General features: G+C 36.3%; 1 protein-coding gene across 5 annotated transcripts; it reads left to right on the top strand.

Annotated features, from left to right (window-relative positions):
* The first annotated feature begins 1,325 nt into the window (after positions 1 to 1,325).
* On the top strand, positions 1,326 to 82,888 carry CEP152 (centrosomal protein 152). 5 transcript variants are annotated; one of them, XM_019730686.3, is made up of 27 exons: positions 1,326 to 1,457; positions 6,599 to 6,692; positions 19,311 to 19,414; positions 19,646 to 19,718; positions 19,800 to 20,078; positions 21,168 to 21,333; positions 24,596 to 24,736; positions 25,791 to 25,930; positions 29,878 to 30,078; positions 35,597 to 35,744; positions 37,615 to 37,706; positions 38,493 to 38,656; positions 48,099 to 48,291; positions 51,125 to 51,253; positions 51,851 to 51,960; positions 52,719 to 52,847; positions 52,982 to 53,114; positions 57,251 to 57,532; positions 59,690 to 59,821; positions 63,962 to 64,612; positions 67,626 to 67,755; positions 71,593 to 71,760; positions 74,978 to 75,074; positions 76,379 to 76,482; positions 78,324 to 78,480; positions 78,729 to 78,832; positions 81,269 to 82,882. In XM_019730686.3, exons 2-27 carry the CDS (start codon positions 6,606 to 6,608, stop codon positions 82,303 to 82,305), a joined length of 5,151 nt encoding a protein of 1,716 aa, XP_019586245.3. In that variant the 5' UTR covers positions 1,326 to 1,457; positions 6,599 to 6,605; the 3' UTR covers positions 82,306 to 82,882. The 5 variants fall into 5 exon arrangements, with proteins under 5 accessions (XP_019586245.3, XP_074183871.2, XP_088653321.1 ...); XM_074327770.2 differs by lacking the exon at positions 71,593 to 71,760 and having other exon boundaries at positions 81,269 to 82,885; XM_088797194.1 differs by lacking the exons at positions 1,326 to 1,457; positions 6,599 to 6,692 and adding an exon at positions 17,262 to 17,499 and having other exon boundaries at positions 81,269 to 82,883.
* The last annotated feature ends 24,072 nt before the right edge of the window (positions 82,889 to 106,960 follow it).

Here is a 106,960-nt window from a genome sequence, read left to right as displayed (position 1 = left end):
ATTCATTTACTCATTTAACAAATTTGTTTTGAGTGCCTACCAGGGGCCAGGAAACAAAGAAGCAAAATAAGAACCTTAAGATTTTAACATTGGCTTGAGTGAAACTAACACACAACTAATTATAGTAGATAGTAAGAACTATAATAGGATATGTGCACTGTGTACAAAGGTGGGAAAGATTATTTCTGCCAAAGGAGGGATATGTGTGTCATGAAAGGCTTCAAGGAGGTGCTCACTTATCTTGAAGACTGAGTAGGTGGGGAAGTAAGGTAGGGCAATACAGGTGAAAGAAATACCTCCCGCAAAACGAAAGCACTGTGGGAACCATACGCGGCTCAGCCAGTGATTTTACTCACTTTGCTGCTATGGATTGAGTACCTATTATGCGCCAGAGACTTATGCTAATTTATGGAGTTATAGGGGTCATTGTAGGTATCACAGGTGCGGGATGGTGAGGTAGCAGAGGAAAAGTAGCCAGGTTATGAAGAGCCTTGAACAATTATTTGGCTCCATATTAGTATATATGGAAAAAGGTTAAAAGGATATGTGAATCTGCTGCTACCAATTCCTTGATATTCACTGGAACCCTTTTTAACCATGGAAGGTATATACCGTAACGGGCTTTGCTGCAGACTGGGCAGTGCTGTCTTAAGGGACAGGCTGACATATACCTAAATGACAAGAACAGTCACACTCGAAATTCAAGTCGTGAATAAACATGTGCGAAAATGTGCCATCTAATCAGTAATTAAAGAAACAAATTCAAACAAGGCGGGATCAAGTAATTAAGAGAACAAAGTAAAACAACACCTAAGTCGTTTAGGTGATGGAGAGGCAGGCACCTTAGAGAATCAGAAGGGCAAATGCAAAAATTTCCAACGTAAGAGTTCGATGGGGAAGTGAAGGATTCTCTGTGCTGGGGTTTAGAAGTTGCCAGCACAGGTGGCACGAGTCACTGCCCCAGTCTCCAGCACCAGGTGGTGAGGGAAGGGGCAAGAGGCTCGGGCAAGGCCGGTTCATCTTCGCCAAAGGCCGTAGGCAAAGCGCTTGGGCTTCTCTAGGCAACTGATAAACCCGCCCTCTCTAGAGTCAACTCTCTTGTAATTGGCTTACGAATCCACCAATGGGCGCACAGGAGGAGCTTCCCGCCGCCTCTGGCGCCCGCTTTCAAACAGCCGTACATTTGTAAGTGCAAGAGGACTTCTCAACCAAGCTCGGGCAAGGCGGAGACTTTGGCCTCCACACCCTCCCCCCGCCCCTGCATGGCCCCGCCCACTAGAGGGGCCTCTGGCCGGCGATTGCAGGAGGCAGCTGCTCCTCAATGACTTCAGGGCTCCGAAGTTCGGTTGTGACTAGGAAGGCGCTAGCAGATTAGAGCTAGGGTGAGGGGGTTTGCTAGAAGTTGGTCTTCGATCGGGGCTAGGGTTTCCCTACGGTGACAGCATCCGCAGCGTCTGGTGAGTTTCGCTCTGCGGCTGGGCTTGGGCGTGGAGTTACGGGGGATGCGGGGTCCTCGGGATTCTGGCTGAGGCTTCCGGGAGGGCTGATCACCCCCTCCCCAAATCCCGCTGGTAGACGGCTCGAGGGTTGCAGGACTCAGTCTTTGACTTTGAAGTGTCATCGAGACCCCAAGATCCTACTTAGCAGTGACCTCTGAGAGGCCGTTTTCGCCTCTTCATGGCTTCTGGGGTAGCCCGGAGACCCTCCCCTTGTGAAACCCCTGTGGTCACCCTTGCGCTTCGCCTGGCTCACAGTGGGTTCTCTGTACACGTGTGTTGAACGAGTGCCTGTGACGCCGGCAGTCAAAGCCAGCAGCCCCGGGCATCCTGGGCTCTGTGCAGCTTTGGCTTCCCGGTACCTATTTGTTGTGCAGTAGTTGACGCCAAATGGAGTTGCTTGGTAAGGCCCTTGATTTATTCATTCGTTCAGCCTGTGGGTGCCCACTCGCGGCATCCTCTGGGCATCCTGAATCGATGTGTCCAAGCTGCTGTCGTTAGCATTTACCACAGATTATTGTCATCATTTGTTTATGTTTATTTTCTTTCCCGCCACCAAGCCCTGTGAATCTTTGTAATCTTGAACAGTGCTTGGTAAATAATTGTTGAGTGAATGAATAGGCTTCCTAGGCTTGGTATTGCAAGTCTAAAACACGCTGGTGTGCTGCTCAGACTATTTCCATTCTAGACAAGAAGCTAGCATGTAGGCAAGTAAGTAGAATTTACTAACTCTCAGGGCACTTAAAAACCTCTTTTGTGGCATTTAACCTTTTCAATCGTAGTCATAGATTTGAGTGTGATTTAAGCTGAATTTCGCCATATCCTTCACAATGCATGACAATTTATATGCCCTCCCTAGATATGTGAATGCGTTCGGCTAAATGAGAGGCTGAAATTGAAATCATAAGAAAAGTGTACGATATATAGACCGAAAGTGCAAAAGAGTTATTAATTCCATGGGGGAACCAGATTCGGAGGTCACCTTCAAGGGGGTGGTATTACTTGAAATAAGGTTTCCCACAGGCTGCACATTTACCTTTTCTCAGATATACTGAATGCTCTTTGTTCTTTTAACCTGTTTTGTAGCTGGCAGATTCCCATTCATCAGTAATAATGTCATAATAATAACTAAACTAAAAAATATTGGTTGGTGTACAGTGCTAAGCACTTTATATGCTTTATCTTATGAATCCTCATAGCCAGTCTTTGAGGTAGTTATTGTTTTTACCCTCATTTTATTAATGAAGAAATGGAAACAATTTGCTCAAAGTTGCACAGCTGATAAATGGAAGAGCCAGAATTGCACCCAGGTTGTCCAAATGAGTGCCCTCATTCTTAGCTACTTACAGGCTGTATTGTATCCTTTAGTATCTATTTCTAATTAAGTCTTTCTGTGAAACTTCTCTCAACCTTCCTTTCTTTTTAGGCAAAGTTAATATTTGCTATGGGCCTTTTCTCTATCACAGAATTTATTACAATGTATTATTATTACAATGTATTATTTATTACAATGTATTATTACAATGTAACTATTAATTTATATCATTGTTTCCCTAAGGGACTGTTAGCTCCCCAGGGCTGGTACCAAGTCTTAGATACATCTACGGTATAACCTGGCATACAGTAGGTGCCCAGTAAAATTTTATTGAAATAATGAATCCAAACAGGACTTCACAAATGTATTATATTCATTCACCAAATTGTTGGGTGCCTACCATGTGCAAAGGGTATGGGAGACATTTCTACCTTCAAAGTGCCTATAGGCTATTAGAGGAAACAAAAACAATGCTGCTTTTGATTTTGAATGTTTTGTCAAACTAAACACCCACTGGTCTTCCTTCTTATTGCAAGGAGGGCAAAGACAGCATAACCAGGAACATGATTGCTGAGGCTGAGCCGTTTCGATCTGAGTGTAAAGGACAGAACATAGTCTTGTTAATAGGTTCAGAAAAAGGTATCTGTCAAGAAAGTATTAACTAGCTTGCTATTAAAATAAGCCTATTGTATGCTTATTCTGTGTCTTGATTTTTTTAATGGCCAGTCAATAAATATACAAATATTTAATTATTTGTATTAGTGGCATCATATTGTTAAATGTATTCAAAAGTACTTTAAATAGGACAAATGTTTTTTCAGCATATTAATATTGATAGTTCATGCTTTCACCAGCAACTCATGAGGATGCCTGGTTCCTATAAAAGGGGCACCACTAGGTGTTACTAAGTTTTTTTTTGTTTTTGTTTTTAATTTACTGGTTCAAAATCATATTTCATTGTTTAAATGACACTTTGAATTCTGGATGAGCATAAGCATATTTTCAAGTTAATTTGGGCATTTACATATCTTTCTTTTAATGAATTGTCATGTCAGTTGCCCATTTTTAAATTGGGTTTTTTTTCTTATTATTTTTTTGTGAGAATTGTATACTGTATTAATACTTTGTCACATGTTTTGCAAATATTTTTCTCATTATTTATTATTATTTTATCTTTTGACTTTGTTAGTGATGTATTTTTCCATACATAACATTTAACTTATTAATGTTGTCTTTTGCCGTATACAAACTTTATTTTATCATGGTTAAGTTTCTGTCGAGGTTTTCCTTTATGGCTTCTGAGTTCACTGTGTTGCTATTTTTTTTTTTTTTGAAATCTCTTATTGTTCTGAATAGTATAGTAAAGTCTCTGACAGCAGTGTAATTAGTAGTGATTAATAGGTTGGAGAAAAGCATTAGCTTTTATTTTAAATTATAGTTAAAATATTAATTACCTTTTTAGTCCTTTTTTTAAAAAAACCACAGTAAGTTTATCAAATTTCCCGCTATGCCTAAAATAGTTTCTTAAGGTCTCTGGTAGTTTGTACTTTTCAGAAGGAAAACCTGTTTGTATCTTTTCTTCCCCAGTGGAGAGAAATTTTGGCCTGCAGATATTTTCAGATTTCTTCTTTAATGACATCGTTTGAAGTTAAAATGCCATTCAAGGAAAGATATACTTTGGTCTTTTACATTCTCTTCGCTTAAAAATGAAAATATCTTGTAGAATTCATTATTCTCTATCTTAGTGTTCTTTTTCACTATTCAACAGAAATTGGTGGCAGGTTAGTGAAAGACTGAAATAAACCCCCTCCCTTCCTTTACCTCATAAAGGAGAAATTAACCCAAATTCCATCTTCTGGCTTTAACTGTAAAATGCAAGAAGAGGTGGAGAATACTATAAGACTCAGAGGCAGGAGAGACTATTCATGCCTAGAGAATCCAGGAATATTTTTAAGGTCCAGCTTAATCTCTTTTTTTTTAGGGAGCCAGGATTTAAATGGACTAGTGTTTTCATTATCTGTAGGTTCCATAGACTTGATGTTTACTTCCATTAGTGAAAAAACCCCAGGGACATGAACTTGTGTATTTTTCCCTCATCATTTCAGCTATATTATAGGTTCTTTATCATATTCAGATCTCCGTCTTATGCTGGTATACAGGAGGGTTCTTGTAGCTGCTGGATGGAGAAAAGGTTCAGATTTCCCCAAGCTTATATGTTTTCCCTTTCAGTGAAAAAGTGCACATGTCCCTTCCTCTTTTTAGCCCTGGCACAGAAACAGCAAGGAGCAGTTCTGGTTCAAGAAGCAGAGGCCAGAAGGGTTTACTGTTGATGCAAGGAGTCTGAGTTGATAGAGTTGAAAGGGCTGAGTTAAGTGTAGGTACCAGAGAGCAAGGGATAAAAAAAGGTGGGCTGCAAATTAGAGTTTGGCCAAGAAATGTACTTCAGACCTTGAAAGACAAAAACTGGACATACGGGGATTTCATCATTCCAAGTCACATTTGTGTTCATCTGTAATACCGTGTTTCACCTATTCTAACGTGCACATTTTCTTTTCACATTTTAACATCCACCAAGGCAGGCTGCATTTTAACATTAATGCTGTGTCATATTTAACTGGCCACATCTTTTCTTAGTGGTACGAATGGAACTGTGGCATATAATCAAGGGTGCCTTAGATCTGACCAAGTGGAGCTATAGAGCTATTGGCTTGCATCAACGTGTATGATCACAGTTCTCAAACGTTAACATGAGGGCGTTGAGTCCTTGATGGTAAAATGCTTTTGGATGGCTGGGTCTTTGCTTCTTATTTTACGTCCAATTTAATGACATTTTAGAGCCTGAAAAGTGTAGTGAATGAGCTGTGGCTCAGGCTCACATCAAAGTGCATGTCACTGCCTTGCAGACTAGGGGACTGGACGGAGGGCGGTATCAGGCTGGGTAATTGATGACGCCTGCCTACTTTTTTTTTGTCAGAGCTTTGAAATTCTGAGTAGTGTCTGTGTAGTGTCATGATCCCTAAGTATAATTCAAATCATCAGCAGCCTTTTGACTGTACGCACTTGAAAACCCATTTCCTGCTGTTGCTTCTGCCACAGCAGTTACCATTCTCCAGGGAACTCTTGCTGTTGCTTTTGGAACTCCACAGTGGTACAGCTTCACAGCCTTCGCTTCTGTTTTTCCTGAGGGTTTTTTTTTTTTTTTTTTTTTTTTTTTTTTTGCGCTAGAACCTGATTTTATCAAGCTGTATGGAGTTTACCAGATTCTAAATGGTTTTTGGGTGGCAATCATTAACTCAGGATTTAGTAGCTCTCTTTTTGTAAAACATGAAATTTGGATTTGTGACAGTCAATGGATAAAGCAAATTGTGGCGGATAATAGCTGTGCCATATTGAATACGTCAAGTTAGAAACTTTGAGCATAATCTTAAAATTTTCATGTTTTGGCACATTTCTAGTTGATTATTATCTTATTTTTTTTGTGTGGACAAAAATCTGATTGTTTTAAGTTATGTTTTCCAGACCACTAGAAAGGTCTCGTTGTAAGTCGATTAGCTTTTTGCATCCCCCCCCACCATGAATTGCTGTCATATGGCTGTTTTCTGTGAATCACAGTTAGTTTGACAGAACTCTCTTTATATGTGGAGTCCTAACTATTTGTCATACATAAGTTGTGTGTGTCTTCTTCCTGGCTGCTGTTGTCTTTTTTGTGTACGACATCTATTGTATAGTTTGGTCTTGCGAGATTTGGGGGCTATTTCGAAAACCAAACATCTTTCTCTTCCTGCAGGAAGACCATGTCATTAGACTTCGGCAGTGTGGCCCTTCAGACACAAAACGAAGATGAAGAATATGACAAAGAAGACTATGAAAGGGAAATAGAGGTAAGTTGCTGAGGAAAAAACAAACAACTCTAAACCCAATCTTAAAACAATTTTCTCTCCTGATCAAAATTATGTCTTGTGTCATTTTGAAGGAATGTGCATTTTTTTTTTAACCCCTAAAACCTGATCAGCATTTGGACCTTTAAAAGGTGGATGAGTGGAATGCTTCCTTTTTTGAGACAAGAATAAAACACAACTGTGAATGATGCCATCAGATAAATGGTTAGATTCTTTTCATTGAGGAGGTAGTAACTGGCTTTGGAGGCAGAGGGTTCTAGTTGCTTGACACATGGCCTTGACCAAGTGTGGCAAGGTTCTTGGCTTTGGGTAGCTTATATCCTAGTGGATGCAGATCATAAACAAGTAAACATGTGAATAAAGTAATTTAAATGAGTGATAATTTACTGATCAGTGATAAGGAGACAAATTGGGTGATGTTAAAGCAACTGGTAGGGAACTGGTGACGGAAGTTCTCTTGAAGGAGGAAACGTTTACGTTAAGACTTATGAGAAGGAAAAGGCATGCAGATGCTGGAGGAAGAATATTTAGACCAAGACACCAATGAGTGTAAAACCCAGAAGTTGGGAAGAGACTCTGTGTATCTGCAGAATAGCCGGGAGGCGGTGTTGTTGGGATTGTGTGAGAAAGTGGTAAGTGGTAAAGATGGGGCAAAGAGGTGGGCTGGGGCCAGATTGTAGTATGTCATGGTAAGACGTTTGTAGTTTATTCTAAGAGCAATGGGAAGCCAGTGGAGAATTTTAAGCAAGGAAGTGATATCTGATCATGTTTTTGAAAGATCTTTCTGAATGCTGTGTGGTGAGTAGACTAATGGAAAAAAGGAGTAAGAGGAGATTATATTTATATATAGTGTTTAACAGAATTCTTGACACATAGTAACTATTCAGTATGCGGTGGCAACAGGAATAGTAGCCATTAGTGGAAGTGAATTTACTTGTTAGGATTGTTTTTACCTTGAGTCAAATTTCTTGATTATAACAGGCTTCTTTTGGACTGAGACTATGCTTGATATGACCCATTTTCTAATATGTAAAAAATCCTTTTTAATAGTTACTGTGTACCATTAGTATCAATAGGAAGCAAGGGATAGGGTCCATTTCCTATGTCACTGGCAGGAGAGCCAAGGTAGGTAGGCTCAGTGGGTTTTGTCCATAGATGTGTATTGTTTGATTGCGCATTGTTTTTAAAAAGTCGAATCTATATTTAAAGACTGAAAAATTTCATGTAATAGTCCAGAGCTTCCATCTTCTCTTGAGACATCCTAAGCCCTGGCCACACGTGGCCTGTGTCTGCACATGGCAGCAGGCAGGCTGGAGCTGAGCAGTGGCTCTCCCTTCCCAGCTGGCCACTGTCCCATCTCTCACACAGACACGGGCTTATGCATTCGGACGTGCAAGCTTCACTCTTGTAAATTCTCTGCCAGGTCTCTGAGGACCTTGGATTTTGTGACCCTGGCCAGGGTTTCCAGATTTTGACAGGGTCCTTCACAACAATTATAGCAAAGATGGGGATGAGGATTTTCTGTTACTCTGTGAACTCACAGCATGAGGTGTTCATGACCCCATTGGCTTTGGATGGTTTGCTGGAATTTAGCTACTGGGATTTTTGAGAGGATAAATTTCAGTTAATTACTATAGTCGGCTTTAAAGAGAAAGAAAAAATAATCTGATAGGTGATTTTTTCATTGGAAAAGGCATTAGAGTGACGGGTGGGGTATTAGAGAGAATTTACTGCTAAGTGTGTGGTGTGTTGAAAGTTATAAAGGGGGCATTAGTGAAGGAGCAGTTAATTCTAGATAATATAGAAAAGAGCCATTGGAATCATGTTTTGATAGATTGTGTGCTGAGTAGGGAATTTCCAGAGGCAAAGGAGCTTTTAAGAGGTGAAGTGTCTAAGAATGAGTGTTTCAAGCAGAGTGGAAGAAAAGGACACATAGCTAACTTGACTCCAGCATGGTGATTATGGTTTCTGTTAATAAGTAGTGTTTTTACATTGTTTTAAAAAATTGCTTCCAGGGAAGAAGTGAAGTCAGAGGCTGGAGAGTTTCAGATTTTCAGCAACAAAATTCAGAATTCATAAAAATCCAGCTATCTATCTATCTATCTATCTATCTATCTATCTATCTATCTATCTATCTATCTATCTATCTATCTATCTATCTATGGTCATTGCAAGTTAAAATAACAAATTGGCTGATCAAACCAAAGTTTGTTTGCATATCCACAAGCTTTTTCAAACCTCCTTAGTCTCCCTGACCCTATGATAGCAGAACGGTTCATAGCCATGAGAGGTCTTTTCTTGCCTTTCTAGTTGTTATCTTTGGGATTGTCAGCTGGGTTATAAGTGTTAGCAGTAAGGGAATGCATATGGCATTCTCTCGTTAGTGAATCACTTCGTATTCAGGTCACTTATGAGGTCAGACAATTAAGTTCGCGAACTCGCCCTAGAAAAACTGCTACATACCTCATTGCCAAATATCACCACGGTCACCTTTGAAGTACTCCCCTTGGAAAGCTATGCATCGACGCCAGCGCCTAGTCCACCCTTCAAAGCAATTTTGGAACTCTTTTTCTGAAATGGCCATCAGAGCTGTGGTAGTATTACCCTTGATGTCCTGAATGTCATCAAAATGTCTTCCTTTCAATATTTCCTTTATCTTTGGGTAAAGAAAGAAATCATTGGGGGGCCCGATCAGGTGAGTAGGAAGGGTGTTCCAATATAGTTATTTGTTTACTGGCTAAAAACCCCTCACAGACAGTGCTGTGTGAGCTGGTGCATTGTCGTGAGGCAAGAGCCATGAATTGTTGGCGAAAAGTTCAAGTCATTTTCATCTAACTTTTTCACGCAGCCTTTTCAGCACTTCCAAATAGTAAACTTGGTTAACTGTTTGTCCAGTTGGTACAAATTCATAATGAATAATGCCTCTGATATAAAAAATGTTTAGCAACATTAGACTCTCTATTTGGACTGACGGAACTTTTTTGGTCGTGGAGAATTAGCTGACTTCCATTGTGCACTTTGACTCTTTGTTTCAATTCCTCTTCTGGGTCGTATTAGTACACCCATGTTTCATCACCAGTGATAACACGGCTCAAAACATCGTCTTGCCTCTCCAGTAGGTCTTGGCAAACTTTGACTCTCCTTTTCTTTTGTTCATCGGTGAGCTCCTTTGGGACCATTTTTGCACACACCTTTCTCATGCCAAGATTTTCAGTTAAGATTTTCCTAACTATTTCTCTGTCGAAGTTTACTTGGTCTGCTGTGCTTCTCACAGTTAGCCGACGATTTTAATGCATCATTTGACGAATTTTTGCAATGTTTTCGTCAGTTCAGCTTGTTACCAGCCTCCCTGACCTCTCTTCATCAGTGATGCATTCTTTCCCCTCAGAAAAGTGTTTACTCCATTTGCACACTGCAGTTTTCTTCGTGGCATTCTCCCCATAAAATTGGACTAACACGTCCCTGATCTCACCTCCATTCTTGCCAAGTTTAACAAGAAATTTAATGTTCATTGCTCAAATTCAAGCTCAGACATTCTCGTGGCGGCACACAAAAACACGCAACAACAATAATGAACGCCACTCAGCAAGACACCACCACACGTCCACACGAACACAGCTGTGAGGTTATGAAACCTTACCGAGCTGTTTGTACAGTGCTGCCAATGTAAGCGCACGGTGTGGCAAGTTCGCAAACTTAAATGTCAGACCGCGTATTGGGAGGAATACCCGTACCCCCGAGGATGTGCTGTAGGGCTTGTCAGCCGTGCCATATCTGACGTACAGTCTTTGCTACTAAGGATTTTGAGATCCTCTCTCTGTAAATGGCAGAATAATCCTGATTTTGACCTTTGGTGTGAATGGCCAGTTGCTAATATGAACACACTTTACCAAGCTGAATTTTAATCTTGTTGCTTTGGAGTCAGTTGGGATTTTGTCCACACTTTCCCATATGTCAGTGACTAAGCCACAGACAAATTCCAACCTCCATGCCATCCTATCTATCAGCTCTACGGATACGATCTTGTCTTTTCCATTCCTATTCACTCCATTGTTTGCACTTCAGAGCAAATGGATAAAATATATTTAATCTTCAGAAAAAGAAAGGGTTTAGTAAAGTGGTTCAATATTCAGAGGACATTTGGATCAGTGGAATCTCAAGCCACAGCCCACCATGAATAGACCCATATTTTGAAAAAAACTCCAAGGCATGTGAATCGTTTCTAATTGTTACAATTCTAAATGGTCTGTTGGTAAAAGTCTGGCCACTGTGGGTCAAGGCATGGCGGGGAAGTGCCTAACCCAGTGTTTCCCCTGCAACTCCATCTCCCATCCAGTAAACAGATGAGATCAGGGTGCAGGTAAACGAGGGTGATGATCGTGGGGAGATGGTATCATGCCAGTTAATATTCATATCACATCTTATTGGAGCACGTTACTTTCTTGCTGTGTCATTTGAGAACTAGTGATGTAGTTGTCCTCATTGCTACTTAGTAGATGTCCTCCACAGTATTTTAGGCAAAATTTTACTTGTACAGCTGGCCCAGAGAAGAGGAATTCAAGCATCCTTTTTCAGATATTATAGAAATATCGTGTTACTGTGACAGGAATGGTTGTTGTAAGCTTCAAAGTTATTGGTAAAGCCAAAGCTTAAGGTAGATTGTCATTTGGGACTTCCAGTTTGCGGAAGTACACGTGCGCTCTGCTGTCACCAGAAGGAGCTCTGTGATCATTGCTTGGTTCTTGATAATAAAATTATGTATGTAAGTATTTGGGAGCTGGTGGTTTGGGGCAGAAGTACTTAGTAATACAGGCTATCAAGACAATACTTGCTGATGATGGTTCATTTAGTGATGATATATTTGAAACCTGGAAAATGATCTTGAGTAGAAAGGTAGGTGATTTAAGTAGCAGATGATGGGCAGACACTTGTACCTGGTAGGACTGATTTGAGTCCCTCTTAGTTTTTATATTAGTACTACTCTAATACAATAATAAAGCTAAGTTGAGTTTGGAATTGTGTATTTTAGAAGTAAAGATTCCATTGCTTAGCCTTCCACTTTTAAAAAAATCTTTATTCAATTATTGAGGTGACGATGGTTAGTAAAATTATATAGTTTTCAAGTGTGAATTTCTATAATACGACATCTGTGTATCACACTGTATGCTCACCACCCAGAGTCAGTTCTCCTTCTATCACCATGTATTTGATCCCCTTTACTCTTTTCTGCCACTCCCTACCCCCTTACCCTCTGGTAACCACTAACTTGTCTGTGTCTATGGGTTTTTGTTTGTTTGTTCATTTGTTGCTTTCAGTTTTATATCTATCCCACATGAGTGAAGTCATATGATTCTCGACTTTTTCTATCTGACTTATTTCACTTAGCATGATAATCTCAGGATCCATCCATGTTGTTGCAAATGACAGTATTTCATCTTTTCTTACGCCAAATAATATTCCATTGTATATATGTACCACATCTTCTTTATCCAATCATCTATCAAAGGATGCTTTGGTTGTTTCCATGTCTTGGCCACCGTGAAGAATGCTGCAATGAATATAGGGGTACATATATATTTTACGGTTAAATGTTTTCAGATATTTTGGGTAGATATCCAGAAGAGGAATTGCTGGGTTGTATGGTAATTCTATTCTTAATTTTTTGAGGAACCTCCATACTGTTTTCCAGCCTTCCACTTTTTTTAACTGCCTTGCTTGATGTAATTATGGAAACATTTTGGTATTTTTGTCCCCACTAGAGGGAGTTGTAAAGCTACTACTTGTTTACATTTTATATTATTTGACTTATTTTGTGGAATTTTCTTGTCATCACCTAAGAAAAATCAAAGAAACAAATGGTTGAATATTCATATTATATTTTTTTATGATGTTTTTCTTTAGCAATTTCTTTTACTTTATCTAGATTGTACCTTTTAATCTTTCCCATAATGTACAGATATTTTTCAGGGCCTGTGACAATGGGAACAAAAACCGAACTCTGGCAGACAGAAGTGTGATTATATACAAACAGGTGGAAATTAAGTGTATTCCAGTGACTGACTAAATGTCATGTTGGAGAAAATAGGAGTGGGAATGGAGAGATTCAGGTCGTGGGACTGTAACTGTCACTTTTCATGGGCCCCTTACAGGTACCTTTTTTGGACCTTGTTGCTGACCTTGAGAAGGAGTGGTTTGGCTGGGAGGAGCACCAGTGTTCTTTCAGGCCTAAAGTTCTATTTATGTGTCATCTGTAGTGCTGCGGATATTTGTCTAATGCTGCTGTATTTCTTTTTCAGGTATATGGCAACCTAGTCAAAGTCTTCCCCGCTAACATTATAAAATTTAGTTTAACTAATGGAATGGATTTTTTTTTTTTAAATTCTGCACAGGGTATAATTCAGCAACTAAAGCTCTAGCTGCCAAGTTATTTGGCCCTTTATCAATCCCATGTTGGGTCTTTTCAAGGATGTTTTTAACTTTGCTCTTTGGTTAAATAGAAGATTCTGCGTAATTCGTATCCATGAAAGCATTATTTAACAATTTATATTTTAAAATATCAGAATCTTTTCAGCATACTTACAAGGCAACCTGTTCAAAGGCACGTGAATGTTGGCTAGTCTACTTGCTGCTTTTCTCCTGGGAGAAGATGTACAGTTTGTAATCGGAGAAGTATTGCTTTCATGAATGTCGAGGATTACAGTCTCTGACGACAGTCTGCTTAGTTAATTTAGATTGAAAATCTTAACAAAAGGTTTATGTGTTCTCTGTTTTACATTCCCCCTACACATAGGCTTTCTGGATGTTCCACATGGGCTATTGTAAAGTGTTTTGTTCCTGAAGTAAAATGCTCTCATTTTTTCCTTTCTTTTTAGGGAAGAGCCATGTGAAGTGGTGAAGGGAGAGGGGTTTATAGAATAGTTTAGAATGCATTTCAATAGAGGCCTTAGCAATGACAAATTATCTTTTTTCTAGGGAAGGTGTCTCTTAAATTATTAGTCTCAGTCGATACACAGTCGTATCCCAATGAGAAGATTGCATTTGCAACCAGAAAGCAGTCTGATGAATTTGAATGTGATGAGTGGACTTAAATCTTGTCATTTATAAGGATTGTTATCTTTACCCTTGAATCTATTTGGTAGTTGAGTGGATGTTTAATGAGGAAAATTTATAGTTTTTAAAATTTTCTATTTGGTAACATGCATAAGTTGATTTGGTAATTCTGTATTTTCTGGCACAAGTTTCCATGACCAAAAGCAATATCCATTTGACAGTGACTGTGAGGACAGTACTATAAAAAGTTAAAAATTTATTTTCAATTACAGTTGGAATTCAGTATTTATTAGTTTCAGGTGTACAACATAGTGGTTAGACATTTATATGACTTACAAAGTGATCCCACTGATAAGTCTTACACCTACCTGACACCATATATAGTTGTTACAGTATTATTGACTATATTCTCTAAGATGTACTTTACATCCCTTATCTATTTTGTAACTGCCAATTTGTACTTCTTAATCCCTTCATCTTTTTCACCCAGCCCCCTGCCCTCGTCCAGTTTGTCAGCCATCAGTTTGTTCTCTGTATCTCTGAGTTTGTTTCTATTTTGTTTGTTTATTTTGTTATTTAGATTCCACATGTAAGTGAAATCACGTGGTATTTGTCTTTATCTGACTTATTTAATTTAGTATAATATCCTCTAGATCCATCCATGTTGTCACATATGGTAAGATTTCATTCTTTTTTATGGCCGAATAATATTCCATTGTATATATATGTACCACATCTTTATCCATTGTCTTTTGATTGGAGTACTTAATCCATTTACATTTAAAGCAATTATTGATAGGTATGTAGTTATTGCCATTTTATTGTTTTTGTAGTTCTCTGTTTTTTTATTCTCTTGCTCTCTTCTGTTGTATATTGATGGCATTTTGTAGTATTGTGTTTGGATTTCTTTTCCTTTATTTCTTGTATATCTCTTGTAGATTTTTGGTTTGTGGTTACCATGTGCTTCATATATACCAAGCTATGTTTACAGCAGTTTATTTCAAGTTGATTGTTGCTTAACTTAGAACACATTCTAAAATCACTACCATTTTTACTCACCACATTTATGTTTTTGTTATTATTTTTTATTTCTTGTGTGTGTGTGTGTGTGTGTGTACATCCCTTAATTTACTGTTGTAATTACACATAATCTTTCTATTTTTGCCTGTTAACACCTTTCTAGTAGCTTTAATGTTGGTTGATCCACTGCTTTTATTATGTGTTTGCCTTTGTCAGTGAGAACTTTTTTCTTTGCAGTATTTTCTTATTCATGTTTACTTTTTTTTTTTTTTCCCCTCTTCTTAAAGAATTCCCTTTAACATTTCTTGTAATACTGGTTTGGTGGTGATGAACTCCTTTAGGTTTTTCTTGTCTGGGAAGCTCTTTATCTCTCCATCGATTCTAAATGATAGGTATGCTAGGTCATCTTGGTTGTAGGTCCTTGCTTTTTATCACTTTGAATATTTTGTGCCAGTCTTTTCTGGTCTGCAAAGTTTCTGTTGGGAAATCAGCTGGTAGTCTTTGGGAGCTCCCTTGTAGGTAACTAACTGCTTTTCTCTTGCTGCTTTTAAGATTCTCTCTTTGTCTTTAACCTTTGTCTTTAACCTGGCATTTTACTTGTGATGTGTCTTGGCGTGGGCCTCTCGGTTCGTCTTGTTTGGAACTGGCTTGTATGTCTGTTTCCTTCACCAGGTTAGGGAAGGTTTTAAATCATTTCTTCAAACAGGTTTTCAGCTCTCTCTCTTCTCCCTCTGGTACCCCTATGATGCGAATGCTTGATGTTGACCTAGAGGTCCCTTAAACTCTTTTCATTTTTTGAAATTCTTTTTTCTTTTTGCTCTTCTGATGGGGTGTTTTCTGCTACCTTGTCTTCCAAATTGCTGATTTGATCCTCTGCTTCATCTAATCTACTGTTGATTCCCTCTAATGTATTCTTCAGTTCAGTTATTGTATTCTTCATTTCTGACTGGTTCTTTTTTGTGTTTTATATCCTTTTTTATGTTTCCTATCTTTTTGTTGAAGTTTTCACTGAGATTATCTATTCTTCCTTTAAATTCATTGAGCACCCTTATAACCAGTGTTTTGAACTCTGCATCTGGTAGATTATTTGCCTCCATTTTGTTTAGTTCTTTTTTCTGGAGTTTTGTCCTGTTCGGGATGTTTCTTTGTTTCTTCATTTTGGCTGCCTCTCTGTGTTTGTTTCTATATATTAGGTAGATCTGCTACATCTCCTGGTCTTGGGATAGTGTCCTTATGTAGTCAGTGTGTTGTGGGGCCCAGTGGTGCAGTCTCTCTGTTCACCTGAACCGGGTGGTCCAGGGGTGTCCCTTGTGTGGGCTGTGTGGGCCCTCCTATTATAGTTGAGTTTTGTTTGCTGTTTGCATGTCAGTAGGTGAGATTGACCCTCAGGCTGATTGACTCTGATGGACCTGTGGGTGACTACAGTGAACAAGCTGTTATGTGGGGGCTTATCCCATAGAGCAAGAATTGCTTCAGTGGGGCTCTGGTGCCTGCCAGGTTTACCCTTTGGGTATGTCATTTGTGGTGCTAAATGGGTGGTACTCTGGTGTGGTCTAGACCCATCCACCAGGTGTATTGGTTTGGGACCTCTAAGGAGGGGTTCTGGTGCAGGCCAAGGTCAGGCACTGCCTGTGACCAGTGGGACCACCTGGTAAGGAGGAGGGCACACTTTGATCCTGGAAGACTTGGGGGTGGGATTTTGTTCCTGAATGCCTTATTAGGAGGACTCACTGATTTAGTTTCTTTCTTCCCTGAAAGTTATGGAAGCCAAGTAATATGGCTCAGCTATACCAAAGAACTTGATGGAAAATTTGATGGAGTTTTTGAAGGTGTATGCAACTATTTAAAAATGTTTGTGTGTGTGTGTGTGTGTGTGTGTGTGTGTGTGTGTGTGAGTGAGAGAGAGAGAGAGTGTGTGTGTGTGTACAGAGGGTGCCAAAAAATATATACACATTTTGTATAAGGAAAAAACTGTATTAAAATATGCTGATGATAACCACTTTGAGCACCTCTTGTAATTGCAGAAGTTAAACATGACTTGTATTTATGTTTTGTTATTAGTATATATTGAATATTACAATTTTAATGTATTTTTTTCCTTATAATGTGCATACATTTTTCTGGCGCTGTGTGTGTGTGTGTGTGTGTGTGTGTGTGTGTGTGTATAGTATTTTATAAGGCACTAAATACTATAGGGATGATATTGCTGCTTGATAAGTTTACTTATGGATCCAGAAACATTCAGAAGGGCTTACCGGGTTTCCCCGAAAATAAGACCTAGCCGGACAATCAGCTTTAATGCATCTTTTGGAGCAAAAATAAATTGAATAGCCGATCTTATATTAGGTTATATAAGACCGGGTCTTATAGTAAAATATGATTGGGTCTTCTATTAATTTTTTCTCCAAATAACGCATTAGAGCTGATTGTCTAGCTAGGTCTTATTTTTGGAGAAACACAGTATTGTTTATGCACAAATTAATTTTCTTCCATAGATGTCAATTTTTCAAATGATTTTTCAATTACACCTTAGTGGTGTCACAGAGAAATCTACAAAAACTACTTAATTAGTGTGTAGCTGTTTCTATCTTTGTTAGGGGGAAAAATGTACTGTTCAGATGTCCCTGTCATGGTTCCCCTGAATTTTAAGGCTATGTACTTGAACCTCACAGAAAATTTAGAAGAAAATATTCTTTCCATACAGGAGTCCTTACTTGATGTAAGTATAACAGATTTATTTTGTTATATTTTTTCCTGTGTAATGTGTGGGAGTAGTCTTTTTCCTTAAAGCAGTGATGCATAATCTAAGACAAAATAGGTTGGACTATTTTAAAAGACCTTATATGTGTTTTTTCCTTGGTGACTTTTGTCTTTGTAAAGTCACTTTGTTGTCTTTTACTTGAGACACACAAGTAACATACTAATATGTTGATATGCTCTGTTTTGTTTTTAGTGTTTCTTTTATATTTCTTATTCTTTATATCTTTGGGTCAGCTCTGATGTGGCTAACTCTCAAAATGATTTTTCAATTTATTGGCATGAGCAGGTCGCCAATAAATCAAGATGTGAATTATCACTATTAGTATCACATAAATTTGGAGATGAAGGTAACTTTTCATTGGAATAGAATATTTTTCTCTTGTTTCATTTGTAAAGAACAAAATGGATTGAGAAAAACCTTTTTTTTAAAAAAAAATGATCCGGTGAATATTAGAAATATATATGGGAGTGAGGAAGTATCCCCCCTCCCCACCTCACATACCCCATTTCCACTCCCAAATTTGACTTCACCAAAAAACTAAGTTAACAATTGGAACACACCTTTCAGACCTTTCTTTGACTATTTATTTTATTTAACTTTTACCATATGAATTTTGTTTATGAAAGTTTTTTGATTATAAATGTAATACTCAGAGCTACATTTCATTTTTTTTATTACAATGACAAAGGGGGAAAAATCTGTCATAGACTAAGGAGTATCTAATTTTTTTCCTCCATGGTTTTTACACAGTATTTAATATCTTTAAAATTCATACATTGCATAATTTTATGGGATTGACTTTTGTACTGTGGAGGGACTCAGCTTGTTAATTTAACTGATGCTTAATTTGAAAGAGAAGTCATTATAAACAGTCTTCCGACTATTTAATAACATAATATTTGAATTTTCTAATTGTTATATTGGGATTTGATATTATATTGGGATTTGAAGAAAGACATTTGCAGATAGATATTGAAATACAACAAATTAGGCCATTCATTCATCTCTTTATCAGTTTGTCTTGAATCTTGACTGAATTTATTATCCCTAGTTTTTATAGGCAGAATGCTAAAGATGTGAGTCTTCTAGAAAAACATTGGAGTGAAGTCAAATGCTTTTATGTCAGTTTTAGAGTTTTGCTTTTGAGAATGTTCTCTGTAGAAAACTGAAGCTTATTGCTCTCAACAGCTTGTACTCAACTGTTTTATAAGAGCCGAGTATTGTATATCTTTTCATTATTGGAATGAGAAGGCTATACTAATGAGTCACTCCCCAAGAGCTTTCTGTCACCTTATTAGAGCTTTCAAGGGCTTCTAGGCCACCTGCTGCTGCGTCTGCTGTTCTCACCACCTGGGCAAAGTGCATCTGGCTATTCAGATTCCCTGAGGGGGAGTCTGATTGTCACGTCCCCAAGGTCTGGTTACTGGTAGAACAGGATTCTGGGACTTGGGTCCGCCCTGTGAGAACATACTACAGTGATTGTACCATTATTATGACTTTCTGTGTTTCTGTACAGACATTTTCAAATTCTGTTGTAATGTGTATATATTTAAATCCAAGACCTCTGTAGAAAAAAGATACAAATCATGAAATTATCTATTCAACTGAAATGATGAACATAATTTGTGTGGAATTTAAGACATTTAATAAATGTGGAAATTAGGAACTTCTTCGACTTCTACAGTCAAAATCACTTGTTCTAAGGCAGCTTTGTTTTTGCATCTTGTGTTTAAGTCAATGTGATATTGATGCTGATTTTCCTGTCTCAGTTGCAGCAATTACTCACAGACCTTCCTCATGATATGCTGGATGACGATCTGTCCTCCCCCGAGCTCCACTATTCGGACTGCAGTGAGGATGGCACAGAGGGAGAGTAAGGACTTGAAATCATTTTCACTTGTGTTATTACAATTCTGTAAGCCTCTTTATTTTGATTCTCTGCAGGTAAAAATAATGTATATAATTGTATAATTGTGGACTAATTCTTAAACTTGAAGGTGAAGGTTGGAGGGAAAATGTGTTAAAATCTTGGGGTACCTTGTGATATTTAAGTCCAAATAAATGATAGGCTCTAAATCTAAACAAAGTATTGATTTTTCTTAAGACCTCATCGTTCTGAGAAATCAGAGATGAACTGGAAAGAGCATCAAGTGCTGCCTAAATCTAAAAGTGTAAATGTAAGTATCTGGTGCGAAAATGACTTTGATGAGGGTGGGTCTAGTTCTTAGTGTTTTTGTCTTACCCTTGTTATCTAATAGGACTATAATGAGATTCAGGATGTATATATTGGAGAGAAAATTGGCAATGGTTGGGAAGAGAATCAAAGTAAGACTGAACACCAACATCCTGGGTACCATCCCGAAGAAGGTGGAGATGAAGGCGGAAGTGGTTATAGTCCTCCGAGTAAATATGAGCAGACGGATTTATATCACCTTCCTGAAAACTTCAGGCCATATACCAATGGTCAGAAGCAGGAATTTAATAGCCAACCAACCAATGTAATTAAATTTTCAGATCCTCAAAGGAATCATTTTCAGGTATTGTAAGAATTTGACTTTCTAAGACTTTGTGTATATGTGCTTACGCATTTACTTATATGTGTGTATTTAAGAAATGTATGTAAGTGCAATGATAAGATTTATTTTAATTACAGAAACTTCTGAGAGTGTGTTTATTCAGGCTCATGCTGAATTAGTCATGTTGTTTTCTGTTTTCAATTTAATTAAGTCAGGATTTTAAAATAGAAGGTTTATGGAGACAGTTAATTAAACATTAAAAGATAAGTCTATGGAAGAATAGCCCTCCTGATTTACTGCTGCTTCTGGCTTCTACCACTTCACTATGCTTCAGTGAAAAGCTACATTCAGGTATCTTGATACAGTTTTAAAGCGGTAAATCTATGTAGATGATGCCATGCAATTACTTTGATTTTCTAGCTCACTACCCTTATAACAAATTTTAGGTCAAACACTGCAAAGCTGCTGTCTGTTTTGTGATGATTTAGCAGTAGACAGGATGCATGTTAAGGAAAGAAACAATTTTTTTTTTTTAAATTTTACCCTGGCAGAGTTTAATGAAGAAAGACCTTAGGATACAATTAGCTATTTTTCAGACGTTCTCAATGACAATGAATGCCTCATTTTGCCAATAGCTCTTTTGTGTCACCCAAAGAAAGGATGATTTTTTTTTTTTTCCTTTTTAGATGGTCTTTTCTACCTCTATAGAATGTTATTCATTGCGCAAAAGTTATTGACTATTTGTTACATATGAAGCATTGTATCACATGTTCTTGTTATTGAATATGTGTATTTTGTGTTCCCAAGTTGTTGACATCATCTAAATCATTCTTACATATTTACATACAGTCCTTTTTGAATTCTTGAGTGTTATTTATGGAATTGGCTCATTACATGTTCAAAGTACAGTTAAGATGTGTGAAATTATATATTACACTTTCAATTAGCAGTGTTAAATAACAATAACTTATTTTTAAGCAAAACTTATATATAAAATGTGTAATTGTACCACAGTTAAGTTCTGTAACAAAATTAAGGTATCTAATTCAGATAATTTTTGAAGAGAAGGTCAAATCCTAATTGCCAATTTCATTTGTCATCTTATAATAGCAATTTGGTACACCACAAGGTCCCAGTTGTGAAGTGTTGGAACCATATACAGTGACATATAGACCTTATCAGTCTTCTGCTCAGGATAACAGCTCACCAACCCAAGAGATAGCAGGAAGTGACACATTTGAAGGCCTACAACAGCAATTTTTAGGAGCTAATGAAAGTACGTATTGAGTTTATATTTATTTCTTAATAATATAATTGAGAATTTTAAACACTGTAAGAATGTTCAAGAATTATTATTTTTTAAAGAATGATAATGGAATTGTGGTTGGTTTTTTAAAAGAATCCTTATTGTTGGAGATATATCTGAAGTGTTTATGAATACACTGATCTGAAGCCTACGATTTACTTAATAAGCTGTTAGGGGTAATGTTAAAATGCAAGACTGGTTGTGAGTTCATAATTGTTGAATCTGAGTGATGGGTTCATGGGATTCGTTGTGTTCTTTTCTCTACCTTCATATGTATTTGAAATTTTCCATAATAAAAACTAAAATAAGTTTTTCTCAACTGTAGATTTCAGTCATTGTAATTGGTTAAGACTTTTCATTAATTTCATATTTTTCTTAACGAAGTCTAATTTGGAAAATGGAATACAGTTTTCCCTTCATTCTTAGATTTTTCATTATGTAGAAATATAATTTAGTAAATCAGCTGTTATCATCTTCATTTTTTTGTTTTGCTTTTTAGAGTTTTAGTGTACTAGGCAACTCTGATATAAATTACTTTATATTCAGAATTTAAAGTAGAGTTACATGTCAGGTTTAGTCAAAAGAGATTTTTGGATTGTATGTGTATAAATATGAGCATGAGAAAAGTGCTACTAGAGAATTTTGAGGAGCTGAAACATCCCAAACCAAAAATCAAAACTTGTACTGTGACTAACCTGTATTAGTGTTTTCATACATCCGACTTTTATTGTCATCCCCTCTGGCATGTGAAATAACTTCTAATTGTGCATGTTGAAGGACCGGTATGATTCTAGCTTGTGACAGCAAGTGTTTTGTTTGTTTTACGTTTAAGAAGCTGGAGGGAAAGTCATATTGGATGTTCTGAGTTTTCCTGGGCTACACCAAAGAGAAAACTCGACTTCGTGCTCTTAACTTCATAGCACTGCCTTTATCCTACACTCTGGCTGTACAACAGCTATGGGGGAGACCAGAACTCGCTTGCTCTCAAAGGAGTCAGAGCAAATGTGGGGGTGGCCTTTCTTTGTTTCTAAGTTTTTGTGGAATGAAGAGATGAGGAAGAGTTCAGGGTGTGTGGCAGAACTGGTTTTAGGCTGCTTAAATAAGCATCCCAACAGGGGCCTGCAGTCTTGTGTTTACTCTTCATTTCCCCTGTTCAGTGGCATTTGTATCTCCTGGTCTTTCTGCATATGGTATATAACCTCTTAATCACTTTCTTAACAATCTGCATTTGATCAAGTGGATTTATTTTTGTTGGACAGTTACACACTGGCCTGAATTTGACATTTGGAAGTTAATTAAAATAACAATAGTGCTAAATTTAGTGATTATAATTTCTTAGCAATAGTAGTTTAAAAATATGACGTTGAGGGGAGGGGTGCCTTGTTCACTGTGTTTATTCCTGGGCTAGCCCTGTTCTAAGGCGGGAGAGGAGTTTGACTTCTAACAAAGTTTTCAGTCTTCAGTTTGTGTGTGTGTGTGTTTTAACTATGTCTCTATTTGAAAAACAGGACTGCTTTGTTTGCTAGCAAGTAGGAACATTCTAGTAGAAAATGAAGAACATTTGTGATTGTGTAATTGAAGCATTATCCTTCTCCTACGAATCGTTTTTTTCCCCAATCATTTTTAAATGGTCCCTAAAATGACTTTAGTTTTTTCTGAAAGAAGACTTCAAAATTCTGTATTAATCTATTCCGTTATGTGCCAGCATAAATATGAATACAATATAATTCCCACTCCTACTTAAAATAAAATATTTTGAGAAGGATAGCTAGAAATTTTCTTTAAAAATGGTTTTATAGAAATTGATATACTTATTTTTCAATTTTATGAGAGCATAAAATTTTATTCCATTGTAATTGGTGTTGATGTAAACAACATCCAAACCTGCAGAGAATTTTTATGAGTTTGTTTGAGCCAAACTGACAACATATTCTGGGGAGCAAGATTTCAAATACTCTGGAAAATGGCAGTTTTGTAACTTATTTTATACATTAGAATCAAAGAAGATGTAAGGAAGGTGCACGTAATCCATTGGTGGTAGATTAAAGCGGGGGAGAAGCAAAATGGAGGGAATCTCTGTGATTGGATGAAAGGTGAAATGGAGAAACATACTTCTCTTACATTAGTGGGTACAGGGTAATTACTAATTAACATTAACAGCACATAGAGATGGTTTGTGGGGAATAAGATAATAATGAGGAGTTCCGTGGTCTTGTGCTCTGGGGCCTGCTGTTGTGCCTTCCGGGGGTTGGATAAGAAAATTACTCGGACATTTCAAAGGTATATTGTCCTAGATGCATATGAACAATAGACAGAGCTCACTTAAGGTAAAGATAGACCTTTGCTAAAGAAGCTATAGGTTTGGGATGTGACTACCTGCTATGACCTGCCCAGTTAGGAATCTGATCAGACCATCCTGTATGGTTACTTTTCGTCACTGAGCTTATTAGGTCTGCCATGTGCCCCCTCCCCCCAAGCTTATCAGGTTTATTACAAAGTCCTGTTTTGTTCACATTGCTACATATTTATTTTTAATTAGCCAAAATGATAGTTATTTAGTGTTATACACTAAATCGATGGCTTTTCCAACTTTTCTGGCAGTGACCACAGTAAGAAGTACATATTTTACATTTTGATGTGGTCTACAATATTTATCTATATAAATAAGTATGTATAACTGAAACAGAAGTTTCAAAATAATGCTTATTTGCACTGCATGATGCACTCTGATATATTCTGTTATATTCTATCTTTTTTAAAAAGAAATGCTAGTCATAATCCACTGAATTGTTTTTTTTATAATACCCTAATGAATTATATCCACAGTTTAAAAAATACTGCCCTAGGGGTGGCCCAGTGGCTCAGGTGGTTGGAACGTTGTGCCCCTAACGCTGAAGTCGTGGTTGGATTCCCACATGGCCCAGTGATGCTGTGCCCTCTGCACCTAAGACTGTGAACAACGCTGGACCGCCAGGGGCCATCGAGAGCAGCCGAGAGCTGCTGTGAGCCTCCGACTGAAGGCTGGCTACTGAGTACCTCAGCCGCGGGGAGCTCAAGGCTTTTAATACCAGCAGGGCCAGGGAGCTGTGTCCTAGCAGCTAGACTGAGAAAGAACAGCTTGAACCGGAGTGAGGGGGGATGGAAGGGGGAAAAGAAAATACGGCCCTAAAAGAACCCAAATTTATATTTTGGTGTGCCTTTACCTAATCAAATGTTTTTAATTCCAAATCAGATTCCGCAGAAAATATGCAGGTTATTCAACTTCAGATTCTTAACAAAGCAAAAGAAAGACAACTAGAAACTTTAGTTGAAAAGTTAAATGAAAGTGAGCGTCAAATCAGATATCTGAATCACCAGCTTCTGATAATCAAAGGTAAGGTAACTGCTGTATTTATGAGGTACGCTAGATCTAAAATCTTGTTTCCATTTTAAATATGAAGCTTAGAGAGTTGATGCACTTCGTCAGAGGGCTTGTAGTGACTCTGGCAGAAGGAAACAAAACCCAGGACTTTTTGACAGTTTTCCTTGGATTACTTCTCCCCAGAACATACTATTTTGAGGTCTTCCTTTGCTCCCTCCTTTTCTATTAGGCTGTTAGAATCAGTGAACATTATTTAACTATGCTGATCGCATTCTGTCCTAAAAAGTTGTTGATTCCTTATATAGTTTACTTTGGATGAAGTATTAAAATTCCCAGAGAGACTTGTATTTACAATACATTTTCTGAGCCTACAAATTAGCATAATGTTTTAATCCAAGTGAGAATGAATGATCCTGAACTCCTTTAGATGTGCCAAGAGAAAATGGAGCCATATCTGGGAGAAGCACAGAGAGCAAATACAAATTCAAATCATAATTGCTTACTCTTCGTGCTTTCTGTAGTTTTGGTCAATGTTGAACTTTCATTTATAGAGTAATGTGATTGAACTCCAGCTCATTTCAAACTTAATTGATAGTGAAAAAAGGTCTCTTTCTGTAATGCTCATAAAATTTATTTTGAGGGAAGAACTTGTGAGTGATTATAGTAAAGTACGTGGGATAAATTTAAGATTAGGTGAATTTGAGAGTTCATTTCAGCTATGTATAAAAAATAATTAGTCCTCAGATTCCTTTTTTGATTAGCAGGAGTTTGTCAAGTAAACAGATGCTGAAATAATTGTTAGGAAATCTTTTGGTCCCCAAATGGATACAATAAGATTTTTGAAGGAAGTGTGGTTCTGGTTCTCTAAAGTTTTTTTGGTGTTAACGCAGGCTTTCTTTTTTGGAACTTTTCTAGTCTTCTCTAAATCAACTGAAGTTCAATATCTGAATTGAATTGATTGTAACAACATTTATATGTGGTATAGATCTGATATTTGATAGACATTGTGGCAATTGGGGCCCCTCTACAGTACATATCATTTACATAAACATTTTTAATGTTCTAGATGAAAAGGATGGTTTGACCCTCAGCCTTCGAGAATCACAGAAACTCTTTCAGAATGGAAAAGAAAGAGAGATAGAGCTTGAAGCACAAATAAAAGCACTAGAGACTCAAATACAAGCATTAAAAGTCAATGAAGAACAGGTAAATATTTTCTCTTGGTTATTTATGATAAAAAGTTATTTATTACAGTGAAAAGTTTAGTTACTTCACTTTTGGTCTGGTAAGACTAAATTCAGAAGACCTTTGAAGTTTATACCTTCTTCTACCCTAAACCTGCTATTCTTTTCCTCACCTTGGAGGAATGGTGCTTCCATCCCTCTAGTCATTGATACACAGAAATCTGGAGAAGACCTCAGCTCCTCAGTTCCCCTTCATCTTGTCAGTTAACGTTCTGTTGAGTCTCCTTGTTTCTATCCACGTGTTCCTAATTTTACCATATATTCTACCATCTATTTCTAAAGTCTCTTAACTAGTCTCTAGTCTTTTGTTCCTTCTTCAAATTCTCTCTTATGGCCATCTGCGTAATCTTTGTAAAATACAGTTCTGATTGTATCTTTCCCTTATGTAAAGCCTTTCAATGATCCCACTTGACCTGTGGGACGAAGTATGGCATCAAGATAACCATCTGATCCTTGCTTGTCTTTTCTCTCACTCTCCTCAAACTCAACAGTCTGTTTATTGTTTCTGTGTACTTGTATGTGCCGTCTCTTCTCTCTGGAATGCCCTTTCCACGGCACCCTGTTATTTGATTAAGTGGCCCCTGTTCACGGGTTTTCTTTGCCCAAGTCTCCCCTGCTTTCTTCCCCAAGCAAAATGATCACATCTATTATAATAGACCTAGAATATTTTGACGGCAGGAATGAGCTGCCCTCATCTTTGTTGCCCCACCACTTAATTAAGCCCAGTGACTGGCACATAATAGGCAGTCAGTATATGTTGAGTGAAAATTAGTGTTTAAAATGACCTAACCTGTATATATTTTTTTCTCATATATATTTCCCCGCACCTGTTCTGACACTATCATGACTATAGCTTTATGGTGTATTCTGAAATTTGGTAAACAAGGGCTACCCTTAATATTAAAATTTTTTTTGCTCTTTTTTACATTTTCTCTTCTAAATCTTATAAATCAACTTCTCATGTTTTGTAAAAAAAATCTTGTTGGGATTTTGATTAGTGAGGCATTGTGTTTACCATTTTATAGATGAATTAACTAGGTCTTGGAAAGGTTAAATTACCGGCCCAATGTTACAAAGCCAGTTATTGACAAAGCACCAGAACCTAAATTTTCTGACCCCAATAGACTTGCCTTTAAAGCGGGGGTGTCCAAATTGCGGCCCACAATCCATTTTTAATTGGCCCACAGCAAATTCCAAAAATATATTTAGTTTACTTAAATAAACCAAGTGAGGCAATACGTATTTCACCTCGAGTGAGTGGCCCGGCTGTTTGTGTATTTTACCACATATGGCCCTTGGTAAAAAGTTGAAAAACGTTTGGACACCCCTGCTTTAAAGCAAGTCTATTCTTTAATTAGCTACCTCACATTCTTTGATTAATGAGGTAGCCATTTGACTATTGGAAATTGTTGCCAGTCATTGGTAGCCAAGCCTGTTGGTAGGTGATTTATGAAAGTAATACCATTTTGGAGGGGGGAAGGAGGGTAGTTAAAAACGAAAGTGACTGTAAAATAGGGACCTTGGTTTTGGGTGAGATTTGGGGCTGGTTCTGAATATGTTTTAATGGAAAAGTTTAAACAGTGTTGTCTCATGTCTGGCTCTTCTCATTCTTCAGGTCTTAACTAAAAAAGGCCCCTTTTCAGAGAGGATTTCCCATTCACCTTTGTCTAAAGTAGCCCGTAACGCCATATCCCCACTCCTCTTCATTACACCATATTCTGTTACTCTATTTTAAACTATCTGGAATTATGTCATTTTATTACTTGTTATTGTCTGTCTCTTCCCACCAGAAAGTAGTAAGAGTTTTGACCTTGCCTGTCTTGCCATCATGTCCTTAAGTGCTTAGAACCCTGCCTGGCACAAAGGATCCACATTATTTGTTGAGCAAATGAATAAATGTCTTAAGCAACTAAAGCAACTAAAGTAGTATTAGAATAAAGTGGCAATCTCTGGATTAGAATGAAGAATAAGCCTCATTAGAAGTTTTGATTTTTGTGTGTAATCTAGATCTTTTAGTAATATGAGACTCAAATTCCAGTCAGCGGAGTGCTGGGCTGGGGGTCGGGGCTTCCCACACAACACCAAGCAATTCTCAGACACCACAGGGTGTCTAGGGATCACCCATCCTGACACTATACCAAATTCAGATACCAGTTGCAATCCTAGGTTGTTACCCATACTTCTGACCGACTGGCTGTAAATCAGAGGTTCCCATAACTCCTTTGCGTACCATTAATTTGTTAGAGCTACTCACAGAAGTCGGAGAAACATTTTACTTACTAGATCACCAGTTATAAAAGGATATAACCCAGGAACAGGCAGATGGAAGAGATGCATAGGACAGAGTATGGGGAAAGGGTGCGGAGCTCCCATGCCCTCTCCAGGCATGCCACTCTTCCTAAATCTCCACGTGTTCACCAGCCAGGATGCTCTCTGAAAGCTGTCCTTTTGGGTTTTGATGGAGGCATCATTGTATAGTCATGGTTGATTAAATCATTGGCCATTGGCAATTAATTGAACCTCCAGCTCCCCTCCCCTCCTTTGAGGGAGGTCGGGGGTGGGCTGAAAAATTCCAACCCTCTAATCACCTGGCTGGCTCTATTTGTAACCAGCCCCATCCTTAGGTGAAAAGTCACCTCATTAACATATCATATTTTATTACTCTTAACACTTTCAAACTTCACGAGTTTTGGAAACTGAGCAAGGAACTGGATGAAGACCAAATATATATGAGACATATATATTTGGTCATCTGAATGACCAAATATGTATTTATTATAAATCACAATATCACTGTAGATTATTAGTATTTAAAAATTTTTGAAAACTGATGGTTATTAAACAGTTCAATTACTTTTATGTAGTAAAAGGTTATAACTCCGTAATCTTATTTTAAGTTAGAAATTGAATTTGTCAAAACTAGAGTAGTATAAATAAAAAAAAAATAAAAGCAACAGAATCAGCAAGTATATTGGTTCTTATTGCTGCTATAACAGATTGCCACAACTTTAGTGGCTTAGAACAACACAAATTTTATTATCTTTCTGGAGGTCAGAATTCTGATATGAATCTCACTTGGATAAAATCAGGGTGTTAGCAGGGTGGTGTTGCTTTTTGAAGGCTCTATGAGAGAATCCATTTTCTTGCCTTTTCCAGCTTCAAGAGACTGGCTACCTGCGTTCCTTGGTTTATGTCCCACTTCCATCTTCAGAGCCAGAAGACACTGGTTCTGACTTTTCTGCCTCAGTGTTCCTCATTTAAGGACCCTTGTGGATACATTGAGCCCATCTGGATAATCCAGGACAATCTCCTTATTTTAAGGCCATCTAATTACCAACTTGAGTTCGGTCTGCAACTGTAGTTTTCTCTTGCCATGAAACATAACACAGTCACAAGTTTCAGGGAGTAGGACATAGACAACTTTGGGAATCATTATTTAGCTTCCTACACCACTATTTTGCAACTTTCAAAACTGTGTAATAAATGACCAGTGATAGTTTTTATCAGTCTTTCCAGAAACAGTTGTCATTTTTCTATGACCTAACAATTGGATTGCCCCCCACCCCCACCCCCTGCCACTTGGCTTACAGAGCAAAGTGAACAGGTTGGGACTAGTGTAGTAGCAGCAGGTTCCTCACCGTGTACCCACATTGCCATCATGCGTCACAACATCATCTTTCACTCTTCTCCGGTAACTACAGATTTCTTTTCTCTCAGTGAATAATGTTTGCAGCAACCACGGGCCTGGAGGACCCCAGGTAAGGGAAGTCTTAAGGAACTAGAGCCATCCTGGGGAGACCTTTTCTTCTCTACTGTCATTGAAGCATGGTTGAGTTTTAGAGTTAAAGTTCCTAAAAAAAGAACACAGTCAAAATCCTATAAACATGGGTATCTGTGTCTATTTACTAGATGGTGAAGAAGTCCAGAACCACTGAAATGGCTCTGGAGAGCCTGAAGCAGCAGCTGCTGGACCTTCATCACTCAGAATCCCTTCAGCGCACCCGAGAGCAGCATGAAAGCATTGTGATGGGCCTCACCAAGAAGTATGAAGAGCAAGTGTTGTCCTTACAAAAGAAACTGGATGCTACACTCACTGCATTTAACGAACAGGTTGGGATGATTTCAAATGAGCACCTATTATCAATAAGTAAAGCTGGTTTTTTTTTGTAAGTGACACTTTGTTGTTCTTCATACAGAAATTTTGGACATTTGCAGTATATTTTTGATTGTTAGTAAAACTTTAAAGGCAAAGTGTTTGATCTATGAATGTGCCCTGAAGGCATGATTTTGGAAATCCTTCCTCTTGTAGGATGTGTTTAGCTTTTTCTCGTTTCTCGCATCACTAGTCCTTTATTTGTAGAGTATTTATGCATATTGTTCACATTGTCCTAGAATGAATCCAGACTGAAAGGAAAGAGTGTTCTTGGAGCTGGACTGAATTTGAGAGGTTGTCCTAGAAGCTTAACCACTAGAAAACCTTTCTTGGGTCTCCCAGCATTTGGTAACAAATCCATCATTAAGATTGTCTAGAAATGGTTCTTGGTAAAAGAGTTAATTTTGGTAATAATAAAATAAATAAAATAGGGAATATTTGATCTAAAATCATTGAGATTTGAAAGTTGAACATATGTCACAATTTTTATTATTTTTGCCCCAAAGGGAATAAAATGTTGTAAGCTGATGGTGAGTCAGGCGGTGGGTCTGCTTACGCTCCAAAACCCCAGATAATCATTTGAATGAGTAAAATGTCAGAGTACATTTTTCTTAATGTAATTTCAGAATTAATTTAACCCAAAGGAAGAGAAGAAGAAAAATAAGATGTGAGGGTATGGAAAATTTCACTACATGTAAAATTCATCCTGATTTGGGTTGTTATTTCTTATTTATATAGCTGACTCTAAATTTTTCCATGATTTAGGTAGAGCTATATAAGATTGCATTATTGGCAATAATAACTGGCAATAATAATTGCTTATATATCATTTTATTTTTCTGTGTTTATATGAGTTTTTATTAGATTTATTTTCCTAAATGTGTATTTTTTAATATATAAAAATATTGTTAATTTAATCAGTGTGGAGGATATATAGGGGTGGAGAAAGACAAAACCTATCCCAAATTATTGAAAATTTACTTTATACAATATTTAAATAAATGGAATTTGAGATATAGTTTTATTATCTTTGGCTGTGTTTGGGTAGCAGCATTAAAGTTAGTTGGACTCGGAGAGTTGTCCTCCTTGGATCATGAGAGGAAGGGAGTCTGGTGGCTTTTCCATCCTGGATGATTTGAGGATCTCTCCATTCTCTGCTGACTTAGACACAATTGCATAGGGGAGGGCTGGAAGGAATAACTAGTGTGTTTAACCCCTGTGCTCACTCTGTTCTCACCACCCCCACATTACCCCCTTTAACAGAAGAACACTAGATGGGAACACAGACCAAAGTTTTGATTTTGTGCTGACTGGGCTTCAGACTCCTGAACTATAAATTGAGGGTGTTGATTAAAGCCTTTTCCACTGTTACATTCTGTGACTTTTTTTTTTTTTTTTGAACAGAGCATAGCACTGATGTTAGCCTTTGCATATAATTGCACAACTGCTTTGCAAAGTGCTGATTCCAAAGTGCTTACAGTTTTTTCTTTCTGGGGACATTTCTTACAGTATCCCTCTTGTGTTGTCAGTTTGTTGTCAGTTGTATTTTTAATGAAAGGTCAATCCATATTATTTCGGAATCCAAATTGAAGTTCTTGATTCGAGAGGTGCTGTGAAAATCAACCAGGAGCTAGGGAGATGCCTGCCTATAATCAGAAAAATGCATGAGTATGTTCTACACAGAGAAGGTTTTCTTATATAACTGGTAACCATACATAACATACATACTACACTCTGCCTCCTGCCCCCCTTTTTCTTTATAAAAGTTTTTGAAGAGGAAATATAAAATATTTCCCTTTCAGTTAAACCTTTCCCCACTACACTCCATTCAGCAGGTTACAAAGAAGAGTAAAACAGTTTTTGAAAAATAGTAGCAAAGTACAGATAACTGGATCATTTAGCTGTTTGCCAGTGTCTTGATTCTGAGTGGCTCTCGTGTAGTCACACACAACTGTGTATCTATGTACTATGTATTGTATGTACACAATGATAATGGAGTAGGTGTTCATACATAGTGAGTTTGGCTAATTACAGAGGTTCCAACCTGGCATCTCCTTAGGCATCTGGTGACTAGGCTCCAGCAAGGTGATGAATCCTCTGAAATTGTGGGTATGATTTCCTGTTGGGTCTCCTTTTGAGAAGACCCATGAGCTTATTCAGGTTTTCCAAGAGGTTCAGATTTTCCCTTGCATAAGGTTGAAAATCACTGCTTTATGAAAAATACATCCTTAATGGAAAAGAACTAAACTTGTAGACTAATTATATTATTTCATCTGTTTAGCAAACTTTTATTGAACAATAGCTAATAAACAGCAGGATGTAAACAGGCTTTATGTATGTTTAACTATATTTCAAAGGACAAAATTCAACATGGGGATTGTCTGATTCAGTAGTCCATGATATAGTTGTTTTATTTTTTTTAATGTCTGTGTAATTAGTATATTTTGAGAAATATATGGCTTATTAAATTATATTATTAATTTAGTGTTTTCCTTAAGCCAATAGCTTTTCTGTGTGGAAAGGGTTGTATACATTCACAACATATTATAACAGTTCTTTTTACTTTGGCTGCGTTCCTCTTGGGTTTTTTAGTGTGTCAGAGAAGATGAGATGGAATGAGCTTCTTGGAGCTCATTGTGTTCCTAGAGTGACAGAACTCTCTAATTGCAAAGTATCTCCTAGACTCTTTCCTCTAAACTGCCTTCTCTCTCTCCCATTCATAGAAGTAGCATGTGAAGATCTCTGATTATCTCCTTGATGGTGTAAACCTTTCTTCATTCTAGTCTTCATTCTTGAAATCTTCCTTTTTTTTTTCTTTTTTTTTTAAAGATTTTATTGGGGAAGGAGAACAGGACTTTATTGAGGAACAGTGTGTCCTTCCAGGACTTTTTTTTTTCCAAGTCAAGTTGTTGTCCTTTCAATCTTAGTTCAGTTTCAAGTTGTTGTCTTTTCAGTCTTAGTTGTGGAGGGCCCAGCTCAGCTCCAGGTCCAGTTGCAGTTGCTAGTTGCAGGGGGTGAACCAGCAACCTTGTGGTTGAGAGGACGCACTCCAACCAACTGAGCCATCTGGGAGCTCAGTGGCAGCTCAGCTCAAGGTGCTGTGTTCAATCTTTAGTTGCAGGGGGCACTGCCCACCATCCCTTGTGGGATTCAAGGAACTGAACTGGCAACCTTGTGGTTGAGAGCCCACTGGCCCATGTGGGAATCGAACCGGCAGCCTTCGGAGTTAGGAGCACGGAGCTCTAACCGCCTGAGCCACCGGGCCGGCCCAAAATCTTCCACTTTTGATGAAGTCATGGACTTTGGTTTCTATGTCATGACCTTCACCTGATCTATTTCCTATCTTTTCTTTAATTTGGTATTTAAGGGCTCAGCTTTAAACACTTTCTGTGGCTAAGGGACTTTCACAAACCTCTGTGTGTGTGTGGCCTAATCCTCATTTTTCTCTGCACTAGAAATCACTTCTACTTGCTCCCGTGGATTCAGCTGTTCTCTCTTTATCACCACAGTTGTTCTCACTCCATCGTAAAAGATGTCTGCCTTTGTCAGTCTTGAACTGAGTGTTCTCACTCAAGCGAATCATAGAAAAGACGGAACCATTCTTTCGGTTTTGTTTTTTGGTGTTTAAACCGCACAGTTTTATGAGTATATCCTGAACTTGTCAACAGGAAACAACATGGTTTAATTGATTGTTTGCATATAGTAAAATTATTGCCAGTCTGCCTTGTGTTTGTGATGTTTTTCATATCTACCTTTTCTTGAACTTTTACGAGTTCTCGGTCTCTTGTAAGATCTGTTTAGATCTCCCCAGCACACAGCTGTTAGTTGTCCCCTGCCCCTTCTTGCGTATATCTCCACACTGTTACTAATAGTAGCTTGTTCATTGTGTTTGCCATGTTACTTGGGGCTTGAGCACCACGCTTTTCAAGCTGGCCTGGGAATCAGCAGCGGTGTGCCAAGAGGTTTGCAATGCTGGATAAACATGGACCAGTTTCCAAGAGCTTCATTTTGCTCAAAAATTTGGTAGAAAAAATTTGAAGCAAACATGGCTACAATATGAAATAGAATACAAAATTCACATGAATTTTTAAGTAAAAATGGGAGACTTCAGAATCCCTTTCCTCAGTTTAAGGATATTGTCCGTATCCTTCTGAGGTGTCCGTGAGGCATTATTGGACTTTAGGTTGTACTCTGGCTCAGGCCCTAAATCCCTTCTCTCTGCTTCAAAGCCTTTTCTTGATATTCCTCTTATTTATTTATTTATTCATTTATTCATTTATTCCTCTTACCTATTTCTTTAGGCATTTTTAGGTAACTTGAACTAATTACCTTAATTTACTTCTCGGCCTCTTCCATGCTCTATGTTTACCTGGAATTTAGCCTGAGCAGCCTTTTTTGAATGAGAGGGAGTGATTTCTTCTATCCGGGCTCAGGATTCCATTGCTCATTACTCCCAAACACCTTTTGAACAAACGTGAATACATGATACACATGCTCCATGTTTTAATATATATCCCCATACAATTACACACACACACACACACACACACACACACACACACACATTTATCCTGTTTTTTTTCTTTGCCATTTATTTTTATTCATTTATTTTTAAATTTTACCTTATCTCACTTTTTTTTAAAATTTTTATTTATTTAAGTGTGGTTTGCAGGACTCATCAGCTCCAAGTCAAGTAGTTGTTTCAGTCTAGTTGTGGAGGGCGCGGCTCACAGTGGCCCATGCGGGGATCGAACTGACGACCTCGTTGTTAAGAGCACCACGCTCTAACCAACTGAGCTAACCGGCCGCGCCTTTATCATTTGTTTTTAAGTTTTGTTTTGTAGCACATACTATGTGTAAGGCACTGCATAGGCACCTGCAAGGAGACTATTAAGAGAAATAAGACATGGAAAAGGTAGAAAGAAAAACATGAGAGAACAGATCAGGCTTAAAATAAATTCAGAAGAGGGAGAGATTATTTTGGGCTGCTCAGAATAGCATCAGCTTTTGGCCGTTTAGAGTGAGTTTCCATGTATTTATCTGTATCTTTACTGTCCTGGGATACAAACTCCGTGGTTCAGAGTGGTCTGCCTAAGTATGTATATGTACACTTACATTAACAGTGTAAAATGCAAATAAGAATGTAGCACATCTCTTTTGGCTTGAATAAAATCTAATTTTAGAATAAGTGTCTTGTGAATGTAGAAAGAACAGAAAGGGACTTCAGAAATCATCAAATTCAACCTTTATCAGCATAATTACAAAAGAAAAAAATGGATTGAGAAGTTGACTCGTCCAATATCATGTGACTTTGTTCTCCTGACTCTGAGTCCATTGCGCTTAACCTTGTAAAAGAAGTGATGGTGCCATGTGATGATTTTATATTTGACTTACAATCCAATTATGTATTGTAATTGTTGATTTAATATTTAATAACTGATCATAAAAATGACTTGAACACTTTTTTCTGTTTAGGAAGACATTTGCTGTCATTTGAAAGATCAGGTGAAACAACTGGAAAGAAATCAAGAAGCAAGCAAATTAGAAAAAACTGAGATCATTAACAGATTGACAAGAAGTCTAGAGGACAGTCAAAAGCAGTGCGCGAACTTGTTGCACTCAGGTGGGTGTCTGTTTGGGCTATTGTGTCCCCCAGAAGTCTAGTCTAATATGCAGAGAGAACATAGTAGGATCCGTGAATTACAAAAATCCAGAAAAGATAGAAAAGATCATTGGTGACAACTTTTTTAACATTATTATATGCAGAAGGTGCAAAAAAAAGTACACATTTTAAGAAAGGAAAAGACTATTAAAATTGTAATACTCAATATAGTTCGATAACAAAAGATGAATACAAGTCACGTTTGACTTCTGCAATTACAAGAGGTGCTCAAAGTGGTTACCATCAGTGTCCAGACACTTCTGATTATGGTGAATAACTGCTTGAGTAATGACCAAAGTGTCCACTTGTATACATTTTTTTGGCACCCCCAGTATGTATAAATGTGTAGTGCATTTTCATTAGATAATTTGGAAAACACAGACAACTACAGAGTAGAAAATAAAAATAACCAATAATGCTACTACACAGGGATAACCCTTGTTAACATTTGAATGTGTTTCCTTCAAGTGAAGTGAATACACACATGCATAGACAATCCCTTGTTTCTGGACATAGGACATTTTAAAAACTATACCAAAGCTGAATGTTTAAAAATTGAACAATAAAATACATGTTATATGGTAGGTTCTAGCTCCTGAAACTCAAAATGATTATGAAATCCTATTATATTTTGCTTTTTAGACTTGATCTTTGATCATGTAGTTCTGACATTTTGTGTAATTTATTTAAATTTTTTTTTTCCTTTCACAAAGAATAGCCCTTTACCTGGTCAGTTGAAGCCAGTGAGTGACATTTTTGTCATGCTTAAGATTTCTCGTATGGTCTCCATGGTATTAAGGTTGAGGACATGCTTCCTATCATTAGTTTCAGCAGTACTTTTATTTCCTATTAATTTTTATAAAATAGCAATAGAGTAAAAGGCAATAAAATGATCAAATGTTTATACAAACACTACCGTACAGACAAAATTGCCTTGTTTGTGAGTGAGTAGCTCACACTGTGAAAATAGCTGAATGGTTTTTTTTATTAACTGATATATGAAAATCACATTTTGGTATATAAAGTCAATTCTGCCTGTTGGTACATACAATGTGTGTAAGAGTGGGTTATTCAAAAGTGGAAAGTTCTAGTCAAAGACTGTCTAACTATATGTGTGTATATGTTTTGGTGGGGGCAAAATTTTGATCATGCTCTGTTTGGGTCCCTCCTCCCTGTTTAATTTTGTGTCCTTTTGTTTCACATGGCATTACTTAGTGAGCCTTTCTCCTCACCATTAAAGGCTTTAAAAATATGATTTTCTTTAGTTGCATAATATGCCATCGTTACTTTGCTTAACCATTTCCCAGATGCTCATTTTCTTTTGAGAAAACCCAATAAAGTCCCTTTTAAATGGGAACCTCTCCTAGTGCATTTAAAATATTAAGATACTAAAGTTTCAGAAGCAGAATCCTAATAGGCTTCTTTCACATCGTGGTGGTGGAATAAAAACATTTAGGAAAAAGCTAAAGGCAGCAAGATGTAGCTTTATTATTAGAGGGCAGAAGTGGGTTCCAAAGAATTTATTCTTTGGATTTCCGTGAGTTAGAATATTGTGCTCCTACTAAAGGACTTCTGGAGTGTTAAGGTCTGTAGACGTGGCTGAGTTGATTAATAGCAAGGTCACAGCCATTACTAAATCTTGGAAAAGTCTGGACCAAGCCTATGCCTTTTGGGTTCCACTGGCTATACCTTTGGGTTCCTGAAAAGATAATGAAAAGGTAATAAAGCAGAACTCCCCCTTCGCTAGCCTCAGTGAATTCACGTTCTTCTATCCATCATAGGTGCTTTGGCCCTTGACGTTTGGTGTGTTCTGTGATTCTTTCCCCCATAGGCTCAGTACAGGAGGTGGCTCAGCTACGGCTCCAGCTGCAGCAAGCACAAAAGGCACATGCTATGAGTGAAAACATGAACAAGGCTTTGCAAGTGAGTGTTGCCCCTTGGAGGAGACTCTGGGTAACGGAATCATGTTACTTTTCTGAACCTTGGATTTCTTTATGTAAGAGGTGGCTGGACCATCTCCACACCAGACATGAGAGTGGCTCACAAGTTCACCCTCACAGTTGGGTAGTCAAGCCCAGGTCTGACTAACTGCAGAGCCAGGGCTCTGCCCCCTCCTGCCAGTCTGCCTGCCACCTCCTCCACATGGCATGTCCTTTCATCTATGTGTGTGTCCCAAAGATAAGGTTATCTACAAGTTTCAAAACCTACAGTTTAGCTGCAATTCTCTCGCATCCTTCTCCAGCGCCTCTCACGTTTTCCGCTGGAGGGAGAGGAACATGCCAGAGGAAGAGGTCCAGTGCTACCTCCACTGGAAAGAGGTATTTTGCCTTTTCACCACTGGCAGACTAAAACACGTTCTTGGCAAGGCAGACTACTCTGTCCTCTACTCTAGTAGGTCAAAAAGTGCTGCCACCGGCTTCTCAGCTCAAGGACACTTTTCATGAAGGATAAAATGTAAGCGAGGGAGGTGTGAGAGAAACTACCTACAGTTGCCTTTTCATTCGTTTCTTCATTTCTTCATTCAGTTTTCTGGGAAACCTGATATGTGCTGACCTTTATAAAGTTATTTTAAATGTGTGCGAAAATGTATTTGAAGAAGCGTTTCTGCCTTCTGTCGGTTAAAATGAATTTTGAGCCATAGATAGAATGACTGATTCCTTCTCATAGGAAAAATAATGAAAATGACTTTTCAATAATTTTGTGTTTTAGGAAGAATTAGCAGAATTAAAAGATGAAATTTCTCTCTATGAATCTGCGGCAAAACTCGGAATCCTTCCAAGTGACTCAGCAGGAGAATTAAATACAGAGCTCACTGAATCATATGTGGATTTGGGTATTAAAAAAGTCAACTGGAAAAAATCCAAAGTTAAGAGGTATTGAAGAACTAGTTTACTGTAGAAGAACTGACATTAATATTACAGATGATGAATGGTAAACAAGTAGCACCAGGCATGAAATGATGAGCTGACAAGGGGTTCTCGAATGTGGGACAGTGTGTTCTAGTAATACCTGATGAAGCGTAAATGTCTGAAATCAAAATGAACAGAAACCTCAGGAGTTGGTACTGTGCTGTCTTCAGCTCCAATAGGCACATCAGTTTCAGTAAGGTAAAAAATGATTAATGTAGTTAAAATATACAAAGTTCTGCAACTGAGATTATGTATCTGTTTTACTATTAAGGCAAAGCATATTTTTATTATGCTAGCACTCTGTGTTGAAAGCAAATGCCTGGCATTTATCAATGGTGTATGAGAAAATGTGCATTAATTTTCCCTAGGAACCTTACTGTGACCTTACTTTTAAAACAGGGATTTTGTCTTTTATATCACTGCTTAACAGATATTTTAGCAATCTCATGGAAGGGATTACTTTATTGTCCCTCCCAGGGAGTGATGGGGAGGGAAGTGGTGGTGGTAGAGGAGGGAGCAGTTAGATATCATTAAACACTTAAAAGATGAATGGAGGAGAGGATGTACGTTTTTGAAGCACATGCTGTTTGGAAGGTGTGATGCAAGGCTCTGGGAGTAGAGTGCAAAAGATGAGATAAAAACGCTCTCTTCCCTCAGGGAGCTTACATTTTGTTGTAAGCTCCGGGAGAGGGAGACATACTACTTGTAAGCAACTAATTGCTATGTGCTAAATGTTATGCTTGATGTGCAAAGGGGTATTGATCCTTTTCTCTACTGGTGTGGGATGAGATGCGAGAGATGGCTTTTTGGAAGCGATTGCATTCAGGCTAAGGAAAACCTTTCTCAAATGCGTTGGCCCATGCTACCACCATCCTGTGCATAGCTGAAGACTCACTTTACCATCATTATTGTTTAGTGAGAGTGTTTACTACCTGTTGTGTTTCAGGTGTCATGCAACTAAACCCAAGTATGTAAGTAAATCTCCTGAAGGGTTTGCTCTACAATAGGTTTTAGAATTTAGGTGTCTTCGTATTGTAATTCCATGTTCAGAACTGTAAGATGAGATTCAGTCAATTAAAAACTCCAGTGACGGGGCGGTATTATGAAACAAGATGGTACTGTAGAGTAGTAAGGCTCCATTGATGTGGAGGTCAGTCTTTAGGGACTGTCATCTCCAAAGATCACAGCTACTATCCGGAAGGAAGCAAAGGAGCAAATAGCAGAATCCAGGTTACGTGATGTATTTAGTAGGAGCCACCATCAGGCTCTTATCCCAGTGTCACGTTGACCTAGATTTATTTGTACCCCACGAGTTATCTGATTTCCTAACTGATGGAAGAGTAGCTGGGGCAGGGGGTTGGGAGAGGTATTGCTGGGCTTTAAGCCAGAGAGCTCAGCCTTAGCCCAGAGAGAACTACGGGAACACAGAGGACTGGGGCTGCTGATCCACATTAGAACCCCAATCCTGACCCCAAGTTGTCCAAAGAAGGCTTCAGCTTGGTTAGTTAATTAAAGTGAAAGAGGATGTAAGCATTATATTTTTCCAGACAGATTTATATAAAATTTTTTAAAGTTAAAATGTAGTCACCGGGAAAATTTACTCTTGTGAATGCCTCATTTCCTGTTAATGCCAAATTAATTCTAAGGGGCTAGTGGAAAGAACATGGTCTTTAGATCCAGATTTTGTTTTGAATCATAGTTTTGCCATTTATTACTACCAGCTTTATGATGTTGGGCAAGTTTCTTGACTTTTCTGAGTCTGTCTTCTTATCAGGCTTTTTCTATTAAGTGGATTAGAGCATATCCCTTGGGAGTTAAAGTGAGCCCTAAAATAGATAATGTAAGGGGCCTCCTGTAATATGTTCTGGCACATACTGGGCACTTAACCAATCATAGCTAGTACTAATATTAATATTTAATAGATGATTGTTTAAAATATACCATTGATCAGATTTTACATTAATCCATTTTCACTTCAACACATACTTTATAAAAATTCTTGATCCTTATCTCAACCTTGGAAAAACAATGGATCCATTCTTATCATTTTAAAGTTGGGAAAACTGGAGCTCAAAGAGCTTCACTCTTCTGCCCAAGAAGACAGACCATTGGCAGCAGAATCAGTACTTGAACCCAAAACTTTACTGTCATGCAAATCTGTTGGTTCATGTCTACATGACAGTCAAAGCTTTTGGCCTTAAACTTCATTCTTCTTTATGTTTTGTATTTTAGAAGACTGAAGATTTAGTTTATGCCAAAAAAAATTTCTTTCCAATAACGCTGTGACTTTAATTTGTGCCATAATTAGCCTGGGAATTGGCTCAATAATCATATATATGTACTTTTTAAGTCGACTGACTTCATCATGATGTCTACTAAAATGTATTCTATTTTTGCCCTTCCTATTTAATTAGTACTCATAGCCAAAATCCTACAGTAATTTAAAGCACATTCCCATAATAAACCTGAGACATCACATCATTATTCTAATAAAAGGAATGCCTGCCACATTCAACTGGGAAAGTGGAGAATAACTGAAATACAGAATGGGTAGTCATTGAGGCTCAGTGAGAACAATTCCCATAAAACTCAAGATACGGGAAGAAAGGTTTAGCTTATAGCCATCCCACCCACCAGCAGTGTAATAGAGAAGAATTCCATCTTGAAGAAAAAGTAAAAATATTTATTCTTAGATCAAAGTGAGAGGAGATATAAGAGAGAAGAGATTTGTACCTTTCTTCTGCGGGACTGTGATTCTTAGAACAAGAGGAAGCAGCAGTTTTCCCAGTGTCAAAAATTTTATTTCTTTCTTCACTTGAGCTGCTTTCAAATCACTGACGCAATTAGTGGCTCCAAGCTTTGATTCCCAACTAGTACCTCCCTCAAGCTACCGCCTAGTAAATTTGAAGGCTTTTAGCCTCAGTGTTCTATTTCACATTCATGGAATTTGAGTAGCTCAATCTGCATGTAGCTTGCAGACAGTTTCCCCTCTCTCTTATTATAGTTGGCTGCGAAGCTCAAATAATAAACATTTAACAAGTGGAATGCCGTTTCCCTTTGGTCTTCTCAGCAGGCTTCATGAGATTGTACAGTTTATTTGGATTCAGGGGAAGCAGCTTCCACAGGGCTCAGTAGTGAGCCTTATGAGGACTGATCGCCACCGCTGACTTTTTCCCTTTTGGGAAAGAAGACAATTATTTTATTAAGCACTTTCTTTGCTCTCTGTCTTGGCTCTCTCTAGGAGTACATGATGTGCTATTTCAGTGGTCAGCATTGAGTAAAGAAAGAAATCAGGGAGGCATAATTTGTTAACTGAGCAAAATAAGTATTCTGCTTACAGTTAGTTCATCATGTCTTACAGCACAGAAAGATGCATTGTAATGTATTTTACATTTCTTACATAATTATGTCTCTATTTCTTATATGTATGTATTCAATTTCTATTTCTACATAAATAGAAGTGGTTTAAATAGGTGAGATTTATATATATAGACATATTGATACTATATATAGAACACAAAAGTGTATATTGATAAATATGTAGCATATTACAAGTTTTTTTAGAATGTTAAAAAAACTAATATTTTCTTCATTCTCTCTGTACATGAGTGTATACATACATACACATATTCTATATATGTATTCTAATATTTCATTTGGAATCATCTGAAACTGAAAAACATTAAAAATTTTAACTCAGATACTATTATTTACTTCCTTTTTTGCGAAATAGACGTTCATTTTTTAGAACAGTTTTGGATTTACAGAAAAATTAATATAGCACAGAGAGTTTCCATATATTCTGTACCCATTTTCCCCTATTGACATCCCACATCAGCATGGTACATTTCTTACAGTTAATGAACTAATATTGATACATTATCATTAACTAATATCCGTAGTTTATTTAGATGTCTTTAGTTTTTTCTTGATGTCCTTTTTCTGTTCCAGGATCACGTCCAGGATACCACATTCCATTTAGGAGAGTCATATTTCCTTAGAGTTCCTCTTGAATTTCCTTGTTTTTGATGACCAGGGCAGTTTTAAGAAATACTGTAGTGGTCAATTATTGTGTAGGAAGCCCCTCTATTGGAATTTGATGTTTTTCTCATGATTACGTTTTCTCATGTTTACATTTTTCTCATGATTATGTTTTTTTCATGGGTTTTGTGGAGGAAGACCATAGACAGGAGGTTCCATTTTCATCACATCATATTAAGGGTACATATAATACCATCGATATTTATTCTTTTCAAAAGTCACTTTCTCCTTTATTATGGAAAAGAGAAAATGCAGATTAAGAAAAACAGAAGACAATCAAAAGCACCCAAAATCTAACTTCACCTCCCATGAAGAAAACCACTATTAACATTTTGGTATATAACTTCCACATTATCCGTTTCGATGTTTCTAAATGAAAAAATAATATAGAATATGCTGTTTTATAATGTGTCTTTTAACTTAATACATTCTGGAAACTTTAGATGTCAAGTAAATATATATTTACTCATGGGTATGTGGATGAATATATTATATTTTAGTTAGTAATACACTGTTTAAATACTTTAAATTATAAATATTGCAATATTGTTATTACATGTAGCCAGGTCGTTATTCATGTCTTTGATTATTTCCTTAAGATGTGGATGAATATTCTTGCTAAAACTTACACACATATGTGAGGCTTTTGATACATGTTGCCAAGCAGCCTTTAGTTTATGTTATTACCCACATCGTGACAGCATCTATTTCTCTGTACCTAGCCAGTGCTGAGAGTTAGTACTTTTTCTATTTAAAAGTTTTATGTAGTTAGATCCATCATTCTTTCCCTTTATTTCTTGATGGTATTTTTCTAGTACTTTTTATCGTTTTATTTTACTTTTTTAAACCTTTTAAAATTGTTAAATATAAACATAAAGTGCATGAAACATAAGCTTAATGAATGATTTTAAAGTGAGTAGCCGTGGAACCACCACCCAGGTCATGAAATAAACATTTCCAGCAATTGCCTATATTCCTCTTTCCAGTCATAACCTTGAGGTTAACTGCTGTATTAACTGTTATGGCAGCCATTTTGGTTTTGTTGTTGTTGTCCTTCTAAGACCCAAGTATTCATACCTAAATGCTATAGGTTAGGTTTACATTCATATAAAGGGAACTCACACATTAGGTGTTTGTGCTTGTTTTTCTTATTTTCTTTTAGTATATGTGCTGCCGAAGCGAGCACATTTTTCTTATTTTCTTCTGCAACTTGATTGAGATATATTTTATGAACCATAAAATTCACCCATTGAAGTATACAGGTCATTGTTTTTTAGTATAGTCTCAGATTTGTGCAATCATCACCACAACCAAATTTTAGAACATTTCAGTATCCCACAAAAGAAACCCCATACCAATTACCAGTCATTTCCCATGACCCCTTCCTGCCCTCACAGCTCCAGGCAACCACTAATCTACTTTCTGTCTCTATCGCTTTGCCTATTCTGTACATTTCACATAAATGGAATGATACAATATGTGGTCTTTTGTGATTGGCTTACTTCCCTTAGTGTCTTATATCAGCACTTAGTATCAGTACATTTCATTTTATAGCCAAATAACATTTCACTGTATAAATATACCACATTTTGTCTATTCATCAGCTGATGGACATTTATTTGGATTATTTTTCCCTTTTTGGCTGTTATGAATAATGCTCCCATGAACATTTGTGTACAAATTTTTGTGTGGACATATGTTTTCATTTCTCTTAGAGATGTACCTAAGAATGGAATTGCATTTTGAGGAACAGTCCAACTCTTTTCCAAAGTGATTGAACCATTTTACATTCTCACCAGCAATGTATGAGGGTTCCCATTTCCCCTACTTTTGTAATTTTCTAATTTGTTTATTATAGTCCTCCTAGTGGATGTGGAATGGTTTCTCATTGTGGTTTTGATTTGAATGATATGGTTTTGATTTCATGGTTAATTTTATGGTTGAACATCTTTTCATGTGTTTATTGACCATTTGTATATCTTCTTTGGAGAAATGTCTATTCAAATCTTTGTCTCATTTTAAAATTGAATTTTCTTTTCATTGTTTAGTTTGAAGAGTTTTTTTACATATTCTGAATACAAGTCCCTTGTCAAATAAATTATTTGTAAATATTGTGTTTTATTCTGTGGGTTGCCTTTTTACTTTCTTGACAGTATCCTTTGAAGCACAAAGGTCTTTAATTTTAGAAAGTCCAACTTATCTTTTTCTTTGGTTGCTTATGCTTTGGGTATCTAAGAAACCATTCTGTACTTCATGGTCCTGAAAATTTATACCTATGGTTTCTTCTAAGAGTTTTATCTCATATATTAGGTCTTGGATCCATTTTGTGTTATTTTTTGCATATGATGTGCAGTAGGAAGTCTAATGTCATTCTTTGGCAGGTGGATATCCAATTGTCCCAGTACCATTTGTGGAAAAGACTACTCCCACTAAATTGTCTTGGCACTCTTGTTTATTTCTGGGCTCTCACTGAGATCAATATTCCAATTGATCTATATGTCTGTCCTTACACCAATACTGCTGCCTTGATTGCTGTAGCATTGTAGTAAGCTTTGAAATTGGGGAATCTGAGTTCTCCAACTTTGTTCTTTTTCAAGATTATTGTGGCTATTCTGAGTCTCATGTATTTCTTATGAATTTTAGGACCAGTTCGTCAATTTCTACAAAGAAACGGGCTGGATTTTGATGTGGGTTGCATTGAAGCTGTACATCAAAATTTGGGAATGTTGCCATCGTAACAATATTGTCTTTTGATCCCTGAATATGGGATGTCTTTCTGTTTATTTAGATCTTCTTCAATTTCTGTACCAGTCATCTACTTTTGTAATTTTATGGTTTTTAGTATCTTAGTCATATAAATCTTTTGTTAAATTTATTCCTACGTATTTTATTATCTTTACTGGGTTGTTTTCTTAATTTTCTTTTCAGGTGGTTCATTATTAATACATAAAAAATACAATTGATATTGTATATTGATCTTGAATCCTGCCACATTGCTGAGCTGAACTTATTTATTGGCTCAAAAAGTTTTTAGTGGACTCCTTAGGATTTTTCATATTCAAGATCATGTCATCTGAAAACAGAGATAGTTTCTTTCTTTCCAATCTGGATGCCTTTTATTTCTTTTTCTTGACTAATTGCTCCAGCTAGAATCTCTAGGACGTGGTTGAATGTAAGTGGCAAGAGCAGATATCTTTGTCTTGCTCCTGATCTTAGGAAGAAGTATTCAGTCATTCTCCATTAAGTATGACTGTTAGTGGTGGAGTTTTCATAGATATGGGTGTTCTTTAGATTGTCTTCACCCAACATTTTGTTTGTGAAATTCATGTTGTAGCATGTACCTATGTGTGTGTGTGTGAGAGAAAGATCTTCATATGAATATTTTACAATTTATTGTCCTTTATACTGTCCATAGATTCTTAAAGTTATTTCCTGGTACAACATGCATACATTTCTGTTGGGTGTATTCTCTTCTGTGCATACGTAGTTCAGAATTTAGACTGAAGTTTGTGCAAGTTTAAACACAGAATTCAGGATTTCTTTCTCTGGTTCTTTTCTCTCCAGGAGCCTTCCTACACTCTCTTTATTGCTGGTTTTCAGCAATTTGATGTTGTTGTGATTATGCTGGTTTTCTTCATTTTTTTTTTCTGCTTAGATTCATTGAATTTTTAGGTTTTATGGCGTTTTAGTTTTCATCAAATAGGAAAATTTTTGTCATTATTTTTCAAATATTTTTTCTGTTCCTCTCACCTCTCCTCTTCTGGGACTTCAGTTATAGTTAGGTTAGAAAACTTAACATACTTTGTATATTTATGTTTTAGTCTTCTTTATGTCTGTTTAATTTCGTAGTTTTATTGCCATGTCTTTGTGTCTACTGATCTTATGTAGTGTTAAATATGCTGTTAATCTCATCCAGTATATTTTTCATTTCTGATTTTGGAATTTTTTTGTTTCTGCAAGTCCAATTTGGGTGTTTGTTTATGTCTTCCATTTCTCTGCTCATTGTGTATATGCTTTTCCCCCCCATATCTTCTTGAACATATGGAATACATTTAATTCTGTTGTCTGTGTCATTGCTGGGTCATTTGCTATTGATTGATTTTTCTCCTTATTACAGTTTATATTTTCTTTCCTGTTTATTTGCGTACCTGGTAAATTTTGATTGGATGCTGGACATTTTAAGTTTTATGTTTTAGATGTTGGATTTTACTGTATTTTAAAAAGAACAGTTATTCTTTTTCTGTAACACACTTTAGTTACCTAGAATCCATTTTATCCTTTGAAGCCTTTATTATAGGCTTTGTTAGATTAGGTTTAGAGCAAACTTTAATGTGGGGCTAATTTGGCCCCATTCCTAAGGCAGTATTAGATGCTCTGTGAATTAGGCTGTCTTTCCACTATGGCTCATGGAACACAAAACATTCCCATCCCTATTCTTTTCCTGTGGTTCTTTCCTTGGCCTTGAGGTAATTTCCTCTCGTTCATACACTGATCTCTAGAGCTCTCTTCCTGTTTAGCATCCTTTTCCACAGTATTTCCCTCCTCAAATTCTAGCCATTTTGTCCTCCCTAAACTGAACTCTTTGCAATTCAGTGAGATTGCTGGGCTCTGTTTGGGTTTCCTCTCCCTGTGCCACGGCATGGCAACTCTGAAGGTGGGAAGCTGTAGCATCGTAGGGCTCACCTTGTTTATTTTTCCTTTCTCAGGGATCACTATGCTTTGCTGCCTGTTATCTGATGATTGAAAATCATCCTTTCATATATTTTGTTTGGTTTTCTCATTGTTTAAGGCAGGAAGATAAATCTGGGTGTTTTAATTCATTATGGGAAGGAGCAGAAATTCTCAATCCAATTTTGAAATTTCTTGAAACTAAATTTATTTGAAACTAAAGTGGGGATTAAATTGCTTTTATTTAACTTTTTTTCCCGTTGCTCAGATATCCACTCAAACTTATATTTTAGTACAAGAGATACAGACATTGTTGGTTAGGATGGCTAGTAGTTACTATTTTTTCCCTCCTTTCCTTTTGTGTTGTTTCTCTTAGAGTCATAAAGGACAAGCATCTACATCATGTAGTTTACCAAAAGCAAAAGTGTATGCCATATTGAAGTTCACATGGCTAAACTTGCAATGAGGTAGCAGAACTAAGCTTAACAGTGGTCTTCCTATGAATAAATGTATTTCTGTATATGGGAACATAGCCAAAGTGATATCCTTGTATATGACGAAGCTTAAAATTGTTTTTGAAATACTAATATCGAGTTGTCACAAAACATGATCACCATTGTAGTTAGTAGCTTTTAAGGAGTAACCATGCTTGATTTGTTACTTGATTTAATTTTAATTATGATAATTTCTCCATTAGCATTGTGCAGCAAGAAGACCCAAATGAAGAACTTTCCAAAGATGAGGTCATTCTGAATTTGAAAGCAGAAGTGCAGCGTTTGCTGGGTAGCAACTCAGTGAAGCGTCGTCTGGTGTCTCAGTTACAAAATGATCTCAAAGGCTGTCATAGGAAAATTGAAAATCTCCAACAAGTGGGGAAGGATGAGGTTGAGGTTCGTAGAGTTCGTAGAGTTAAAATGCTATTTTTAAAAAGCTTAATAAAGGAAATGCTTACAGTTTTACATTTAAATGAAACCTTTATCTTTCAGGGGTTCATTTGACTTTTTTAGAAGTAAAATTTAAAGAAGGAAATGCCATTTAGAGGAATATATTTTCTGGTTGCTCTTGGCACTTAGTAAATGAGATACCAATTAGATAAAATTCCTTTACCACAAATCCAAGGAATCATTCTACATAATAAGGTATCTGCATTTCCTCAAGATTGGCTTTTACCAACAGTACTCTAACATCTAGTTAAATTCTCCACTATGAAACCCTTTAGCATGTTATCCATGAGGTTTCTCTGGTCCATATTCATATAATGAGAGTCATTCTATGTAAGGAAATTCATTGTATAGTGTTGGTGTTACAGGTGGGAGAGGCACAGAATCAGGTTATGTCAGAGTCATTGAAATCCACCTTTGTATCCTTTAGTCAGTCTCCTTTATAGCTGAGGAAAATGATGCTGGAGGACTTTGTGACCCTTCAGAGGTTACAGAGTCAATTTTTCGGCAAATTGAAACCAAAACACTTGACTAATAAGTAAATCAAGGTTGTACTATCACAGAGATCTTTAGGGTTGCTCTCCTTTAAACAGTTGTCTTTTTGACCCTTCCATATTTCACAAATTTCAACCCATCTGTATTGCCAATGAAAAATGCGTAGAAGACCTAATAACTAAAAGGAGAAGGAAGGGGGGAAATTCATGTAGATATTGTATTCTTTTTCCTCCTGGATGGAAATAATTTTTTACTTCCTGTTTTAGTACTGATCCTTTTCTCCTGATCCTTTAAACTATGAGTTGTGTTCGTTAAAACAGTCCTATTAAAGCAAAGGATGCAAGATGTTCTATAATGCTTATTATAGAATTTTAATTGTGTCTAATTCATTTTCCAGAAATAATAGTGTGTTTTTACTGTTAAAGGCCTGCCCAGTCTGGTTCCCACTTCTGAGTAACTATATTTGATGAGTTCAATATTGATTTCAATATTAACAATCAAATGAGAAGCATCCCCCATCCCCCCAAGCACATCTGACGTCTTTAAATCAAGCTCTTTTAACTGTTCCCATATGTTTCTTGAAAAGGATGAGAATGAAAGCTTGTGTCTCAATTTGTGTTAGAGCAGAGTTGATTTGTTTATGTATTTTGATGAGTAGGCTAAGATTTAGGAGAGTAGGAACCTGATTTTGAGTTTGAACCTGAGTTCCGGTATATTGGTACTTGTTTTACAAGGTCTGACAATTAAGTTCACAAACTTGCCACCGTGCGCTTACATTGGCAGTACTATACAAACAGCTAAGTAAGGTTTCATAACCTTGGCATATCAGTGTCTCACAGCTGTGTTCATGTCGACGTGTGGTGGTGTCTTGCTGAGTGGCGTTCATTATTGTTGCATGTTTTTTGTGTGCCATTGCAAGAATGTCTGAGCTTGAATTAGAGCTCAAACAAACAAACGTTAAGTTTCTTGCTAAACTTGGTAAGAGTGGAAGTGAAATCAAGGACATGTTAGTACAACTTCATGGGGATAATGCCATGAAGAAAACAACAGTGTACAAATGGATTAAATGTTTTTCTGAGGGGTGAGAATGTGTCACTGATGAAGAGAGGTCAGGGCAGCCAGTAACAAGCAGAACTGACAAAAACATTGCAAAAATTCATCAATTTGTGCATCACAATCATCAGCTAACTGTGAGAAGCATAATAGACCAAGCAAACATTGTTAGAGAAACAGTTAGGGAAATCTTAACTTAAAATCTTGGCATGAGAAAGGTGTGTGCAAAAATGGTCCCAAAGAAGCTCACCGATGAACAAAAGCAAAGGAGAGTCGAAGTTTGCCAAGACCTTTTGGAGAGGCAAGATGATGTTTTGGGCCGTTATCACTGGGGATGAAACATAGGTGTACCAATATGACCCTGAAACAAAGAGTCGAAGTGCACAATGGAAGTCAGCCAATTCTCCACAACCGAAAAAGTTCAAACCAAGAGTCCAAATGATGTTGCTAACCATTTTTGATACCAGAAGGATTATTCATTATGAACTTGTACCAACTGGACAAATAGTTAACTGAATTTACTATTTGGAAATGCTGAAAAGGCTGCGTGAAAAAGTTAGATGAAAATTACCTGAACTTTTTGCCAACAGTTCATGGCTCTTGCATTATGACAACGAACCAGCTCACACGGCACTGTCTGTGAGGGAGTTTTTAGCCAGTAAACAAATAACTATTGGCACACCCTCCCTACTCACCTGATGTGTCTCCCAATGACTTCTTTCTTTACCCAAAGATAAAGGAAATATTGAAAGGAAGACATTTTGATGACAGTCAGGACATCAAGGGTAATATGATGACAGCTCTGATGGCCATTCCAGAAAAAGAGTTCCAAAATTGCTTTGGAATTTTGGAAAGGGGTGGACTAGGCGCTAGCATTGATGTGTAGCTTCCCCAGGGGAATACTTTGTGACCATAGTGATATTCAGCAATGATGTATGTAGCACTTTTTCTAGGATGAGTGCGAACTTAATTGTCAGACCTTTATATATTGAAATCACTAATGGCATTTGTCATACCGATACACTTTCACATGTGTGGCAACAATGGTGGCTGTGCCGTATGTTGTTTGTTTTTAAACTTTTCCCTTTGCTTCTATAGAGGACGATGGCAAAGGATATATGGAAATTATTTTATACTGTTTTTGCAATTTCTTTATAAGTATGAAATTACTTCAAAGTGAGTACTTAGACTTTGTTAAAAACTTGAAAACTTTTGACTTTTTAAAAACATTTAGACTAGAACAGATACCACAGAAAAACCAACAAATCAATTATGGCCTGACTCTTCTACTTCTGATGTGACTGTCAAAGATGATATTCTGCAACTTAAAAATGAAATTCAAGTTTTACAACAACAAAATCAGGTAATTAAAAATTTTTCTGTATTTTATGAAACTTTTCATCGCCTCATTAAATTCAAAAGCTATAATAGAATTAAAAAAAAATACAGTCTGTATGATTTAGCAGACTTATGTTAGTAGGCGATTAAGAATTCCAGGTATTTACCTGTAGTATTGGTCATGGGTAGTAGTTTCATTAGAAGTAAGTTAGTGTAAATCCAGTTGCCAGTCTATACAGTAGCATGGCTAACAGGTATTTTTTTCCTCCTGAGCCAGCCCTTGACCAAAAGTAAAACTTTGCTTATTTAGATGGTTACTGAAGATTATTGAATTCTAATATTTATTTTAAGGCACCAGTTAGCCAATACTTCTCTGGTTAAATGTTTTCATTTCATATATTTCCAATGAAATACAAAAATTTAATTTTTACACTTAACAGAAAGCTACTTATTAAGTAAATGATCTGTCTTCTTATCAAGGCGGTAGAATTATGAAAATGATATTATGTCAGATAATGTTATAGGGTAGAGATAAAGGACAGAGGATGTTAAAAAAACAAGATTAGACTAATCAATGAAAATGATGTTATTTCCTCTAAGTACTTTATTCTTTTGTATCTAGGAACTTAAAGAAACTGAAGAAAAACTGAGAAATACAAATCAGGAATTATGTAATCAAATGAGACAAATGGTACAAGATTTTGACCGTGATAAACAAGAAGCTGTGGTTAGGTAAGGTCTACATAGAGGCCTAATGCCTGCCCCTTGGGCTCCCTCCCTCCTTCTCCCCCTCCCCCCCAAAAGAAAAGATTCAAGAGAAATGATGGAGTGAACCCTCCCTATTGAGATCTTGGATTGGAGAAGATGAGCCTTCAGCTTCTCAAATTAGAATTTGGAACCCATTTGCCATAGAAATGATGTTATGTAGGGGGTTGGGTTCTATAACACCATCAAAATGAGACTTCTTTGAAATGATGATATAGCTTAATGGTGTTTTAAAGGATAGTCTGGGAAACTATTCTTTGTAAGGAAGAAATCTGTGGGAGGGAATATGTCTTCCAAATACCAAATTGTAAACTTGGAAACAGACTTTTGGAACATAACTTACGTGTGAGTTGGGTATTGCTAGTATTTCTGTTTAATATACATGACTTGGAATTTTGGACCCACACCCTCGATTATTTCAATTCATTGTTTTATAAACAAGTCCTCAACATAGACTATTATCTCTGGAAGACTGGCACATCCTCACATCCAAGTTTCTCATTTTTTTCTAGAAACGTTTGAAGAAAGAAAAATGGGAAGAGTCTCATAATAAGATCATCTATTGAACATTAATTATTACCGTTTTTGGTTAGGGAAAACCAATCTGACCTTAATTATAATTTGCATTAGAGGGGAGGGGGGAAGGAAGGAAGGGAAACCAATTCATTTTGGCGTTTCTAGTCACGTTGGGCACTGCCTCAGATTTCGCTGTCCACTGTTTCTAGGTGTGAGAGGACTTACCAGCAGCACCATGAAGCCATGAAAGCCCAAATACGTGAAAGCCTGTTAGCAAAGCACGCTTTGGAGAAGCAGCAGCTCTTTGAGATTTATGAGGGGACTCGCTTGCAACTTAGGTGAGAGTAAAAGAGTTAAGCTGCCCTGGAAGCTGTAGAGACAATATTCCCCTATTCCATAGTTTAGAGGAAAATTGTGGTGCAGCCTTTGTATTTTTTTGTTCTCATTTAGTTGCTGGTTTTGTGTATCCAAGGTCTGAATTAGATAAGATGAATAAGGAGATGGCTACTGTGCAGGAATGTTACCTGGAAGTGTGCAGAGAGAAAGATAATCTAGAATCGACTCTCAGGAAGACCATTGAAAAGGAGCAACACGCTCAGGAGAAGGTACTGTACAAATTCAAGTTCATGTTGCGTTTACTTCATTTCTCTGACCTCACCATTGTCATAGAAACCAATACTCTTGTTCTCTTGTGCAATGGGGAAGGCATACGTAGCAGTCTCTCCTTTTGGCTGTATCACGTTAATATAGCTCACAAAATACAGTTAAGTGTTGAGACGATTATTAAAACCTAAGTAGAAAGTGGCCTACATATAGGAGAAAATCATTCTTTCTCATAGCTTTATTTTAAGAGGCAAAAAAGAGTGGACCCGAGTCACTTTGAATCTGAAACCCAGGGATCCTCCTTTTGCATTTGCTAGTTGGCTGCTCGGGCGACCCTCCATAGTCCTGTGAGCACTGCACAGAGTCTTCCTTCACAGACGTTTTCCTCTGACAGTACCTAAGCATCATTGAATTCTTCTGGGGAGAGGGACAGGCATTTGAACTTGGGTTTCATGACAGGGAAGGTGGTGATTTGGAGGCTGTGGAGAGGGAAGGTCACAGTGGTAGCGTGACCTCTTTCGGAGAAGCTGGAGGGGCTGCAGTACACGCTCTCCTCCTGCCTGAACCTTCCAAGTTGCCATTGGTGAGTGTCCAGGAGTACAATCAGATGTAAACAGTCGCCCCTCCTCTTTTCTTCCCTGTTCTGGCTGGAGCTTCCTCCAGACACACATCTGACTCTCCCCCGTCTACTTTGGACCAGCCTGCAGACCACAATTGGAAAGCCACCTGCGTCAAGATTAGAAAATATTTTTAAAGGCTTGAGTAAATGTTCTATACAGAGGTTTCTGAATAAGTTGCATTAAAGCAAGCTACTACTACCACAGACATAAAAAGAATAGTAAAGAGCAGGTGAGGAATTGGTTCATTTAATATTTTGATTGATTATTTCTGAATAGATAAATATTGTAAAAAAACACACATGCCATGTATACATATCATGCAGTGAGAAAAGAACTTCTAAAGGGAGCTGTTTTAATTAGTGTTGGCACTAATAAAAGTTAGGAGGGATCTTAAATTACCTAGAAATTAAGGACTTAGCTTTCAGTAATGTTTGAAAAATTAAAATAGGGAGAAGATCTCTAGTGTGAGTCTTTCTTTTTTTAAAAAAATTATATAAATTGGCAAGAACAGAATAGCAGTTCTCTCAAAGAGGTCATTCTTTTCAGGAATGTATTTTCTGGTACTTGTAAAAGAATCAATGTGGCTGTAAAATTGGATCTCATTTAATGAGTCAGTTGTCATTAATAGCTGCTACTGACTGATATTTTGGTTCATAAGTGCTTGTGCACTGGGGCAAGAAGGAAAGTTGAAACTGCTATTTGGCTTCCAAAAACACTTACAGGTTAAATTTTTTTCTTTCAAATTAAAAAAATTGTCATACAGTAAAATTAACTCTTTTTTCATTTGGTGTACAATTCTATACATTTTTAACACATGCATAGATTGATCAGAATACAGAACAGTTTCTTCACCTTAAAAACTCCCTTGTGCTATCCCTTGGTAGTTACAGCCCCCCTGACTTAAAGGGCCAGAGTACTTAAAATAAAGCATGAGAAGTTTACTTCCTTCCTTCTCTGGGAATTCTTTAGTTTTTTTATTTAGATTTATATATGCCCTTTGTAAGGCTTAGTTGTCTTTATAAGCCATTCAGAACAGAACTTTAAATTTAAGAGACTTTAATCTTTTCATATCCTCCAGAGGTAGGTAAAAAATACACCAATCTATTCTCCTACAATATACTCGTATTTAACACCTACACAATGGAAAAATCTTATTAAACTCTGGAGCAAACTAGGGAATTTTGGGGGTAGCCCTTCTCTGCAGGACATAAGCCATTTTCCTTATGCAGACCTTCCGGTCAGGAACGTAGTCTGGATACAGAATTTATAAGACAGGCAGTAGCAGGAGTCGAAGGTTTCCTTTTCTGGTTTCACATGTGCTCTTTCTGGGCTGTGATACCTAATGTGTCCCCTGATGGGTGGGGTGTAAACATAAATGTCAGTTTCACTTTTTAAAAAGAGTATTTGGTCTTATGGGAATGTGTTTATTGCATTAGATGACTTTTAATATAGCCATCTATAAATTGTTTATCCACATATTTGAGATGTAAGCAGGTCTTTACAAGAAACTTATTCAATGGATTGGGTTAGCTTTTAGGAAGATCATTTGTCTCTGTTGCTGCTCTCTATTACATGCATATAACCATTATTTTATAAATTGGACTTGGAGAATATTAATGTTGAGATACTCACTTGGATTTTATTTAAAGAGACAGCTATTGAACGAAAGAGAAGAATATGTAAGCAAACTTCAGGTGGGGCTTGAAGAAAAGGACCAAGAAGCCCTTATGATGGATAACAAGGGGCTGAAAGAACAAGAAACTGATATTAAACAGCAGGGTGAAAGTGAAGTGATGTTAGCCAAAGCACACCGGGATAAGGAGAAGAAAGAGGTGTGGGTTAATATTTCTTTCTAGTCGCCATGTTTAAAAGATGTAGTATTAACTGTTAAGAGACAGTTCTTCCTAAGTAGACATATAATGTTTGATTGCCAAGTACATACTCACTCATTATACGTCTCAGAATTGGGCTCTTTAGCAGCTTACACTAATATTATTTTTAAAAATGTCTGCCCTCTTTCAACCCAATTCAGGATGTAATGGGTTTTTAGGGCACATTTTTGATTCTTTAAAATAAAACCATGACCTAATTTCATATTGTGAAACGATTCTGATAATTCTAGACAAATCTATAACTAAGAAATAAATAACCTGTATTATGGATTAGAAAAAAGAAGTAATGATTAGGTAGGCTCAGAAGTATAAAACATTACTTCTATTACCTAAGTAGCAAAAGAGATTAGGAAATGTTAATAGTTTCCTAGATCATTAAGAACCAAACTTTGATCTTAAAAAGTGAGTTGGACACGAAATACATTCTCAAGCTTATTTAAAGTAGTTTCTCCAATCCACAAGATTGCTATGAATTGGTGTTGGGGATACCTCACGATGGAAGAATAAACCACTGTCCTATCTTTTTGTCTCCCTATTCCTCATTGCCATCCCTTCCCCCAAATAGCATTTCGTTAATCTAGTTCTGGCACCTGAAATTCTCTCTACTAGTCATTTTTTTAAATATAAAAATATATGTTCTGGAATATATCTCCTGACCTTCCACAACATATTTAAAATCTCGATGGCACAAAATAAATCCTCTATTTTTGCGTTGCAAATTGTCTTTAGTTGGATTTACTAACCAGTTATTTACCAGGGGGATGAGATAGACAGCTAATGTTTTTTTGAGTACGTCAGGAAAGCATGAACTGCTATACAAGATGGCCGCTTCAAGTGAAGCAATACAGCCAGGGCTCTGGTAGCCAGGGAAGCAGTGTGAGACCACTGCATCCTAGGAGGTGAGAAAGAGAAAAGGGAAAAGCAGAGTTTGCTATTTCATAGTTTTGCCTAAGACTGATTGTGTTTGTATCCATCCCACTACTCTGTTGAAACTGAAAAGAATCCTAAGATGGAAGAATGCCCCCTTCTTGAATGCACAGTCTATTCAGTAGAATTTAATATCATAACACACAAGATTCTAATGTGTTCAACTGAGTAAAATTAGGTTCATTAATTAGCCTTACTGATTGTCTGATTTGTGGAAAGCCTTGTGTTGATGGAAAAACACATATTAATTACAAAAGTTTTCTTTGTTCCTCGCCTCCCTTCCCATTCCCTCCTCTCCCCTATCCTCCCCTGTCCTCCCCTGCCCTCCCCTGCCATCCCCTCTGCTTCTCTCCCCCCACCCCTGTCTCCTCTCTTTGAAGTCATGCCATCTTTGTAGTGGCAATGTCAAAACTTCCAAAAGGTTGCATCTTGAGAGCAAGATAGCCTGACCTTACACAACATATTTAAATCTTCTGTTTGATTTATGTCACATAGATAAGGTCAAGGAGTAATTTTCACGATTGACTTGAGAATATATTTTCATTAACTAAATTGCTAAATCTCATGTAATTACTACAACAATGTCTCAATGGTTTTCAAACACAGCTGTGGTTGTTGTTGTTTTTTTGCCTAGATATTGTAGTTCTTGCTAATAATTTTAAATATTTTCCTCTCATATGATTTTTCCTCCAAAAACAGATGAAACAAGAACTTGTTCAACAGCTTGAAAAGGAGTGGCAGTCTAAACTGGATCAAACTCTAATGGCAATGAAAAAGAAGACCTTAGATTGTTACAGCCAAACTGACCAAGTAACCAATATTGATGTTATTTCCAAGAAAGAGATGGCAATTCTGATAGAAGATCAGAAGCGCAAGATCCAGCAAGATTTAGAGCAAGAGAAGGAAATAGCTATCAAGGAGAGCTTGAAGAAACTCGAGGTTGAATTGGAACTCAAATATTGTGAAAACATTGCCAAACAGGTAATGGGCAGGTTTATTTTAGTAATATTATTGGAGTTGTTTGTCGATTAATGAAAGCCTGTAAAATGCTACCAGTGAACTTGTTCATAACGTTATACTTTAAAATTTTTGTGCTTTCTAGGATAGAGAACTTCTTATGTAGTCCATAAATTTTCTTTCATTATATTTCTGTTACAAAGCTGTTGTCCCTCGGTTTTTCTATATATTCTTTCAGTTTACAAAATGTTTGTTCCTTGGAGGTCAGTCTAAGCCTTCAGATGCCTAACATTAAGGATGGTTTTACAGCTGAATGAAGCACAATTTAATTATGAATTTTTCATATCTAACTTTATAGAAAATACTCCACTGAAGTAGTTATAGATAAGTAAACTTAAAGCAAATAAGGTGCTTGACAATATTTGCATTGAGATTTGCAGAGTTGAATCTGCAGGCCTGCCCCTTAAGTGGGACTTTGTAAATCCCATTTTCTGCCAAAAATCAGTGACATTGCCTCCTCTTGGAAGCTCTCAAAAAGCTAGCTCACTTTTAACTGGGCTTGTTACTTGGTTTCCAAGAAATATCGTACTGAGACAAATATAGCTCTGTATTAGCAGAATAAAGATGAGCTATTATTTGTTTTACCTGTATTGTCAATTACCGTGACTATTGAATTTTTTGGTCTCAGGTTATCTGTACACTTTTAAAAATGGAAGACTCTGAAGAGCTCTTGTTTGTGTGGATTATGTGTAGTTACTGTATTGGAGAATAAATCTAAGAAATTTTTAGAAAACAAGAGTACTCTAGCACACATTCCATTGGCTGTCAGAGCAATGACACACCATCACGTACCACGTCTTCTCTGGAGAACTACTGTTTACTCATGAGAGAATGGGAGAAAAAAAGACGGGTTATGTCTGAATATTATTTTGAAAATAGTTTTGACCTCACAGACCATCTGATAGGGTTTCTAGTCCTCAGAAGTTCCTGGAACCTCAATATAATATTATTTGTTGTGTATTTATTATTTAGAACTATTATTAAACATCTTAAGATAATAACCTGGAGTAATGTTTTATAAACTATACTCAGCTTTTGATAAATACTTGAAATTCTGCTTGTTTGTAAAGTTGTTCTACATGATTTTATAGGGCATCTTTAAAATCTGGAAACATAGGCAAATATTTGTAATGGTATCAAGAACATCTTTAATCAGTTAAAAAATAATTTTCTGAAATGTTCACTGTTAAGATTTGAACAGATTTAAGAAAATGTCCTATAAACAAGGAGACATGTTTAAGGGTTCTGCTTTGGTGTTTATAAAATTATAGATCTTGCAAAGAAAAATAACATGGTATAGTAGGAAGGAAATATTTATAATAACCTTTTAAGAAATATACATTTCTATAGGAGCTTTATCTTTTCCTCATATTTTTAACTACCTGGAATTTACCTGTACATGTACTTAGCATTTTAGTGAGAAGTACAGCCTCTTATATCAACTCTGCTTTTGTGTGTATGTTTTGGTATATGTATATTTCAAAATGAAAATAAGCAAAGATTATAGATTACCCTCATAATTTAAAATTTTACCTTCATAAGCCTTAAAGTTTTGCCTGAACTGATGTATCACCCCCATTCTTTAGTCACAAACTCATTCTGGACAGCAGGAAGATTTGCCAAGTGTAAAGCTCTATATTGGTGCTTGCTTGCATGCATGCATATGTGTGAGGGTGTGTGTAAGTGTGTGAGTGAGAGTGTGTGTGTGTGTGACTGTGTGTGTGTCTGTGTGTCTGTATGTAGGGTGTGAGGACTGAGGAGGTAGGTGGTAGGTGTACTGATTGGACAGCAGCCCTCCTGTATTCCTTGTCGTTTTCCCAAGGTAATGGAGAAATGGCTATTGGTGCTTTGTATAAAGCTTTCTAAAATAGTACCAGCCATCAAACATTTACACATTCCCACTTCCTGCTGTGGCATTTGCATGGGACAGTATGGGAAGTTTAGAACAGAAGGATTAGAATCTATTGTTTGGAATAAGGTGGGATACTTGAAGTCAGTTATAACGGTAATGTAGTGCAATGCAATGTAAAATACACATGAAATCATAGTTGCTACTTGCAAGTGAGATCCTTTTGACATTTTATACCTCTCTTTATCTCTTTCTCTTGCAACATCCTACAGGTAGAAACAGCTGTGCAAAATGCTCGTCATCGATGGCTGGAAGAACTGCCTGAGCTGGCAGAATATAAAGCACGTGTAAGAGCAGAACAGAAGAAGTGGGAAGAAGAACAAGAGATGTCTGTGGCCAAACGGGTAAGAAATTTGCTGGAAAGAAGTTTCAGGAGGGCCTCTCGCCTGACCTCTTATCTCATTTCTGGGAATTGATGCCCACTCTCAGTGTTGCTGAAGGATTAAACACGCTAGTGCATGTTAAGCATTAGTTCAGGGCTTGGTTAGCGGTATCCATTCTCATCATCATCAAGTCGTTCAGGGACAGAGAACGCATTGTAGGGTTTCGAAACTCAGAATCAGGAAGATAACCTTGACTATGAAACTAAATTCTGTCTTGCCATATCTTTAGGAGAAATAGAGAACAGGCGTTTATCTGTTTATTATTTAACTATACAATATCCTTTCATATGCTTAAAGATTAATTTTTGTGCTGTGCTAGAGGTCTGATAACGGATTTTCCTTGGTAAATAGCCACTCTCCTTTTCTGACATGTCCTGTTCCTTGACTAGAAACATCAGATATAATCATTTGTGTTCTCCCAAATTACTTTGCTAATGTAAATTAATTCTAATCAAAATGGCAACTGAACAGTTTTGAGATTTGACACAACAATTCTAAAATTTATTTGGAAAACTGAAATGACTGAAGATTTTTTTTTACTGTTCTAGAAAAGTAATAGTAGTCCAGCCCTAACACAGACTATATTGGAAAGCAACAATTCAGATAGCATTGAGTCATAAATATAGAATTTTTTTTCATTCATTAGAATACAGACTTCAGAGTTAGGCTATGAATAAAAACTTAATAAATTGTTTCAAAACAGCAGAATGACAAATACTCTTATAATAGTCTTATACTAGCCAGATAATACTTTGGAAAAGTTGTTTACCCAACCCCTGCATCACAATAAAATCTAGGTTGATTAAGGAGTTTTTTTTAATGAAATTGAATATTTTAGATTTGTAGCATAATAAATTTTGAGGCAATAGACACAGTAGCAAAGATAGAGTAATAGGATAAAATATGTAAAAACATTTAAAACTTTTGTAATACAAAATAACAAAAGAGGATAATAAAAATAAGGAAAATAAATGAATCAAATATGAGAAACATTAACATTAATATGTGATAAGAAAAACAAGAATCTACAAATACGTGCCAAGAATATTAACAAATAATCTTCATGAGAAGTCCAAGTAGTGAAAACCAATGGCATAATGTTCATACCTACCAGATGGCGACATGCAAACCCAAACAAACTTGTGCCATTTAATGTCATATGTATAAATTCTCTCTTCTTAATTGTAATACACAAAATATAATAGATTGCAGTGTCAAGCTTGCACTACTCTTCCAATATCACAATCATTTTGAAAAATAATATGCGTAATAGACCTTGTAAACAATTCATACGTTGTATTCATAATGTTTTTCCACAAATTACTTAAGGAAATAACATAAATAAAAATCTATTTTAATATTTTTCTTAAGTTATGTGGCGGTACCTGGGTGTTTATTATATTATTCGCTATACTTTTTAGTATGTTGAAATATTTCAAAAGGAAATTTAAGAAGGAAAGAAAAAGAGGAAACAATTTGATGGTGTCTCAGAGCTCAGAAGTCAAGAAGAATAATAAAGTTGGGTAGAATATAGAAAATAAAAGAGTCAAGAGATCTTAAGAACGCAGAAGTCCTAAATGTATGTAAATACAGAAATATAGAAATGAGAGGACAGAGTGTTTCTCAAACTTGAGTTGGCTTGAGAATCAGCTGGGGGGTTTGTTAAAGCAGATTCCTGGGCTTTACTCCCAGAGATCTTGATTTAGTTGGTCTGGAGCGAGTCCTGAGAATTTGCATTTCTAACAGGCTCTCAGGTAATGTGACACTACTGGTCATTCGACCACACATGGGCGGGAGTAGCACTATTCTCGGTAATTATTCTGCCACAAAATGTGATGTTAATATGTGGTGTATCATCCTCAAACCAAAGGGAGTGGCCAAGGGCCAAGTTCATAGCATCGGCCAGAGAGTTCTTGCAGGATTCAATGATCAACAAGATCTGTGGGAATTTAGAGCCAATTTCAAGAGTCCAAAAGTAGTCAAGTTGGCTTGGTGGTTCCCAAACTTTGGTACACATTGGAAACTTGGGTCTTAAGAAAAAAAAATACTGTTGCCTGGCTTCCCCTCCCAGGCTTTATGTTTTAATTGGTATGGGGTGTGGCCTGGGTATCAGGATTTTTAAAAGCTCCTCAAGTGATTCTAAAATGCAATGACCTTGGGAACTACTGAGTCAATAAATGCTGTCAAATTCTCTTTGTAACACTTCATGTCAGAGGATGTGCACTTTGGGTGAGATTGGTCCAGTCATCCAAATTCCATGGGACCCACCATTTATACCCAAGTCACCTGGTAATGATGTCCAGGCATCCATTGTGACATGTCCTGTTTTCTCTAAAAGCAGTCTTCAAACATGTTTCATCTCACTACTGAATTATTCTGTTGGTAGCAAAAGAATTTGACTATGAATTCTTTTGTAAAGCATATCTTAGATAGTGGGTTCCTTTAGTAAACTAAAATACAATTACTTCAAAATTTTTGAATTATGTACAACTATTCAAGAATACATGGTATTGGATAAAGGTGTGTAATGTGTGTTTATAAGTCTATATAGATGAAGATATTTGCTATAATTATATAATAGCAGAAAATTTAGTAAGCAGATACCCTATGTCAACATTCAGAGCATATGTATAGTATTGATTAATAGCCAAGCCTTTGGAGATACCCAAAGATATTCTTTTAATACTGTTGTATTCTTATGCCTTCTTTGGATTTAGTCAGGGAACGTTAGAAGTAAAAGGGACTCAAGGTCATTATCCAGTCTGCTCAATATATATATATATGTATGTATATTAAGTGCTAGAGAGATTGACTTTTTCCAAGGCCAAATAGCCCAAAGCAATAATAACTACATACTGTTACCATTGAATCCTCATTATCTGCCAGGCTTTAAGCTAAGTACTTTAAATGGATTATCTCCTTTTGTCATTTAATCCTAAAATAACTGTAAGGTGGGCATTGTAATTATCTTCATTTTATGGATGAGGAAACTGAGGCTCAAAGTAGTTGAGGAATGGGCCTGAGGCCCCACAGGTGTTAATTCCAGTAGTTTGTCTCCAGAAACTGCTGTTAAGCATGCACTGTGCTCTGCAATCAACGGTAGGGTTGGAGCTAGAGCCCAGGCGTTTTACTTCCCTATGACTTTTTGGTTGTGTACTGTTATTTTCTGTGATCTACTATTCCTCTTCTGTTATAAAAGAAAATTAGATTAAGAAAAAACATAACTTTTTCTGTATGTTGTTGTTATTTAATAAACTGTTCTAGCCACTAGAACTAAAATATATGCATTAAAATATAATTATGCATTAAAATATATGCATTAAAATATAATTATGCATTAAAATATATGCATTAAAATATATGCATTAAAATATAATTATGTTTGTCAGCAAGTAATTGTACAGGTGTATATTATATTCCTAAATAATAGTAAGATTTCCTTATGAGGCTGCTTTTGCATCATGTAAAAGATACTTAATTTGTTCAGTGCTTAGGTAAAATTTGAGACTACGTCTGTATAATAAACCCGATATGGATTTTGTCCTAAAGTTAGTTTTAGATAATTATATAATTACATATATATTTTTTGGTCCATTTAAACTTCTAGTTCTTCATTAAGAAACTGATATTTTGTTTTTTAAATAACATAAGACATAAAATATTAAGTGCTTGAAAATGAAGGAAAAGATCTTTAAGGATAGGGTAAGAGGATTTATAGATGATGTAATACAGAATTGTACACCTGGAATCTATGTAATTTTACTAACAATTGTCACCCCAATAAATTTAATAAAAAAAAAAAAAAAAAAAAAAAGGATAGGGTAAGAAAGTTTTAGTAATAATGTCTTATTTAAATTGACTATTTCCCCTTAATTTTGATTTTAAATTTCCTATTAAGTTCAGAGGTTAACCCAAATAGTTACTTTAGTTTAATTAAAAAATGTTTTATTTTTTATTTATTTTTAACTTAGAAACAGTAGAAATTTTATTTCTCACAGTTTCTGGAGGCTGGAAGTATAAGCTCAGTGTGCCAGTATGGCTTTTTTTTAATTAATGAGAAGACTCTTAAAGACTTTTAATGTACATTGTTATGTCCTTTAGATATCGTTTGCTGTTTCTGAAGCCAAAGATAAATGGAAAAGCGAGCTTGAAAATTTGAAGAAAAATGTAACACCTGGGAAGGAATTGGAAGAGAAGATTCAGTCTCTTCAGAGAGAACTAGAATTAAAGAATGAGGAAGTCCCTGTGGTTGTTAGGGCCGAGTTGGCTAAGGCCCGGAGTGAATGGAACAAAGAAAAGCAAGAAGAAATCCACAGAATTCAAGAACAAAATGAGCAAGATTACCGGCAATTTTTAGATGATCATCGAAATAAAATTAATGAGGTGCTTGCTGCAGCTAAAGACGACTTTGTGAAACAAAAAACTGAACTGCTTTTTCAGAAGGAGACAGAATTACAAGCATGTCTAGACCAGAGTCGGAGAGAGTGGACTATGCAGGAAGCCAGGCGGATCCAACTGGAGATCTATCAGTATGAGGAAGACATTCTAACTGTGCTTGAATCTCTCTTAAAGGATACCCTCAAGGAGCACGTCAGTGGTTCAGAGAACAAGCAACTTTCGGAACTTGTGTCGACTTGTTCTTCAAAATGGGTGTCTGGGCAATATTTTGAAAAACTAAAGGCCTGCATTCAGAAAGCACTTCAAGATATCCTCTCCCTACTTGTAGAAAATGCCGATTCAGAATGGAAAAAGGTATGTTTCTGAGATGTGAAAAGAGCTATTAAACGTCAAGGATGATTGTAGAAGTTGCATATGGTATTTTTTCCTTTCTTCACTTTGCAGTTGTATTTTCAACAGTGGTTTCAAAAATGTTTTGTAGCAAATCCAAAAGGATTGTGTTTTTTTTTTTTTTTTTTGCCAAGAAAACTTTACTTCTTCATAGTTTCATAAATATGAGGCAGAGCTTTTAGCCTCTAGACATCTTTTTCCTAAAACAAAGTATAAGCTATTCTTTGTAAGGGCCTGAGATTTCGGAAACTAAATGACTCTTATTCCTATTTTGTTTTTTGTTCCTGACCACTTCAAGAAATATGCATCATATTAAACTAGGTTTTCTTGAGAGCTTCTAAACAGTTTGGAAACCTATTTCTTGCCCTCAAGGAATTTATATCTCATGTAGGCAAAAAATGCCAATTAAATACAAAGAATATTGATGTAGAAACAAGAAAATTGAGGTATGGCTCACTCATACAAAACTTTGAAGCCCAGTTTTGTTGGTGTACTATATATGCTCATGTATAATTAATTAGTTATATGCATTTAGTTGTCTAAATACTCTCTGACACCAGCTTTTAGTTTTTTGGAAGTGCTGATAAAACCAAAGTCCTGCTCCTTTGTGATGAAAGAAATTAGGTATGTGTGAAAAATCCAGAATGATACTTTAGGCATTGTGATCAGCCGATTTCAGCATGTGGGATTAGAGGTAGGAAAAAAATGCTAATATTACAGATTTGTCTGATAGAGAATTGAGACATAAGAGTTTCATTAAGATATTGTGATTAGAGGTTTTCAAGGCCAGGATTGACCATTTGGTATTAATACCTACTGGAAAGAGTTATAAGCTAGGAAAAAAATCTCAGTTCCAGTCCCATATTTGGGGATAACCTTGCGTAGTCATATAATATAATTGCTCATAGGAAAAATAAAGTGCAAATCCCCGACCTGTCTTATCCTTTGGGTGTTGGTAGGATGCACATGATGCAACCTGGCCTTCCTGCATCCCAGGACTTTAGAGCCAAAGGGACCTGAAAGGTCCGTCCACCCCATTCCAGTTCCCCACAACTGACATTTTTGTTCTCGATTTCACAAAGATATGACAATTTAGTAGTTCCTTTCAATGTAAGAATAAGCGAATGAGATTATTTCTCATGAATACTGCTTAGAATACTTTCTTGAGAATTTTTGGGGAAAAATAGATAATTGAAATAAGAATCGTCTATAGCAAGTTTTAAGGATGTGAAGTGATGGGAAAATTATGTTTTATGCTTTTAAGTTTGCTTTTCTGTAAGTTCAATTTCTGCTATAAAAATCAAGAAAATACAACACCTTTTTTTCCTACCATTACTATTACTATATTATCAACCCTGGGTCTCTTTCTAGAGCTTATAATTGTGCAAACATTAGAAGATCATTTGTATGAGTTAACATGGCTCACATGTCTGTGGAGACAGAATCACGTAATTTGGCTAAGAACTTAGACTTTTGCGGCTTTTGTTGGGTGGGAGCAGATTCCATTCCTGAGAAAAGGGTGGCTTTGAAATGCCTAATCTGGCATTTGTCATAGAGTAATACTTCTGCCGTTTTAAAGCTAACTCAGTTCAGAGCCTTGAGATCCAGCAATGATTATAAATTTGCAGTATATGTGTCATGAATGCAAAGGACTATGATTTATAATACATTAAATTTAGTCTTTAGAACTGTTTATGAAAATTAAAACAGGAAAAAAATCATCAGTATATATAGATAAAAAAAGTCCTCATTAAAATAAGATACATGACCAAAAGTTTTTTTAAATGGAAAGGATGCAATCAATGAATTAAAAATGAAGTTTCCAAGGAGATGAATGCCTTGTCAAAATATATTAATACAATAGTTCATCATGGATTAAAAAAGAAAGAGAAACACCAGTTGAAACAAAATTTTCTAACTTAAGGATGTGCATCCTTTCTTACCACCAAAGTCAAAGTAAAGCTAAGACAAAAAGGTTTCTGTTTTCTACCTTTTTTGTCATCTTAGCTTTTCTTCAGTTTTGAGTAGAAACTGGAAACATTGACTACCTTTGGGTTCAGCTTTTATTACTCCTTTTGTCCTCAACGGCGTCTCTATGCTCTTGCAAGCTTGGAGTTTACTTTTTCTCTCTAACGCCTGACCTCTCGCTTCTGTTGGACATTGTAGGTAAGTTTCCCGACAGTCAGTTAAACGAGTTTCTCATATCGAAATCAAGGCTTCTAGGATCAAGCATAAAGAGTATGTCTTAAGTCATTAAATAAGACAGGCTTCTCCATATTATCCTTTGGGATTTAGTAGTTGTCCAAAACCTGAAAATATTGCCTTAAATGAATGTCTCATTATTGAATTTACTAGCTGCATTGCCTGCAATAGGGAATAGAACAAAGAAAGTGTTCAGTACCTGTTAGTGAAGAAATGGTCTCGTGCAAGATGTAACTTAGGTAGCCTCAGTTTCTCTCTTTAGCATTAGAATTCAACTGGCCTTCCTTTCAAAATGACACAGTATATTAAAGTTTTAGGAACATATACTATATGAGTTAATTCTTTTTTTCACTGTTGTTATTTTGAATTAATAGAAGGCAAAAGGATGGTATTACAGTTTCTAGTGAATCTGATCCCTGCTGCAGTGCAAATGTTCTGGATTTCCAAGAACAATTCTGATTTCACATAGTCCTGTGGTTTGATCACATACACCATTAAAATATCTTAAATTCATATATATCTCCTGTCTGTCTTATATCTGGCCCACCAGTCCTCTGTCACATATGTTCTAATTTGGAAAATATGGTCATAAGAGACTAGTTCATAGTAATGACAATATTCACATAAGGCCATAAGAAAAATATTGAAGATAGTGTGAGCAAGAATTTTTTCAGGCAGCGGATTTTTTAAAAAAAACTTTTTATATTAGCATTTTAAATAGAGAATTGTGTGAAGATTTTTATTAGGCATTAACTGTGAAGGTGATCTGTTTCAGAGAAATGTGGCGAAGGTCTGTAAGGATCCTGCCACAGGAGTCGCTGGCAGAGGAGACCCTGGAGTCCTGGCCGTCCTTCCTGCACCCACGTCTGGGCACCACGCTTTGCAAGAAACAGAAACAGAAGCTGGTAATAGGATTTTATTCCTGCCTGTCTTTGGAACATCCATACTCACAGTTCCGGAGGGTTGCCTTGAGGATAAAAGGAAATCAAAGATGTGTATAATTTTTGAGTGGACAAATGCGTACTATTACTCCTACTCGATGTGTGTCCTCTCCTTAGATTTCATTTTGCATTTAGAAGCCAGGGGTACTGTAGGCCCTCTTACTTCAGTCTTTCCATGGTCTTTCCTCCATTCATAAGTGATTTTTATTAGAAGGAGAGTAATGAGAATTTTAATAGAGCAGTCATGTTTTTATTCCCTGGCTTTATTGAGAAATCCAGGGTTTCACATAAAGAGAATTGCCAAATAGCTGAGACCTTTTCATTCAAATTACTGAAGTTAATTCAACCATTTTTTTAGTGGAACCCTTTCTGAAGTATATAAGGTGTTTTCTGATTTATTTGTGAGTTTCTTGACGGCAGGGATAGTGTCTTTATCTCTGCCTCCCCAACACATGGCAGAGCAAACGGCGCATACTTTGTGTTCCTTGAATGTTGGTGAATTAATAATTTAACTTTTCCTTCATGACCTAGAGTTGTCGTTTTGAAAAAGAATCAATGGACTGTACTATAGCCCTTTGAGATGTTCAGAGCTCACTGAGGAATGTAGGGCTTATGTTGCCTGTGCACTGAGATTTTTGAGCTAGGAGTGGGCATATCCTTTATGAGCTCCCATCCTTTTTAGGATACTGACCTCTTGCAGCCTCCTCCTTCTCCCCATATACAAACACACACATACTCTTTCAGTTTGGAACCTGGAAAAGAACTAACAATTGCCAGAGCAAGTCAGATGTACTAAGCCAATAACCTTAGTTTCCACACATTTCTAATTCAGTAGGTAATATTTCCAGCATCTTAGAGAACCTCTCTCTTTCCTAAGTCAGTTGACAGTTATTTTTCTCATCATTCATAGACCCTTTTCCCTTCAAGTTTCTAAATGGTTGAGAATATCTTACTGCTAACTAGGTACATGGTAATGTACCTTAATTTGTATCTTATTTCTTACTTTTCAATGTCGTTTTATATCTGTTGTTATAGTTGGAATAGCCTGAGAATTATATTTTGTGAAATCGGTAGTTTTAATATTATTTTGCTTTGGGAAGTCCTGTGAATACGAAAGAAATTGGTTTTGACCTAAGATAAGTTAGACAACAAAAGAATTTATTTTTCTTTCTTTAGTCTTGTTTCCCTAAAAACAACCACATTAACCAATTCATTAGAAAAGATTAAATAATCTAAAACATATAGTAAGTAATAAAGTTCTTTATAATCCTACCACAAGAGCGTGCCCTTACTGACTGTTTGGTTCAGTCCTAATATCTCATCATTTAAAAAAATAATTGGAACATTAATTATGAAATACTTGACACATGCAAAATATCTATATAATGCACATATATAAGTTCTGAAGGCTCACAACCAGGAGCCCTCTAGTAGACTTAAGAAATAGAACATTGCCCGCACTGTTAAAGACTGCTGTGTGTTTCACTACAGTTCCATTCCTGTAACTCCCCCACAACACGACGTAACAAATATTCTGATTTTTAAAAATGATTCTCTTGGTTTTCTTTGTTTCGCTCAAGTGTAGGTATCCTCAAAAAGCTGTTGCTTTATTGTGTCTGTTTTTTAACATTGTAAAAATGCTTTAATACTCGTGATAGTCTCTGTCACTGGCTTTTTCACTTGATATCAGGTTTCTAAGATTTGTCAGTGTTAATGCATATAGCTCTAGTTCATGCATTTTCATTGCTGTATTATATTCCACTGTGTGAATACATTATCATTTATCTATTCTCTTGTGAATGGGCATTTGCCTGGCTTTTAGTTTTACAACAACATCTTAAATGAAAAATACAAATGCAGTGTATGGTACCAATGTAATGCTTCATTAATCCTTTAATATGAGTGGCAGCATCGAAATGAAACTAAAAAGTCAGAAGAGAGTTAAGAATACCTTTGCTGGACTTGTGATTTTTACATCATCATTTTGGGTATTGGCTTCTAAGCCTGTGCCAGTTTGTATTCCTACTTTATTATATCAATTATATTGATAGGAATAATCTTTTTAAATCATATTTGTATATATGTAAATTTTTATAAGTTCTGTATATTACTAATAGCAATAGGTATTATTTATTGTATATATGCTCTATGCCAGGTACTGTGCCAAGCAATTTTTATGCATTTATACCCCGTCACAGTTTTAAATCTTTCATTTAGAGATAATTTCAAATTTGCAGAAAAGTTGCAAAAATTAAAATAGTTGCAAAGAGCAGTCATATATCCTTTAACTAGATGTAACTATTGATAACATTTTACCCCGTTCTGTGCTCTTCTGTGTGGATGTGTATGTCAATATTTCATTTTTTCCTGAACCATTGGAAGGTAAGTTATATACCTAGTGCCCTTTTATTCCTAAGTAATTCGGTGTATATTTTCCCAAAATAGGAATTTTTCTTGTATAACCTTAGTACAGTAAATTTAACAGTAGGTGAAAATACTGTATCAATCTATTGTTTGTATTCCAGTTTTGTCAGTTGACCCAATAATGTCTTTTATAGCATTTCCCCCTCCATTACAGGAACGTGTCCAGGGTCAGGCATTACATTTTGACATCATGTCTCTCTGTCTCCTTCAATCTAGAATATTAGACTATTTCCACAGTCTCTCTTTGCCTTTTATAATATTGACCTTCTTGAGAGACATATTGTCTGTTCTCCTCCACCCACACCCCTCCTCCCCAGACCAGCTTTTAATAGAACTTTCCTCATTTGGGGTTGTCTGATGTTTCTTCATAATTACATTACTACTAATCTAATCAGTTTGTGCGTAAGTGATGTGTTGTCACATCTGGATGTGCATGATGTCTATTACTGGTGAGGTTCATTTAAGAACCTGGTCAAGGTGTTGTGCAGTTGTCTTCACTGTATAATGACCAGAATTTCTCCCCTTGCAACTAATAAGCAGTCCGTGGGGAGACACTTTTAAGGTGATGAAAATATTCTTTTCATTAAAACTTTCCCTTATATTTAGCAATTATTGATGATGCTTATCTGATCCAGTCTTTGCTATGGTGGTTGCAAAATTATAATTTTTCCAACTCCAGACCTCCCTCCACTTTTACCAGTTGGTACTTGGAATGTCGTTATAATCGAGAATTCTCCCCTTTAGTTTGTCTGTGTGGTTGTCTATCTATTTATTTATGTATCTATTTATCTGTCCATCTATTCATTTACTTAGCTACCTCCCAACTTACCTACCTATCCATCCATCCCATTATTGGTATGACTCATGAATTCCTATTTTTAAAATATTTTGTAAGTCATTATGATACTTAATTACTATTCAAAGTGTCCCAGATTCAGTTAGTGGAGCCCTTTCAAATTGGCTCCTGTGTCCTCGTGACATGCCTGAAGTTTTTAATAATGTCTTACTTTCTGTCATAGCAAATACCCTAACCTCATCTTGTATGTACCCTGTCTCAGTACCGGAGTCAGCCATTTCTTTTAGTGGGGAATGGTATTCAATACTAAGGTCAAGCATTATGTTTAAAAATGTATGGTATTATTCAATTTTACATATTAAAATACTAAGTCTCAGAAAGGTTAAGTAATGCACTCTGAGTCACAGCCAGTAAATAGTGGAAACAGAATTTAAACCCAGGTTTTTCTCTCTTAAGTATCATGCTTTTTTTCATTTACACTGTAGCCGTTAGTCATGCCATCGGGTTTCCTTCCTTCCTTCTTTTCTTCCTGTTCTTAGTCTAAATCGATATAAAAGTTTGCTATCATTTAATTTTTGCAGATAAGAAAAAGATCCTTGAAATTAAAGATTCATGCGGTGGACACTGCTTCCAAGAACTTGAAAAGGAAAAGCAGGAATGTCAAGATCTGAAAAGAAAACTGGAGAAATGCTGTAGACATCTTCAGCATTTAGAAAGGAAGCACAAAGCGGTAGTGGAAAAACTCGGAGGTTAGCATTTAAGGTAGCACTGCTACCAGTATAAACCTCTAGTCCTTGTTGAAACTTTCAAGTGCAACATTTCAGTTAATGCAGGCACTGCTTCTCTTTGGGCAATTAATGTAAACTAATTTGGCCCTCATTTTTACTAACCAAGTTACCACTGAACTCAAAAGAGGAAAATCAGAGCTCTGATGAGAAGGTCATATTCCTTTCTTCCTTTTTTGAGTGAACAGATATTGAGTGCCTAATATGTGTCAAGCAGTGTTCTAGGCCCTGGAGACACAGCAGTAAACACATCAGACAAAATTCCAGTGTTTTCTTTTTTAAGAGGTTTATCATCAAGTGAGGAGAACTAAAAACAGATGAATAAGTAATTGCAGCGTTGAGTGCTACTGGCAGTATGTTCACGTAAACATGGAAGAAAAGGTGTTAATTAACTCTTCCTCCTATTAAAGTTAAGGAAGGCTTGACTAAGCCTTGAAAGATGAAGGTCTTTGCCAAAGAGAACAGCATCCTAGGCAGAGGCAAAAGACATGAACAAAGGCTTATGGGACTGATATGGCCTCCTTCCAGTCCATTCTTCAGTGTTTCAAGGGGAATTACTCAAACGGGTATCTTCTGCCATTTGCTATTGCCCTTCTAAGAAGGGAAGCTATTGGGTTTATAAGGCTGCTCCCTCTTCCCTTTCACTATTCACTTAGATCCTGTGCTCTATCCTCTTCACATTTGAAATATTTCAGATTCCTGAACTGGTCAGGAATTTTCTTTTACTGCTGGATCTCATATATGATGTCACTGTCCTGCATGTTACTCTCTCATTCTCTTTTTGGCCTAACTCTTCCTCATCCTGCTGCACTCACCTGAGAAGATGCCTTATCTACAGAACCCTCCTTGATTTTCCCCATCTGGGTTAGGTGGGACTCTCCTGTGTGGGCCCATATCACTTGGCTCCTATTACCATTCTGTATTTGATTTCTGGCTACTTGCCTGATACCCTTTCCAGCCTGTAAGTTCCCTGAGGATAAGGAATGTTTTGTCTTGTTCACCCTTTTTGTCATGGTGCCCACTGTTTACCAGCCAATAGTAAATGTTTGAATGAATGAAGGACTGAATCTGATGGTCCCAAATAATCACATCATCCAGAAAAGACCAGGTCATAGGTTTGTTTTTTTTCCTACATTCACCTCTGTCGGTTGCCTGGGCAACAACAGTCACTTCCGAAGTCTTTCTGCTTCCAGTGTTGCCCCTCTCATCCATTCTCCATCGGACAGCTAGAGCCACCTTTTAGCAAATGACCATTTAAAAAAGTAAATTGGATCATGACACTCGCTTGTTTAAAGCTCTTCAGTGACTGAATGTGGTCTTCAGTATGAAATACAAATACCTAATTTAACAGTCTACAGAAGCCCTTCATGATCCAGTGTCTGCCAGCTCCTCCAGCCTCATCTTCCCCCAGCCCTCTTACTCTTTCATGGAGCTGTAGCCTGGGTTTCATTGTCTCTTTGTCCTGGTTCTCTTTGCATTCTCTCCCTTTACCCAAACCTCTGTCCTCCCATCTTGATCGCATTGCCTGGCTACCTCCTCATCTATCCCTCAGTGCGTTACTTCCCAGGAGGCTTTTTACACCACCCCAGACTTGGGTAGGTTCTTGTTAGACATTCCCCGCACTGCCTGTAATTCTTATAACATTCATCATCTTTGCAGTTATTGACTGTATTCACCCTTGGAGCTAAACTTGATGGTGACAGGGACCAGCTCCTGTCCCAGCGTTTGCACAGTATCTGACATCATAGCATGTTCTGTAAATCATCTTGACTAACAGAAGCTGCTGCCTTCCACCTACTGCTTACTAAGTCTGTTAGAGATAGATAATTATTACCTTAAGGCAAAAATCAGTTTTAAGAATTTTGAGATAAAAATTTTAACACCTACAGTTCCTATTGTGATTGCTTAATTCTTTAGTAGAGGCCAGGAGAGTGACATTTGTCCAACTGTAGATGTAGATACAGTGTAGCTACTGTAAAATTTTATGAAAACCCCAAAAATCTGTTTCACATAATAAAATGACAAGGGCAGTTGGATATGAGGATTGTGTGTAAATAATATTTAGCACCATACATTGTGATCATTAAATCATTATTCTACATAGTGCTTTTTGAGGCTGATATCTTCTATAATTCGTAGATTTAAAAATCTAAGAAAGTTGGTACTTAGCTCAAAAAAAGGTATCAGGGTCAGAATTTAAGTCATTTGATAGTTTGATTTCAGTGTTTGTTTTAATGTAAGTCTGCTAGTTGCTAATAGTTTATGCTGTTGTGGTTGTATCTTTTTTGTTTCTTAAATTCCATTTCCACTGCTTTGGTAGCATTTACTGGAAATTGATAGAGTAAGAGTGAGGGGTTTAAAAATCAGTAGGGGGAATAGAGTGCTTCGTTCCCCAATTTATGGGGTGTGTTGAGAGGGTTGAAAGTAGAATACATGAGGAGCCATGTTCATACTTATTGAATATTGGTATTGCCAGGCCTTATATACGGAAGGTGCTGCACATATATTGTTTTATTTCTGTTATTATCTTCAAAATAGGTAATAATATCAACATTTTTCTTATGAAAAAGCTCAGGTTCACAAAGCTTAAGTAATTTGTGTAAGCTCATCCAACTGGTAAGAAGCAGAGCTAGCATTTAAACCCGTGTGTCTCTCTGACTCTGAAATTCATGCTTTCTCCTCTGTACCACATGGACTCCATCCGTCTCCTCATCTTTTTAAAAGTTGAAAGAATCGAAAATCTGACCTTAATTCTGAAAATGGCTCCTACCTAAGCTTAATTTTTTAAAAACATTTTGTATTGAGGTGCTTGTTCAATAATCATTTATGTGGTCATAGACTATATACCAGGGTCCATGGGGAACAGGGACTTAGAAAATCTAGTATGTTTCTACAGAGCATCAGTCAAGCTGGAAAACAAAACACATGCATATGAAACAATTGGAAACCTATTCCAGGACAGTGTAACCCAAAGCAAGATGAAGGTAGAATACAGATTTTAAGTACTGAGAAAACAGAACAGGGAGTAGTCAGATTAGGGTTCATCAGGGAGCGAATGACATGGGGAGCAAGTGGAAATTCAAAGTTTCCTCTATAAACATTTGCATTGGGAACTTAAGGGAAAGGAAGGCTGAGAAAAAAAGAGATTAATTGACAAATATACTGTAAATGTCTTTTTTAGAAGAGAATAGTAAAGTCGTGGAAGAATTACTAGAAGAAAATAATGACATGAAGAATAAATTGGAAGAACTGAGAACCCTTTGTAAAGTACCACCAAGGTATGCTTTTACTATTTTAAAGAAATTGCTTATTTCTAAGTATCTTTAAATTTTTTTATGTCAATCATATCCATAAAATTATACCAAAAATATTAAGTTATCTGTATTGTTATATAGTCATGTGCCAAATAACATTTTGGTTAGTGATGGATCACATATATGACGGTGGTCCTATACCAGTATAATGGAGCTGAAAACTTCCTATTTCTAGTGACGTCATAGCTGTCGGAACATCTTAGCTCAAGGCATTATGTGTTTGTGGAGAAGCTGCTGTAAAGAAACCTATGCTGCCAGTCGTATACAAATATAACATGCAATTATGTACAGAATATAATACTTGATAATGGTAATGGACGTTACTGGTTTATGTATTTACTATACTATACTTTTTATCCTTATTTTAGAGTTTACTTTCTATTTATGAAAAGAAAGTTTGCTGTGTTACATCTCAGACATCTCTTGTTTATCCGGTCTCTCAGTTACATCATTTTTCTCTTGTGGTTGATTTAATCTTGTGTTATTTTGTACAGTAACATTCTGAAAATGTCACCTACTTAAGCTTAATTTTTAAAAAAAAAATTTGTATTGAGGTGCTTGTTCAATAATCATTTATGACCACATAAATGATTATTGAACAAGCACCTCAATACAAATTTTTGCCTCTAGGTTTATAGCCTAGAGGCAAGAAGCTATTTCACACAGTCTATGTGTGTAGTAGGCTGTACCATCCAGGTTTGTGGAAGTGCACTCTATGATGTTTTTACAATGACAAAATCGCCTGAGGATGCATTTCTCAGAATGCATCCCGATCATTAAGTGGCATGTGTGACTCATCGTACAGCAAAAAGTATAAAAAAGAAAAAATCTTCCAAAACTCTATCCCCAGGTGATACCGTCTGTTAACCTATTGTTTTATATCATTTAAGCCCCCTTGATACACACATACCACGTGCACGTGTTTAAAAACTTGAGAATATTGTATAAGCTATTTTGTAAGCTTTTCTTAATAACATTATAAGATAAACATTTCCCCACATCATTAGATACTTGCCTATAATATGCTTATCATAGCTGCATTGATTTTCATCATGTGGATTTACCGTGATTTATTTAAGTAACCGTAACATTTAAATTGCTTCCATGTTTCTCCTATTTTAAATAACTATATAATAAAGATCCTTATATATGAACTTTTTGAGCACATCTCAGTTTGTTTTATTGGACTAGATAGATTTTTTTATTATTATTAAATGAAGTTTTTCACTTGCAATCTATGCTTTTGCAATCTTTGATTTGTTTTTTAGGTCATTGTCAGAAGGGGCCATTGAAAATGCTTGCCTGCCGTGCCGTCAGGGGGCCTTGGAAGAACTTCGTGGGCAGTACATTAAAGCTGTAAAAAAAATCAAGCGTAAGTCCCTCAAGAAATTCCCAAGATTTAAGGTGGTTTGGGCCTTTTTTGTTACTAGCAGTAGTAATTTTGGGGAATTTTCAAAATCACCTTGTTCTGGAATCTTACCTGCTGATAGAAGAGATCATTGATACCTCGCCTGATTGTACAATAATGGATCATTTTGCCCAAGTAATGTCTTTGGAAGTTACACGAGGATAGTTATTTTTATGTTCTTGATTATCCTATTTCTTTTTTAGGACATTAATATTAAACTAAAAATTTCATGATCTTACAGCTTAAATAATTGGTAACAAAGAAAATGTCGTATGAGTTTTAAATTAGCAATTTTTTTTTTCCTACCAAAAATTTTTAAGGACCATGGAAAATGGATCTAGTTAGGAGTTGTCCTGTTGTTTGTCATTATTTTGATAAAGGATTGAATCATAGATGTAAATTTCTTTATCAAGTCCTTTGCAATACTAGGTGCTGCTCTATATCCTGCAGAGCTTTTCTTTGGCTTATGTAGAATACCTCCTGGTTTTTAATTATAATATTGCATAGAATGTATGTATATCCCAGAACAATAATCAGTGTTTATATAGGAGAAATGTATATTTACCTCCTAAAATTGTGTTCATTTTTAATAAAACAAGTGGAAAAGTCCTCAAGTTCCAAATATAATTGGTAGATCAACAGAATCATATGTAGATGTTTTGAAAAATCCAGTTAGTATAAATAAAGAATTTGCTTCTCAGTTGTTGCTGGTGCTAACAGAGGCCATATTACTACAAACAAAGAAACTTTTTGTTAGCAATCATATTAATTAGGAAGTGAAATTTTAAGCATTTTGTATCCTAATATGACAACGTGTGTGTGTGTGTTGTTTTATATTTTAGAAGTTGATTGGAGATTTTGTGTAGACATGTACTTCATTTTAATTTTTCCCACGTCAAATAATGAAAAATAGTGTCCCAGTTAGTTTTTTTGTAGAGAACCTCTGATTTTCAGGAAAAGCTTACTGATATTAAGAGAGGGTTTTCTCTATGAATTGGAATCTTTAATATAACAGGGATATGATATTCTAGATGTAGGATGTAGCTGTGGATTTGGTAAAAATGCTGACCTTAACTAATAGTAGTTCCAATCAAATCATGCTGAGTTGAAGGTAAAAAGAGATCTTGAAACCTGTGAACTATTTTGTTTTTTCTGTGAATTATTTTTAAATGTAAATTTCAGAGGGCAACATAAGTCTCATTCCTCTTCCTGAAATAGCATTTTGTACATCTCTCTCATGGATGGGAAGGTTACACTTATTTGGATACTCATAAATGGTGCTGAAAGAATTGAATAAATGACGAAATATGGATTTTTGAAGCACAAGTAAACAGAAGAATATGAGCCTCTCCAGCTCCTATTGTCTCCTTCTGTCTTTCTGTTTGCTTCACTTTTTCTCTCTGGCTCTCCCTTTTCTGTATATTTCTTTTTTCTCTTTTTGTAACTGGACATAATTATAACTGAAATGCATGCATTTCTGTGCTTCATATTTATGATTTTTTTCTTGCCTTAGTGTTTGAGACTATGACAAAATTTCCCTAGGGAATTTCCTTACCATATGTGGCTGTCATCATTCTAAAAGGACTTTTAGATTCCTTCTCCTTTGAGTCTACCAAAATAGTGATCTGAAATATTCCATTTTAATGATTGTAGAAGAGTATGATGTTTATACTATACCTCCAAATCACGTCATCTCCCAGAAAATTGGTCTGAAGTCTGCCTCTCCTGTTTCTGAAAAACTGGTAATAAACATGCCCTCTGTGGGGATTTCTCCCCCATCCCCTCCTCACCCCCTCACCCGCCAGGTGACATGCTTCGTTATATTCAGGAGAGTAAGGAAAGAGCTGCGGAAATGGTAAAAGCAGAGGTATTGCGAGAACGTCAAGAAACCGCCCGAAAGATGCGCAAATATTATTTGACTTGCCTCCAACAGATCTTGCAGGATAATGGAAAAGAGGAAGGGTAAGTTCAGTCTAAATAAACATTGTGTTCTTAGAGTACCAAGACGACATGTTGTCATTTTCTAAGCATTTTCCTTAACCGCAGTATTAACTATTTCTACATGATCAGCCATTGGGGGTTAAGAGAGGATTAATGGCTTTGCTACCTTAAATGTTGGCAGAGGTAATAGGAAAACAGAAATCCTAGGGCTAAGGAAACTCATTTTTTCCTTTAAACTATATTCATTTAATATTCTGGAATTCCCACAGAGCTGAGAAAAAGATTATGAATGCTGCTAGCAAACTTGCTGTAATGGCAAAATTGCTGGAAACGCCTGTTTCTTACAGATCCCAGAGCAAAACTACAGAGGCAGGTATGTCAAAATGAGTCACTTGAAAGGTTTTTCTCTCTCTTCTTTTTCGATATTTATTATTTTTAGAATGACAAACAGGAGGAAATGTAAGGAGGGAGAGGTAATTTATAAAGCTGTGTGTGTGTGTGTGTGTTTTTCCTAAACTGGAAATTTACCAGAAAGATTGTAGAGTTTCCGGTTCAAGTAGGCAGACTGAGTGTACCCCTCAGCTTCCTATTGCTGCTTTCTTCCCTAGAAATGATAGAAAAGATTTTAAACAACAAATTTAAAAGGAGAAAAAGAAGAAATTATAATCGGGCTTAGAAAAGTGTCAATTGATAGACCAGAAACTATGAGAAATCCCTGAAAGAAAAAAGACAGTATAAGATTTAAGGATGGGAACCTCGGTTAAAAACTACACGAAGATGACAGCTACAAGTAGCAACATCAAAACTGTTCCACATATGAAGGTGGTTTGTTCCAGGAGCAGTAGTAAGCCTGGGGGGATACCAGTGGGATAAATAGTTGGTGTAGATCAGCGGTAATCAAGTGGGGTCACCCTCTTTATTTCTCTTTCTCTTCTTCCTTCCCCAACCCTAATATTGGGCTGGGTAAGCATAATAGGAGCAAAGGGCCTGGAAGCAGGGCAGAGCTCCAGGTGTAGCCAGCCACACCCAGAAGGAAATGAGGGCCTGTGCGCCCAGAGGACCAGCTCGTAGGGCTTCCTACCCTGCATCGTGTTCCTTCCCACCCCACTCCCAACTCCTTTAAACAAGCAGCACAGATACCACAATGCTAAAAGATAAGGATTTAACCAAGAATCATCATATATTGATAGAAAGCTAGCACTGTGAAAAAAGACACCAAACTCAAAACAAAACAACAACAAAAAAAACCCAACGGAACTTATACCTGAGGAAATATGGAATTCATAGAACAAACAACAGGACCTGAAAATGTTAGAAAAGTGTAGTGCCCTCAGAAAGATGGAAGAGTATATTGTTGAAAAAACGAACAATATACTAAGAGTTTTGCTATTTTAAAGGAGAGGCTATAGATACTGATAACTGTAGCCATTGCTAGAGAAATGCAATGGGGTTTAAGTATGTGTTTATGTATGTGTGTTGAAGTTTAAGAATAACCAATAGAGAAATAGAAATAGAGTATATACCTTTCAAACTGGTAGGGGAAAAACTTGGAAGGAAAGGTTTTCAATCTAACAGAATAAAAAAAAGAGGAAAAATATAACTAGAAAGCGTGGGTAAGTAGAAAATAATAGTTGGTTGAAATATCAGCAGTCACACTAGTACCAACAGGTTAAACTCACTGATTAAGAGACCACAACTTTCAAAAACTCCAACTTTGAAATTATATTATTGTTACAAGAAGAACATCTATAATTTGAAATAAAGGGATGGAGAGTGACATACTAAGCAAATACAGTGTTGATATTAGATAAAGTGTAGGGTTAAATACAATATTAGGTAAATTAGAGTTAGCATTAAAAGGGACCAAAGTTCATGATAAAGAAACAGCTTCCCAAGAAACTATATAAATGGTTTCTTACTCTACAAAAAAAAAAAAAAAAAAGGAAAAGAAAAGAAAAAGAAAGCTTTAGAATATGTAAAGCAAAAGCTGATGAACATACTTGAAAACACTGTTGAATTCCCATTCATACTGGGGGATTTTGAACATATCTGTGAAGAAATGGGATTTTTGGACTTCTGAAAATCTTCAGGCAGAGATTATTCAGGACTCCGAGTCTGACATTGGTAAACATTCTTCAAACAGAAACACAAAGATTATTTGTGTAAGTTTGTAATGGTGATATGAACCTTGGTATAAAAGGGCAGTGGCATATAACAAGAAAAGGGTTTTCTAGATTAGAGGCAATAGTGTGCAAATAGTGTCCCCAGTAGAAGCAAATCCTTTCATGAACTCTAGGGACCAGGGTCCACTATTCTGAAATACGATGCTTCTGAGTCTATGCTCTGTGGCTGATTTGCGTCTGATCAGATTTAATGTCTTAGCTAATTAAATGAGACTCCGATTAGTTTGTACTGTGGGTGTTCATGTGGGTACAGGCATAGGTGTTGGACAGTGGAGTTCCTCCAGTAAATTTTCTTCATCTGAAACTCCATCTTCCAATGAGCAGGACTGGAAATGTTGCAGTTGGCTCTTAAAATGCTGTAACATCTGTTGCAGAAAATAATAGATCAGGTGGATAGCAATAACAATGAATCAGCTTTCAATAACAAAATTACCTAGCTTTATCTAATGGATATATGTAGATTATTTTAAAATGTTCAGCATTGATGTCTTTCCTTTGTTCATTTTAAAATAAAGATGCATTCTTTGGGAATACATAAAAACATAATAAGTTTTTTCTTCTCTTTCAGTGTTACTTTTCTCCTAATTTTATGTTCCCCTGATTTTGTGTTCCCTTGTATATTATAGTACTGCCTCTGACTTCAGAAATAATTGATGTTGACAAATCAAAAAGAAATGATGTGAATCAGAGTATACCATGTCACATTGAAAGCAAATCAGACAGTGTAACAACTATCCCCAGGGGTATATGCAACCAAGTTCCTAAGAAGAAGGCTGCGTGTGACTTACTAAGGCGGTTGGAGGACACAGAGCACGAAGACATAAAGCATGTGGGTCCCAAGGAGTCACATTCAGACTTTCAGTTCCGGGATAACAGTCACAAACATGTAGGTACTTTGCCAAGGAATGTGTCTCCTGAGTTTGTTCCTTGTGAAGGTGAAAGAGGCTTTGGTTTGCACAAGAAGAAAGACTTCCTCAGTGATCCTGGCCGTGAATCACATCTGCATTCAGCCGAGTACCCCTTTCTAGGAACCTTCGGAACTAAATCCTCCCCGAGAAATGCCCCTAGTGTTGCTGAATCCGGATCCCCATGCATAGCCTTTCGAGGTCCTAATGAAAGACTGGGTTTAAAAGTATATAAGTGTAATCCACTGATGGGAAGTAAAAGTGCTGCAGCTGAGCAACATGAAAGTTTGGGTGTTCAGGAAGCTCCAGTAAAGGATGGAGGAGACCTTCGTGTTTCCGTGGGATGGCATTCCAACAGTGCCACTTTACCCTGCAACAGTGATGAAGTGACGTTTTTACTTGGTAGGCCACAAGAAACTCTGGATATGCTGACTGAGTCTGGTAATTTCAAGCAGTTCTCAGCAGCCAGTTGTCTTTCAGATACAGAGAAAAATCATATGAGTTGTCAACGGATGAAATGTCAGAATGGTCACATCCCAGACCTGTCAGAAGAGACCACGCATCTCCAGCCAGAGAAGATCAGTATGACTCCTGGGCATCCACCTCGCCAGAGAGCTGATGTATTAAAGTCAGATTTCAAAAAACTGAGCAATCCAGAACCATCTGCAGTGCATCGGCAGCCTGTGAGAAAACTCATTTCTCCTCTGTCTAGCCAACAAGATAGTGGCTTTGATAGCCCCTTTGTCAATCTTGACTAATTGTTGTACAGTATTTAAGAAGAATATATTGACAAGGAAAGTGGAAGGGAAGATTTCATACTGAAAACTTTGTGGGCTCTGCCTATTTTGAGATGTTTCAGTAACATCTGACTATCATATGAGTAAAGTGTTCTCATAAAATTACGTGAGATATTAATGTTACCTTAATCTTCCAAAGGCTGATGATGTATGTGTAATCTGCTTTTGTGTGGTGCTTATATTTGGTTACTAAACCACCTATTTTTATACTTCTACATTAGCTGTCTGTGCAGTGTTAAATTATTTAAATAAACTTGCATATGGTCTATATAGAATTGTTATGAATCATGTTTAATTTATAATATAGAAACGTTGTATTGACATGTTTGAAATAATGTAGAGAAAAATATAAACTTTGATGATTTGTATATATGATTAGCCAAATTTAACTTTTTTTTTTGAAATTGGCATGTTTAATGAGGTTATGTACTTACTCTAGACATATTTTTCCTGGAAATATCTACTCAAAATTTTGATCCTTGCTTTCAATTAGTAGAAAAGACGTTTTGCAAGGATTGCCACAAAATACATAGCTATGTACTGGTTTCATTATTTAAAATATTAGTCTGATGTGTTTTTTTTAGTTGACTTGCACGTTATTTCCAATCTCCTATGACATCCAGAGGCTTTCTTTGTCTTTTTTATGGTCTCATGGTCTGCTTTCATCTGAAATATTACTTTTTAAAAATAGAATAACAAGACTGTCATATAGTAAAAAAATTCAAACTTAGATTTTTTGTTCATTTATAGTGCAGAATTGGCCAATTTATTAATGCTATGGCTTGAAAGTTGTAATTCTAAACCACACAGAGGTGAATGACTGCCTAAATACTGTCATTTTTAGAGGAGTTCTTTTTTAGATTCCTAGAGTTGCATATGAAAGTTTTAGGTGTATGCAAGTGCTTATCTCAGCCCAACCATACTATGTATGGACTGCATTTGTGGGATGATTCAGTATGTTTTTCCACCCAGAACCAGGCTAATGTGGGTGGTGGTGGGATGGGTGGCAAGATGCATCAAACTCATGCTGATAAGTGTCTCTAAAAGCAAGAACCTAGAAGTGAACCTAGAGCTTGGAAATCTTTGTCACCTTAACTGGTAACCAGATGTAGGTAAGTCTGAAAATTAGCACTGGATTTCGGTGCTTGGTTTGCCATGCAGTTAGAAAAAGGAACTCACAGCACACCATCTCCTCAAAGTCTCACTTCTGTTCCTGAGGATATACAATCAATGTGCCTTGCCCACATTTCAGCTGGAATTTCTAGGAAAACCCCTTAACCAGCTGAATTTATGTATCTGATTGGTGGTTGATCGTTTTACGCCTTAGGTATAATTGAACTGAGAGAATGTAGCTCATTGCTCACCTACCTTTTCATCTTTTATTTATTTTAAATCCTTGTCAGGTATTTGAATCCTCAGCATGAAGGTTGTCATTGGAAATCTTGCTTTTTGCTCCTTTTACCAGTATGGTGTCCTTAATCTCTTTTGATGCCCTGATTTCAACCTAATTATTTTGATATCTATAATTTCATCCTAATCAATAGGATTAAGTTACTTTATTTCAAATATCCTACCCAGAACCCCATTGATAATTGTGTAAATGAAGGGACTACACAACCGAACCAGCAGTGGTGATGATTTACACTGGTCTGAAGGGTGATGTCAGAAGAGCTAGGAGACAGGAGCCTCACAGACATCATGGTCACAGAACTCTCACTTCCTCGTGGTGTTTAATCTTTTTTATATGTTGCTAAGCTTTGGTTGCTAATAGTCTGTTAACAGATTTTCATGTGTATGCTCCTGAAGGATATTGGTCTCTAGTTTTCTTGTGATATATTTGTCTTGCTTTGATAAAAGGGTAATAATACTGGTCTCATAGAATGAGTTGGAAAGTATTCCTCTGCCTCTATTTTCTGAAAGAATTTGTGTAGGATTGGTGTTATTTATTTTTTAAATAATGGATAGCATTCACTAGATGAAATAGTCTAACGTGTGTGTGTGTTTATGCAGATTTTTAAGTAATAATTTATTTTCTTGTTATAGAGCTATTCAGACTTTCTATTTCTTTAGTCAGTCTTGGTAGTTTGTGGTGTTTGAGAAATTTGATCATCTAAATTGTCTAATTTGTTGACCTAACTCTTAACTCTCCTTTTAATTTCAGAAAAGTTGGTAGTGATGCGTCCTCTTTCATCCCTGATTTTGGTATTCTGTGTCGTCTCTCTTTTTTTCTTAGTCTATTCTAAACGTTCATGAATTTTGATTTCCCCCCCCCCAAAGATCTTTTGGTTTCCTTGATTGTCTCTATTGTTTTTCCTGTTTCCTGTTTCACTGATTTTCTGCCCCCCACCCTGAGCTTTATTTCCTTTCTAATACTTGCTTTAGATTTAGTTCACTGTTCTTTATTTATTCTTAAAGTGGAAGCTTAGATTATTAATGTGAAACCCTTCTTTTCCAATATAGCTATTTAAACCTCTGAATTTCCCTCTAAGTACTATTTAAGTCATATCTCATAAATTTTGATATGTTGTGTTTTTGTTTTCATTTAGTTCAATATATTTTTGAATTTCCCTTGTGATTTCTTTATTGACCCATGGGTTATTTAGAATTATGTTACTTCATTTCCAAGTATGAAGGATTTTTCAAGTTTCTTTGTTATTTTTAATTTCTTTTTTGTTGGAGAATGTACTTTGAATGATTTCAATCCTTTTCAATTTCTTAAGACTTGTTTTATAGCCTAGTATATGGTCTATCCTGGAGAATGGTTACACCTGAAAAGAATACAAAGAGTATCCTGCTCTTGTTTGAAGGAATATTAAAGAACGTCAGTTAGGTCAAGTTGGCTGATAGTGTTGTTCAAGTCTACAATAGCCTTGCTGATTTTCTGTCTATTTGTTCTGTTAATTATTAAGAATGTGATATTGTAATTTCCAAATATAATTGTTAAAATGTCTCCTTTCACTTCTGTTTCTCCTTTCAATTCTGTCAGTTTTTGCATTATGTATTTTGGGACTCTGTTTTTAGGCATATATACATATATATGAGGTCGGACAATTAAGTTCGCAAACTAGTTGCAATGATGTTGCTAACCTTTTTTGATATCAGAGGGATTATTCATTATGAATTTGTACCAACTGGACAAACAGTTAACCAAGTTTACTATTTGGAAGTGCTGAAAAGGCTGCGTGAAAAAGTTAGACGACCTGAACTTTTCGCCAACAATTCATGGCTCTTGCATCACGACAATGCACCAGCTCACACGGCACTGACTGTGAGGGAGTTTTTAGCCAGTAAACAAATAACTGTATTGGAACACCCTCCCTACTCACCTGTTCTGGCCCCCAATGACTTCCTTCTTTGCCCAAAGATAAAGGAAATACTGAAAGGAAGACATTTTGATGACGTTCAGGACATCAGGGGTAAAACGATGACAGCTCTGATGGCCATTCCAGAAAAAGAGTTCTAAAATTGGTTGGAAGGGTGGACTAGGCACTGGCATCGGTGCATAGCTTCCCAAGGGGAGTACTTCTAAGGTGACCATAGTGATATTCAGCAATGAGGTACATAACACTTTTTCTAGGATGAGTTCACGAACTTAATTGTCAGACTGCATACTTTCCTCTCTGACTTTGCTGCTTTTACTAACAATACAGTTGGGCATGGGCTCCATGCCTTCCACCCCAGATCAAGCCAATCAGCTGTGGCAGAGGAACTGTTAGTTTTCACTCCCATCCTTGCCCTGTTAGCACTACCTCACCCATCAATCTCGAAGGAGAATGGGAGCCCTAGGGCCCCACTGATTTTCCAAAGTTCAACTGCCTCTCAATTTGTTATTTCCCTGTGGCTGATTTCCAGAGCCCTGAAATGGTTGTTTTTGAGTATTCCAGCCCCCCAACCCTGAGTTTTATAGTTATTTTGGGGAGAGGAGAGGAATTGCTAATCTCTTCACCAGAAGTTCCCATATTTTTATTTATTCTGCTTAGTGCTGGGATTCAATCTCCTTTCTATGTACCAACTTATTTTCCTCCAAATTTTTATCTTGAAAAACTTCATAATCTATAGAAAATGTACACCTATATATGCTTTGTTTAGATTTACCAACTGTTAAATTTCCGCATTTGCTTAATATTTATTTGTAAATATACGTATACACGCATATGTATAATAGATAGTCTTTCCCTAACCATGAAAGTTAGTTGTAGACACCATGATAATTCATCCTTAAATACTGCAGCATGCATCTCCTAAACACAAAAACATTTTCTTACATAAATACAATCGTCATATTTAGGAGACTGAATATTCATGAACATACACAGTCTTTATTCATATTGCTCCAATTGCCACAATAATGTGTTATAACTGTTTTTTTCAGATCTTTGCTGTTCACCTTCAAACTGAGATCTCATTGCCCTTCTATTATGGAAAGTTCTGGCCATTAATTAATTATTCATTCAACAAATATTCGTGTAGTAATTGCTTGTTAATGTTCTGGGGGATACAGTCGCTATCAAAATAGATACGTTTCTACCCTCATAGCTCACATTCTAGTCAGGGGAGACAATAGGTAGATATAATTTATGAAGAATGTTACAACTGTAAGTGCTATGGAGAAAGGGCAAGGAGTGGTAGGCAGGGGAGGTCAGAATTTCAAATGGGGCAGTGAAGGTAGATAGATCACACTGAGATGGGAACATTTCGGTAAAGATTTGAAGGAGGTGAATACAGCTTCACTATTTCTTATATTCTCTACTTCTGGAACTCTTATTAAACATGATCCCATCCTCTGTGTATTTTAATTGTTGTTTTGTATATTTTTGTCTTTTTTTGTGCTGCTTTGTGGAATTCCTCAGTGCCATCTTCCAGTTTGCTAATTCTATCTTTGTTTATTCCACGCCCAGGATTTCTAGTTAGTGTGTTTATACCTATACTTTTTGTATAACTCCTGCTTGTTTTATTTAGTAACCTTTTTATAAAATACATTCTATTTCTTTATTTTTTCAAAGACTTAAAAATACTTATTTTAAAATTACTTCTAGAGTAATTATAGTGTCACTTTGGAGTGAGGTCATATGCAATTATTGCTCTTATTGCCTTTTGTAGAATTACTTTCCCCCATGTATATTTTAGCTTACAGTCTAACAGTGAAGAGGACCTTTTTTTTTTTTTTTCCCCTCTGAGTTCTCTCCCTCTAGATTTTTATGGTTGTCTCCACCTGGACCCTTGGGTCCCCAGTCCAAGAGCAGGTCTTATATAGGTAGTTTCTGATCCATTACATTATCCTAAATCTAGTCACTGAGACAGCAGACAGCTTGGCCCAGGTTCTGGCTGTAAGACTGCCCGTAGCCTCTAGGCTGTCTAGTGCATAGCTTTTATATAAGTTATGGCAGTGATTGCGCTTTTCAATCTCCCTGGGGTAAGGGATCTCTAACTGGGTTACTAGTTTAAGCAGCTAGCTTATCCTTTGTCCTCTGTAAGTAGGATGCTTTTAGTCCTTGCTACTCTGTAGGAACTCCTGGCCTCTACTGCTTTTGGATCCAGAGCAAGTCGTACCTTACCTTTCAAGTCCTCATTTATCTTGTTTTTTTAATGTCTTTTTCCTCTTTTTTTTTTTTTTTTCTCCATCATTGCTATATATTGGCAGATGTTGAGTACTCCCCAAGTATTCAATTACAATGACCTAAGTTTGCTTTGCCATTAGTTCTGTGGCCTTTGACTATTTTCTTAGTGCCTTTGGAACTCAGTGCTGCTGTTATTAAGGTTTAGTCATATCTCACAACCAGCTAATGATTTATGTAAAGGAGACCTAAGAGTGTATGAAGGGGAGTAATGGGAAATGCAGTTGGAAAGGTAAATTGAAGCTAGGTCCTGAATGCCAAAGCCAAAAAAATGGGAAATTGGGTTCCACAGAAAATGGAGAGTTGTTGAAGGTTGAGTAGCATGATTTCAGGGATTAGTGAGACCGTGCTGCAGGAGGGGTTAGAGGAGCAAACAGGCAGGGAATCCAGTTGGACAACGTCCTGGGACAGTGAGGTAGGAACAAAGCCAGAGCCAGGGTAGAAATTGTAGGAATGAAGAGGTGACCAGATGGAGAATATTATAGCAGTAGTTTTCACAAGATCCACTGCCTGACTGAATAGAAGGTCAAGGGAAAGAGAAGCCCCAAAAGGGGTTTAAGAGTCTGGGTGATCGTGAGGATTATTGTCTGTCTATCAACAAGTACTGAGAAATTAGGAAGAACACAGGACATGGTGAATGTAAGTGGCTGTGCCTTCCAGTGAAGGCACTGCAGTGCCTGGCTTTTGGTGGGCACACGTTCATGATGGTGACGAAGTCACGGACACTAAATGCACGCTGAGCATTGCGCCGATCACGTCATTAGCTCATATAATCCTCACAACTGTCTTTGAAGTAGGAACTTTTGGGATGAATGAAATTGAGGCTTAAAGGGGTTAAATAATTTGCTCAAAGTTAACACAGCTAACACATGGCAGAGCCAGAAATCACACCCAGGTCTTTTTTTTTTTCTTTCTTAATGTTTCACTTAGTTTTAGATTTATAAAAAAAAGTTGCAACAGTATTAGAGTCTCCATATACCTCTCACCCACTCCCCTGTTGTGAACATCTTACATCACTATGATGCATTTATCATAACTAAGGAACCAATTTCATCTCTTTCCTTTTTTACTCTAGAGCTCATGGTTTTAATCCCTATACTGTCTTTATTTGGCTTGGCTTATAGGTGAGCTGGAATTCATTTTAAAAGGGAGTTCTTTCCTTTTTCCTCTCCTTCCACTTCTCCACCATACTCCCAAGAAGGAAAATGAGTTCAGCAGGCTTCTCCACGTGTGAAATTCGTTTAACTTGCTTTCTTAGCAGAATGTAGGAAAAAAAACCCAAAAACAGGTCTTACTCTTTAGTGGAAGTTTATGGAATAGGACATTATATGGAGGTTGTGTTACAACTAAGAATTTACCAACGTAACTGGAAAATCTATACTACAATACTTTTGCAATTTTAAAGTTCAACTAATAATGGTTCATCTAAAAAGAAAACTTAAGAGACATTTAGAAATTTTCTAGCAGTAAATATGCCATTCTAAAACTTCTTGATATTATTATAACAACAATTTTCCTTAAGGTCCAAAACTGGAAATTAATTAGAAATCAAAATAATAAATGTCATTAAAGAAACTTTATTTTAAAAAGTAACAAACGGAATGGCTTCTTTCATAAAGTTCAACAATAATATGGGAACTCTGAGATTTAATTCAATCTTGTGCTCTTAAAAGTATTGTCTGATGAGTAAATTGAATAGAACCAACAAAAAAATGATTTTAAAAATTGTTTGGTTTGGGTGCAGACATAGTCCTTGTCTAAAAATTTTGTTTCCTCACAGCAAGTTTGATTTCACAATTATTCATGTTGTGTACATAACGTACTGGACCAAAATCTACTTCTTATACATCCCCAGCCTTGTGAACCCTTGAGATGCAGTTCATTTATATAAGAACATAGGATGAACCTAGTTCATGCAGTATCACAATGGCCCTGTAGGTGTTAATGGTTTTATTGGCCACCAATGAGTTTTTCTGGAGATTTTTTTAAAAAATGTACAATTTCACAATCTACTCTGCAAAGTCTTCAAGATTTTGATTATTTGTTAAAGTTACTGTGATTCTTAGATGCTTAAGTATTCGTATATTAATGGTTCTGACCTTCCCATGAATTCAAATTTCTGTTTTAATTGATTAAAAGTTTTTCAAAATTCTTACCTGTTAGGTTTCTTAAGGTTTGGCCTAGATGTAAACATAAAATAATAGCATATGCTTTTGGGGTTCCTATAAAGGACCAGTTATCATATCAAACTCTGTACATATACTTTTGTCCTAATCCTTTCAAAGTAGGTCTTCTTAACCTCAGCTTATAGATGAGAAAGGATTGAAAGAGGTGAAGAGACTTACAGAAGGACTCGTTAGTGGCAGAACAGGTATCCAAAGTGGCCATGTGTATGAAGGTGGATATGAACTCATATGCTCACCATGAATTGTCCATAAACCAAAACCGTATATTTCTAACATTGATAGTGCTTCCCCCCCGCCCCCAATATATGTGGATATTACTCTATCATTAATAAGAGGCCTTCATACTGAAAAGGGTTAAGAGTTGCTGCATTGTCCTGGAAAAAAAAAAATGCCTTCCTAAAAATCAGATTACATATGTGTTGAATAGCTCAAACCTATTTAGTACAAATCAGACTTTTCTCAGGTTAGAAGATGGAAGTAGTGATTGGGATCAGAACTTTGGAGCTAAATATGGTTCGAATCTTGATTCCATTACTTACCAGTGAACCTGGATTCCACACCTGAAAAATGCGGATGTGTGGCTGACACTGTTGGTTGTGTACCCAACATTATTACCTCCTTCCTTGTTGGGAGAGCAAAGAGGCGGGTGACTGTTCCTTCTTCTCCTGACTCAGTCCCAACTCTAGAGCTGACTCCTTTTTGGGATGACCTATTCACAGTGACACCAGTTCCGGTTGCCAGTGATTGGTTTGGGGTGGGAATATGATTCAATTTTTCTGGACAATGTGATACAAGGGAAGGGCTGGAGGCTTCTGGAAAATGTCCCTAACTTGTGTCTCCTTCCACACTAGAAAGGAGAACTGACCTACAAGGACGAATGTGTAACTTCTAGATTGGTGGTGAGATCCACTTTCTCGATATCTCACCTATTGGAAGCAAATTATCTTCTTCAAGTCTCCTCCTGAATAAATATTGTAGGAAGTTTACTTTCAAAGATATTTTCCCTGGAGCAAATCAAATTATTTACCTGTATTTGCCCACTCTGAAGCAAAACGAACACCAGAAGAAATTCTGAACTTGATAAAAAATCAAAATATGTAAGATTTTATAACCCAAGAGACTTCCTCAGGAAAAATGAAAAGTTTCGTTTTTCTTGGAAGAAGTCTTCAAAGATTTTAGAGCCAAATGCATATTGGGCACCAGAAGATGAAAAAAAGATCTCAAAAAATGATGTTTTGTCTCTAAGTCCCTCAGTAATTAAGATGTTGCTGTAGCTGACAAAATCTACGGCCAAATAGAAACTTGCAGGTTGAAAAGTCTGGGATCCTCTGACTTCCCACCTCCACCTAAGGTGGTGAGCAAACTGCTGCTTGCCTAGAGTGGTCAGGTCATCGTCTCCCAGAGAAGATACAAAGATAAGTGGCAGAGGCACCAAAGCCCAAAGCCAAACTTAGCTTTCAGAATGTTCCCTGTGATGAGCTCAATGTAGTACACCCAGATGGCCAGAGAAAGGCTTTTGGAAATGGCAGAGTGATTGACGTTCTTCGGCACTCATTTTCCAGCAAGGACAAATATTTGGTTATATAATGAAGAAGTTATGTCTTCTGGCACCCAAAGAACTGACCTACAATGACAAATGTGCAACTTATTAAGCAAATTCCATTGAGCCTGTAATACGTACTGGATGTTTTCTCAAGACACATAGTTGTTTTACCACCCAGAGCCCTTTCCTCCATGGTTCCAGCTGGCAAATCTCACTCTTATTCGGATCTGTGGCTTTATAATCACACAAAGCTTCTCTGGGGATTTTTTAAAATACAAAACAAGTTGATGTGCTCTCATTCCCCTCTGCTGCCATGATTCTAGTGACCATAGATAATTGTTTAAGGCCAAGCCTATAAGGCGAGTTTCTATTAGAGAAAAACCAGAGAAAGAGAAACTCATATGTACAGCATATATGAGATATGCTGTATCTCATATATACTGTCTCCTCCACGGTGGGTGCAGCTCTGTTTTCTTAATCAAGATCCACATCCTATGCAGGATGCCTGGTTTCCATTTAAATGTGTACAAACTGTACCTATCTCTGTTGTGGAGCTCTCACTAAAGCTAGTCCAGAGACCTTGGCTCTATATGTTATTAGGGGTTTTTCCTTTTCCCACAAGGCACATGCGATGGGTGGTTGTGCCAGTGGTAAGCACAATCACTACAGCCCATAAAGTTAACTGGCACAAATGTTTGTTGAAGAGGGATAGAATTGTAAGTTGTAATACCTTCATGGAGAGTACTGCATCGCTGTCATCACAGTTTAAGCTTTGGAGAGGCTTAGAGAAGAGATAAGAATAGCACTGGCTGACTATGTAAAGATGTGTTGCAGGTACAGCAGATACGATGATCAATATGTATGGTGAGAATTCATAAGTGAGTTTATATTGTTTTTAAAATTATTAATGGTAATTTAAACATTAATGGTAAGTTAAACTTACAAATGGTTTAAGTTAAACATTACAAGAAGATGCCTAGTGAAAAGCCTTTTTCCCAGCTCTGATCCTCATTTCCTAGTTCTCCACCCTTGAAGCAGAATCGCAGAATCTGCCACTCTGAGTCTATGCACACAGGTATGTGTATAAGTGGCCCTTATTTTACGTAAGTGGTAGCATATTGTACCCACTTACTTCTACATGAAAAAAATTTAAAGCAAGCCTATTGCGAAATTGTCATGCTTTTTTTTAATGCTATAAAAATAATGAAAATAGTAAAAATTGGATTAAAAAGAAGACCAGTGACTTATAAGTATGGGGTAGTGGGGTGGCTTTCTGGTGGAGACAGTGGTTATATGTCATCACTGAAAACTGGTTCACAAAAACCTCTTAAAAAATCAGCAGTACAGGACAGCACACTTAACTACTCTCCAAAACATGCAAAACAAAGGCAGTAGTAGTTTCCCTGCAGAAGTGGTGCTGGTGATGGCTCTAGCATTATGTGGATGTGGTACAAACCATGTAGGCTTCAGAACATGATACAGAAACTTACCTGACGTGCATGTGATTTCCTGGATTGCCCTACATTTGCTCACATGCAGGTCAGATAAGTATGTCCCAAATATCACACGGACAATTGGAATTTAAATTTGAATTTCAGATAAATGATAAATACCTTTTTAGTATAAGTATGTCCGAAATATTACATGGGGCTCACACTAAAAAATTTGTTGTTCATCTGAAATTCAGATTTAGTATGACATCCTGTATTTTATCTGGCAACGCTAGTCATTGCTCTCTGCATGGCCACAAAGGTAGACACATGACTTAGGCTAGAGATGGGCACAAGTTTCAAGCTAGGGCAATCAGAGTTTGTCTCTTGGGTTTTTTGTATAGCTGTCAAATGAAAGAGACTTTTTTGGGATGATATTAGTTTTGATATCCTCCTCCATTAGCCAAATGAAGGAAGCAGTATGTTATTACAATGAAATTCAAGAGCTCTAGAATCAAAAGATAGAGTCAGACACAGATGGGAGAGGGAAGGGAAAAGGAGAGGGAAAGTTAGACCTGATGACACTATATACTTAACCTGATCTGAGTTGGAGTTCTGTCCTTTGTAACCAAGGTTCCTACGTCACGTATTGTGACTCAGAAAAGGTTACATAAATAGCTCACACAGAGGTCAATTCATCGATTTAGGACTCATCCAACTGATTCCAAAGTTAATGCTCTCTACTTTATCATTCTGCAGCTACCCAGAAATAGAACTCAAAGAGCAACTAACTGGATTCTCCTAATACCTGGCCCTCTGAGGTGATTCTCCAGGGGACCCCCACCAGGTACTCCCTTGCTTCTCCTGCCTCTGTTCCTTTTTCCCTTCCCCTGAAAGTGGTTCCCTGAGAATAAGTACCAGAGGCCCAGATCTCCTTTTAAAATTACTCTGAAGGGGCAGATGAGTGAATTCTATTAGTTATATATTTTAAAAGTATTAAATCAATGGGCCATGGGTCTCTAATCATCTTAATGTGCAGGGAATTTTATCTAAGGAATCTTTCCTTCAGCCTTTTGGTGCAAAGAACTTGGAATGCAAACAAGGTTTTGAAGTCTCTTTAAACATGGAACTAATCAAGGGTCAGGAACACTGGGGTTGCTTCTGTCTTTCAGTAAGAATTAGTTGTCAGGATGAAGCATCCCTTCTGAATTAAGGACTAGGGAATCTTTTTGGTCACTCTCACTCAGTTATTAATAAGAAAACTAGAAATGGAATGGGTATGCTTGTTCTAAGGAACTGATCTTATTCTCCTAGCAAGTGACTTTAAAGAGTACAAAGACTCCCTATCCCGAAGCTTGGGGCTTTATTCCACAAAGTGGAAGATTTCCAAATGGAAATGGTAGTTCTCTCACATCTTTGTATTTTAAAGCAATTAAGCGGGATTGATTGGAAACAACAGACATTAGACAATAGTTGCAAATATAATTTATACGAGATATCCAAATTGAATTGTGGTATGTTCTCATCTAATGTTTTACTCCCCTCTAGTGGATTTTTATATAGTACATGATACCCTGAGTATGGTATAGGATACCCTGAGTATGCTATAGGATAGCATATTTTAGAGGAAAAAATAATTTTAAAATATATTTAAAGTATGTTCATGTTCAAAAGAATTTCTGTCCAATTCTATAGAATTTAGAAGACAAAAAAAGTAAAGTTCTATTAGTTCATTCTTCCCATTTTTCAGGTAAAGAAATGAAGAGCTAGAAAGGGGAAATGACTCACTCAAGATCACACAGTTGGTTTCAAGTAGATCTCATCACTAATGATGATATCGAATGTATAAACCTGAGGTTCCCATGGAACTAGAAAGTTTACACCTGTCCAGCCAGCTACTCATCAACTGAGGAGATGCTTATGTTTTGGAGGAAATTGGAAATCAAATTCAGTAAGTGTATTATGGGCTATGGGTACCCTGGGAGGACAGGGGCTTGCACTAGGAAGGGAAAGAAGGGTAAGTGTTACCAAGGATACCTAGAGATGAAAATAATGACCAGGGAAGCTCTGGTTTGCCTTTCTCCTGGCTACTGATAATGGGTACAATACCTGCTCAGAGGTGTCCTTTGGCTTAGAGACTTTCTTATTTTATAGTCTGAATTCTTGCTGTGTAATTTTCAGCTCTGCTTCATTCTCCTAACACTTTCACTGTCATTCTTCAAAGAATTTCTACTTCCTCCTGCTCTCCATATACATGTAAAGTTTCTTTCTTTTTTGGTATGGAGTTTTAATTTGTGATACAATACTAATACAATAAAAAATAATTTTCCTGATTATAAAAGTAAGTCTGGTTCAATGTAAATAAAATATTAAAAAGAAAATTAAAATCTCCCACAATGGTGGCTCACTTCAGGAATGTCTGATTCAACTTCCACTAAATTGGTCCTCCCAGAGATGACAACTAGAAACTCTGGGAAACAAACAAACAAACAAACAAACAAAAGAGTACCTGGAAGTAATGGAAGCTAAACAAAATTAAGCAGATCATGGAGAGGGCCGGCATTTGGAAGAAGGAAATGGCAAAGAGTGAGTTTCTTTGTTTTTTTATAGCTTTTAGACTGCAGGCAGACCACAGTTGGCTACATGGTGCAGCTAAAATCCTTGTAGTAAGTGAATAGTCTTCCTGACCTGAAGAGTCAGAAAACAGAGCTTAAGGCAACCATAGCCTGGAAAGTGAGGGAGGAATCCTGGCAATGAGAAATCCAGAGAGAGGATCCAAAAATTCTGTGTAAAAGCTTTTCTAAAATTTGTGCTAATCCCTGAACTCTGCATGGTGGGCCAGATTCTAAGTAGCTTAGCTAAGGATGAAATAACTGAACTGAGGTTTGAGCTAGTGCCCAAAAGACAAAAACATACGATTTCGGTCCAACTAAGTTACTTACCTGCTAAACCAAAAAAAAAAAAAAAAAAAAAAAATACTCTTCAGAGGAATGTAACAGAATCCAAAGTCTCCCTAGATGATGTTCACAATATTCATGATACAATCCAAAATTACTCAGTGTAATAGAAACAAAAAATATGATCAATTCTTGAAAAAAATGACAATAAAAAAGATGAAACCTGATATGATCTAGCTTTTGTAATTAGCAGACAAAGGATTTTAAAGCAGCTACTATAACTATGCACAATAATATAATGAAAAAATATGCTTACCGTAAATGAAAAGATAGGAGATTTCAGCAAGGAAATAAATCATGAAAGAACCTAACAAATTCTGGAACTGAAAATTAAATTACCTGAAATATAAAACTTACTTGATGGGCTTAACATCAGGAAGGAGATGACAGAGGAAAGAAACACTGAGCTTGAAGATAAATCAACAGAATTATCTAATCTGAAGTACAGTGAACTCAATAAAAACAAACAAACAAACAAAAAAAACCACAATAAACTACATTTAAAAACAAAGAAATGGAATCTCAGGGATTTGCAGTACAATATCAAAAGGTTTAACATATGTATAATCAGAGGCCCAGAAGAGAGAAGAAAAAGCAAATGCAACACAAAGAAACATTTTGAGAAATAATTCCCCAAATATCCCCCATATTGTGTAAATTATAAAATTACAGTTTATAAAATCAGAGCACGAACTTCTTAAAACTAAGGATAAAGAGTAAATCTTGAAAGCAGCCAAAGAAAAACAATACATATACTGTGTTTCCTTGAAAATAAGACCTAGCCAGACAATCAGTTCTAATCCGTCTTTTGGAGCAAAAATTAATATAAGACTAGACCGGGTCTTATATTAATTTTTGCTCCAAAAGACACATTAGAGCTGACTGTCTGTCTAGGTCTTATTTTCAGGGAAACAGGGTAGGGAGACAATTATTTAATGACTGCTGAAGTCTCAAAAACAATGAAGGCAGAAGACAACCAACCAATATCTTTAAAGAACTGTAAGAAAAAAAAAACGTTGGCCTCAAATTCCATATTAACAAATTCTACATCAACAAAAATATTCTTCAAGAAATGAAGGCAAATAAAGACATTTTCAGATCAAAGAAAACTAAGGAAATTCAGATAACTTGTTAACAGAACAACACTAACAAAAATGCTTAAAGAAGTTCTTCAGGCTGAAGGGAAATAAGACTAGATGGAAACCTGGTTCTTTAGAAGTGAAGGAAGGAAAGAAAAAAGAAGGAAGAAAGGGAGGGAAGGGGGGGAGGGAGGGAGGATAAAGGGACGAAGGAAGAGCATCAGAATTGGTAAATATGTAAAATGTTGTTTCTCTTAATTTCTTTAAAATATGTGGCAGCTTTAAGGAATGCTTGTAATATTGTCTCTTGGGCTTATAATGTTTATAATGTATATAGATGTGATACATATGACAATTAGAGCATGAAGGATGGAAGTGGCTGATAAGTGGACCTATAAGGATGCAAGGGTTTTATATTTTACTAAAGTGATATAGTGATATTGTATCTTGATAGCAGTTTGGATTACACAGACATATGCATTTGTCAAAACTCAGTGAATTTACATTTCAGATTTGTACATTTTACTGCATATAAAAATTACCTCTAAAGAAAATTGCTACAAAAAAATAATGAACTCAAGTTAATATGCATGCTGAAACATTTAAAGAGAACTGTACTGATGTCTGCTATTTATTTTTAAATATATAAAAATAAGAGATTAATGTATGGCTAAGGAATGGATAGATGGATAGTAAAATGTTATTGATATAATCTAGGTAATAGATATATAGTGGTTCACTGACAAATTCTTTTCACTTTGCTATATGTTGAATACAAGTATGTTTATAATAAAATGTTAGAAATGTGGAAATAAAATTATCTTTATAAAGATTAATATTAATATGCTTCTTTATTGATTTTTTTCTTATGTAATGGTGATATTTATTACTGGTTTAAAGAGGATTTTTAACATGGCACTGAGACAGTTTTTCAAACTCAACTGTAAAAATAAACAGCAGTTCTAGAAATTTATTTAATATGATAGTGTCTTAGTCAGCTTCAGCTGCTATAACAAAATACCTTTGATTGGGTGGCTTAAACAACAGACATTTATTTTTCACAGTTCTGGAGACTGGGAAATCCAGCATTAAGGTGCTGGCAGATTTATTTCCTGGTGAGAACCCTTTTCCTGGTTTACAGACAACTGCCTTCTCCCATGTTCCCACATGGTAGATGGCAGAGAGAGAGAGAGAGAGAGAGAGAGAGAGAGAGAGAGAGAGAGAGAGAGAGAGAGAGAGAGAGAGAGAGAGAGAGAGAGAGCTCTAGTCTCTTTACCTTTTCTTATGAGGACACTAATCTCATTATGGGAACCTCACCCTCATGATTTTATCTAAATCTAAATACCTCCCAAAGACCCCCACTACAAATACCATCACATTGGGGATTAGGTTTTCAACATAAGAATTTTGAGGGATACAACCATTCAGTCCATAAAAAGAAGTTATTAAAAACAGAAACTCAAAATCCATCATATATTGGGCCACTTTTCATATTTTGGTGAATTATCTTTCAGTATTTTAAAACATTAATATATTGTCTAATTCATCATGGTGATTTTATTATGACATTAAGTATTTTTCTAAAATATGATTTTTCATGGCTAAATTATATGAAGATACCAAAATTAAATTAATCATTTTCCTATTTGACATAAAAATTGTTACAAATATTTCACATTTGACATGTAAGTTGTTTTTGAATTTTCACATAAATACTCACAGAAAAAAAGGTCATAGAATAAGAATCAAGAATTAGAAGGGCATCAGACTTCTCCACTGCAATGAATACAATTAGAAGACAGTACCTTTAAAATTCTCATGGAAGATTTTTAATTCATAATTCAAAACAACCTGTCAATAAGATGAATAATGCAATACCTTTAAAAACTTACTTCTTTTTAGGAAATAATTACGGGATGTGCTTTACAAAACAAAGTGACAAACAAATAAAGTGGAAGGCATAGGATCCAGGCAACAAGGATGTAATGTAACAGAAAAGAAATTTCCAGGAAAAAAGGGAAATTCCCAGGATGATTGTGAAGGGAAATGGTATAGCAAGCCTAGAGGGTAATCAGTCTAGAATAATGGAAAAGGGTGGGGATACCCAAGGCAGCAAGTTCTTAAAGGAAAATGAAACGTAATAGAACACCTGATGAGTTTGAACTTGAGAGAGAATTTTTAGGTCTGTTGAAGAATTGTAGATGAAGTAGTGAGAGGTAAGCATATAAAAAAATTGAGGAAACAGAAAAAGGGCAACATTTCCTCTAGAGAAAATAGAAAGTTGCACATGGAAAGAAACCTTATTTTGTATACTATAGGCTAATTCCTAAATAATATTTATTATAATAATGTAAATATACCGATTTAAGCAAAAAGAGTAAAAATTATATTATCAGGGAGGCAGGCAAGGTATACAAGAGCTAAAATTTTTGTTTTCTATAGTTGAAAATAGATAAAATATAAAACTAAAAAATTAAGAAAAATTAACAAACACGTTCTGAAGAAATTTGAGGTAAATTCTAGAAGACACAGCTAAAGGAATTGAAAGTTGTCCCTGGAGGACAAGAATTGGGAATAGGAAAAGATTGGGTAGGATCTTCCTGTTTTTCATTGTATGGTTTTTCATTACAAGTGTTTAAAACTCTTAATAGGAGATGTGTATGTATTCTGCTAGTCTAAACTGAGGTACTTTGCAAGAAGCTCTGAGTGTTGTATACAAAGGCTAACTACATTGTCCTGAAACTCCACATAATTGCTTTGTATGTGGCAGTTGCTTTGTATGGTTATAAAACAGCTTTTAATGAGCCCTGTCACCTAGATACAACATTTGGGTTCTGGGTGCAATTTCTTACATCATCACTGGATCCATCCTGTGACACTATACATAGACTCTAAGATAATGACTAGTTATCTCAGAGGTACACTTGAATTGCTGCTGTGAAAGAATGCCTTGTTTGCAGGCATGCTAACTGGTTAAAGACATGGTTGGGCTCCCTAGGGAACACCACAGTTCTCCCTCATAAGTAAATGTAAACAGAAGCTAGATTAAGACTTTACAGGAATGTAGCGACTTTTATATTAGGCATAGGATAGAAGTAGACAACTCTGAGGTCCTTCCTCGCTGAGATTCTGTGGAGTTTCAGTCTTATTTAGAATGGTTATTGGTTAGTATGTAGGGCAAAGATTAGAACCCAGGAAAAGGTGTTAATAATTACTTTTTCTGTCAACATTGATTTATATTCACTATCTTCCCATTTCCTTTAAAATATTCCTTGTGTGTTTTAAAAGAAAATATACTATCCATTTGGGAGGTCCACACGGTCTATGTGATCATTTGATTAAGCTTGACAAATGTGTTTGTTTAAATTTACTATGTCCTTACAATTTCATCTTCATTTAACCTGTCAGTTATTTTAGGAGGTATGTGAAATCTCTAAGACAGTGATTTCATTACTTTCTCTTTGTAGTTGTCTCAATTTTTCTTCATATATTTTGAAGTTGCCTTATGATGATCATGCACATTTAGAATTCTTATTCCTTTAGTGGTTTCCTAAAACTTTAAAAAACTACCTAATGGCCTTCATTGTTTTTAGCAATGTGTTCCCCTTCCATTTAAAGTTAATATATGAGTAGCTATGCCAGATTTTTTCATTAGTAATTGAATGGTATATTTATCATCCTTCTACTTTCAACCTATATGTTTTATGCTTTGATTGTGCAGAATTTTAGTTCACTTAAAATGTAATCCTACAAATTAGATATTATTATTCTTTTATGCAGTTATTGTTTGTTGAGCTTTATCCATATTCTTATTTTTCTCACGAGTATTTCACCTTGCACTTTAGACTATCCATTTGAGATTATTTTGTCTCCCTGATGTACTTCCTTTAGAAGTTCCTTTGGTAAAGGTATATTGGAAGTTAATTCCTTTAGTTTGAAAAAAATAATAAAAATTTTTAAATTTTACTTCAATATTAAAATAGAAGTTTGCTGGGTATACATTTATAAACTGACAATTTCATTCTGTGCTTTGAGATATTATTTCGTTGTCCTGCTTTTATTGTTGGAGAGAAAACAGCTTTTGGTCTAATTGCTGTTCCTTGGAAAGTAATCGGTTCTTTTTACTCTCTGGCTGCTTTTTAATTTGATGTACAATCTTATCACAATGTATCTAGGTGGAGATTTATTTGTATTTATTCTGCTTGGAATTCATTGGGGTTCCTGAGTCTGAAGATTTGTGAATTTAATGGATTCTGGATAATTTCAGCTATAATCTCTTCAAAATATTGCTTCTCCTATTACCTCTTTCTGGAACTCTGATTAAGTGTAGTTTGAACTTCTCAATCCATGTTCTGTGGCTCTAAACTTCCATTTCATATTTTCTATTTATCTATTGAATTGCATTCTAGTTAATTCCTTTAACCCTATTATTCACTTCACGAAGTCTCTTTTCAGTTGTGTCTAATCTGCTATTTAACCTGTCATTGAATTTCTAATTTTAGCTTCTAAAAATTTGATGTGGTTTTCAAAAATAGTTTCTTGCTGTTTTTGATAAACTCTTATTCTTTGCCATATTTTTGATAGCCCTTATTTTTAAAGCATATTTAACAAAGGTATTTTATAATAGTTTTTGATAATTATAACCAGTCTTTGTAGGTATAATTATGAAGTCTCTTCTTTCATCAAGTTAGGTGATGTTTTTAAAGAGAACACAAATGACTTGGAACTTCATTCTTAAGAATTCGCTAAATTCTGGATTTAATTAAGGTGTGCTACTCTGCAAAGAACTGTGTTTGCTTCTGCAGCATGTCTGGGGCCTTTCCAGCCTAAGAACCCTTTAAATAAAATAAAAAAACAAACAAACAAAAAAAAAACCAAATGTTGTTTTGCACCAAATAGAAATTCAACTACATACTATGACTTTCAGAAATTTCAGGAGAGAAATTTTATTTCCTCTACCTAAGGCAAGTCTGAGATAGACAAGTTTCTTTGTAATTTCCCTCTATGGGGCTTTTGTTTCTTTGTTTTCTATTTTGCCCACTAAGAGTGTTACCTTGCAGGGCTCTTGCTTTATGTAGGGTCTTTGATCTGACTCTCCTTACATGGGCCCTGTGCTTTTTTTTCTCTTATGCCCCTTTTTCCATTTGCCACCTAGGATTAACAGATATTTTTAATGTAACCTTTGACTTCAGTGCTGGCTCTCCCTCTCAATTCATGCTTTCTTGTGATTTGGGGCCTCTGATGATTTTTCTAACTTTCTTGTCATGTCAATTATTTATTTAGTGACTTGTGGGATATATGTAAATATTTTATCTGGTATTTTAAAGTATATTGTACCAGGAGAAAACTTCTTGCCATTTAGTTCAGCATATTGAAGGATATAGAAATAATTTGCTTCCTTTCATTCATGATTTCTTTTTTGACTTTTTTTCTCTCTCTCCCTCTCTCTCTTTCTTCTCTGTTGCCTTTCTTTCTATTTTTTTTTAATTCTTTTTCATTATTCCATTTTCTTTTTTGTCATTCTATTTTTCTTCTCACATGTCCTTGATCTTTTTATTTTCTTGTCCCTGTATGCTTATGTTTCTTTTCTTTCTTGACAGTTCATTCCTTTCCTTTCCTTTTTCTTTCTATCATTCATGTAATTTTTCAACAAAGGCCAAAAAAGTATTCTTGGTCTAATCCAGAATAATAGTTTAATAATCCATTTTTAGAAAATTAGTTTAGCCATCACTAATTAGAACAATGAATCCATGTCATTGGAATGCAATTAAATTTATAGTGCTTTTCACATAATAATTGCTCAATAAATGATTTTGTTTTTGAATGAAACTTCATTCAAGATTTTAACTCTACTATGGTGAGCACATTGTGAAATAAAAATGTTGCCAAGTAGACTGTACCTGTGACTCAATCAAGCCTAACCCAAACTGACAAAGAAATTGATGGAATGTTAATTGATAGCAGCTGGATGACTGGCATGCAAGCAGCCACAGGAAAGGGCCAAGGATCTCTCAGCGAGTATAAAACTTACATTTATCAAAGACCCCAGAGGCCTTTTAATGAGAATGACCTCTGGTTAAAATTAAAGTGAAGGGGAAATAAAGATAGTAATTTGGGGACTTTGGGTCTTAGCGTATTTTCCACTTAATAGCCACTGACTTGGAAAATGAAACTCACGGAATTCTCATAATAGTAGTGACTTGGCCTTAATAATATCAAAAACCCCATTAGGTGGTTTCATGACTTGTTGGTTAGCAATGCTAGAAAATAGGCTATTTGGAGAAAAAAGGGATAAATCCCCCAAATTTAAATACTCTTATCAATGTGTTGGCTGATGGAAAACAGGCAGAGGTGATTGGATTTGCCTCTTAAAGTAGTCTGAGAGGGATTGCCTATTCATTGAAATTGAAAGATTCTCTAGATGGGTTTGAGGGGCTAAGATCAGAGTTTACTGGATCGTTAGCTGACTATATATCTGTAGAGACCTCCCACTATATGAACAATCCTAAATTGAGACTGGAAATAAGTCACAAAGCTAAACTTTACCACAAGTTTTAAGCTGTGTTTTGGTGGGGGGGCCCAGTCAGTCTCCTTTTGGGCCTTGGTATTTTACTAAGAGAAATTAGTAATCACCCTGTCTACTACATGAGGCCTCTGGTTTGTAAATCTAAAGCTGGCTAATGCAACTAGATTGTAATACACTAGTTTGACTTTGAGTATGTTTGAAATATGAAAGTGTGATTAGTGTGTAACTATATACTGGTAGGTTGTTTTGTCTATTTTTCCCTCCCCAACACACACTTTTATTTTCTGGAGCATTTTAAAGAAAATTCCTGACATTTTAATATTTCATCTATAAATGCTCTAGAACCCTGGCTACTCCTGAGGAGGGTCAAGGTTATACCCATCCGGTCCAATAGATAGAGGAGGCCATAGATGTGAACCTGGTCCATGATCCTTCCTTTCACCTTCTGATGCTAACATGTGCGTAGCAATTTCTATGTGTCAGGAACATATTAAGTACTTCATTTTATAACCTGTTAACACCCCTGACAAACTTGGAGGGAATTGATTTCCTTAGGGACCCACAGAATATCAACTCTACCACCGCATCTCCCATCAGCATATGCCCCACTCAGTAAGAAGTGCTGGGAACTGTGACCTTTGGGCCCCCATTTGTCTAGGGTTTCTCCTTTTGCTTTCCTACTGAACTTCAGAAGGATGGAGGTGACTATAGTGGTTTCTTTTTACCCATATATGAAAAATCAGTTCTCTAGATAAAAGACTATTTAGTAAGGGCACAAGAGCTGTTTTTATTCTTGGAAACTGAAAAGTATTCTTTCATCAGACTAATATTCAGTCATTTTTACATTTTTATCATTAAATAGTGTTTATCTCCATTTTTCCCCCCAGGTATTTTCTGCTTCTTTGTGATGATTGTGAAGAAATTCAAGAAGGCATATTGAACAGCCAGACTTACTTTGGAATTAATCAGCTTGCTTTCCCTTAGAGGGTACAAAAAGTAAGTAAATCAGCAGGGTATATTACTATACCCATCTGCTATAAATTATTATCTACTATGGTAATCTTTCAGGTTGGAATACTCTAAGCTGGAAACAGGAGGCTTTTCCTGTGTAATCCAAGAAAGTTTGCATTTTGACTCATAAATAAATTTTGAAAGTTATTTGGATATTTTAAAAGGAACAGATGAAGAAATTGTATAATATTTTAAACATAATATTTCATAGTTTAAAAATTATGAATATAAATTCTCTGAGAATTCAGGTGTACAAAGGAAGAATTTTTCTTTAGGGAAAAAGGTCCTGAGCAGGGATCTTTCTCCAAGATTATGTAACTATTTTTATATGTAACTGTGTGTGCTTGTATGTTTGTGTGTGTCACTTTCACACTCTTAAGGTTTCATTTTTACATTTAATTTTTAGTCAGTCTAAAATATTTCCAAGTAATCAGACAGTGGTCACAATGCTTTATATTGAATAATCCATTCTTTCTTCAAAGGTATAAAATCTCAGTTGGTTCCCAGAGTAATTTTTCAAACATAAGTGTTTCTTGACAATTTATTCTGCTCCATCAGTGTCCATAGTTCTGGTACCAATATACCACACACTATTCAATTTCAGATGACTTTAAAATAAATGTTGTATCTGATAGGGTAATTCTTCTGTGTCAAAATTACCTAGAAAGTTTTAAAGAAATTTCTGGTCCCCAGACATATTACAGACCTCCCAAATCAGCTCTTAGGAGATGAAGTCCAATAATACATGTTTTTGGAAGCTTCCCCGATGATTCTGATGTTCAGCTAGTTAATATAGAGCTAAGTCATATTTAATGGCTATATAATATCCCATTATATGTGCATATGTTTTATTGCTATTTTAAACAGTATTGTAATAAACATTGTTGATCCATAGACACTTGTCTATTTATTTGGAATAAATTCCTAGAAATAAATTTTCCAAGTCTAAGGGTATTCATATTTTTATGCATTTTGATATCTAATGGCTATTAGCCCTCTAGAATAGAACTACTTAATAGTGCCTCTATAATTGTGTCAGGGCATCCATTACCTCACATCCTTCCCAATTCTGGGCATTGTATTTAATATTTGCCAATTGTATAATAAAAACTATCTTACTGCAGTTTTAATTTACATTTTTGTAAATTATATATATATATAATTATATATATTTGTGTGTATATATATATATACACACACACACACACACACACACACACACACACACACATACATACACACATATACCATTTTTCTATTGGAATTTATGAAAATTATTTATCCTTGGGAGAGTTGTGTCTCTGTGTGAGTCGAAATTGGAGGGCTTCAGGAAGAATGAGGAGGAAGAAGCATATATATCTTCAACTTACATTGGTGTATAACTCTGGAAGGGATGGGGTTTGAAGCAATGATACCCATGCTGCACTGTTTTCCTCAATTGTTCTGTGTAGGGGAAAAGTGCTTCCTGAAATTATTGAGGCCTAGAGGTTATTATCCTGGGGTGGGGTAAAGCTGAGAGAGGAGATAATGCATGTAAAAGATGGAATTTTCTGTAAACATGTGGACATCAGATGGTTGTTCTGAAATAGGAGAAGTCATCTAGGAGAAAACACAAGTGAGAGTTTGGAGTGTAGTTGGTAGGTAACCACACAAAAGAGAAAGTCTTTTCTAAAAATTCTAAGAAATAGCAAACAGGAGACTGGATTTCTTAACATTACCTAAGATGAAGGTTTGAATTGTTTTATTTGTACTTTTTTTTTAATATCTCAGGTATTATCCTTGTGTCATGTATATTGCAAATATTTTCCTCAATTTGTTGTGTACCTTTCAAATATCTTTTTTGACATATAAACATGTTCTTTTATGGTTTCTACCTTTGGTGCCTGGCTAATATTTCAGATTTTTTTCCAGAGAAAATTTAAATCATTTGATTAAATTGTTTTAGATGGCATTGGAATTCTGTAGAATTTATGATTAATTTAGGTAAAAATGACATTTTTGCTGTGTTGAATTTTTCAATTTGAAATATACTACCTCTGTCCTTTTAATTTTTTATGTTTTTCAGGAAATTTTTCTTGTATTACTTTTGTTTTCTTTATATAGGTCCTATATATTCCTTAAATTTATTTCTATATGTTTTGTATTTTTTGTTATTCTATATTGTAATTTTTAATGGACTAATTAGAATATAAGGCCCCTATTGATTTTTAAGTATTAGGTTGTTGCAAAAGTAATTGCAGTTTAAAAGATTAAAAATAACTGCAAAAAC

This window comes from Rhinolophus sinicus, chromosome 3, assembly GCF_057876585.1.
Source record: "Rhinolophus sinicus isolate RSI-liver-muscle chromosome 3, RSI-T2T, whole genome shotgun sequence".
In the NCBI taxonomy this organism is placed as follows: domain Eukaryota; kingdom Metazoa; phylum Chordata; class Mammalia; order Chiroptera; family Rhinolophidae; genus Rhinolophus; species Rhinolophus sinicus.
Note: the sequence above shows the minus strand (reverse complement) of the source record. Positions and strands in the feature narration are given on the sequence as shown.

What these genes read in the sequence shown, in the direction of transcription:
- CEP152 (XM_088797194.1), top strand. Translation starts at nt 17,386, where the DNA reads ATGTACTGTTCAGATGTCCCTGTCATGGTTCCCCTGAATTTTAAGGCT. An exon ending in CCAGCTTCTGATAATCAAAG is followed by an intron (nt 24,737 to 25,790) that starts GTAAGGTAACTG and finishes TTAATGTTCTAG; the next exon opens with ATGAAAAGGATGGTTTGACC. An exon ending in CCGATTCAGAATGGAAAAAG is followed by an intron (nt 64,613 to 67,625) that starts GTATGTTTCTGA and finishes GATCTGTTTCAG; the next exon opens with AGAAATGTGGCGAAGGTCTG.